Below are 144,179 nucleotides of genomic sequence, written 5' to 3'. Positions count from 1 at the left end.
CCTAATAATAGGCTTTGGTCAAAGGTTAAAAAAGCTATATAGAAGAGCATATTTCTCAACCGAATGGTATGAATGTATCCGGTTCATAACCGGTGACTGATTTTTATCCGAAAATCGATTTTAAAGCATGTCCACGATAAAATTGTTCCAAATGATTTGATATTTTTATGACAAATGTTACTAGCTCCGCATTTTCGTTGTATGTAAACATTGTAACACATGTTTTGACCTTTCTTTTGGTGAAACTCTCATCAAATTCTGTTCATTTTTCACTGAGATACAAAATAATAATGGAAAAGCGAAGGGAACTGATCGTGTACACGTATCTAAAAAATCCTGGAATCAATTACACGGACTTTGGAAAACTCACAAATACCTCACGCCAGACCGTCCGGAGGGTGATTCTTCGATTCCTCGACAGTAAAACCACTGCCCAGAAACCTTGATGGCAGGACTCAAGAAGAAGATTCGAGATTTCGACAATCAAATACTTGAATTAAAAAAACTAATATATCTAATAAATCTACAATGAATTAAAGTTTCCAAAAATATTTTTCTTTTTTTTAATATTATGTTAGACTTCATTTTTAAAGCATTAATTTTGGGAACAATTTTATCGTGAACACGCTTTATTAATTCTATTTTTTAACGATATTTTGAGTAATTTTTAAAAGGTTTTAAATATTATATCTGTTGTGTGTCAATAAACGCTGAATTTTGCGAAGATACTTTTAAAGTGTAGCATCTAAGTCACGAGTTTGAGCATTTCGCAAAGTCTTGGATGCTTTGTTACCCTTTTTAAGTCTCTCTGAAAAAAGAAAACACCCTTTCTTTGCATGTGCATTTTTTCAAAAAAATAAATAAATAAATGCAAAGAGAAACAAATCCAGACGTAACCGCGACATACGGATTTTATATTTATTTTTCTATTTTACATACCATTTATACCAAATTACTTACCAATCTGCTGTAGCTATTCTTAAAACAGTCCCTACAACAAGTTCTATAACTCTTAATTGAGACATTAATACCATATTGAACTTTGTAATATCAATTGATTAACTTAATGAAAATAGAAACAACTCTCAATAACTTCTAACCAATACATTTCCTTATATCATCCCCTGAAGAAATTCTCAAGCTTGTTTCAAAGTTCTCTGAAATATGTAAGTTTTATTCATTTCAAAGAAGAATACTAATCCATTATAAAGTTATATGTGGAAGAAATAATTGATTTCCAATATAAAAAAAAACACCATAAATTTCATAGTTGGAAAAAGGAATTTCCCATTGAATTTTATTGAGTGAAACCGAAACCACCAAAAAAAAAAAAAAAAAAAAACACGGGGTACTAAAGTGTTAAGGCAAGTGTCAACATCGGATTTTTGGCGGTGGTGCTTATTTTGACTAAATTTTTGTATTTCTCTGGACCGAGACCCATTTTCAGTGATCCAAGAGACAAACAGAGACCACGGGCATCTCAACCTAGTGTTGGTTTCTATTTCCGTGGTACCTGGAGGTCTTAAACAGGAAAAATCTGGCAGCCCATCTAATATTGAGCTACGTGGCATTGGAATTTTTCAACCAGTGACTTTCGTGTAAAAAAAAGGTACATTGCTGATAAGTCGCTTAGGGCTTGTTGACGAGTGGACCAGGAGAATCAAGAGGACATCATTGGAGGTTCAAGATATGTGAGTGATCGACTTTGGGGCGCTGTATTTTGGAGGAGACTCGGCCTTTGACATTAGATCATCACGGAAACTCTTAGTTTGCATCTAGAGCCATCTTGGAGTGAATCCTTGAGTGAACATCTTTAAGAGGCTACATAAGAGGTTGGGGCCTGAGACAAGTAAACCTCTTAAGTTAAGAGTACTAATTAAGAAGTTCAATTTTTCGAAAGGGGTTAATATATATGTCGATGAGGAAAGTAGCGAGTCTAGAAGAACTCAGAGAAAATTCGGTAAAGAGAGTTGTAGAAAAAAGGGAAGCGAGGGATTCTATAAGAGGGGGGATTACGCCGACTAAGTACAAACTAAACGAAACAGAAGAGAGTTCAAAGATGCCTAAGAAAGCTTCCTCGCCTGGTAAATCAAAGGAGTTCCCTATGGATACGGTACTAGAGGCTTTAGAAAAACTTACAAATGAACTGAAACAAATTAGAATGGATTACTTATCAATGATAGAAGAATTTAAAGATGTGAAAGAAGAAATTAAAAAGGCTCACGACGAGAGGCAAAGGGATGTAAATTGGTGGAAAGAAGAATCAAGGTTATTAAAAGCTAGAGTGGAAGAACTTGAAAGACGCGAAAGAAAGAAAAATTTCATATTGACTAACGTAAAATTGGTAGGTGATGGGTCAGTAAGGGTGAAGATTAGAAAATTTCTGGAGGAATATCTTGGTGTGAAAACTGAAATAGAGGATGCGTTCAGTGTAGGTAGAGAGAAAACAAGATGGATAGTTAAACTAAGGAGTTTGGAAGATAAGAGAGAAGTTATGAGGAAGAAAAGTGAATTACGAGGAAAGAGGTTAAATGGCTATAGCATATATATAGATGACGATCTCACGGACGCGGAAATGAAAGTGCAAAAACTGTTAAGAGACAGAGGAAGAAAAGAACGGGAAGATGGAAAAGTTGCAAAAATTGGGTACCAAAAAATTTTTATCAATGGCGAAAGATGGGATTGGAGCGAAAAAGAGAATGGAATAGTGAAGAGTTCTTTTTTAAGAAGATTTACTTCGCAGGAGGAAATGGACGCTCAATAATGGTTAGTCAAAAATTTCGGAAAAAAGGAAAATTAAAGTATCACGTAAAGATCGTTTGAGGGCTAGGAGTTAAAGACGGAATTTTTTGAAATTAAGTGCAACTGGTAGAGTCAATATTTTTCTGCAATTAAAGTCAGTAATAAACTAGCAAGAGCTTATAAGACAAATTTTTTAGTGAAGTAAGGAAGGATTTAATAGAAAGCGCAAAATGTTACAATGAATATGATGTACAAAGAGATACTGATATTTACAGAAACTTGGCGACTGGTAGGGTTGTACAATAAGTCAAAAACTTGGAAAATTATTTTTAGGGTGTATGGCCAATTTTAAAATCTTTGAAGGTGACATGAATGTAAGAATCTAGTATTTAAAAAGTACTGCTATACATGAATGAGAATCAACTGGTCAGGCATTGCTAGAAGGAAATAAGAAAGGGAAGGTTAATGGTAACTTCAAGTTAATGAGGTACAGAATTCAAACAAAAATACCGATGTTGACAATGTAAGAACTAATGTATTTTCTAAAAGGTCCATAAAGGACGCTAATAAAGAATTATATATAAAAAAAAACACCATAAATTTCATAGTTGGAAAAAGGAATTTCCCATTGAATTTTATTGAGTGAAACCGAAACCACCATTTCAGAAATGTGTGTTCACCATAAGAAGCACATGTTAAATTTGAATAAAATCAATAGAGTCGTCAAGTTGGGATCATTTCAAAAGTTCTCTTCATATTGTGTTTCATTTTCATGACTCCTTTCACTTTGTATGTTTTCATGATTATGAGCTTTTCTCAACTTTTCACCATAGAAGTTTATTAAAAAGCTCTTGCAGAAATTCCTCTCAAAATTAAGATGAAAATATTTCACGCACTTTTTCATTAAAAAACTCCCATATTCCCTCCTCAGCACAAAGTCATTAAATTTATATATCCCGAAGAAATATGATCTCAATTGCAATTTGATGATTTTATATGCTTCATGGAATGGGATCTGTGAGTAAATGGTGTGTTATTAAATAAGGAAGGAGAAAAAGGGCGATGCGAAAAAAACTAGCAATTCCATGAAGTTTTTTTTTTACTCCAACTAGCATGATGCTTTTCCATAGAGAAAATTTTTATAAAATGAAATTTTCTCACGAAGAGCTTCCAGATTCTCTTCCTTTTGCACGGTAAAAATTTTCTGCACGATAGAATCCAATATAAGTCCACCCAGAGTGATATTTATTTCTTTCAATTCAATTATTTGAGGTAAGCTTTTAGATTTTTCATTCCATATTATCTACAGGGTAGCATTCTTGGAAAATGTAGCGAGAAAAATTCCTATAGAAGATAAAAACATTTCAAAGAGGAAATTTCTGGAATATTTTGCATTGTTATTGAAGGAGGAATCTCTGTAAATATAGACTACACTGTAAGAATTTTGGGAAAATTGCCCGTTGACCAAAAGAAATTGAGAAAAAATATAATGAGTTTTTAGGAATGATTTTTCAAAGAATGCTGGGAAAAATAAGTTAAATATTTGATAATTTCTGTAAATACCGCTTAATTTTGTTCATCGTTCATTCTTTTTTTTATATTATTATAGTGGCAAAACTATTTTAAGAATTTAATGATACATAATGAAATAACGATATAATGCGATTTAGGAGTAAGTGCAGTACCTCTGAATTAGGACATTTTTGAAATAGGGTGTTTTCTTCTATTTTTAAATGGAACTGGACCTTATCTTGATATATTTTATCTTCACTAAACAATTGCAAAGCTAAATTAGAGTACAATAGAATACATACTTATTCCATTACTTTCTTTTAACCCACCCACGTGCGGCCATCGCCATTGTTGCAGTTTATTGATATTTTTGAAATATCTTTGAATTATAGTAACTCAAAAAATAAAAATTGTCATGAAAAAGTAGTATGTAAAGAGCAGTGAAAAAGACAAGTTGGTTTAAGAGAGAATAAATTGTGTTTTGAATGTAAAAGGTGTATGTCAAGTGATAAGGATACAAAGAGGACATTCATCGAAGATAACATCCCACCGGGTAGTCCAATCCGGATAATATTGTTTCTCTATTGATACATTCATTTCTGTACGCATATAAACTATTTTTTAAACAGCCGTGCAGTCATCTTAGCGTCGAGACTAACCTCCAGGACAAAATGATTATGGTAAGATTATAATAAGTTATGATATGACTCACATTAATTTAAAAGAGATAGCAAAGGGTCCCAGCTTTGCAGAGTGCTCGAACTCACGACAAAGAGCTCTCCGTGTATTATCTTTTCACATGCCTTTTAAGTACCGGTTTACTACCGATTAAATTGATTCATATGTTAAAAAAAATCCATTCCGAAATAAAATTTTCTTAAGAAAAGTACATTTTAGAATATTTAACATAAGCAGCAAGCATTAAGGACAAATGGAAAAGAAAAGTCGAGAAGGGTAGGGGAGACTGGGGCAAAAAGTCACAAATCGAATATATTAAAATTCAATATCTTCCAAGATAAATAAAATAGCGGCTTAAAATTTTTTCCGTAGATAGCCTCCATAGGCCTTCTTCAATGTCGTAAGTTTGTTAGAATTCAAACAAGGAATATAGAAAATAAAAAATATCGAAATTTTTAGCCCTATTTTCGAAATATTTTCCATGCAGAAGATATCAATTTAGCTACTTATATTAAATTTGATGCACTGGTGGTTTCCCAAATTATCCTTATATTCGTTGAATACGAATCCGCTATCTATTTTAGAATTTTACAAAGATTATTTTCTCCAAGAAATCCTTTTATTAAAAACGACCACTTGGGGTCAAAAGTAACAAAAGCTATGGAGTAAAAAGTACCAAAAACCTAAACAATTTTTGATGTCCCACGGTGAAAAGAAACCTCAATGGTATGTGTCGCCGCTTGTTGTTTGCATTGGCCAAACGATTTGCAGTCTTTTGTGTATTTTTTTGTAAAATAGCTTAAAATGCGCTTTTCTCGCTCAGATAGAAAAAACGGTGTTTTATAAAGGTGTAGAAGAATAAATTTCGAAAATATGTAATCTATGTATTTTACTTAAATTTACGGAATCTCGTAATAAAGTGAATCAAAATGTGATAGTATCTTATGCCTGATACTATTTTCCCCAGCATTTTTGAGAATGATCACAAAATTACCTTTTAGAAAACGGTTCGATGAATATATTTCCTTACAAAATAGAAAAAAATGTCAAGGAGTTGAACTCCCTCCGGATGCGTCAGGGGGTGCAATCCTTTCAGGACAGGAAAACACAAAATTCTTTGCCAAAGCTTTCGACGCTTCAACGCGTCTTCCTCAGTGGTCAAATCTGTGATTTGTCTCTGAAATTTTGTCCGCACTGTCTGTCTACTACTCCAAATTAAGATTTACAGGGAAAATCGGGAATTCGCCGCGGGTACTCCTTCTTGGACATTGATCTGAAGCCAACTTTGGCCAAAGCTTTGGCAAAGAATTTTGTGTTTTACTGTCCTGAAAGGATTGCAGTTCATCTCCTTGACCTTCTTATACGAATTGCCGTCAGTAATCTATCGAAAATAGAAAAAAATGACTTTCACAGAGTTGTAGAGCGGTAAATTTCCTATAAAACTGTGCTAATTAGAAATTTTGGAGGTGCTCGGGTAGCTTGTAAAAAATAAAATATCCATTTTGTGACTTTTTGCCCCAGTCTCCCCTATATCATTAATTCCGATGCTGTCGTGTTGAGAATTTCAAGACATTTCACAAAAGGAATCCAAATTTAAGCAAAAAAACGATATCAAAATGTTTTTCAGTTATAAGTGTCTAAAGACAAAATATTCGTTTTGACTGTCTCCAAAGCATATTCGAAAATGAAAAAATATCTAGCAATTGTATTCTCGGTCTTTTGTGGATAATTTGGAGTCAAGAAACACGGTATAGACCTTTTTTTTAAAAAAAAATTCTCTATTTCCTCCTTCTACGGCGTTTCTGAGATTGGTTGTCTCCTTCCTCAGGTATGGGTAGGTATGGGGAAGCTCTTATAAGGTTTTTGGAGAATCACTTGGACAATTACATACACTTGGACATCATAAAACATTTTCTGGGACGATATCCTTTTTTACGCGAAATACAGGATCCAGTTGGCAAATTTCACCCGAAATTTGAAGATTGATTCAGTATTAACATAAACAAAAAAAAATCTTTAATGAAAACTAATCAGTTTTCATGAAAAACACCCAAGGAAAACCTTCTGCACTTCACCACAAATCGTAAGACTGCTAGAAACACAATCGATCTGTCACATTTTTTGTAAGACTCTTTCCACACTGAGTTTTTACAACGCAATTTAAATTCAAATTATGCCTAAAATTTAACGGTCTTTGTGTTAATACATCCTAAAACGAATAAATATTTAAAAACAAAATGAATTCATTGACTATTCAAAGATTACATACATAATTCTAATTAATTTATTTGCATGGCCGAAATTACACTCAAAGTGGCCGAAATTTGGCACACATCCCCTATGACATTGTTGTAATAAAAGTATGTCGATACGATTAATAATACTACGAATTTCCCGCGAATAGGGAAGGGGATCCACCAGCCGGGCTTTATTTCGCTATCAGATGGAAAATCTCGACACTATGACACTATTTTGTATACTATTATATTTTACTACTTGGGAATACTATGTGCAAGAGCATCGATTTTAAACTTAATTTCTGCATCTCCTTTATTATTGTTAGTGTGCTTCAAAGCTTATACGATCATTTGTCAGTTTGAAATCTTAATAAAAGGAAAATTGCCTTTGGTTATTAATTTGAACTTTACAAGGTTAGGATTAATTGTCGATGTCAATATAGACAGACTTTGAAAATACATTATTCCATCGTCTCTCTTCTCTTGAGATTCCCATTTGTTGCTATTTATTGCATTTTATTGCGGTTTTAATAGTTCATTTTGAAGAGATGGCAGTATATCTCTTAATTTTACATTTTCAAATATTATTTCGCTAGTCTTAGAGCTTTATGTCTATGTTGCAGATTAGCAAAAAAATGTTATTTTTACCAAAGCAAATTATGCGTACATCTTATTAAAAAAAATACATAAGCGTCCCTCTTTAAATTGTCTTCAAGAAGCTCGTATCGTCACACAAACCTTATTTCGATTAACTTTAACTTTTTCCTAACTTTCTGAATTTTCTAGCAGAAAGAACGAAAGTGAAAGGTGAAAGAAATTTGTGAATCAACCAAGAAATCTTTCTGCGACTGTTTGAAATAAAATCAAAGAAGGAAATGGACGAGTTAGTTCTTTAGCGAAGTTTTAAGTAACTGCTTTGTAAGGTTTCTACAAGGGTTTCCAAGGGAATTTTCTCTAAGTTTTGCATTGGATAAGAAGAAAGAAGCTTATAAAAATTTGTATACTTCATTGTAAATTATTTTGGAATGAATGATGAAATTACACTAGTACTAGATCTACCTACAACTATAAAGTAAATTTTTATATAAATTTATATAAACATTTTCTTTTCCGTTCTTTTAGATTCTTTAAGAGAAAAATTATCTTCTATCCCACTCATCGATAATATAATAGACGTAAATTTTTCGTGTGTAGCCCATTGAGGTAATTATCTAGAATTGTATTAATAAAAGATCCTTGGTGAAACTCAATAAAATACATCAGTTACCCTACTTTTCTCTATATTTAGTGAACATAAGCCGCCACAAGTCTTCTGATCGATTTCAACCCTTCCTCCCTTTTCCTAAGAAAAACATAAGAATGTTGGACACAGCAAAAAGGCGGGAAAATGGTGAGAAAAATCTGGAAGTCCAATTGCCCTCAGGAAAAGCTCTGTATTGTCCTCTTTTAGTTCTTACCATCGAAACGTATTTCCCATAAATCACAGAAGAAAAGCGAAAAAAGCTATACAATTGCCCGTTCTCAAATACACTAGTGATGTGCAGTAAAGAATTCACCATGTGAGACCTCACAAAATATTCAGTATCCTCGCTCTCAAACTCCTTGAGACAAGACTCATGTAGTAAATGAATGAATTTCTTGCCCTATAGGGGAAAATAGGGGGTGGTTTCTGTGAATAAATGGACGCATGGGAATGGAAGAATTAATGGGTGGATTGACAGAGGAAGAAAAATACTAGAACTTCCATCCCTTCTAAATGTTTATGGGCCACCCACTAGAAATTTGGAGGGAAAGTCCAGTTCGGAGCTTCTTATTCTCAATCCACCAAATGATTTCTCTCAATGGTCTCAAAGACTTGACAAAAACACCAATTTCTGAACAGTTGCCAGAGAATATCGCACCCTTTTGACTCTTCCTATTTCTTTCCAGCTTACAGTCTCATTTTCTTAATGGCTTCTGCAACATTTTGAATTTACTGCAAAACAATTGAACGACAATTTCAAAAAATAACTTTCAACAGCGGCTTTTTATGTCGCAACAACACTGGGAAAATCTCCAGTACCGTCTCGATGATGGGGAGAATTGTGTTGTGAATTTTCCCACTTTTTCCCCTTTCTACAAGACCATTAATCAAATTTTAATGAAATCCCCAAGTTTAACTGAACTTTAGCCCTTGCGGGCATTTAAATCCCATTCAAGAGACTCATTCTGGGGTAAGAACCATTCAGTGGAACAGCTCGAAATGTTCTTGTGAATTTCTTTTGTTGTTCTTCCATTTCAGTGCTTAAAACTCTACCCCATAATGCCATCATTACTCTGAACAACTTTTACTTGTTTGCACAAATGACCCTGAAACACCATCTTCAGTGACCTCTAACCCTCCACAAAATGGCTTAATCAAACTTTGCCTCCAGAAAAGAACTTTAATGCTTGTGTTGTCTGGTTGAAAGAGTGCTGGGAAGATGGGCCTGATGACTTCTGATGTCCCAATTCCTGACCACATCTGATAAATATCAAATTTCAACCTACTTGTACTCCCCTTTCAATAGGCTACACTGCGAGAACAAGTTTGTTGGAAAAAGTAAAAATTTTAATAACATTGCGCGGAGTTTGATTTTCCAAAAGTGTCTCGATTACAAAATAATAGTTTTCTATAGTGTCTAAAATGTCGTTGACGTTTGAAAAATTTAAACTAAATTACGAATTTTATAAATATTCATGCAAGGTTATAAAAAAAAGTGAAATTTGGCCATTTGAAAATTGAATTTTTGTCCCCTTCTAGCTCGGATCAGGGTGTTCGGGGTGACTTAAATTTTTTTTAATCGAAATCTTAGGTCCAGCTATAACATACTAAAATTTGAGATCGATCCATGCAGTAGGGGCTGAGTTATTCAGAAAACAAAATTTGGGGGTGTTTCAAAATGGCGGACTTCTAGCGGCCCAACGATATTTAACCATTGCCGAAAATCACTTGTCGATATCTCTCTCCGTTCTCTCTCCAGGAGCGGTTATACGACGCCGACGGTTGGGACGAGATGGCACAGGACGGGCCGTCCATAAAAGTCGATTTTTAGCGCATATGATATTCGTAATCTATGAGTGTCAAAACGTGTAAATTCAAAATTTGGGCCCGATCTGACAAGGTCGCATTTTGCTGTCCTGGGTCCTGAGAAATCTAATAATACACTTCCCAAGTCCCAGAACACGGAGCCCGATGTTTCTCTCCTCGTGGCTTTCCCAAGACTGACTTCTCTCTCTCTGTGAATACCCTGTTACAGTATCGTTCTAGAGAGGGGAAGTGCCTCACGACTTTTAAATTTCGACTGTTGTGATCTTGATAGGCTCCGTCTAGTAATAACCTTTCGAAGAGAAAAAACCACTCCAAAGCCAAGCCAAACCTATTCGAAAATCTACCGGAAGCCTGAAGTTCAAGTTCATATACCCGCCGCTTTAGCGTTGACTGTCCCACCATTTCGAATTTCGATATTTTTGACACTTCAATCGTCAATTCCATTCGTTCAGTGTAATAACCTTCCCGATTTGAGAGCTCTCTCCGGTTAAGGTTTTTCCTTTACCGATTCGAAGGTATATCAGAGAGAACTTACCTAAAAACCCGTTGGAAGTTCGAACGTTTAAACCGACGAGTTACACAAAAGTGAGCAAGTTCATCAAAAGGACATTTCTTTGAATGAAATAACATTTAAGAAATTCTTTCATCCTGAAATTCCACAAAACTACACAAAAATTCACTTTTCGCAGCAAATTTTGCACACTGATGTTGATATTGTTGACGATTGAAGTGTCAAGAATATCGAAATTCGAAATGGCAGAACAATCAGCGCTAAAGCGGCGGGTATATAAACTTGCACTTTAGGCTTTGTCTCTTCGAAAGGTTATTACTGAACGGAGCCAATGTCAACAACTTTGTGCAAACTTTTGCTGCAAAAAGTTAATTTTTGTGTAGTTTTGTAGAATTTCAGGTTGGCAGAACGTTTGAATTGCAATTTTAATAAGATAAATGTCCTTTTCATGAACTTCTTCACTTTTGTGTAACTCGTCGGTTCAACCGTTCGGACTTCCAACAGGTTTTTAGGTAAGTTCTCTCTGATATACCTTCGAATCGGTAAAGGATAAACCTCAACCGGAGAGAGCTCTCATATCGGGAAGGTTATTAGGGGGAGGCTTTGATCGTTCGCACATACGCTACCTTCAGACACTTCATATTTCTCCCATATTCCTTTATGAATCTCACATATGGCTATATATTGTAATAGCTAACCTTAAATCCCATCTTTCCTGAAAAAATTGAGAGTCTAATCCTTTTTTCCTAGTTTCAGGAAACAAAAAATAAAAACAGGTCCAAAACTGTAATTTTGCTGTGCAATATTTCATACGATTGTGCAGAATTAATATCACTTTTCTGAAAAACTACTATCACAAAGGGTAGAAGGGTTATTAGGAATCAGATTTATGTAAAAATCTTTTAGGCTGAACAGGCACTTTTTGTGGGTGGAACAAAATTCACAAACTTGACTCAGATTCATCGATCGCACATAGAAGACTGCTTCTTTCAGATATTTTCCAGGAAACTTCATTTTAGATACGATCCCTCATATTCACATCTATTGTAATCTACCGATTTGATCCACCACTAAAAAGGAAAACTTAAAAATCGTAAAGTTGATAAACAAGAAGTAATTTGACTCAAATAGGCTGCAGTTGAGTAATTATTAAGCAATTTTGCATTTCTTTGATATAAAAATATTTTTCAAGCTTGCACAAACTGAATGTGCAATGAAAGAATCACATCTGCAATAAGCTCATACAGTTTACAACTGGTTTTTTGACAATCTTTAACATAACCTCACTATTGTGTTGTTTTGCATGACAAAGAAAAGAAATTGTCCGTGAGAAGCTGTTTTGTGAAAATTTTAGCTTGTTCACCTGCTGAAGCTCAATATCTGTGCTAAATCCCGATTCCTGCAGCTGCAGGAACAGAGAAATCTTCAATGATGCGCATTCAAACGTTTTTGTGCATATCCGGCTCCGTGGAGGAATGGTGGAATCTTGTGTGGTCTTCTCGCTTGCAGAGTTTTAGTCAATTTTTAGCTTTAAAAACTTATTGATTCGTGTAAATTTGGTGATATTTGGACTTTTTAAGAAAGTATTCATCAGATTTAACCGTTTCGGGTGTGAAATTCTCGTAGAACCAATCAAAAAAATGGTTTTTAATGTCAATAAAACATCTCTCAGAAAAGTTCCAAAAAAGTGATATTAAAATGTTTTATTCTATATAAAAATGGTTTAATCAAGTAGATTAGAGTTCCCTTTAAACAATGATGTGCAACTTTTAGTGTCCGGTGCAAAATTTACGGTGAAAATGGGGTGTTCAATGATGGCGTGAATCGTGTGCGATAATAGAAACTTGATTCATCTATCGGATAAATCGCCATTAAATTTTCATTTTCCTCTGGAGGAAAATCTAAGGATTTCCTGGAATTTTGTTTGGTGGGATTATAAACCTTATAAGTAAGACATTTTTTTGGCATAGTTGGAGAATCCATACAGTTTGCATGGTAGTCAGAAAAAATCACTGAACTTGAACATCATTTTTGTATGCGAAAGTTCAAAGCCTCCCCCTACTGAACGAGACGATAGAGGAATTTACTTCTACAATTTCACCTGTAACCACAAAAGTTGATATTATAAAGAATATCAGCTAAAATGCTTTTTCCCACCATAGCCACTAAAGAAGGCTTGGAGTCCGAAAATAAAGATTTGAGAAAAATCGTGTTTTTCTAAGCTACCCAATCACCTAACGCTCACGTTTTCTCTATTATTGAAATTATTTGTCACTAAAAAGCATTATTTTTTATCTTAAACTATCAAATATGTTAGTGGTACTCCAGTGAGTGTTACATTTAAGGGATTTGAAGCTGATAAAATGATGTATTCTGCAAATTTGTTTATGACAGCCAATTTAAATACCATTGGGTTGCTCATTAAATCAATGTGAAATATTTATCGAATTTGTTTCACATTTAATTTCGAGTCTTGTTGAAAATTCAACAATAGATCAGAAATAGCAAAAACCAATTCAATTTAATTAAATAATTTAAACTAATGTAATTTTCTATATACAATGCTTTATTTGCATGCTTATTGAGTATTTAATTTCACAAAATATGGTAGCCTCATCGTTTCCAGAATAAACTGAAGCTTCAAAGCATTCAAAGTCCTAAACAATCAAATAGGGCAGTGAAATTAAAATATATGACAAAATTAAATACTTTAAGCATTCAGCTAAATAACTAAAACTCGTTTCTCTACCAGGAGAGAAATAAAATATATTAAATTTAAAATTAGGGAACACCTATTGGCGATTTCTTGAAATTATTGAAATTAAAGTATTAAATCTAAAAAAAAAACATTTTTTATTAATCTACCTCTTCCTATAAGAATAGAATAGATGTTTAAATTTCATATCCCAAATGACTAAATAGGGTGCAAATATGTAATGACATGAGTTCTAAAGTGCCAATAGATGTTCTTTTGATCTTATTAAGAATTTTCTAATTCAATATTAGTTTTACCATTACTAAAATTCGAAACTACGATCTACAGTGTGTTTTATTTTACTTAGTAAAGTCAGGGGCCCATCAAGCCTAATAAAAAGTGAAGCTATTTTTAATTTTTCCTTGTAAAAATTTTAACCAACCCTGATTTTAACAAATTTGCTCGGAGTTCTTGTATTATTTCGGCGAACATTATGAAATATGTATTTTTAGATAGCTTTTAATGCATAATTTCGAAATATATCAGACTGATAAGTCAATTGTCTTTAGGAAAAACTTGCCAATAATCTTCAGTACCCCTATGCAAAAACGTATAGAAAAATGAATGTCGAGAGGTCCCTGATAAAGTATTATGGTATTTTACTATTTTTAAGTTCTTCAACATGATCGACGTTTTGTATAGGTTCCTATCACGACTAGTTGGTGGTTTTAGAACACGGCGAAGACTGGAGAAAACAGTCATGACAAGAACCAACATAAAGAAAAGTCGATAATGTAGAAGTAATTGAGAACAGTATAGTGTTGAAAAACATGTCAATTTATTTGCTGAAATAGCGCTATTCAGTATTTTGAAATAATGCTTTCTAAACTCTTGAGTAGGGTAAGGGCTCATAATTTTGGACAGTCTGCTTATAAGCATCTATGTTCCAAGTTTGAAGTACGATATTTTCAATACTAATTCGTTTTTTTTGTTACTTTCTTTTCAGAAGAGTTGTTTAGAAACTTGGCAAGGATTTATCGTCTTTGTTTTTACTAAAATTAGTCTTAATACGTTTAAAAATGAATTGATATGTAGAGATGAATTTGACTCTTTTTTTGGAAAACTTGGTTATTAATTTGGACAACTTGGCTGTATATTTGGACAGCTAATTCGCCTCAACAGGATGCCCATTGTTCTACATTTTACGAACCAATCTTACCTAGTCCTCTTCCTGTTCACGTAAGGAAACCGTAGAATGTCACAAAAAGCCCAGAAAATTTTCATATCATTCATTAAAGTGAGTTGACTTCGATACTCTAATTACGTGCGGATTTGCTCATTCCCTAGCCTTTCCGGGTGCCTTTCAAGGCTTTTCTCATTACATCTCTTTCGTAGAGATGATGCTCCTTTGTTTCTCCAGGCATTTGTCCAACCTAGTCATCACAAAAGCTAAAACTTTACAAAATTTCGTGAGAAAAACACCTGTAGAAAATAAGGACTATCACCTCACTGGTGAAAATTTCCCATTTTTCACACGAAAAATCTAATTCACGAGGCAAATCTCACTTCAGGTCAAATGTACAAATCACCACTAACGTGAATCAACACAATGTTCAATGAATATTCAATATTATCACTCAAAAAAAAACGAAGAAATATTGCTAGTACTTCACCACAGCTAAATAAGACTGAAGTAAATACAAAGTTCTGTCATATTTCTCGTAAGCAATTGCTCACACTGAATTTTTAACAAAGCAATTTCAACTTAAATCATATTCAAAATTTAATGTAGTTAGTGTTAAAATCTTCCAAAAAAAACAAATATTTAGATAGAATTCATTATTCATCAAATATTGGAATAAAAATCCATAATTTTAATCAATTTATTTTTATTGTCCAATTTTAACCTCAAAGTGTCTAAAATAAGAAACTGGTTAATATAATATTATTAGCCCTTACCCTATATAATTTTATTTTTTGACAGTATATTTTTACTATGATAAATTCAACCACATCTATTTTTTGTCTGTGTACCTGCGAAAATATCCATTGATTTTATCTCAAAGGATATTCATTTTGATAGATATTTTAGGGACATGAGAAATTCGTCCGAAAAAGGGGAAATTGCCTTCCGAAACAGAGGAGTTGACATGAATTTAAAATATCTCTTCAATTCTGAATTGGAAAGGAAGTACCCCCAGAGTATGAGAGACAATTTAATTCTCCAGATATTTCCTTTTTCCCCATTCCTGTATATTTTTCTCTTCATTCAAAGTGGTGGAAAATTAGCCAAATCTTCGATAAAAATTACCCAAGAAACACCCACAATGTGAGTTATTTAGGGGGAGCTTTTTTAACGGTATTATAGGAGTATTTTGAAAAAAGGGAACAACATATCGAGGGAGATGGTTTTCTTTTTCTCGTTTTTTTTTCAACTTTTCTCCAGCGATATAAGCAAAATTTTCACATGTGACTTCACAAATGTGAAAGCTCGACATTTTTCAAATCATTCGGATTTCGTCATCCACCCACTTGCGAGATCAAATATTTCACAAAAATAACATTACTCGAAGAGCTTTTGCATTCATTCAATATTCCATGATGGTATGGGGAATGGGGGAGAAACTCAAAGAGATTTACATGAGACTTTATTACATTTTCCATTCACTTTTTTTGTGTGTCGCCAAAGCAGCAAAAAAGGCTTTCTGATGGGAGAAAATCAATTATTATGAGCTATATTAATTCATTGAGTTTGTGAGTTTCCAACAGTTTAGAACTTTTTTTTATTATTAAAAAATTTAATATTATGTACATACTTCCCATTTTATGAGTCAGATGGGCATTTTCCCACAAAAAACGTTTTATAAAATTCAGTGACAGATTTTACATGAAATTTTATAAACAATGAGGCAGTTGAATTAATTAAAATGGTAATTATGGTTATTATTTTTTTAATTAAATACTTTGAAGTTGAATTTACCTCTGTAATTTTCTAATTATTGCTTTCATAGAAATTCTAATTGGCAGTTTAAATCAAATATTTATATATAATTATATTTTTATTATATTAAGGTGATATAAAAATATGTAGCAAAGAGTTTCCGTTTTGCATTATGCTTGAACTTGTGGCTTTCAATGCTTTGCCCTCAAAGTGTTTTTTAACTTGATAAAGTTGTTTAAACGTAAAACATTCATCTGGCTTCTAGTATTTTTCAAAATTTTGACTTAGTCAGTTGTTTGAGTTATCAATAAGAGGTATTAGGGGAAAGTGTCAATGCTTTGTACGATTCATAACTTCCTTTTTCCTATGTTTTTCAATCAATTGAATTCTGCAATATATTTTAAAAACTTGGTACTTTCCCCTAGTTTTTGAAAATATGGCTGAGATAATACACATTTATTGAGAAACATTGGCAAAATTTACTCATTTAAGAAGCTTCGGATCGTACGAAACATGGGCACTTTCCCCTATAATAGCCAAATTCATGTTCTTTTCCCAACAAAAATGTTTATTATTTCATCAAGTTCAAAAATCCAATAAACAAACGACACTGTCCATAATCGATTCTATTTTCTTCAAAGAAATTTACCGTCAAATAAATAAACTGCTTTCTAAAAATATTATTAATATCTTAGGATGTTTACCTTCCCAATTGGACTGTTCAAATTACAACGAATACATTGAACACTGTTAGAAAAATATGTTTCAATGAGATATAATTTGGGAAGTTCAAATATTTACTAATATTATTAAATTCCTCTGTAAATTTGATTTTCATTTAATCAACACATTTCGAGAAAACAGAGGAATCTCTAACAGTAATATAACATGCTGGTGCAAAATGTTTCATTCATCATTTCCTCCCAAGATTGTAAGCTTGAGAAACTTTGAGGTAGCTTTTTTGGGTGGAAGGAGGCAAAAAGACACAACAACTGGAGAATTTATTGAATTTTCAATGAAGAAACTTTTCCAAAATCTCATCAGAATGTCGAGAAATATATTGTAAATGGTTATATTCATAAGACTTGTTTAACATTGTCAAGTTATTAACTTTTTGATAGGAAAATTTAATTTTTATTGCTCTAACCCTCTAAACCTCTAAAGAAACAATTTACCAATCCCTTGATATTTTTTGGTACCTTAAAATTTTTGCCTTTCAATAAGAATGACAGAGGCAAATTAGTGCTATACAATTGAAAAATAAAAGAGGAAATATTTCTCTTGATTTTTTTAGTATGTGACTGTCCCCATCAAGGTCCTCATGTGCTTCTTCGTGATCGACTTTCCTTTGGGCTGGTTTTTGTCTTCACTTTGCTGGTTCAAACACGATGAGATCTTAGGAAAACAGTCATGACAGGAACTTCTATAGAGAAAAGTCGATAACGCAGTAGTACATGAGAGCACTCATGCACTAAAAAAAAAGAGAATTATAGTATGTATTTTGTAGCTCTCGAAATTGATCTTCGAATGTCTTTGAATTCCATTGAAAAAGAAAAAAAGGAAATCTTTCTCCTCGACATTTTTTTTAGTACATGACTGTCTTTCTGTGCTTATTCTGTGCTTACATAAAACGATTTTTCTTCGTGTCGATTTCTGTCATGACTATTTGCTGGTTCGAAAACGATGAGAACTAAAGTAAACCGTCGTGATAGAAACCAAAACAAGAAACGTCGATTACGCAGGAGCATATCTGGACAATTATGTACTAAAAGAAATATTCAGGAGAATTATTTCTACTTCTCTTTGTTCATTGGAATAGCACCCTAACTCGCATGAATGGGATTCCTTTCTTTATTCATAAACTCACAAAAAAGTAGATCATTTTTGTAGTTCTTTACTTTAAATTTATTGCACAAGTAAACTAATAAAAGTAGGTTATAGATTATTTAAAAAGAGCTTAAAAGTTTCTACAGAAAGGGTTTGTTAAACACAAAATTCTCACTATTGGGTTGTCTCTAGGCTACACGCTTTAAGAGTCTGTAAGTGCTATCTAAAATCAGACACAGTCCTAAATTCAGACTTTCTATCGGCATGTTTTCGGTCAGTTTCATCACAGGTAAATTAAAAAGTTTATAATAACCTTGTTTGTTGTAATCTGAAGTGAAATAAGACTACCGTCGTTGCGGGTGACTTTGCACGTTTTTTCGCTGTTTTTCAACTTTGCCCTCTAAAAGTGGATAGTTAAAGTGAATGGAGGGGGGTTTTGAGTAAAATTATTTGTATTCAGTTGTTAATGAATGGATTTTGTGCCACTAGCATTAATTTTATAAAATTTTACTATGTTTAAAAAAATCAAGAAAAAAGGCTTGCACTGGGGATAAGGTGCGGGTGACTTTGCACTTTTTAATAAATACTAAAAAATCAACAATTTCTGATAATAAACGACAATGAAGATCTTCACATCTAAGGGTAAGATGCACGAGATCTACAAGATGACATGATCGCCATCTTGATTTGACGTTTCTGTCCGCCATTTTGAATAACTGTCAAAATCTAAAACAGGTTCAATTAGGTTGAAATTTTAGTATGTTGTAGCTGATATCAAGACCTTTTCAGAACGTATCTATGTTCCGGTCTACGTCAAGTATTTACCTTGATACAGAGGCTCAAAGTTTAAAAATTTGAAATATTCATATTTTGGCGACCTTTATTTTCTAATCGTGAATTTTAAAACCTAAACGAAATGCCTCAGTAACCATTAGAAATGGTCGAGGCTTTTATTTTATATATTTATTTACTCTTACATAATTAAAAAAATAAATGAAAAGTGCATATTTATTTATTTTCTTATTTTTTGATCTTTGCAAAAGTTTTTCATATCTTCAAATAATATGCTGTTATAAAGAAAAACATTACTTTTCTTTTTGTTTGTTATTTAGATCTCATCGCCTAACGATAATACTGTCTTTTTTGTTATGGTTTCGATAAAAGAAGCTCTCCGTAGTTCTGTATTAATGAAAATGTCAAAATTTTGAACTTAGAGCCCCAGTATCCAGACAATCGCTTGACCTAGGTCGGATTTTATATATTTCTGAAAAGGTCTTGACATCAGCCAGAACATACTAATATTTTAGCTCAATCGGATAAGTTTTTTGTTTTGACAGTTATTCAAAATGGCGGACAGAATTGTCAAATCAAGATGGCTACCACACCATCTTGTAGATCACGGTCATTTTATCTTAAGTTATAAAAAAATTGGATAATTTTTGGCCAAATACTTCTATAATAAAGCTTAAGAAAGTCCATTATATGCAATTTTATAATATAAATCATGCGTTCTTAGGAAGACTATAGTGAAATAAAGGAATTTACTAAAAATAATGAACAAAATCGAAGTGGATTATTCTAGCCAGATAAATTTAGAATAGATTTGGGCAATTTACTTCTCTGAAATCGATTTTGGAATTGCATCTTCAGATAACTTTTTCGCGGAGTCGTTTTTTGACAAAACACCTATACTAGGATTTCATTGACTATTACTGAAACTACAAGAATCCTTTTGAGGATCATTGTACCTTACTTGGTACTTAACATATCCCTATATACTTTGACATGGTAGACCGGATCGGCGAAGACTATCAATAAGTGCTAGAATTGTTCAAACTCTCACGAACAGCAGAGTGCAAAGTCACCCCCCGAGTGCAAAGTCACCCGCAACGACGGTACGCTTTTTCGTAAAATTCGGTTTCATTTTTGAACATACGTATGTTCTCCGAAAACTCTCCCTTCGGAAAATCTATACAAAACAGGGCCCAGTTTCAGTTAATTTACTTTTAGCAAAATCGCTAACCGGTAGCTGAGTGAAGTCAGTTCATGTTGGGGTTACCATATGAGTAAGGGATTTAATAATCACATTACACTTAATTCTATCCATTGTATTGCTAATTATTGCTTCTCCTACTAAATGAAGAAATAAAAAATTGTTTTTTAAATGTGTCCTGAGTATTTCAAAGATACCTATCAATACTGTTACACAGTTAATTAAAAAATCGGTCGTTTCACAATAATTTATCTTTTCAGGATTTTTTTGTCAAAAAGTACTATTATATGTTAATTAATTGATTGCAGCCAGAATCTCGAAAGCCAAAATCCAAAATATACAAAATCCTGACAGAGTCCAGAATTCGAAATGCGAAATCCTGGAATTATTATCCCGAAAACCAAATTCCAAATGAGCCTAAATCCTGAATAGTCAAAATCCCGTATGGGTCATAATCCCGAATGGTCGATATATCGAATGTCCCGTAAGTTCAACACCCCACAGTGACAATTTTACTCAGGAATCTTATAGTGTAGGTTCTGTATTCTGATTTCCCAAAATACGAAAACATTTACCATCAAAAATAGAAGTGTTCTCAAGCATTTGCGTATGCTCGCACTAAATAGGAGTTAATGCCTAATTTTTGAATGCTAAAATATTCTTTTATACTGAAATAAATTTTAGTTTGTGTTTATATACTTAGGCTTTAAATTCGATAAACTGTTTTTGATTCTTTGGTATTACGATCCATTCTAGATTTCGACTTTCCGGAACTTTGGTTCATTTGAGATTTTAGCTTTTCGGGAATTTAACTGATTCGAGACTCTGACCATTATGGATTTTCTTCCACTTAAGATTTTGATTTTCAGGATTTTGACCAAAACAGGGTCCCAACCCATTATGAATCATAATAAACAAGATGATGTATTTTAAATTGGACAATATGTTAAGAAAATAGTCCAAAGCTGACCTTTCATTCTCAAATCACTTAACCTAAAACTTTAGTAGTTTTAATCAGATAAATGAATCGGTTTGAATCGATTATGTACCGACAAACATACAAAATGACGGAATTAAAACAAAATGCGAAATGTTCAAACGTAATGCTCAACGCACAATAACTTTTGTATTGTAAACATGTTTTCGAAACTGCCTATGAGAGTGAGCGAGACGACTAGATATAGATTTCACTCTGTCTCACAGGAAGCTCCGAAAACATGTTTACAAACAAGAGTTATTGTGCACTGGACATAATACTTTAAAAGTTCAAGCAGTTTTAGTAAAAATGATCAGTGAATATTAATTTTGCAAATGTAAAAAAAAAACATTTTGAGTGGATGAAAATTGTGAAATATTGTTATCAAAGAGAAAATTAAAAAGTTGTGTATCATCTAGCATCTCAAATATAGTTTAAAGACATTTTTAATTAATTTTACTTTTCTTACGTTTCTTACTGATCAAATGGAATGTTTTTCTGACCATATGTTTTAGCCTCTCTATACAACGAATATACTCTCATGGAGCGGATCTTCTAAATGTTTTCAACATTTGTGTTGAATAAAGAAGAAATCTGTGTGCTATGTACAGAGTTGAATAGATGGAAATTGAATGGAAAAGTATATGACAAGATAATTCTCCATAACTCTTCTTCCCATATCTGTATTTGTCATCAAAAGCAGGAAAATTCTGCATTTTATTCACAAGTTGTTCTCATACAATTCTTTTGAGCACGAAGCCAACACAACAAACAATATCCCAACAATTTTCTCTTCTATTTTGTTGAAAAGCAAAAGGATTTGTGCACATTAAATGAATGCAATAGCTGTAACAATGAAGTACATTGAAGCATAACAATATATTTAATATGTGGAAAGTATATTACTCTAATTCGGGAATTTGTTCTTCTCATTCTCTTCCATTACAACTAAGCTGCCAGACTTAACGAAAGATTCACCCTTTAAACACATAAATTTCCTGTTTAAGTTTCAACAAAATGGACTTTTCTCTCTGGTAAATCATAAGGAGAAAAAATTGCTGGAAATACTGTTCCAACTTTATTGATGATTTGTGAGGAAAAATAATGATGATGAGGCACTTTTCTCCCCAAATGATATATTTTTGACAGACTTTCTTTGGGAAAGAAAATGTAATGGTCATGGTCTTGCCCTATACCGAGTTTGAAGTGAGGTTTTTATATTAAAACAAGAATTAACCCTTAAATGTAGACATTAAAGTGAAATGCATTTTGTATTAAAAGTCCTCGTATTATTTAATTTGCTGACAAATTGTATTATTTATTCATTACTTGTTGCTTAAAGTGGTTGAAAAGTGTTTTAAATTTTACGAAATAACAAAAAATTATTTATTGACATAATCAAAGAATAATCAATAAATCAATAAAAATAACATTTTAACCAAAAAATTTTAATTATTATTCCGTCTTTTGGACATTAACAAACAAATTACACAATCACAATAATAATTTGGGAATGTTCACATCCTGATATAAAATGAGTAGGGCAGTAAGGGAAAGTGCTCTCCCTTCGAACGTTCATACCTTCGAATAATATGAATATTCTTTTAGTTTTCCTAAGAAATTTACACACTTCTATTAAATTAGTTGGCTTATCATCAATTGTTGATAATTACGTGAGAATTTTATGAAAAACAAAAGAAATTTACATTATTCGAAGGCATGAACGTTCGAAGTGAGAGCACTTTCCCCTACCCTTATATTTTTCTACTTATGGAACTTACTAAAATTTAAGATAAATAGTATTACATAAATTGATAAAAATAGTCTTTAACCTTTTTTAAATCAACCAGATTTTTTTTTATTATAAAAACATCTCTTAAATATTTTAATCTTTCCATTACATTAAAAAAGTTGTCTTTTTTATAATGTTTTCGTTTTATAATTCAGTTCCATTTAATTTCTGCCATTAGTTTCCGGGCAAGAGATACGTAAATTTCGATTTTAAAAAACCATTTGTGATCTGCGCTGTTCTTCATTGCAATATCAATACGATAATCACCTTTTGGTAATTCAGGTGGAAAGTTAGTGAAATCGAAACTGTAGTCCCTCACGTAATATTGATGTCCCTGCAGAAAGAATAAAGTTTTAGATTTTAAATTTTCTAAAAATCTTTTACAATAACCTTTCGCATTGGACACCCTTCATCACCAATATTACTGGCCTTCTTTAAAGTACTCCAAATTAAGTTGATTACCGGTGCGGATGCCTTCCGTTTCACCATACCACAAAAATCTTCAATCACATCAATTAAAAACTGCCGATACACAGTATATCGGTAAAACAAGGTAATTCTAATCATAGGATCCACAAGATCATGCTGAGGATACACTTTAATTTGAATGAACGTAGTTGTTCGATTTACCAAATTAACCGTGCAAGTATTATTAATGTAGTTCTCAATCAATTCGTAACACTCAATTCTTTTGACTAACGCATCGTACATCAACTGAAAATTAAAAAAAAAAACAAATAGAATTTCAGAAAAAAACAGAAATAAAAAATATATTTAAATACTTGCAGCACTTTCCACTGCAGTGATGTACAATACAAAAAATCCTAAAATTGCTTCAGCTCTTATTAACATTTTTAAAATGAAGCTTTTTCTCTAGTGTCCGGCCTTTTAAAGCCTCGGAAATATCTGGTAATATGTTTTCTGATATATAGTTTTGATAAATAATTAAAAATTGTTATCATGATGTATCATTATTAAATGCGAATTTGTTTTTTCTGATCTAGAACAGTAATGGCAAGTGTCACTGTTTCTACATCCTGAAAACATTAAATATCGGTTTACAATCACAATTTTGATTTCTATATTAATTTTAATTGAAAATCTGCTAATCTTAAATAAGATTTGCTGAACTGACCTAAAAGTTTAATATTTTGTATTAATATTATTAAAGTTCGAACGATTTTCAGAGATACAAAATTAAAGAATTTAGCACGGTGATTTGGAGATATCAAAGTTGTGAGACTGACAAAAATTTCATGTTTAAAAACATGAGACCGCTCCAAGCAGAAATCAACTGGAGGGAATAAGAGACACCTGACGAAGAAAGAAGGGAGTTACCACGATATATCTGTAAGTGCATATTGCAGCAAATGAGTTGACCAGATGACCCTAAAATCATATTACAATTAGGGTGGAATCACCAGTTCTCGCCAGTGCCCCACTTCTCGCCACTTACATTGAAATCGCTATTTTTCGCAATTTATGAAATAAATGAGTCGCATTTTTTTTGTATTGTTTCTGCTTCTACGCATAGAATCGAAAAATAATAATTATTCGTTTTGGATTTACGATTTTGATCACTTTTTAGAGCAATATTTTAAGCAAGTGCATCGAATCCAACATCTCTTACCAAATGTACTAAGTGTCGTCAAATTTTCATCAGGCCAAAAATACCTATTTATGGGTAAATAATTTGTCTATTGAATATTTAATTGCACTTGTGGAATACATAAAATTTGTATTTAGTCAATTAATATTTCATTTTATATTATTTTTGTATAAAAATGAGGCATGGCGAGAAGTGGTAATATTCTGGAATTGATTTTACCACCTGTCGCCATATCTTTTCAATAGGCGACGCTAACTTCACTTCGTACATTCTCAGTTGTCAAATCTGCATTGTTTACTTTCTGCAAAAGCCCCATAATTTGATTTCTCAAATAAAAGTGAAGAAAAATCATTTAAAGAGAGTAATAATAAAGTGATCACAAGGAAAGAGAAATGGTGAATGTATTCTTTTCATAGCATTGCCTAAAATAACCGAGTGTGGTTCTTTTCAAGTGGGTGGCGAGAAGTGGTTACAAATTTTACAAAACTGGCGAAAAGTGGTAAAAAGTGGCGACGAAATGGGTATTTTTGCATTATTAATAAATATCAGTTTTTTAAGTAGTCCAGCGTTATGTTCTAGGATTATTGTTTTCACGTATCTAGAGCCAATAAATCTAAGTAACTTTGTGTCAAATTTGACTTATCTTGTAACAAGGATTCAAAAGTTATGATTAAATGAATTTAATTTTTTCCTAAACGTGGCGATAGCCGGTTATTCCACCCTAGTGAAACAAATGTACAGTGAGTGTCAATAGTTTGTTGCCTAATGGATGTTTGAGAAATCAAGTGAAAAAAATGATAGAAAAAAATACTTTTCCAAAATTTTCTTTTTGCAGATGAGTTCCTTGTAATCCGTAGATATTATTTATAGTTTTCAAAAAAAATAATTAATTTTATTTCATATCAAAAATAATTGTTTTCCAAAAGTTGGTCATTTTTCAAAAATCAAAAGTTTGTTGCCTCATTAAAAAAACTAATTCAAAATGGTGAAAACGTGCAACCAACTTTATGTAAACCGGTTACATTTTGAGCTTATGTCATTTGATAGGCAAATGGTGGATTTGTACATTTTTAAGGCTGTCAATGGTAAATATATAGGTGTAAAAGTGATGATAAATAACAAGAAATAATCAGTTTTTTGATAATTCATAATTTAGGTTATAATGTCAAATTACAAAAAGTTGAAAGGTGGGATATTATCCAGAGATACTGCTGGAAGGAATCGGCGTCGCTTAATTTCCAAATTTTATGGAAATTCATGAAAAGTTATACATAAAATGATCAAATATTATAGTTATGAGGCACGAGTACATCTGAAAAACGCTACTGGTAGACCCAGGGTTTCGACTCAGAAAGTCGATAACCGCATTCTAGGTATCTCTGATAGTAACCCCATGATGTTTGCTTCAAAAATTCAGAGTCGGCTGGTTACAGAAGGCATACAGGCTTCAAAACCAACCGCAATTTAATGAAAGTGGTAAGAATAATTACTTGGTTTGCAGGTTTCCATTGGTAAACAAAACCAATCTGGTTAAAAGGTTGTAAATTCACTTGGAGCATGCTAAAAACGTAAAAATACAACCTCTTACGCAGTTTGGTTTTGCTTACCAATGGAATCTTGCGAGCCAAGTACCTATTCTTATATTTTCTTTCATTTTGAGTTTGATTTTCGAAGCATTTGAAGCCTGTATGCCTTCTGTAACCAGCCGACTTTGAATTTTTGAAGCAAACATCATAGGGTTACTATCAGAGATACCTAGAATGCGGTTATCGACTTTCTGAGTCGAAACCCTGGGTCTACCAGTAGCGTTTTTCAGATGTACTCGTGCCTCATAACTATAATATTTGATCATTTTATGTATAACTTTTCATGAATTTCCATAAAATTTGGCAATTAAGCGACGCCGATTCCTTCCAACAGTATCTCTGGACAATATCCCACCTTTCAACTTTTTGTAATTTGCCATTATAACCTAAATTATGAATTATCAAAAAACTGATTATTTCTTGTTATTTATCATCACTTTTACACCTATATATTTACCATTGACAGCCTTAAAAATGTACAAATCCACCATTTGCCTATCAAATGACATAAGCTCAAAATGTAACCGGTTTACATAAAGTTGGTTGCACGTTTTCACCATTTTGAATTAGTTTTTTTAATGAGGCAACAAACTTTTGATTGTTCAAAAATGACCAACTTTTGGAAAACAATTATTTTTGATATGAAATAAAATTAATTATTTTTTTTGAAAACTATAAATAATATCTACGGATTACAAGGAACTCATCTGCAAAAAGAAAATTTTGGAAAAGTATTTTTTTCTATCATTTTTTTCACTTGATTTCTCAAACATCCATTAGGCAACAAACTATTGACACTCACTGTATTTCCTCCCACCGGATAGTGGTCCGGTTCGCAGCTTGAGGCAGGGACCTATGATAAACTACTCCGTACACTGAGGCCCCGCAGACTTCTAAGTTATTACAAAACAGCCAATTATTTAAAGCCGCAGTAGCACGTGTGACGAAATTTAACGTTCCACTCCACTAACAAGAGCGATCCATTATTTCGATCTTTAGAAAAAGATCCCAGGTCTTCCAAAAGAGGCATTGACATCTGTAGAGGTGGTTCATCTTGCATAGGTTTTCGTTAAGAGAAGCCCAGGTGTAAACAGGCCTGACACTCTCAGTTCACTTTGGGTGCCAATCAGCGCGATTCTGGAGACAGATCGGCGCGATCTGTCGATCTTCCACTCACAGTTCATTCGCTGGCCATACTTTTCCACCCCCTAGGCAAGCCCCTAGATATTTCACAGTCTTTCATTTCCAAATTAGTTTAATTACAGTGATGCTGTTTCATTTTAGCTCCAGACTCAACCGCAATTTAATATATATTTTTTAAAGATCTTTCCCGAGGAATACGAATCCATTTTACAAGACCGATTTTATGAGAAAAGCTAAAATATTTATTTCTAAAATCAGAGGTAATCCGTGATGTCTAATACAAAATTTTTTTTCATAGAGTTTTGTATACAAAATAACTTTATTTTGTGATATTAAGAAATACATAACAAAGTTAATTTATTCAAACAGCATAGTAAAATGTCGTTTCGGATTGATAATAGCTTTATATTATTTTTATTAATCGCGGGATTTCATCAACGTAACACATATAATGATTGAATATAATTCATTTTCCAACATTTTAACACTCATTTACAATCAGCGAATTATTTCATCGTAAACAAAACCATTATATATGTATGTATACTATAAATTTTAGTTTCAATGTTATGAAATTTGTTTGGTAGTAATTTATTAAAAATAAAAAGTAATATTCGTGAAATTGTAATTGTTTTTTTTAGCCTAAATACAGCGATATGTTTAGTACTCATTTAGACAATGTTATTCAACATAATATTGTATTATATTCATTTCATGCATTCTAATAATATTTGTTTAATAATTTCAAAGCTAATTTGTTCTGTGAAATTACATTGCGGTTGTATCATTAAAATAAATCTCATTTTGAATGTCTTTCACTGAAGGATTCTTTTTGCGAGGTATATAAATAAATTTTTGAAGCTACTAAGAATGATGCATAACGTGAGATTTATTGTTTGAGAATTGTAATCTGACTAATTCTTCGAAAATAAGTATCTCATGAGGCATTTAAACAGCCCCAAAGTAAATTTATCAGTAGGATGGCTATATGTATCGCTCTTAAGTGGTAAGAGAGAGAAGATAGAATATGTGAAAGGTAATTTTAGGTATGGGAAACACGTTTAATTAACTTCATCCTATAAGTGAGAAATGGCACTTTAAAATCTAATTTAGAAGTTGATTGTCAACAGCTAACAAAATGTTGATGTACGGTGGCATGTGTGGGATGTTTGGTGTTTTCGTCCAATGTTTATAAACTTTCTCAATAGAACATAATATCCACTCTATGGCTCTTTGGCTTCCTTTCAATAATGTTACAGGATCGGATTTTCGTACATAGTTCATGCTCGTCTGGCTCTAACATACATATAGTTGTTGCATTTACCTCTAAGATAATTTACATGCAATAAAGTCGTTAAATTTATTTACAAATTGTTAAATAAGCTGGATGTTTTTTCGGTAATGTTATTAAAATTATTAAATTTTTATTAGACACTTATATGCTCGATAAATACTAAATTTGTAATTCTAAATATGAATTATACCTTTAAAGAAAATATTAAATATTTAATGAAATATATTTTTGATGTCTTGAAAATAGTAGAAAATGTTATTAGGGTGTCGTAACGAAAATGTACGAATTTATCCTTAGGATAAAATTACTGTTAATGTTAAAGTCAAAATTGAAGAAATTAGTCACATGAACTCACCCTTTCACACTCTTTTTGCTAAATTGTATACTGCAATTTTAAATTACACATTTAATGGTTTTTCAATTTTTCACTAGTTGAGGTTTTATCTGCTGGATGTTCGAATTAAACCTCAAACCATAAGCCCGGATAAACATTAGTCACGTGTACATAAATATTAATCCCTTAAAATATTTTAATGCTATCATGATAACTGATTTGTTGGAGCTTTAATTGGTTCGAAAATATTTAAAGCTTCAGGGAATAAAAGAACGCAATGCTATTAATACACTAAGAAAAAACCTAAACAGTAAAAAAAACAACTCTGTGACAGAGTTAAATTAAATCTACGAATATCAATGTAATTTTTACTCTTTTTCGTTGTAAATTTTAGTAAATAGAGCTAAAACAACTCTTCGTGTGAGTTAAATTAATTTGTCGGATATCGATGTAATTATTCTTCTTTTTCGATGTAAAATTTCATCTCGACTGTAGTATATGCTTAAGTGTTTTCGCTTTAAGAATATACTTCAGTCAAGAACATTTTCGTGTGACAAAGTTCGTATGGAACATCAACTAGAAATACTCTAGAATAGAAAACTAGAAAAACTAGACTCTCTCTCAATTGGGCATTTAGGGCAAAATGTCATCCGGTTTATCGAGAGATTTGGGCGTCTAAGCCTTTGTAAATTCCACAAAAAGCGCTCTATTATAAAAAATCACGATAAAATAGGAATAACTACAGCGAATTTGAGCGAATTAGCTTTATAATTAAACGTGAAAATTGTCAACAAAATTTTTGCCCGATTGAAAAAGAGCCGATTGAGCGAGAGTTTACTGTATGCCTAACAGTGTTTCATAAAGACATGTGCGTGCATAATACGTGATATTTCGCTTAGAACATACGGAACTTGAAGTCAAGAAAATATTATTAAAGAAATGATAAAGTAAAAAAAAACACACAAATGCAAAACATCCATTTTGAGATATGAAAGAGTTATTTCTACTCTAAAAAACGATTTTTTTTAACTCCTGAAACGAGTTATTTTAACTCTTAAAACGAGTTATTTTCAGTCTTAAAAAGAGTTATTTACACTCTTTTGTCATGTAAAGGGAAAAAAACAACTCTTCCGAATATTACATTTAAATAGACGTAAAATCAACTCTAAATATAGTTAATCGAAAATCACAACGAAAAAAAGTTAATTCAACATGGATTCGAATAAGGTTTACTCGATTATTTTTCTGAGTGTACTAGTTCAAATATTTTAATTCACATAAATAATGCTTGTCGGGAAAATATCAAATTACGTGACACACTTAAGCAATAATTCTCTACTTAAAACAAATGCAAAGAAAACAGTAAAGTACTTTTTAAAAAGAATTTGTTAAATGCTTAAAAGAAATACAACATTTTTTTCCCAACCCATCATATTAGCAAAGCCTCGCAGTTTTGCGAAATGCTCGAACTCGTGACTTAAATACTCTACCCCGAAAATAATTTATTGATGGAGTTTAAAATCATGAAGATAAGCACTGCGTTTACAAGTTTGAGCATTTTGCAAAGTTATACTATTACGCTTTAAAATTCAACTTGGACCGTTTTTTGTATCATTCATTGTAAAGTTCAGGAAATGTTTGTTTGAAGTAACTAACTATATCAATGAGGGTCCGGAAATCGTCGGAAGTGGGAAATTAGTCAAAGAAAATGTATCAAATTTTCACAACTATCCAAAGGTAAAAAGGGAATTAGACCCAAAAATCGTTTGGTTTTTAGGTCTGTTACCAGGTGGATGAACATACAGATCAGGCGGATCAGACAGTCAAACGAATCAAATGTATAGACGGATAGACGAAAATATAGATCAAACATACGCAACTGACGAATAAGCGGTCAGAGGGACAGATCAAACAGACAGACAAATCAAACATACAGACGGGTTAGACGGTCAAACGTTCATACGAATCATATGGACAAACAAATCAGGCAGATGATACTTATCAAACGGATAGACATACAGACGGATGAATCGAACAGACCGATCATACAGTCAAATGGATCAAATTAACTTACGGATCAGACAGATCAGATGATTGAAACATATTAAACGGAACAGACGGATAGACTGACAGACGGATCAAATCCATTAAACCTATTTAAAAAGAACCGGATTTTTCTTTATTATAAAAACATCTCTTAAACATTTTAATCTTTCCATTACATTACAAAAGCTGTCTTTTTATAGTGTTTACGTATTATAATTCAGTTCCATTTAATTTCTGCCATTAGTTTCCGGGCAAGAGATACGTAAATTTCGATTTTAAAAAACCATTTGTGATCTGCGCTGTTCTTCATTGCAATATCAATACGATAATCACCTTTTGGTAATTCAGGTGGAAAGTTAGTGAAATCGAAACTGTAGTCCCTCACGTAATATTGATGTCCCTGCAGAAATAAATAATTCTTAGATCTTAAATTTTTTAAAAATCTTTTACAATAACCTTTCGCATTGGACACCCTTCATCACCAATATTACTGGCCTTCTTCAAAGTACTCCAAATTAAGTTGATTACCGGTGCGGATGCCTTCCGTCTCACCATACCACAAAAATCTTCAATCACATCAATTAAAAACTGCCGATACACAGTATATCGGTAAAACAAGGTAATTCTAATCATAGGATCCACAAGATCATGCTGAGGATACACTTTAATTTGAATGAACGTAGTTGTTCGATTTACCAAATTAACCGTGCAAGTATTATTAATGTAGTTCTCAATCAATTCGTAACACTCAATTCTTTTGACTAACGCATCGTACATCAACTGAAAATTAAAAAAAAATAAAACTGAATTTCAGAAAAAAACAGAAATAAAAAATATATTTAAATACTTGCAGCACTTTCCACTGCAGTGATGTACAACACAAAAAATCCTAAAACTGCTTCAGCTCTTATTAACATTTTCAAAATGAAGCTTTTTCTCTAGTGTCCGGCCTTTTAAAGTCTCGAAAATACCTGGTAATATGTTTTCTGATACATAGTTTTGATAAATAATTAAAAATTGTTATCATGATGTATCATTATTAAATGCGAATTTGTTTTATCTGATCTGAAAGAGTAATAATCAGACATATTATTGTCATATCAGTCGCAGTGTTTACAACAACCTCATTTTTACCACTGCCCAAGTTTCCCCTACTATGCTGTTCTCTTCGGATCATACTTTTAATATAAATTTGTAGATATTTTATTGATTTAGGATTCAAAAGTCAAGTTTAAAAAATATTCTGGGCTTAATCATAAAGGTAATATGGTCTTGTTTAACTTGAATTGTAGTCTTTAAAATTGAATAGTTTTGGACTAAAATTATAGTTCTGTAGGATAGTCTTATGGTCAAGTTCTGTTGGGAAATTTATATATTCTGAATGTAACTTTGAAAGTTTTAGAGATGTCTTATTTTTTGTTCTACTATAATAATGTTATTGTTTACGTTTCAAATTAAGGACTTTTAAAAAAAATATTTCAATTTTATAAACTGTTTCATTGTTAGTTCTATAGACGTAAAGAAGCTAAACATTTTGGTATAATAAGGTTCAAAGTGTTTAAAGATTTTGCGAGTGCCAAAAACGTATTTTTCCAGCTTTCTAACTTATCTTGAATCCCACTAATAGCTCTATGAATGTTCCAAGAAATATATTAGCCTTTTAAGGATTATCAAAATTTCCAAATCTTCTCTGTACTTTTCCTTTATCCTTTTTTCAAATTCAATTCTTTATAGAACATTATGTAAATATATTGCTCTATCTTTGAGTTCGAGCAGTAAAATTGTTAGACTTCAGTAAGGCTGTGTCTTTGAGACTTTGACTCCATCACCTGATGCAAATTATTTCATACCTCTCCCTGCGGAATACTTAAACATCCCCTAATGGCAGTTCACATTTTCTTGCAATTAGTGCCAAGGCAAAAGAGCTATGGGTGTGGCTGAAAAAAGTCCTCCGGAGCTTTTTTTTTTGCTTAATGCGCTCCAATGACGCTTGAAGAGCTATTCCGTCAATGGGGACAATTTGATATTGTTTTACTGTGTCTTTTGAAATTCAAATTGCTGGAAAATCACTACGCAGTCAATTTGGTTTGGCAATTTTCCAGTCGCATCCACCCGCGGAATATAGATGATGAAGCTCGTTTTATGGCTTTTTTTTTCAACTGGAAAAATGTCTAGCAATTTTTTCAGCTACAATTTACTTGCGTGGACTGATTGATTAATCACCCAATGGACATATAAATACAGCAAAACTAGTGGCGTTTGATAACTGCACAAAATGCTTTAAATTTAATGGGAAGTGATGAAAAGCTTTTTTTTGTCTTCTGTGAGTTCAAGCTTCCGCCCAAATAAGTAGTTTTACCAACTTCTACGGAAAAAAAGTAATTCAACTCTTCAACCTGATGTATTTTTACTCTTTCCTTTTTTTTGTAAACACTATACGACTATCTTTGGTATCCGCAAGAAAAAAAAGCATCTCTTTGATGTATCTTCTTACAAAAAAGTCTTTGAAAAATTTTCTCTCCGCACAAGGGGTCAATAACTTGAGAATGATTGCATATTTTATAGTTGTATTCATACATCAAGAAAAAAGGAATTACAAAAGCCCGTTGTTAGGAATTTCACCTTGTAACCGGGTTTTAGATTACAATTTCAGGAATTGTAAAAAATATATATATAAGTATTTATACATAAGGATAGGATATTATTAAATTTTGTAAAACTCAAAGCATTTGAACATTCTTATCACCAAGAATTTTACCTAATGCAAAGTTTAGTTCAAATGTCATAGTTTATTTTGAAAATATAGTAATACTAAACTGTTATCTAGTTTCTTTTTTTTATTTTTCACAACAAAAAAATAATAAAATTTATTAGAACAGTATTTTTCCGATTTTTTCATTTTTAAATTCAAGGCAATACTCGGATATCATGAAAATGTTTCTACATAAACAATGTAAACAAAAAATTTAAGCATTTCTGCTAATTCTAATATTTGGTCAGAAGCATATATAGACACTTCATACACAAAAGCAATTTAAAAGTGCGGGGTAATTTGGGTAAGTTAGTTCGATAGAGAAAGTTGACTTGTGGGGGGTCACCGAAGACCGGAAGTCAATATCTCTTGCCGTTTCGCAGCCAGGATAGTGAAAAGTTGAAAAAAAAGTCGATTGTGGAAACTGCTCTCTCTTGCAGTTCGAGCAATTAAAATTGAAAGTAATAAAATTATTTCATTTTGTGTGTCCCAATTTCATATCTATCTAATTTATAATTACAAACTTCAAAAGAAATTTTCAAATTATTTTATTGAAGATCGTATGTTACACAAATTTAAATTATTTGTAGTCATATTACAAGTGAAAACGTTGTATTTAATAGAAAAACAAAATATTTAGCAATTCAACATTTTAAAGTTTTAAAGGTTGCGTTTTTCATCAGTAAACTACTAAATTGGTCAGTATAAATGGTCAGTATGATCTTTCTTTTATTTATAAAATTGAGATAATTTAAATTTTTACTGCCCAATCTGATGCAACCCAAATTTAAATAAAAATTCTTATTTTGATGATATTGTTTTTTTTTTGTAATTAGGGGTCCAACTGTAAGACGATTGCTCTATTTTGATTTTTGACATTTTGTCTTGCAAAGTTTAATATTTTAAATTGTGTTAAATTTGTTGTAAAATATTTGAGTGTTCAAGGAATTTTAACATTTTTTGAATATCTTTTTGATTGTCTCTCACAGTGCAATTTTCGAATTTTCATACATTTTGTTCCTCTTTCTTCCGTTACTTTATATCACAGTGAAAATGTCTTTTTTTGGAAATTTAATTCAAATGTTCGCACGGGGCGGGATTAAACTCGCAACTGTAACTGTGTTATCACACTTGCACATTAAAATTTTAATATGATTCACATTAATTGTCGCTGGTGGGAGTCCAAGTATGTAATTTGTGTGTTTGAATCATTTTATATTCAAAATTTGATCTATTTGTTGATAAACAGCTAGACTTGGCTCGCAAAATATGATATAAATTGATTTATAGCATTAATGCGAAAAATTAATGCGATTTTCTCTTTAATTTTTTAATGTGAAAAATATTTATGCTTTAGGTAAATTTAAACTTATTTTTGCAGGCCAAGTTCACATCTTTATCAATAAATAGAAAAACCCCAAATATTAAGTGTCTCAAAGACACAAATAACATATTTGGACACTCACAAGCGATAATTAATGTGAATCACATTAAAAATTTAATGTGCAAGTGTGATAACGCCGTAAGTGAAGCCAATTTAAAAATAAATTTTATTAGCGAAAAACTATTTTTTTTTTAAATCAAATATTAATTCTTTCAGAACACTAAGCAGTAAGTCCATCTCCCTCTATCTTGTATAGTCTGTCTTAGTGTTTCGCGCTCAAACCTAAATCAAATTTGTTGTGATTTTTACTATAATGTGAAGAGTGCAAGAAAGAAATATGGACTTACACGATCCGTTTATATAATATTGGCCACTTATTTTTTAAAACATTTTTGATAAGTAAATTAGCCTTACTCTGTCACATTCTTCTTTTTCTCTTGAACGTCACAACAAATTTAATTTACTTCAGTGTACTGTAGACTCTCGCTGACAATTTTCACGTTTAATTATCAGGTAAATTCGCTGTAGTTCCTCTTATATTTTATCGTGATTCTTTATAATTGAATGCTTCTTATGGAATTTACAATGACTTTGATGCCCAAATCTCTCGATAAATCGGATGACATTTTGCCCTAAATGCCCAATTAAGAGAGAGTCTACAGTAATTCTGTGAAATTCGAAAAAGTTTTAGGATGGATACTAAAAGTTTGAGAAAGAAAGGAACGTGAATTTTGGTTTCCTGAAATGTTCCTGATTTAAATGGTGTACTCAAGCCTTTAATTTCAATTTTTATTTAACAGAAAGAGTCAACTCTAATTTCTGTTTCAAATTTAAAAAGTAAAAGCTAAAAATTTCAACTGACTAAATTTCACCACTTAGAAAAAATATGGGAAGACCTTTAACTTCTTGATTTTTCCTTGCATCTTATCAATTATCATTTTTACTAACCATTTTTATCAAAATAATGCTTAATTTATAGTACAACAGCCATTTTGGTAACAAAAATTTATTTTCAAATATCATTTAATTATTGGTTATAGCTGGATTTTATATAACTTAATCTTAATTACAATTTTCGAAATGGACGATTTTGCTCATAAAAATAGATACGTAGATTGTGGTTCATAAAAGGTGTATACTATTGTTTGAAATAAAATTGATAAGGCTTTGACAATTTTCCTGAATTAATTTTATCAAATGTCAATTAACAACACTCGATTATTTTTACTGTTTTATAGTTTAATTTCCACTGAAATCGATTACACAAATATACATGATTATATAACGAAATTTGGATTTATCAATGCAGAAAAATATTTTTATAGGGTGAAGTGGGGACTTTCGGATACTTTAAGTTTTTAAAGGTTGTTAAATTACAGAATTCTCGTCAAATTAAGATAGAATATTGCATGTTTTATGGTGTTGTTGTAATGAAAAATGAAAAAGGGACATTTTTCTACTGAACATTTTTTCGCACTTCACTGTTCTCATTATCATAGCATTATCGACTTTCTTGTATTGGTTCCCGTCTCGACTACTTTCTCCAGTTCTTGCCGTGTGGCAAAACCATCAAACAGTCGAAACAGGAACCAATACAAAGAAATGTCGATAATGCAGACGCACTTGAGAACAGTTAAGTGTTGAAAAATGTTAATTTGTCATTGGAATAGCACCATAAAGTCGTATCAATAGGAGACTTCTTAAGAATTTTAGGGTAAGGCATTGCGAAAACTTAACAAATTGATTGGTCATCGACGCTTATATTATTCAATAATGTTCAATACAAACATTTAAAATAACAAAATAGAATACCTCAGTATAAAGCCCCTTGATAATAAATCTCTTCAGCACAACTCAATTTTCTAGACTTCTCATTTTTTTTACAGAGGAGATAAATGGCATCAGATGCTCTGATTTTTACCACTCTCTCTATCTTTACTCCGCTTTTACAAATATTTTCTCATAATTATATACATTAGATGGTGTGAGGATTTAATTTACAAAAATTCAGCATACAGATTAAAATGTGCCCTAGAGCCAGAATAAAAAAAATGTATATATGTATGTGGGATTTGGCGCGAAAACCAGTGAATTCAATCCGGGATATAAATTTTGAGATTCAAAAAGTGTAACTTCGTATCCCTGGTGAATTTGCATTTTTATCCCAGGCCATTGTTTTTCACTCTCCAAAAATCAGACAAATAAATTCATTTCAGCGAACATTTGCGTATGAATAATATCGCGTAGAAATGGATGATTTACCGATGCACGTAAATTTACTCCTTTTTATTTCTTACGGAAAATGAATTTTTGTTTTTGCAGTTTGCAACTTTTCGTCCAGTCTTCTTGGTCGATATGATGACAATGATGTGAATCTCATTCGCAAATTTACTGTTGGTGGAAAGTTTGTCCTGCAAGTACCATAAATATGAAGATGATAGTCAAAGTTTTGAGAGATGTTTTTTTATCCTTTTTTTTTGTTCTATGAATTCACACAAATCCATGTACAAAAAAAATCTTCTAACTTGGAAAAGTTTGTTCAAAAAATCGAAAAAGTTTGTATAAGTAAAGTGCTAACTCTAATCGAGATTATCTTTTGAGCGGAACATGGCAATTTCTTACCCAAAACTGCACAGGTTAAAAATATGAAAAATTTGAAAAGGATATTTCAAATTATAAGGTGATTTATGGGGAGAAGGGGTAATTTCCAAAATCATTCTACCAAAAAAAATTGTAATCTCTTTGATACAAGTTTCACGGATGCCAAGAAAGTTTAGCTCAATACCACAAAACTTAGCTAGGATTTATTTGAAGCACGTATTCCCATATCGAATCTCACAATTCAATTTGACTCTGTCTCATGATATTTTCAACAAAAACGTCACAAATTTAGAGAGATAAACCGTTGAAAACGTCACTAAAGAGATTTCCCAAATTCAATTTCAAACATTTTATGTTTGATCAAATTAGGAAAATCTCCAAAACGTTTTAAATTTTACAAAGTCAGGTTAAGAATTAAGATTTACAAAGGTATTTCAATAAATAATTATTAGGTATTATATTCGAAATATAAAAATCCTTACCATTTTGGTGTAATCGTATTTCGTTCTCTTTTGTGACTAATAGCTCCGGTACACCTTTTAGATCAGGAAAGTTTCATGAAGTCGAAATTCAAATCCCTTTCTTTCTCACAAACTGTATATCTCTATCTCAGTCTTTTGCACTCTTCTTCTTCTTCTTCTTCTTCTTCTTTAAAACATCACAACAAATTCAATTTAGCTCAATCAAATTTGGAGTGCAAAGGAATGAGATAGAAATGAAAAACGTGTGAGAAAGAAAGGCATGTGAATTTTGATTTAATGAAATTTTCCTGATCTAAAAGATGTGCCAGGGCCATACAGAAAAACTATTTGTTGGCAGTATTTTTCTAAAGACGTTCAGTAAAAAAAACTCATGGGCAGTAAATAAAGGGGATGGAAAAGCACCCTATGCTTTGGAAAATGCTCAAACTCGAGACTTAGATTAGATCAGAACCTAAAGTAGGGGAAAGTACTCTCCCTTCGAACATTCATGCCTTCGAATAATGTGAATTTTCTTTTTGTCTTCCTAAGAAATTTGCACATTTCTATTAAATATTAGTTGGCTTGTCATCAATTGTTGATAATTCCGTAATAATTTAGTGTAAATCTCTTAGGAAAAGTAAAAGAAATTCACATTATTCGCAGGCATGAACGATCGAAGGGAGAGTACTTTCCCCTATATACCTTAAAAGAATTTTCGTAACATTTACCTTTATCGGTTTCTTACCGATTGGGATCAATTCAGGCTTGTGAGAAATTTTTAGACCTATCCAATGAGCTCAAATACGATTCCATTGATTCAAGATATAGGTTTAAACCGGATTTTTTTTCAACTGCACGGACCACGGACAGACGAAAAACTGACAAACAACACATTATTTCCCATAAATCTCTGCATAAATTCTTTGCTGTCTCTGTAGAGTTCTATCGGTAAAAGATTCTGATGAGTCAAGCCAGTTAGAAAAAAAAACAGGATTAGTTGGCAAAAATGTTGGAGTGGTCAGTATAATTAACATTTCGCTCAGTAATAAGTTCAGTTTGGTCAGTATATATTCAAATTTGATCAATAAAAATAGCAATTTTCGACAAAAATTAATTTCGGTCAGTATAAAAACTCAAATTCAAACAGTAAGTAAATCGATCTTAATCAATATGTTTCCGGCACACATTTTAGATCAGTAAAATTTTATCAAATAAAAATTCGCGTTCGTTTCTGTCTCAAAAGTTCTGCATAAGTAAAACATTTTTTTAAACTGATTGATTTTGTTTAAAACTGATTCTGGTCAGGAAATAAATAGAGAGAATTTATAAATATATTATTAAATTTTTACATTTTATTATATATCAGAAAAGGTATTGGAGAAAACAAAATAAATTTCATTTTCGTTTTTTTTTTTTTTGAATTTGAAGGTAGATTTGAAATTCAATTTCAAATCAAATTCGGTTGTATACTAACTAAATTTGCCTAATTTACTGGCTAAAAAACTGAATTTTTACTGCTCGCTGTGAATTTATAATTTACATTTTTATTGACCAAAGGACAATGGACAGAAAGGTATGGGAGCTAGTCCAACCCTTCGCCAGAGATGGGACTTGGCCCATTTTGTAGGTATTGTAGTATGACTTAAAAATTACCGAGACCCAAGTTAAAAAGGACTGTCAATTCTTGGGAAATTAACGATATCCTTCTGAAAATTCGCAACTTTGACAATTTATTACTCGAAAACAGTTTAACCGATCTTAATGAAATTCGGGTCAAAGTCGATGTATGACTTAAGCTTTAAATAAACATTTTTAGATTTTCATTTTTCATTTTTAGATTTTCCATTTGGTAGCTTCCATACAAACTAGCCATGTTTTAAAGCCATTGCAGATTACAGGCAAAAGACATTACAGGTTAAATGGCAAATCACAGGTATTTTCGGAGTCCTTGGTGTATCTTCAACATATCACCTGAAGAAACTTATAGTCCATTTTTCAGATATCTTAAAGTAAGGATTCGTAAGAAATGGATAGAACAATTTTTGTAAGACTTGCTTTTTTAAATTACGGAATATAGTAAGTTGTTGGTCCCAAAGAACGTTTTCTAAAACAGAACTAAACTCAAGAATTATATTCCTAAAAGAAACAGTATCCCTAACCCTCCATTTTTCTTATATCCAGATTCTCCTCAAATATTCTTTAATTCCGTTAAAAGTATTGCCTCGATTGTATCCTTTTGTCATCTTTAGAGAAATGTTCTCTTTAGAAAAGAAGCTGGAATTGCTGAAGTTCATAGGGTTGTAAAGATATCGTTACTAAAGAATTTTTGCAAAAGATTCTGAGTATAATTAATTAAAACATTTTTTTTCTGTGAATTTATTACTCAAAGTATTTAGATAACGGTATCTTTTATGACACTGCGATCTTTAGAGATTTTAACTCTTTTCAAGAAGAATATTACAGCATAACAGACATTTCACTAGATACAATCCTTTTTTATGAATTTGAAGTATGGTACTGGTAAAAGATTTATAAGGAAGATTTGGAAAATTGCAGGGAAAATAAAGAGACAAAGACATGGTTTGTTTCAGGAAAATTTTCTTTGAATCCTTCTTTACAAATTAATCTTAGAAACGACCAATATACGATTAACCATTATTGTATAAAAGGCATTTTACAAAAAAAATCATTACAATTATATATATACCAATTACAGTAGTGCTTCTAGTGCTTTTCCTACATACTTTTGGGGTCAGTCCTGGAACAAAAGATGTTACCTTTGCCAATACCTATTCGATGGTATTTGTGGCGAAAGGTTGGACCGTTTTGCCCATTGCCCTTTGCGTTTTTACTGACCAAATTTGTAATTTGTATTTAGGCATGGTTAGGCGTTTTCAATTTAGTGAAGTTCTATCGATTTAACTTTTATGTCATACCCCATCAAATTAAAATCATATTTAAATCTGTCTCTGTCTATCAATTTTAGATTTGTGCTTACCAAACTTGGTTTTTTTTACTAAACAAATTTGAAATTGTACTCTATAGAAGTTTTTCAAAATATTACCCAATCTGCTGCTTCCCGAATATGCTGAACTGATCTAACTTTTTTTTAACTTGTCAGTGTCCTAGAGCTTAAATGGTAAAAGTTATCAGCTTCGGGTTAGTAGCCTCGGGATATAATAGGATCCTATTTTTAACCTCTTTCTCTCCATTTTCCTTCACTCCTTTGATGTTTTTTGGTTTTTCTCAAAGTTGACCCAAGTTTTTCTGTGATTTTCAGATTTGCTTTAAAGTTAGTTCAGATAAGCATCTCGTTCAAACAAATTTATGACCGGAAAATTCGTCATCTTGAAATAATGAAGGTCAATGGTAAATCACTTTGTAAGGCTCATTTTTTCAACCGATTTGCTTAACTTTGGATTTTTGGAAAGATCTTGAAATCTTCAGCCTCCTACATTGTTCTTAATCGTTAACAAATCGGTTAAGACTCATGGGTTATTAATTTACTATTTTTCAAACATTATTTTTTTACTCGACCTTATGTTTGTTCCCTTGCTGGAGGTCAAATAATAACAGATATTGTCTTCCGGTTTTCGATGACGCCCCCCCTAGATCAGCGGTCATTATCTCGACCAGAAAATTCGCCATTTTGAATTATTCAAGATACTTTCAATCACTTGAACGGGGTCATTTTTCGACTAATTTGCATAAATTTGAATTTTTTGGAAAGGTCTTAAATTTTTTTATCCGCTTATTATCATTAAATTGGTAATAAAAATCTTAACAATTCGAGATTTTCAAAATATAAAAAGTTATTTATTTATGAGCCACTTCGACTCTCTCTTCTATTCCTAATTAATAGCGATTACACAAAAATCAATTATCTGTATTTTTCCTCGAATGCTTAGTGTTAGATTGAGTGAGGGATTACACTCGAATTAAGCGATTTTCTTCTGCATCGAACAATTGTAAAGCTCCCACTTTGTCTGCTTAAATCCTCCTCATGATTGGTGAAAGCACAGGACAATAAAAATCCCCAGGGTAATTGAATAGAGACCATTTGATGAAAATGCATTGAATGGGAATGGATAACAATTTCGATGTATATTGACGTGCTATTTCCTCTAATTAATTTAACAAAATGAAAAAGCAATTAAAACGAAAAATAAGTAAGCACATTTGCTCATAAATTGATGTTGAAATATTGTGAGAAGTATTTCCAGAGGAATTGCACGTCCAACGTACACCTCATACAATTGCCAGTCTATAGATAACAATATTTTCTGTTCATTAGCTACCTTCCTATATTCAGTCAGTCGTGAAAGTTTGCCCATTTTCCATGGAGTTTATTGAAAATTCGAAAGTACTCCGTGCAAGAGGAAGTCAGACTTACCATTGAAAGTTGGTTTTCAATTAAAAACTCCCCCTATGGTGGCTAAGATAATTTTCCGCTGGAACTTTTCCTCCCTCTTTTTTTCCCACATTCCAAATATCATGCGATACGCCTCAATTAATTTCCGATGTCCTTCATTGTAGGCTCTTTTGTTGGCTATTTCAATTAAGTTTCCTGCTGATGTTGTCCCCCCAAGCTATCAATGCGATATGCGTGAATACCGGGAAGTTTGTGGATAATATCAAGGATGTGAATATACTTTTTGGTAGAATACAAAATTAAGGGGAATTTTTATCCAGCAACAGGGTGCTTCTAATAATTCCGTTCATGCGCAGATAATGCTATCAATCACAAAAATCTCTGTAAACCCGGAAAAAGTTTTCTATTTAAAAGTTTAAAATTGTTTTGTAAATTTACTGAATGAAGTTATCAATTGAACATGAAAAGAAATTTATTTAACGCAATAGTGTTTTAAGTTAACAAAAAAGTTTAGAAATTTATGCAATTTTGAATGCATCACGTTAGAAAATTGGCGGGAAATATTGTTGAATTCTGCGCATTACTCTGAAGTCAGATGCATACTTATGTTGAATTCAAAATCATACACAGAAAAAAAATATTTCGTAAAATTGTTTGAAAATGTTTGTGAAGCACTGAAAAATTCATAAAAATTTGTACTTTTTCCACTAGGGGAAGGTGGGGCTACTTTCAGCTGTGGGGCTAGATTGTTATACGACTTTTTCGCCAATTTCTAAATAAAGCTGGTTCTTATAATTATTTTATTTAGATCCACAATTATTTTGTCTATCAAAATTACATAATGTTTAAGCCCAGATTCCATTGCAAATATGCGAAAAAAATCGCATAACAATGTAGCCCTGCAGCTCAATGTAGCCCCACCTCCCTCTAATGCCCTAGACAAACTTACGACTTAAGCCAAGAGACGACCTAATGGAAAATTATAGTTTAACCATTATTTCTAATATAATTACGCTAAGCCGTCTCTAGGTTAATCTCCAGGTCTGTCAAGGGCCTAACATTGTTCGTAGCATAATCACTCGACGAATATTTTTGGTTTTTACAAACATTTGTTGACACATTTTTGTATGTCTGGCAAAAATTTACGAAAAAATGACAAGATTTTACGAACATTTTTTTTTGTGTTTAAGTTTACGAACAAATATTTGTAAAGGAACAAAAAATAATTGTGAAAAAAAGTACAAACTTTTACAAACTACCCATTAAGAATTAACTAACATTTACGAACTATTTTAATTTTTTTTTATTTTCACAATATTCATCACAGAAAGTCAAAGCGTAAATCATTACTATTGTTATGGAACTTTTGCAAAATAAAATTCGTTAAATAAACTAAGTCTTTCATCATTCATTTCAAATTTTTGGAAAATTTTAAGTTTTTTATTTAAAATCGGTGATTTTTTTCATCTCAGTAAATTTCATTCCAGAATTAATTACTATAACTCTAACTGAATTAATTTAATTAGTTCAATAACTCTATATATAATTATCTTACATTGATTTCAGAATTCGTCTTCTCTGTGTTGTAACCCACTTTCCCCATGAGACTATCGTCATCTTATTGTTAATATTTTATCGAATTAAATTATCATGTATGTATAAGCAATATTGTATTAATCATGCAAATCGATTTATTAATAGTTGAAATATTTGAAATTGAGTATAATTAAAGGGCTTCTAAATGGCATTCAGACAAAATTACAATGTTTTACAATGTTATATAGAGTTTCTCAACACTTTACATTTGCGTTGTAGATGATACAATTTAGTCAATTTCTGAACTGTGGTCTTTTGTAAATTGAAACGGAGAGAATATTATCGTAATTCACATCTGCCAATCTGTATCCTAACTCAGATATGGTTAACAATGTTACTTCAAAGACATAAAAATTGTTGAATATAGGGGAAGGTTTTGAAGCTTCGTATTAAAAAAGGAGTCCAAAATTTAAGATTTTTTACTGAATGCCACACACACCAAATCAATTATATCACTATATCAAAAAAATCTCTTACTTCTTGGGTTCATAATTCTGTCTCACAAAATTCCTAGAAGTCCTTGGATTTTCCTCTACAAGAAAATGAAAATGTAGGTGCATTTTTTTACGAAGGCGCCCTGGTTAACTTAGCTTCGTACCACTTTTTCCCACCTCTGCAAACCTCATTTTCTCCAAAAATATTACACCGGACACAAAAATTTGGGCATCACTACTTAGACACTTATTAGTACTACTTAAACAGTGAGGAATTCTCAAATTCGGTGGTCAGTAATTTTGACAGATGTTTTTACGAAGTTGCCAAATTCAATTTTCCTGAGCTACAACGGTGGTAATTTTTATGAATTTTTCTCTACCCACAAAAACGACCCCCTTCAAGCAAAAGATTTTCACGGTAAATATTAACCCTAATAAACCCTCTATGACTTGGAATAGTTGCTTTTTCGAAAAGACACTTGCAGTGTGCAATAATGCATAAAATATTACACATCAGAATTACGATTTTAGACCCATTTTTTACTTTTGCCTTTTGGACCCAGGAAGAAAGGCCTAGGCTTCCAAGTTTGTCAGGAAATGTGAGATGTAGGACTAGCTTTTAGATTGTCCATGGATGAAATTCATTTAGTAACTTAGAAAAAAAAAATTTTACGAAGCTGCAACATTACGAAGGTGCAAAACCTTCCTCTACATAAGTTCACAAGTCGACCGCAAGGGGCGCTCCAGGTCATCAATGTTTTCAAATAGTAGGAAAAGTGTTGCCCCTGATCCTATTCCAAGTTTCTGATTTCTACTTCTTTTCACAGAGGAGTTATAGTGGAAAAAATCATTATTTTGTATGAAGGCTAGAAGAAGGAGTGGAGAAGACAGGAGCCTATATAAATGGTTGAGGAACCCTTCATTAATCTTGATCCCATACTAAGTTTCAGCTTTCTACTTCTTCTCAGAGGAAAGTTAAAATGAAAAAAGTCCACATTTTGTATGGGGGCTACTGGAAGGAGGGATGGTGGAGGGGGTAGTAGATAAATAGCTTAAGTCATACATTGACTCCATACCGAATTTCATGAAGATCCCTTTAGCTGATGTTGAGTAATTCGGTCAAAATAGTATTTTTTCGAAAGGATTAAGACGTTTTGCACATCGTCCATAAATGTAAAAGTGATAGTGAATTCCCTGACACCCTTTTCCCACCAATTTTCATGTAGGAATTTTATGAATTTGTAAATGAGTTATTTTTAAATCTATGTTTATATGTATATTGTAGACTTGAGGAAGGAGCCATTCAGCTCCGAAACGTTGGCTAGAAAATAAGGAAGGAGAAGAATCAGGTCGAAATTCCGTGTTTTCTCTATTGCATCAAGTTATCGGCCGGATTCCATATAATAAAAGAAATCGTAGAACCAAAAAACCAAAAAATATAGTTTTCTAGGGGTTGCAGGGGGTGGAAAGAAATAGAAAACACCGCCTAGAGATATCTTTTTTTATTGGGGATCATCGAAAATCGGAACTTGATATCTTATACCGTTTCAGTTCTAGGTAGAGCCCTGCGCACGGAAAGGTCTTGCTGCGTGCGCGTAGAGGGGGAGGGCAATTTGCGCGCGTAAGCGCGCAAAAAAATTTTTCAACTTTTGCGCGCAAAATTCAGTTTTTGCGCGCAAGATTTTTTTTTGCGCGCAAGATTTTTTTTACGCGCAAGCTGTTTTTTAATGAAAATATTGTTTTTCTAGAGATTGAAAAAGATAATACCAGGCAATGAAAATCTAGTTCCCGGTTCACTGAAAAACGTATGTAATTTCTTTGCCTGTTAGACATTCTTCACACAATAGATGTGACATATTAACAATATAATAAATAATATAAAAAACTTTTGAATTTTGATTTTTGTTTCATACTTAAGTCAAAAATATTAGCCCAGGTCTTTACATTTCATTCAATAAGAAAAAAGTTTGATCAAAATTTTAAACACCATGAAAAAATATATAAAATTCCAGGTTTAATATAAAACTTTTAAAGTACTTTTGTTTGGTAAGAATTAGAGACAATTTATTACTAGTGAAATAGTAATAACAACAATTAATAACTTAAGCAGGTATATAAAACACAAATATGTTGACTCTATTGAAGTCGTACTAAACTTGAATGTTTTAAAAAGGAGTCTCATTTTAATCAATTACAATATAAGGTAATTGTTGAAACAATAAAATTCAGTTATATTCTTTATACTAAAATTCTCATAATGATTTAATTTCTTCTAAAGATTAAAATTGGCGTTATTTTTTATTTGTTTTTTGCGGTTAAAATTTTATACTTCCTTACCAAAAATTAATAAAATATTCATGGTTCTGTCTTATGTGCTGGACATTCCTACGGCTTAAGCCGAGAGACAACTTAACGTAATTATAATCAAAATATTGATTAGACTACATTCTCACCAGTTTCCCACTAAGTCGTCTCTCGGCATAACCTGGATTTCTATCTGACATTACCCTGTAGTTATTACTATTCATTTCATGGTATCCCTTTCTTTTATAATAATACAGCGCTGTTAATTTCATACTCCCCCTGTTCCAAAAAAAAAAATCGTAAGTTTGAGAAATATTCCTGTCCCAAAAATGTCGTACGTTTGGAAAAGAATCACTATGAAGAAACAGTGTAAACTAAATTTTTTTTTATTTTTTATTTTTTCGAAAACTACTGCTACTTATTCAAGTCTTAAATCTTGTAGCAATGTGGTACAATGCAAAATAGACCTATTAAAATTATTACTACGTTATTTCGTGTATATAACATGCCAATATCTTGACACATTCCTTGATTGTATTTTTCAAGGTCTAAAGTACTTCTCAAAAATGTCATTCTCTCAATAAATTTTATTAAAGTGTGATTTTTTAATAAGTTGTTTAATAAATATAAACGAATCTAAGAAAATTTTCTTTATATTGTGGTAATAACTATATTAATCAACTTTTTTCAAAATATATTACAATGATTATATTAGGTGAGATTCTTAACAATCTCACCTATTATTTTGTTTTTTTTTTTTGTTTCCCCCCTTACCAAGGTCTTAGGCCTTTAGGCCTATTTTGACCAGTATCCTGTGTTGAAAATTCTTTAAAAACCAAAAACATCCACAAAAATATATACCAAAATCATCAATCTATAAAATTAAAATATCTCACAAATACTGAGGAAAAACAATAAATATTTAAGACGGGAACCTTACACATTAATGGTCGTACTGCTATTATTTTGAAATACAAGAGGAATTGTTAAGAAACAGGCTATAATAATTATCACAACGATAATGTTTTGATTTTCAATTATATTCTAAACCTAAACTATGTATAAAATTCATTTAAAAAATTGTTGCTATTTTCATACATAAAATTCGTCTATTTTAAGGATTTTATTTTTATTAATTTTGTAGATATGAAGTAAAATTTAGGAAATACGTGGTTTTGTTGAACGAAAAACTTTCTGAATTCTCTGAGAAAATAAAATGGTCAGTGAAAAGTTCAATAAAAAACAAGAAGTGGTTAACAAAAAATTGAAAATAGTAAAAATATTGTTCAGCAAAAATTAAAAATGAGCAGTAAAAAATAAAATGTGGTCAGAAAAAATAAAAAAATGGACAATAAAATATAAAAAGTTGACAGTAAAAAATTAAAAATGAGCAGTAATTTTCTTAATTTTCAAGTGAAATTTCGCATATCTTGAGCCTAAAGAAGACTTCAATAGGGTGTAAAGCATGACGCCTCTATCTCTGATAGTTTCCAAGAGTTTGCGGAATCTTTGTTTTTTTAATCCATTTTGTTTTTTTTTTTAGAATTTGTCTTTGGAATCTGTTTTCGGTAATCTTTGTTTTTTGGAAACTTTGTCTTTGGAAATATTGTCTTTCATACATTTTACACTAGTATATTTTATTGAATAAAATAATTAAATTACAACGGTTTTTGAAGTTTTTTTTTCGTCCTTTGGGGCAAAGTGAAATTTTCTGTTTTGGGAAGTTTTTAGTTTTGTCCTTTGCGGCAAAGGAAAATGCGTTTTGGGAAGTTATCAGTATCGTCCGTTGGGGCAAAGGTAAGTATTCTGAGAAAAAAAGAAATTTTTGGGAAGTTATAAAATATACTTGTGCAAATTGTATGACAGACAAAATTTCCGATACTTGTACAAAATAAAATGTATGAAAGACAAGATTTCCAAAGACAAAGTTTCCAAAAAACACAAAATATACCAAATGCAAAGATTTCAAAGACAAACTCTGATGTGTAAAAAACAAAATAGAAAAAACAAAGATTCCTGATCTCGTTTCCGATATAATCAACTTCAAAGCTTTTCAGACATTTTTGATCGTTTCTCATTCAATTACCCCATTTTCAATTGAAATTTGGAATATCTCAAGCCTAAACAAGGTTCTAAACGAATGCAAAGTTTGAGGCCTCTATCTCTCATAGTTTCCGAGATAATCGACTTTAAAAATTTTTAGTCGCTTTAATGCATTTTTGAATGTGAAATTTCGCACACCTTGAGCCTAAAAGAGGCTCTAATAGGGTGTAAAGTATGAGGCCTCTATCTCTCATAGTTTCCGAGAAAATCGACTTTAAAGATTTTCAGACACTTTTATGCATTTCTCATCCAATTTTCCTCATTAATAACGATAATAACTGACGTACAGTTTAAGAATTATTAAACGAGATTTTGCGTTATTCATGTATAAAATATCGTCCGTGTTTTCCACAATATAATTTGCAAAGAAGGAGTCGGTTTGCGGAATCTTTGTTTTTTCTATTTTGTTTTTTACATTTTTGTTTTTTACAGTTTGTCTTTGGAATCTTTGTCTTTGCTAATCTTTGTTTTTTTTTGGAAACTTTGTCTTTGGAAATCTTGTTTTTCATATATTTTCCAGAATTATCGGAAATTTTGTCTGTCATACATTTTGCTCAAGTATATTTTATAACTTTCCAAAAATTTCCATTTTCTCAGAAAATTTCCCTTTGCCCCAAAGGACGAAATTAAAAACTTCGCAAAACACAAAGAATTTCCCTTTACCCCAAAGGACGAAACTAAAAAAATCCTAGAACACAGAAAATTTCCCTTTGCCCCAAAGGACGTAACTAAAAACTTCCCAAAACACAGAAAATTTCCTTTTACCCCGACAGATGATACTGATAATTTCCCAAAACAGTAAATTTCCCGTTGCCCTGAAGTACAAAACTAAAATCTTAAAAAAAACAATGTGATTTCATTATTTAATTTAATAAAATATGCTTGTTTAAAATATATGAAAGACAAGATTTCCAAAAAACAAAAATTACCCAAGACAAAGATTTAAAAGAGAAACTGGGAAATACAAAAGCGTAAAAAACAAAAAGGAAAAAAAAACGAAGATTCCGCAAACCAGTTTTTTCTTGAGTACCGTTTCAATTCACTTAAATTGTGGTATGAATAAAGTTGGGACCTCACCCAACCATTATTTTATAAAAATCGTCACGGAATTTTTATTATTCTCCTGAGGAAAATCTAAGGTTTTCCAAGAATTGCTTGTGGTAGGTTAATGAACCTAATAAGCAAGACATTTTTTGCTGTAGTAGAAAATAGCTTTGTGTGTAAATCATGAAAGGATTACAAATCTTAGACTACATTCCATAATATGGTCACTTTCCACTATTTGCGTCCAATTTTAGTCACAGCATTACTCAAATTTGAATTATAGTAATATATTTGTAATTTCACGTATTAAAACTCTGAATATAACATGAAAATAACAAAAGTGATTCCAAATGACAGACTTTTTCCTCAAGAAAAAAGAATGTAAAAAATATAAATAATGATAAAAGTTAAATGCTGCGCGCATGAAAACTTTTACTGCTGCGCGCATTCTGCGCGCACAAAAAAAATTGTGCTGCTGCGGCGTGAAAAATCAGCTTGCGCGCTGCGCGCATTACATGCGCGCAGCCGTACGCAGGGCTCTAGTTCTAGGACGGTGACAATTTGAAAAAAAAGCCGATTATATAACTGCTCTCTCTTAGAGTTCGAGCAATAAAAAAGAAACGTAAAGTTTTTGTATTTCGAGAATTGGGCTTTACCCGAATAAGTTACCAGTTACCTTTGATTTTTTTAGTTAAAAATTAATAAAAGGCACTTTTGACCCGTGTATCTCGAAACTTTGTCATGAAACTCACCTTAACCCTTTAAGGACGATTGGAACACCGGTGTCCCATGAAGAAAATTATTTTTCCTGACTACCTAAAGTTATTTTTTTCTTATGTTTATACGTAATTACAAAGTAGAAGGTTGAAGGAATCTAGAACATTCTTTGCAAGTCTCCACCTATTTGCTATGATAAATATTTAAGATAAAAAATGACGAATTTTTAAATTCTCATATTTAAAATTAATTTTAATTATTTTTTATACTTCCAGTTTTTTTTAAGCAAAACCGTTTTGTAAAAAGAAACTACAGTACTCAAACATTATTTTTCGTTAGAGTGAAAATTATGAGTTATTGGTATCGTCAGAAAAATAACTTAAATTTTTAGGCTATTTTTATCCCTATCGTTCATAGAGACAAAAAATACACTAAATCAGACTCTGTTTGCTTTTCGAAGTTTAGATGTAAGACGTTTTACAAGTTTTGTTTATTGGTTTTATTTTTATTGCTGATTTTCGGTCAGCGAAAACTGTCTCGTCGTTAAAGGGTTAATCATTTTTCAGGAGTTTTATGAATAAGTTCAATTTTTGGATTTATTGTATGCCGTGACAAAAACTTTTTGACCCAAAAAAAAACCGCAAAGGTTTTCTGCTTAAAAAATAATAGATACTAGATACTTTTTAGAAGAATAAGTTATACAAGATCATATCGCCAAATTGAGTAAGTAAAACACTTGGAAACAAATACATAAAATATTTAATAGTTAATTTTTCTACACTTTGATACAAATTCTACTATACTTTAAGTCAATAAAAAATAGTTTAGTTTCATTATCTCAGTACAGTCAAATTGAAAAAGTTTTGTGTTTGTCTCTGTGATGAAAGTATCTGGTTGAAATTCAATATTGTTTGACTTGCAGATTGAAAAAATAAAACTTTTACATTGATTGTTAGGTAAAGTTTTATATAATATGAAACGTTTACAATTATCTGTTGGAATTTATATTTTTTTTCTGTTTCAAAAGTAATCACAAGTTCAATTGATTTTCATAAACTTTAAAAAGTCATTGGATTAGTGTTAGTATCAGAGATAGGAGAACAATATTAAGAACCTTAATTATTGTGCAAATCTCTGTGGAGACCAAAATTCTTTGTGCTGCAAATTTTGATGTAAAATTTTGAGCATTAACTTGTAAATGTTGTTTAATTTTAGGTGAATTCAAAACTATTGGGAAAGTATGTGTCCTAGTTACATTTTAATGAGTTTAGTATCTATGAAAGGAAAAAAATTGTATGGATTCCCTAGAGAAAATTCTAAGTCACTGGAGACTCACATTAAAGCTTCATTAAAGCTTTCTGGGTTGAATGGAATAAAAGTATAGTAGAGGATTTATGGGTATTTCTTTCAAGGGGACATTTCATTGTCAATCTAACAATTTATAGGGAATTTTATTACTTGTTTTTTTTTACTTTCTTTCACAAATTCTACACAATATTGGCTGTTTTTTTTATGGCGCCTTGCTTACAAAATGCTTTGTTATGTACAAAATAAAATATACAATTATTACAATATCGCATAAATCTCACAATTTTGGAAACCATTAATACTAAAGAACATTAAAATAAATTGACAACATTTTTTTCTCTTATCAAACATCACGCTTAGTAAAGGATTCTGTTGCGATCTCTCAGAAGAATGTTTCTTTTGTTTTTTTAGGCTAAAAGCTCCCAAAGAAAAACGGAAAAGCTCCACGAAGAGATTTATGGTTGTGATGCTTTACCATTCTAAAAACTCTGAAGCAGTGTTGCTAAATAACGTTGCAAGATTTATTTACATGTAATTTATTTAAGGTAAAATAATACTGTAAATAACTTTTCAAGGAAATTTCTTTGACAAAACAAGGATTAGGTTTTCAAATGAGGAAGTCTGCTTAATAAATGTAAGGTGGAATAGTTTTTCAATTTAGGGCAGAATCACATTGACAGTAAAATGCTCACCGTCACCGTTATAGCCCTCACCGTATTTCGTTTATTTACGCATTTTCATTGTACGCGTTTTCATTGAAATAAAGCGAAAATGCGATAAACGGTGAGCAAAAAAAAACTGTATGAAAAACTGTAGCAAAAATATCCTACTGTTTTTTTGCTTACCGTTTATCGCATTTTCGCTTTATTTATTCAATTTTCTTATACTATTTTCACCTAGTGCCACCGAGTATGAGACAAGGTAATATCGTAATGGAAAATTTGAGTCATAATTGCAATGAAAATGCTTAAATCAATGAAATACGGTGAGGGCTTTGACGGTGACGGTGAGCATTTTACTGTCAATGTGATTCTGCCCTTAACCTCATAATCTTCTTCGTTTCGAATGTTTTATGAATGATTAACAAATGGTGAATTTGCTCTGTAAAGTTAAATTATAAATCCTCTTTCTATATCGTATTAAAAAATGGTTAAGATAAATGCTTTACAGTGTGAGGTAAGCTCATTACATACCCCACACTTCGAATCGTTAAACTGAGAAAATTTTAAATAAAACAAGTTTGGATGTATACATGTTTGTCTACTTGAATCTAAGTTTATCAACATAACCTTTAAAAAATTATTAAATATTGATAATTATTAAATTATTGTTTGGATTTTAAAAAAATCGAGGCAACTTTTTGATCTAACTTTTAACAATCAGCAATTTGTATTAGCTACGTTTTTATAGGTTATGTTAACCTTGAGGTTATTCCCAACATAACCTTAATTTAAAACTGTTAGAGTGCTGACGCTTAATGAATCCTCTTGGTACGGAAACAAAGAGAAATATAACTCCTTTTGAATATATCAGATTTACCTTCTACGATTATTTAGGGAAACCTGGGGCAAAAAGAGACAAGCCGAAAATTTCTAAATTCACTTCAACGAGAGCAAATCCCGAGCTTTCTCACTTCTTTCAATTTTTATTTGCTACACGTTTCGGAAGTACGATGTCCGATGAGGTGTACAAAACGTTTTGGACAATTGTGGAGATCATCATCATAGGGAGAGTAGTCACATAATGCTCCCTTAATTATTCTATGTAATTTTCCTTCTACAGTGTCAAAATCGATTTTCATAGAAAGTGTAACCAAAATTGTTCAAAACGTTTTGTAGACCTAATGAAAGGGAATCGTATTTCCTAAACGTAGTAGTGTAAATGTTTTAATTCCAAACCATTTCCAGACGCTTTAACTCTCACAGAAGATTCAGCACATATTTTTCTGAAGGGAGTTCATATTTTTTCTGAAGATAATCACATAAATTTGCTCCTCGACTCTTCTAGAATGTTATTGTTTAGTGAAAATTCTTTAGATATAATTTAAAAACTTCTTAAATACAAGAAAAATGCGCTAGTGTAAAATGCTTCTTTTGGAAACAAATTAATCTAAATGGAGACAAGGGAAAGTTTCTAATTGGAGACAAACAGTGTAAGTGAAACCGCGACGACAGGCTTCCAAAACCTTGTTGAGTTGCGCTTGAGTGTAGGATTTGTTCTTATTCCTGGTTTTTTCTCCTTTCCCATATGAGACAATAAGAAAATCTCTCCCAAAAAAAAATCATATTTCCGGGGTTTCCTATTGAAGCATTTGCAGAAACTTCAGAAAAACCCTTTTTTCACGAAATAGGTAATTATTTCACTTGAAAACTTCACGTACCATTAACAATAAAGATTAGCACTTAACTTACTAAAATTAGCCAGGAATATGACATTAATATCTGGTGAAAACGGAGTAAGACCTTTTTTCGCGTCTTTCAATTTTTATTCGCTTTATGTAGCGAATAAAAATTGAAAAAAGCGAAAAAAGGTCTTACTCCGTTTTCACCAGATATTGCACTCCACCAGACCGTACATAGTCGAATATGACATAAATGATGATGGTGAAAAGGTACACTTTTAATTTTTCTTAGAAACTAACAAATCAAAATTTTTGAATATGAATGGATTTTCGCTTTATTTGGAGCAAAATTAACCAAATAATGAAACAGTGGTATAGAAAATATATAAATATAGTAATTTAGTACTGTATTTATCATGAAAACAATGACGTTTCCATTTGGAGTAACGAAAAATTTCCATTTGAAGCAGGTTTTGAATTAGCTTAATTTACCCTAGTGAATAAAAATTGAAAGTAGCGAAAAAGGTTTTGGCTCGTTCTCACCAGCCACTTCACTCCAACAGACTGTACCTAGTTTAAATTTGCTTTCTTTCACGATCAAATCGATCGGATCTTTAATTTTTTTTTCCATGATAGTCTTCATAAATTCTTTTCGAACGTCCCAAGTTTTAAGAGATCCGAGTATGTAATATGGATAGAAATTGATTTTTTAATTCAAGGACACTCAGACTCAGTTCAATTTGTATCCAGTTCGCCTTTTCTGCCGGTCTTTTTAACTTTACGAAGAGACTTTTATTGATAAAAATATGTAATATACGAATGATATACAAATGACAGCTGTCAAACGCTCGAGAAATTTTTAAAATTATTTTCCCATTTAGGTATTTTTCTTTACTTTGTACCCCCAATTATCCTGATAACGGAAAGTTGAGTGTACTTTTGGGGCCATCAATTCCCATGAGAATCTAATTAAATTAATGACACATTTATTTTAATTACATAAATTACTTAAATAAACCCCATGTAATTTAACATCACTGCTCCGGAGTACTTTTCTTGACTTAAAAAAAGAAAACGCGGGAAATGATTTTCCTTTTGGTTCCAGGAACAATCCTCAAATACAAAAGAAAATTATTTGACACGTTTTTTTGAAGTGTTTTAGTTGTCTGACTCATTTCTGAAGCTGCAATTTCCAACTGACTTCTGGGAATTGAGTCAGTTCTTTCAGTGTGTTCAGGACTTTCCCTGTGGAAAGGTTTTCTTCCCTTTGAGTAGATACACTTCCATATTGTCCTTCCCCTTCACATAGACACTTCCCCGGGGTTCAAAGTCGTAGACACTCTCGAGGTATGGGAGGCATTCTTTGCCCACTTGAATTCTCCCAGCGACTCCTGTGGAGTCCATTCGACTGGCTACATTTACAGCATCTCCCCAGATGTCGTAGTACAGCTTACTGGTGCCAATAACACCAGCTGTAACATCTCCAATATTGTAGCCAATTCGCAAGATCAGATTGAACTCCAGGAGATCCTTGTTGAAGGCATCCACGACGTTTTGCATGGCACAGGAGAATTCAATGAGGGCCTGGAGATGCTGATAGCCCTCTCCGCGAGTTGACGGATCTAATCCGCTGGCTGCCATAAAAGTGCTTCCGATGGACTTAATCTTCTCAACACACTGGAATTCTGGTCGAGAAAGCAATTCGTCAAAGTCCCCTATTAGCTCGTTGAGTACTCTCAAGTATTCCTTCCCGCCCAGGTATGATTCATCGTACATCTCGTTGAAGTTGATGATGCTGGCAAAGATTATTCCGACATCGTGATAGTTTTCTGAGTACTTGGCTGTATTCTTCAGTTGTTCAGCCACATGCTTAGGGATAATGTTGTGCAGGAGCATATCAGCCTGATTTTTCATATGCTGCACCCGGATTTTGTCCTGATTGGCAACAGCACTGCCATAGAACGTCAATCGATAGCCAATTTCGTACTCGCGATTGAGGAAGCAAACCAGAAAGAGGAGAAGGATGAGATCGATGTAAATCTCAATCTGGTAGAATTTCAAGAAGCGAATTTCATCATTGAGGAATTCAGCGAGATTGCTGCCTTTTGGATTGGTGAAGTTGAGCGAATGAGGCGGGATGATGAAGGCTTCTCTAGCTTCCAAACCCTTTCCTTGAAGCGTCACGAAGGAATTCCATTGGTAGCAAGTAATCCCGATGAAAGCCACTGCCGCCAGGAGAGCCAGCAAGTTCCGAAGCCAGCAATTGAGTTGTGTGAAGTTGCAGTAGTGGATGACACAGATGAAGAGCAACAGCCCATAGTGGAATTCATAAGGGGTCAATGTGTCCATGTCCAGCGTGGTGAGGTTTAGGAAGATCGAGATCACGGGCAGAGACATCAAAATTGAACCACAGAGATGCCATGGATACCAATTGGACACGGCATTAAAAATCCGATCAGTGCAAGTGTCAGATTTAGTTTGTCCATGCGATAGCCGGATCATTTGCTTAGAGCATACAAAAACTGCCAGAAACTGAATGGCACTGAATATGGCAAACAAAGCCACCCAAATCTGATACCCAACACTCATTGTGATGGGCACTAGGAGGAAGAGCGACAGTGAGACAGTCAGGAAGATGAACACACTCACCAATAAATCGATGTAGGTATTGTAGCGAGGAGTAGCCAGAGTTGGTGGACCTTCTCCCATATTTTCCTGCCCAAATCGATGGGCTTTGCTCCGGAATTCTCGTTCCATCTGCCAGGACTTGAAAAAGAGCGTAATATTCGATACTGGTGGCTTTACCAGGTAACTCCGCTGAGACTTTGCATTCTCCTTGACACAACGGATCAATTGCAGATCCGATTGCTTCCGGAGTTGATGCAAACAAGCCGCCAGGGGATCTACGTAGGGAGCCTCGTTGACGTGATTTGGTGTACCAGCTAAACTCGATTGGGAACTGGTAAAATAGCCAGAAACTCTCTGAGCCGAAGCACCCAGAGATGGAACTCCGTTAGCGTTGTGGACGCTAGATCGTCGGGAATTGCTCCTAATCCCAGAATCCTTCCGACTATGAGCCGAAGGGCACATACTCAGTACTTCAATCCAGGGACTTGAGCAGTTCCTCTGCTGCAAACTCACAGCAATAGGGGCCATTGTTGAGCTTCGTGATCTTCCACAGGCACCAGGAGTGAGTTCTCCTCCAGCCCCCTGAGGAGATCTCCCACACTGGGATCTGTAGCTACCGGAGCGGCCAAAGGGGGAGATGTCGCTGCGGGAATGGGAGATGTAGGACCTCACGTCAATTATATCATCGAACATGGAGCCCTGACTGGGTGAGCAATTGGAACCAGCAGCTCGGGGAATCTCGAGGGTGTGTGTTGGAGGAGCTGGAGTCTCTACAACCACTGGAACCTGCTGGTATCCATTCTGATCCGTACAGAGCAACGGTTCGGCCTTTCTGGCACTATCACAGTCATCTTTCGTGCGTCCCTCGGGCTGGATATCATCAGTCTTCCGGAGGAAGCGAGGTACTCGCCAGCCTCGCAGCTTAGCTGAGTACTTCCGCATGGCTTGTTTTTCCTCGTCAGTCTTGCGGTGGGATCCTCCCCGGCAGCAGGTGTCCTCTGTGTCAGAATCCAAGCTTCCAGGCAGAGATTTGGTCGTCACGATGATTGTTGGAGCTGCAGGCTGACTTCCTAGTCTATTTGACACCTCAATGGCAGCATGATTGCTCCCAGTTAGATACTTGGTGACCCGGCTTAGAGATGCCAGCCTAGGTCTCGTTGACAGGATGGGACTTGGAGTGAGGGAAGTTGATGTGACACCGATTGGAGAAGCTGGTGGAACTGTAGGCTGAATTGAGGATAAATTGGTGACACTACGCGATAGTTGAACACCATTCGTGAAACCATCAAACTGAGGGATCAGCAAACATGCACCCGCTTTGGAGACATCCACCTCACTCCTGCTGGCATCCATTGAATTGCACTTCTTGCCCACCACGAAGTACGTTCGATGACCTGGAAAAGGCACAAAGCATTGAGTCACGCATTCTATCTGGGAGGATATATACCTCAAACTCACCAAATACCTCATCACCCTCCTTGAATATGTACCCATCGCCCAGGAATTTGCGCGTCTCCTCGGATATATGCACTTGCTCCGGCGTTCCAGTCGACTCCATCCTGGGGTGGAAGTGAATAGTTATGCAAATTCCAGGGACAAATTACTTATAAGTTAGAGTCTGCCTCAACTTAATAAATTATAATGCAAATGGAAGTCACACTACAATTTCAAAAAGTGCCAGCTTAGGCAAATCTCTTATCACGTTCATGAGATCAATGATCTGGCTTTTAGTTTTATTTATTTTTGTGATTAATAAGGAGGTCAAGTTCTTCTTGCCTTATCAGAATTGGTAAGATTTGAAATAGAATAAGCTTCCTGTTAGAGCCATAATGAAGTTCACTTTAAATATCATAGATGTCGCAATTTACTTTCTCCCGAATATCACATCTTTGTAATGTTAATACTTTAGGTTAGTCTTGATTGAGCAATGAAAGCGGATGTCGAAGGAGAACAAAGTAGTACTTTATTTCACGAAGGAAGATATTGCAAGATCCTGAGGGACTCAACAATTGGCGAACGAGAATAAGGCAAGCGTGCAAAACTCTCAGGGAGAGTTGTAGCAGTTTTCTTTTCCAACCAATTTCGAGACGTTCGATGCTGCAAAAGGAACGTGGTCAAGATGGCTGATGCGGTTGGAAGAAAGTCTCGAATGCTTCGAGATTGCAAATGAGACAAAGAAGAGAAGTGTAATTATGCACTATATGGGACAATCAGCATACAATAAATTGTGTCACAGGATTCTTCTACGAACTCCAAGAGATTTGACATACGAAGGAATTGTGTCAGAATTAAAAGAATGTTTTGATCCAACTCCAAACGAGATTGTGGAGATTTTTGGATTTCAAAAAAAAGGGAACAACAGGAGGGAGAAAGCTGCGACGAATTTTTGGCAGCTTTGAGGAAGCCCTCCACACACTGCAATTTTAGCTGCTCATCTTGTGATCACCTAAAAAAGTCTATTTGGAATCAATTTGTTATGGGAATACGCAACAAGTCCATTCAAAAGAGACTACTAGAAAAAGGGATCTTACTCTAGAGATGGCTGTGAATATAGCCAAGGCTATGGAAACGTCAGAGAAAGGAGAAGCATCTCTAAAGATGACACTGAAAGGAGGTGAAGCTTTGAAGCTGGATACCAAGGAACAAGAGCGCCCTCAACGCAGTACGTTGGATGACGGCAAGACAGCCCCCCCCAAAGATGTGTTTCCGGTGGGGCGTGAGTACACATTCCTCCCATGAATGCATTCATAAGGATAAAACTTGCTACCTTGTATACTAAGAAAGGCCATTTGACACGGATTTGCATGGCAAAAGGGGGGAGGGATAAAAAGAAAGATGTTCAAGAGAAAGAGAAAATGAATAAAGTATAGAATTGCGAAAAATTTTTGCGACTCATGGACTTCCGGACCAGTTAGTCACAGATCAGGGACGGCTATTCGTTAGTTGGGAGTTCAAAGAACAAAGTAGTACTTTATTTCACGAAGGAAGATATTGCAAGCTCCTGAGGGACTCAACACTTCCTATGGGAATTTTTTTTTGGGAACTTCAGATAAAGGATTGTTCAGCTTACCGATTGGCTAAGGTAACATCGTTGCTCCAGACGTCGAACTTGACTCTCCTTGTCCCTACGATACCACAGAGAACTGATCCCGTGTGAACTCCTACTCTCATCTTGACTCCTTCATTTTTCTGTGCATCGAAGATCCTCACTGCCTGAATCATGCCCAAGCCCATCTCTACGCAGCACATTGCATGATCTGCCCTGGGTTCCGGACATCCGGATACGCAATAGTAGCAATCTCCAAGGGTTGAGATCTTCTCGCAGCCGTTTAGCGTACACAATTCGTCGAAACGCTCAAAGAGATCATTGAGTATCTCCACCAGCTGCTCAGCAGTCTTGGTGGTAGACATTTTGGTGAAGCCCACGATGTCAGCAAACAGGATGCTGACATTGTCCATGGAGTGCATGTGAAAGGGTCTAAACAGAGACTTGACATCATTGGAGAGCCTAGGATGGATTGAGCAGGAGCGTTTGTGGTCAGAACCAGTTTCCATTGTAGATCCCTCCTTCATTAGCATATCAGCGACTTTTGGAGGCATCACTGAATGGATCATCTTTTCCTTCAGTTGCTTCTCCATCTCCAATTGCCTTCGGATCAGGAGATTCTGTCCAACCTTCATGAATGTGCACCTCATTCTCACAACATTCATCACTAACACATGAAGTCCTACCATATGGACACAGAGATGCAGGAGACATCTCACCACTAACACTCTATAAGGAGTCGATGAATCCTCCTGGGACCCACTGTAATAGAAACTCTGGAAGATGAAGTGAAGCGTCTCGAAGAGAATCGAGTAGAGAACAGAGATGGAAACGCATTGCCACAGTGGAAGAGGCATCAGGGTATAAATCAACAGGATGACTTCGATGCATGTGGCAAAGTGTCCAAGTGCAGAGAAACTCCTCCCAGATAAACTGACAAAGAGCAAGGATAGCAAGCAAATGCTGGAAGCTACACAAAAAGTCACCAGGTGCGTTCTGTTCTCATAAAATTTAGAATATGTGAGCCAAACGGTTATCAAACAGAAGACTATGCACAATCCAAAAGCTGAAAGAAAGAAGAATCTTTTGATATTGGCTATCACGAAAAAAAAGTGATCATCAATTAATACTCACCAATCGAAACCAATGAGTTTAGCTTCGCCACAGTGAGAAAGTAAATCATCCAGACCACTGAACACAGGAGGATGTAGAGGAGGGCAAATCTGAAAGGATTCCAAAGAATTGACGATGGATTAATATTGGAATTTCCTGAGATGAAAATTTTGCAAATAAAGTGAATGGAAGAGAACAAAAATTTGTTGGTAGGGGGTGTGACGCATATTAAATCACTTTAATAAACTATACAAACAACCTCCTTATGGTTGTTCACCATTGAGATCCAAAGAACTCCAACCAGGGTTGATTGACTCTGTCGCTGAAATATTGCAAAGTTTCGGCGTTGTCTCGAGATTCTGTACAAGATTTATAATCGAGTCTCGGGGGATTCTACTTGAGTGATTTTCAAGAAAACAACGTAGTTTCATACAGTTGATGCGTGGATGCTATTCATCCTCCAGAGATTGTATGGGGTGCCGTAAAAGGGATCTGATTGACATTTCTTTAGGGACATTTCATATTGGTTTCTGAATTTCAGAACGCACAGCTGTGATAGAAGGTCAAAAAGAACACCAAAAAGTTCTCCGACATGGAAAAGCTTCACTAAAAAAAGTTGGATCTACAGCAAGACAATGGGAGCTCCAGACTGGATTTTTTATCTTAATGTTAAGAGTGTACATGTACCCTTTTAATCTAAGCCGCTCTTCTAGAGACAATTACGTTAATTACTACATTTATTTATATATTTAACGCCGCAGGATTGACCAATTTTTGCGATATACTATAATTTTAAACTCATTGTAAAAATAAACCTACCTAGAGGAGACTGTGGCAAAATTTGTCAAAACAGTCAAAACGAAAATTTCAATATTCACTATTTTCTAAAATAAAAGAGACTGAGGCTTAAAATTTTTATTATAGATAGCCTTCATGAACCTTCTTAAACTTACAAAGTTCCAAGCGATTCTAGGAAGGATTATATAAAATAATGAAATTTTGAGCCCTATTTTTGGAATATTAGGCTTACAGAAAATAATAATACAGATTAGCTCAATTTAAGCACATTTCTCGTTAAGATAGAGAAAAATTATCTTCGACAAAGTTGTAGAGGAATAAATTTCCTATAAAAATATGTCTATTTGATATTTTTAACGTTCGCGAGAGTAAAACGTCACAAATTATTCGAAGACTGACCAAATTTGCCCCAGAAATTTTGAGAACCTCCACAAAATCGACTTTTAGAAAATGATTCGAAAATCACATTTCTTTCGAGATAGAGGAAAATAGTCTTCTGCAATGTTGTAGAGCAGTAAATTTCCTTTGCTATAGGCCATATTTGGTTCCAGATTTGACACTTTGGTCGCACTATAGTCCAAGTCATTTTTTAAAATTATCAACGACTTTTAGTATCGAGATTGCTCGACGATTTCTACTTTCTTTGCGATTGTGGTACTTGTCCTCGCTCTCTTCATTACGGATCACATTTATCACAACTACTCAATAAATTTTGCCAAAAATATTAAAATAATTATGATAACATTTCATGTTGCGTACTAAAAAACATAACCTAACTTAAAATCAGTGTTTTGAAATCAACGGTCGATAAATTGCGGACTATAGAGCGATGGCCTATAGCGGGGTTCTACTGTATACTCATTATAAAACGTTTAAGTTTTCTCAGAAACTCAGAAAGTGAAAGAATTAAATATGCGTTTTGCCCCAGTCTCCCCTATCAATATGTAACACTAAATTCGAAGGGATAATTCGATAGTTTTCAGATGGAAGAAGAATTAGCCAAGATTAAATGTCCTTTTCTTTCCAGAAAAGTGCGTCGTGCACTAAAAACTCTGGGAAGGAAAGAATTCTTATTCTAAGTTGAACCTTTTCCCATTTGATACTTGCAGGATTTTTCCTTTGAGCTACTGTTAGATTATAATATTAGGTTCTCGGTTTAACATTAAAGAGAAACACTAAAGGATTTCAGGCTTCGCATACACAATGGCTTCGAGTATTTCATATTTTTCCCATATCCCTTTAATAAATTTGACTTACATATTTTTTCAAGAAAGACTAGCTATTAAAATATATTAGAAAATATATTAAAATATAAATTTGGTACAGTTACCCTCGGTTAATCAAAAGCGTAAAAAGGACTGTTGACCGATGACTTAAGGGGTTATATGGGTCAAAATAGATTTAAAAAAAACATATTTTTCTATATATTTTTTTAACATAATAAAAAAAATATTTAATTCAACTTCTTAGACATTTAAACCATATTGTCTGAAATTTTCATTCAAAAATTTTTAAACTCAGCTTCTGGGATTTGATTTTCGGAGACATTTTTAAAAATAAAAACATACTTTTCGATGAACAAGATTTCTCGGAATTGGTTCACCTAAAATCCGAAAACCAAGTAATTTCTTGTTAGCCGATAAGTTAAACTATTTAGTCCTTGAACGGAGGATGTTCGAAAAATGAAATTTGAATTTTTAGGAGAATTTTATGCAAAAAAAAAACTGATTTTCCACGTATTTTACGCATTTTCATCTTGTAGAATAAGTAGTGGTCAAGTAAACATAAAATCCTTCGTGCAAGAACTAATTTAACTTTAACTCATCATTTCACATGAAATATTTTGTTTTTGGATTTCAAATGAGTCAATTCCGAAAAATCTTGTACACCGAAAGGTATATTTTTTCAGAAAAAAAACATCTTCAAAATCAGGTCTCAACGATTGAATTTTCAAAATTTTTAAATGAAAATTTTAGAAAATTTAGTTTAAATGTTATTCTTTTATATTCCTAAAAGCTTTAATTAAACAAACTTTTTATTATGATGAAAAAAAATTAGAGTATAAGTATCGACTTGTCAAAATATAAGTCGATTTTTTGGAAAATTCATTGTTTCGCTTTTGGGGTACTCCTTGACGCCCTCTACCTTCCCTGTGAATTTTATACCCACTGAGAGAAATACAAAAAAGATAAAATAACATTCCAATAATGTTAATTTAACCCTGCATTATTGATCCGAAATCGGTGTAAATATTGCCCTTTTTAGGTGTATTAGTGATTAAATTAACTCTTTTTCACGTTAATTTTACACTTACAAAGATGCAAAATTAATATTAAAAAATGATGATATATTTTTACACCTAAAAAGTGTTAAAGTTACGAGGAAAAAAAGTTAATCGCATCCCCTTTTTTTCTCAGAGCCGGAAAGTTAATCATTCCCAAAGTTACAGGGGTTTCAAATCTTAAATAACCTAGGGTGGAATAACCGGCTATCGCCATGTTTAGGAAAAAATTAAATTAATTTAATCATAACTTTTGAATCCTTGTTACAAGATAAGTCAAATTTGACACAAAGTTTCTTAGATGTATTGGCTCTAGATACGTGAAAACAATAATCCTAGAACATAACGCTGAACTACTTAAAAAACTGATTTTTATTAATAATGCAAAAATAACCATTTCGTCGCCACTTTTTACCACTTTTCGCCAGTTTTGTAAAATTTGTAACCACTTCTCGCCACCCACTTGAAAAGAACCACACTCGGTTATTTTAGGCAATGCTATGAAAAGAATACATTCACCATTTCTCTTTCCTTGTGATCACTTTATTATTACTTTCTTTAAATGATTTTTCTTCACTTTTATTTGAGAAATCAAATTATGGGGCTTTTGCAGAAAGTAAACAATGCAGATTTGACAACTGAGAATGTACGAAGTGAAGTTAGCGTCGCCTATTGAAAAGATATGGCGACAGGTGGTAAAATCAATTCCAGAATATTACCACTTCTCGCCATGCCTCATTTTTATACAAAAATAATATAAAATGAAATATTAATTGACTAAATACAAATTTTATGTATTCCACAAATGCAATTAAATATTCAATAGACAAATTATTTACCCAAATAGGTATTTTTGGCCTGATGAAAATTTGACGACACTTAGTACATTTTATAAGAGATGTTGGATTCGATGCACTTGCTTAAAATATTGCTCTAAAAAGTGATCAAAATCGTGAATCCAAAACGAATGATTATTATTTTTCGATTCTATGCGTAGAAGCAGAAACAATACAAAAAAATTGCGACTCATTTATTTCATAAATTGCGAAAAATAGCGATTTCAATGTAAGTGGTGAGAAGTGGGGCACTGGCGAGAACAGGTGATTCCACCCTAATACTTAGCATGTAAAATCTCAGCTTGAAATTGTTCTTCTGTAAAGTTGGCCATTCGCAACTTTTTCGTTTTATATTCTGAGCCGTCGATATTATGTTTTTTTTTAGTGTTGTTGACCCATGTTACTCCTTAATAAAATGGAATGAATGAACAGGGTTTCAATCTAAAACTATTTGTATTAACACAATATGAAACGCAGTAAATAGGTGTGAAATACAATTTAGGATTATCTCCAAGTCTTTTAAGGGCATTGCACTTTCGATAGAACTATATATGTATTTACTAAAAATTCTGGTTTTAAAGCGTACTCCAAATTTAACACCAAGTTTTCATGTTAAAGCCTGTATGCAAATTCCCTAGACTTCATTATTCTCAAACCATCCATTTAATCCAGTTACAGATTTCAAGTGTATTGTCTATAAAAGAAATCCTGGAAGTCATCCAAGGATACATTCAACCCTGAGCCTTGCCTTGGCCTCGTCAATTTGGTAAGTTTGCCTTCTAAAGTACTTAAATCTTCAGAAAACCATCGTCCTCTAGAAATCTCAAATAAATCCATCTTAAATTAAATTAATCCATCTCTCTCGATATCAGATATTCCGCAAAAAGCGTTATAGTTTGTGACTCCCATAATTTACCAATAACCTTAATGAATTAAAATATTTTGCTGACTGGAGTAAAATGTGCGGAAAAGTCGTAAAAATGTTTAGAACATTCTCTCATGATTTATTTTGTGGCAATTGAATTTTTCGGTGCAAATGTTCTTTTGTGTTACAATGTAAAGTTCCAAAGGAACCAAAGGAAGTGAAATTGTACTGCGAAGGGTAGATATTTGACTTTCAAATGAGAGCTGAGATATAATTTGCATCCCTTAGATTTCTTTATCATTTTTCTGCGAATTGTCTGAGAATTGTGCGGAAATTTGGGTGATTTTCCCAAGAAAGAAGTTGGCAGAAGAAATTTCCCTTTCCTTTTACTCTTTTGAGGATTTCAAGGGTGAAAAATATCTAATAAATTGACTATTTATGTATTCAAACTGATTTTAATGATCTCCTAGCGTCTGCTCGAAAATAATTAAATTGAAATTCTAATTGTATTTTTCGGGTGTTCTTCTCTCTAGAAATAAACCTTTCAGCTTTTTTTCTTGCTCTGTTCTCTTTTGGCTCAAGAGTTTTTCCTCTCTCATGATTCAGTTATAGATTGATTCGAGAAGATGTAAATAACTCGCAAAAGGTGATAATGAGCATATAATTGTGCAATTATTGTTGGATTAAATTGCCTGGTGAGAGGAGAAATTGGGCAGGACAAGATTGAGGTTGGTTAAAATGTTGCCTAAGCAAAAATCTTGGTGCGTGTTGATAGAGTATCATGGAGAAAAGCACACAAAATGTAAGATTTTGGGGGAGTTATCTTTAGAAATATTTGCCCAGAATGATTATATGAGAAATCGAAGCGTGAAAACACGCGAAATTCTCCACACGAATCGCCCATTTTCGATGGAAAGCAGCAAAAAAATGAAGAAATCACGATTTGGTCTGATCTAGCTATTAGAGAACCAATTCATAATATTAGTGTAAGCAATAACATCAACAATAATCGGCTAAGAAATCGCCAAATCGTCTTGGAGGTTTTGTCTGAATTTTCCTACCAAATGTTTATTGAGATTTTCTTACCCAAACACATTCACACTAATCACGTTTATTTTGCACAATTTGGATTCTGAAAACAAACAAATTTTCCAAACAAGAGGTTCCTTCCAAACCAGGAAGTTCAATTTTGCAATCTCACGTGAAAAATGGCCAAAAGACAAGCTTCTACGGAAGAATTTGCGACTCAGGAAATTATTTTCATCAATTTTATCTCAATTGAGGTGGCATCAAAAAAAGTATCATGTGGAAAAAGAGGAGATTGGAAAACGTGAAAATTAACGAAGCAGATGAATATCATCCATCTTCAGCATTTTCAATACAATCAATATATTCGTGGAATTTAATGCTATAAATAATGAGAAGAATAGAGAGGAAATTATTATTAGACTCTAAATATTTATTAATAGAACACAAGATTGTAGTATTTATAATGTGGCCAAGATTTTTCCAGTTAAGAAAAAAGGTCTGCAAAAAAGACGAAATGATCCAGACAGAACACCCGACCGACTTCACTGTTGTTTTTATCGCAAAAACTCTCGCGTTGCTCTTATTTTTTCTAAGGGGGATTTACAGTAGGAAGCAAAAAGTTTAGGACAACTTGAAGAAAAGAATTAATTTAAAATATATACATTTCTAACACATTTTTAATGTGTTTTTTTAACACAAAAATTTCAATTTAGTCGCTTTAATACATAGTAAATTGTCCAAGAAATATTTCACAAAAAATATATTTTACTTGTGTAATCTAGCCCTACTGTAGAGAGAGGAAGCTTATTTTGCACAATATTAAAAAAAAGCTCGATATAATTTCAAGGTAGGGGAGAGTTCTCCACGCCCCTGGCAAGTTGCCTGAAATTTGAAGCCACTTTCTCATACTTCGATTTAAATTTATATGGGAATTTTTTGCACTCGCTACCGTTATGCTAAATATTTAAAAAGTGAGAAGTTTTTCCGTATTATAAGATACCTTTTCGTATGGAGGGATAAATATACTAAATTTTTGTTTAATTAAATTTTTTCCTCTGAGCACTGTGAGCTGAGTCCGAGATCAATTTAGGAATTGGCTTCAAATAGCTCCACATAAAAAAATTAACTTGCCACATACTTGGAGTGCTCATGCTTTGTACGATCCCAAGCTTGGTAATGACTAAATTTTTGCTATGTTTTTCAATAAATGTGACTTATCGGACCCATATTTTAAAAAGTAAGGGAAAGTGCACAGTTTTTATAATATATTGCGGAATCCCATTGAGAAGCATAGAAACAATTTAGTCATAGTACTTAGGATTGCGGTATTACTTATGGCCTGTATGCTTATGGCCCTTACCAGAAATCTTGAATTTTTGTCAAAAAAGTGATTGCCTAGAATTACAAAATTAAAAATATTTGATATTTTATCATATCATATAAAATATTTATTAATTTTATAGATTGACAAAAAATTCAAGGTTTCTGCGAGATTGGACAGGCTATAGGCAATGCTGCAACCATACAAACGGAACTAGAATAAAAATGGTATTTCTTACAATGGCCCTCTCAATTGGAAAATTCGTCTCAAAAATTTAGCAGTTTTCAAAAAACACACTTTTCGTTTACTGATTTTAAAAACTTTAGGATTGCATATTTATTATATTTCTTTTTATTAAATTTATTGAGTTTAACTTAAAAAAAATGCCACTAATGGCGACTACACACTACAGAAATTTATATCCATTGAAGCAAATTCCCATACGCTTATTTAGGAAAAACTCTCCAATATGGACATAAATTTCTCTAGTGTGTAGAGGCCATAAAAGAGCACGAGATCATATTTGATTTTTTTTGCTAACAAAATATAATTTCACTACTAAAATTTAATTTTGTTTTGCTTTTTGCTGTGAAAAATTTGTGCATTGAGATTGAAGTCCCACAAATGCAAAATATAAATAAAGATTTAGAAGTTGATTTAAAGATTTTGAAGCCAATAGGGTAAATGTAACAAGTACCGGCCAGCTTGCAATTTCGGCCACCTTTTTTGTTCCTCGTTTTTCCATTAATTCTAAGCTTTTACATACTCTAGAGATTATACAATGCAAAAGAATAACCAAAAAATGTAACTTCGATAAACGAGATGACGTGAAAAAGACATTGGAAGAATTCCTGAAGGGCAAGGAACTATGAGAATTAAGGTGGTCGAAATGGGGCACCAAAGCTATATCGACATTTTTATTCATTTTAAAATGTATTAAGAATGATTTTAGAGTAAATAAAAACGATAAACTGTCTACAAGGTTCTAAGCAACACTCCTTAAAAAAAGTTCGAATACGAGTTTAAGACTGAACCTACCAAAGACCCCATCAAATTGACCGATTTAACCCTTTAAGGACGATTTGAACACCGGTGTCCCATAAAGAAAATAAATTTTCCTGATTACCTAAAGTAATTTTTTTTCTAATGATTGTACATAATTGTAAAGTAGAAGGTTGAAGGAATCTAGAATATTTTTTGCAAAGTCTCTAGCTATTTGCTATGTAGTAAATATTTAAGGTAAAAAATGGCGAAATCTTAAATTCTCAAATTCATAAATGATTCCAATTATTTTAAGCAAAACCCTTTTGGCAATGAAAACTACAATACTCATACGTAATATTTTTTTATTAATGCGAAAAATATTATTCATTGGTATTGTCAGAAAAATTACTTGAATTTTTGGACTATTTTTGTCCCTATTGTTCATAGAAGCACAAAATACACCGAATCAGACTCTGTTGGACTTTCCAAAGTTAGATGTAAAACTTTTTATTGGTTATGTTTCTCAGTTTAATTTTTATTGTTGATTTTCAGTCCGTAAAAAGTGTCTCGTCGTTAAAGGGTTAAAACTTTTTCAAAATTAACACATATTTAAACGGTAAAATGTCACTATCAAACTATATGAATTTCCAAAAATATGCAAGTAATATATTTTTCAGTGGTTAAATTTTTATTTTTTCCTCTTTTCCAAGAAAAATTTGATGAGTATCCTACCGCTCTATTGTGGTCTGTTATCTGACCGAGCGCGCTATTAAAAACGACCAAAAACAGTCGGTAGGTTTAGTGTTTGAAGAAGTTATCAGTTTCTTTTTTTTTTTTTTGATTTCAAAAATCTTGTCCAGTGCACAGTAATTTTTTTTTCAAAACCCCATCTCAAAATTTCCCTTTTCCTCTTGCAAAAGCGTGTGCAATCGCGAAAGAGTTCTGATACTCTTACTAATTCAGGATTTTGCCTTTCGGGACTTCGATGGAGTCCCCATGTTCATATTGCTGCAAGTTACGACTTTTTAAACTCATTTACTATTCTTAAATTAAAATACAAAATTTATCTTAAATTTAAATAAATTTTCATATTTTATTTAGTAAAGATAATTTTAAATTTTGTAAAGAGAATTGTTTTTTATGGATTTCTAAGAAGTTTTTATATTTTAAGTTCACTAAAGAAAAAATGAATTAGTAAGATAAAATGCCATAACGATAATTTCTAATATGTAAAAACAACAAAAGACAGCCAAAAAGAAATTACAGTTCCGATAATAAAACGCCTCAAAATGAGCAAAACTTTTTAGAGATCCTTTAATATTGTATCTAATGTTCAAAAATGTATTTAAGTTATTGGGTCATTTTTGAAAATACTAAAACGTTCAGATGTTTGTCCTTTATTTAAAATTATTTTCAATGCCAGACGAGCCAAACGGTTAGAGCAGGGGCTTCTCGACATTTCATTTTTCCATACGTTTTTGCATAGAGGCACTGAAGACTATTGGCAAGTTTTTTCCTAAAGAGAATTGACTTATCAGTCTGATATATTTCGAAATCGTGCATTAAAAACTATCTAAAAAATACATATTTCATAATGTTCGCCGATATAATACAAGAACTACGAGCAAATTTGTTTAAGTCGCGGTGCAATATCTGCAAAATTTTTACAAGGAAAACTGAAAAATAGCTTCACTTTTTATTAGACTTGATGGGCCCCTGGTTAGAGGTATTACCTTTGGGTTTTCAATAACAATTATTTTTTTAGAAGCATAGGGGAAAGTGCTCTCCCTTCGAACGTTCATGCCTTCGAATAATGTGGATTTCTTTTGTTTTTCGTAAGAGATTTCACTAAATTATCACAGAATTATCAACAATTGATGATAAGCCAACTAATATATTTAACTCTTTCCGGACCGCAGCATATGCTGCAAGCCAATTTCACAATTTTTAATCAAAAATATCTAAGCTCAAGAATTAATTGAGGTCCTACAAAAAATATCTTACATTTGGACATCCTTATAGTTTGTAATCATCCACAAGAATAGGATTTTTATCAGTTCTGAATAATTAAAAAACATTGCTTTTCATAGAAAATGCATATGCTTCTTTGGGTACTACAGTCCCAAAAGAGACGAAAGAGTTAATAGAAATATGTAAGTCTTTTAGAAAAAATAAAAGAAAATTCACATTATTCGAAGGCATGAACGTTCGAAGGGAGAGCACTTTCCCCTATATTCTTTTGTGTATTTATTTAAAATCTTTCACCACCTTTTTTTAAATCTGGTTAGTCCCAGATTAATCTTGTCTTGGTATGCCATATCAGTTTTTTACTGAACCAAAAATTTACCCACATAGTGTATCAACACACAAAACAACCTAGACACAATGTTCAATGCTCAGCAAGTGGTATCGATGACAAAATTGTCAAATTTGCTGGCAACATTTGCCAAGTCATTTGATAAGCGAACTCCCTTGGCACTCCCCAACCATGAACTTACATAGACAATGGCCAAGACAGGAGGAGTTTCAGACGAATGAAATATGGTGTAAGTGGGCAAGAGTTCAAACATACCGAAATCTGAGACGCAGCTGAGGAAAGACACTGGACTGGTATTGACCCTCGAGGATGGCTGAATCGAACTTGGGATCCCACCAGGCCTTGGGAGCTGCCCTTTCGAATGCCACGGGCAACATGACACTGCAACAGGAGTGTCTCCGGCCGGTCTGTGACAGATAGTGTTGGATGTAGGGCGCCAGGCCGATCTGGATCTCCTCTGCCGAATTGTGCTGGCTGTCGCCCAAGACGCCCGGCGATGGCATTGTGAATGGGCGCGAGATTGAGGATCACTGAGCGATTGTGCCAACTGCAAAATACAAGGTGAGATGATAGCATTAAAATATGTGGGAGACGCCAGATAAGATTACGCTTATCGCTGGTCTCTTTCTTATTCTTCCTCTATGGCTTGAGGCCTTTCATTGATAATATTTGGGGAAGGCGCTAGTCTAAAAATATCAATGGGAAATTTACTCCTTCTCGCCAAACCTTCTATTCCCTCAGCCCATGACGTCAACCTAATACACAATTTCTTACTACGTAAATATTGAATTTTCACCAATTGTATTAAATTCGGCAACTAAGTATATAATAGTTCAATTTTGAGCATTTTGGAACAACAAAATTGCTTAAATATAGTTCGCAGAGTATATGTATGTAGAATATTTAAATTTTATCAAAGCTAATGGTGCTTCTATAAAGACTCTTTCGGACTCAAGATTAAGCCACACGGCTTAACTTCATTAGTTTCATAAAAGGAAAGATTTTTAGAACAAACAAACGAGGTTATGCCTTTACTCTAAAACCCGTAGAGTAATAACATTCTTCACCTGTTTAACATTTGTAGAAAATAAATCAATATAAAGTACTCTTTAATTAACTTATTATCCCCCAAGGGTCAATTTTAATGCTCCTTCAATTAACTATAATGTTCGTATCCATTACATGTGAATAGGCTTTGATTGTTAATTATTAATTGCACTTATATTCTTCAATGACGAAATACCTATCGGTATCCTATGCAGCAGATTCAATATCTAGTTTATTGATGATGAGAAGAAACATAAAACTTCTATCACATTATTCTAAAGTTTAATTGGCAAAGTCTTGTTTTCAACAAAAGAATTTAAAATTCAGAATAATAATAATAATAAAAATTAAACCCGATAATGTTTTTTCATCTGAAATGTTGCCAGAAATGCTAGGCAAAGAGAAAATGAGACAGTCGAAAGTATTGGGAAGAGGAAATTCGATAAATGTAACACTTCTATGTGTTTTTGGCCATCCAAAATTCCATTTTATTGCTCAAACATCACAGAGAACACAATAGATGTACTATAATATCCCATGGTTCTTTGGAAGGACAGAATGAGGTAGTTCGCCTATAAGAGTATAGTTTTATTACTGCATATTCTTCTTGACTCTTTGGTAGGAATGGTAAAAAATAAAGTTATTTACTAAAGTTGAAGGGGGAGGATTTCAGTCTTCGCACTGACTTTGAACACTTCATATTTTTTTTCCATATTCTTTTAATAAATTTAAACTTTCAATAATAATATATTTTAATAAATCGAGCTAGTCTTAAGTCACATATTTCCTCAAAAAATTAGGTCAGGTTTATTAAACAAATATGGGAGAAAGAGGTTTTCGAAGCCAGAGTGTCTACAAAGCCTTTAAACCTTCCCCTATGTAGCATTGATTATCTCCTAACTCCTAATTCTGGGTAATTTCAGGAGTCTTATGGGAAAAGTCCCTGTATGCAATAATTAATTATCTTATTAAAAAAAATAACTTAGAGTATTTATTGAAATAAAAAATTAAAGCACATTTAAAAAAATCTCTTAGTATTTTTGGAGTGGTGAGGCTTATTGCTAAATATTCTGCACTTTCTTTGGTATTATGAGTATTGAAGATTTGAAAATACTAATTAAAAAAATTATTATACTTAAGGAAGACAAATTTAAAATGCGATGTCATGACATTTATAATTTTCAAAAGTAGTTTAGTACTATACCCCCCCGCCAATCACATGGTCGAATAGTCGCAAAATTGAGAAAATAATAAAAATTGTTTAAATATATTTTACATATTATGTTTCATAAATTAATATAAAATTAAGTCTATGCTGTAAAATATTTGCTCGACTATACTTTTTGTATTTTAAAGTCATACAAAGTCTCAAAATGTATTTTAAACCATTTCGGTATTCCAAGCTTTACTTACACTAAGAAAAAACTTAAAAAGTTAATACAATTCTATGGCAGAGTTGAATTAACTCTACGAATATCGATGTAATTGTTACTCTTTCATTCATTCATTTTCATTCATTTTCAACCGCTTATCCCTATTGGGGTCGCGGGCCCATGACATCCAATCTAGCAGCCCACGCCTGTCGGTCCTCCGCCACTTCAGGAAGATGTTCGAGTTCGATCCCGAGGCGTTCCAAGGCAAGATTCTGAATTTGATTCAGCCACCTTGTCCTAGGTCTGCCTCGAGGCCGAGGTCTCCTCACAATGGCTTGCATAGCTTTTCTGGGGAATCTTTCTTCATTCATGCGTTGAACATGTCCATACCATCGAAGTTGTGATCTCTCAACCCGAAGAAGCAGCTCCTCGACTCTTAGTTCCTCACGAACGGCCACATTCCTCACTCGATCTCTACGAGTGATTCCCTTAACCGCTCGAAGGTACCTCATCTCGGCAGCTTGTACTCGCGATCTTACCCTTTCGGTCATTACCCAAATCTCATGACCATAGGTGAGAATAGGAATGAACACAGCTTTAAAGACCGATAATTTAGCCGATCGACTAAGCTCGACCTTCCTCAGCACGCTTCTGCCAAGCTCCCTCATTACTGCAGAAGCCTGACCGATTCGCGACGAGAGTTCTGCCTCCATCCTACCATCACTCGTGAATAACACCCCGAGATACTTGAACTTCTCCACCTGTGTCAATGAGTCTCCACTAACATGTAGAGTGCATTCCACAGATTGTCGGGAAATCACCATTACTTCCGACTTATCCACGTTCACCTTCATACCTGTTTCGGCACAAACATTTACAAATCGGTCAAGTGTGCGCTGAAGCTCTTCTTCGGAAGATCCAAAAAGAACCAAATCATCTGCATAGAGGAGATGGCTCACCCTGAAATCCCCAATACGAATCGCATTCCGCCCCCGACTGCGTTCCATAATCTTGTCCATGTATATTATGAACAACAATGGTGATAGAACACACCCTTGACGCAGTCCAACACCCACTTGAAAACCTTCCGATTTGGATCCGTTTACACGAACACAGCTACTACAGTCTCTGTACAATGACTGAATGGCTCCTACCAATTCTTCATCCAGTCCGTACTCGTGCAGTACATCCCAAAGATTCCAATTAGATATAATTGTTACTCTTTTTCGTTGTAAATTTTAGTAAATAGAGTTGAAACAACTCTTCGTGCACTTTGAATTAATTTGTCGGATATCGATATAATTATTACTCTTTTTCGATGTAAAATTGTATCTCGACTGAAGTATATGCTTAAGTGTTTTCGTTTTAAGAATATACTTCAGTCAAGAAGATTTTCGTGTGACAAAGTTCATATGGAACATCAACTTGAAATATACCTAACAGTGTTTCATGAAGATATGTGCGGAAATCATACTTGATATTTCGCTCGGTCAAGAAAATATTATTAAAAAAATGATAAAATAAAAAAATTAAAAAACAAAATTAGAAAACATATCCATTTTGGGATTCGAAAGAGTTATATTAACTTTAAAAAGATTCTGTTACCTCTTGAAACGAGTTATTTTAACTCTTAAAACGAGTTATTTGCAGTCTTAATAAGAGTTATTTTAACTCTTTTGTCATGTAAATTTTAGGAAGAAAGGTTAAAACAACTCTTCCGAATATTACACCTAAATATAAGTAAAATCAACTCTAAAATATAGTTAATCTCAAAATCACAACGAAAAAGAGTTAATTCAACATCAATTCGAGTAAGTTTTACTCGATTATTTTTCTGAGTGTAGAAAAGTCGAAAATTGGTTTCAAATTAATCAGAAAAAAGACATTTTATTTTTCATTTCATCCATGTGATGACTGAAATACTTACTGTTCGAATTTTGAAGTATCTCAAGCAAAAAAAATATTAGCAATAATTCTCTTAATATTCCTGGGATCATTATGGATTCCCTTATAATAATTTACCGGACCTTATGTGAAAATTTAAATTGAATTTGAAGTGTAATATTTTTAATCCAAAATTACTTTTTTTTGCAACTTCTTTTTAAGGAGTTTTATATGGAAGCTTGTAGATAGTTTATCGTTTTTAATTTCTCTCAAATTGTTCTTAATACATTTTAAAATAAATAAAAATGCAGACATAACTTTGGGTAATATTTCGGCGACCTTGATTTTCATAGTTCCTTGCCCTTTCGGAATTCTTACAAAGTCTTTTTCGCATTCGTTCGACCAAGCGACATTTTTGATTTTTTTTTCGATTAAAGATTAAACAGGTCTGGAAGGCGTGTTTCCTAACCGATTAGAATAAGTTTATATGTATTGAACAGGTCTTGGAAATCTTGACAAGTTTGATCTAATTCCAAATGGTTATGAACCGATAATCGATTTGTTTTTTTTTTAATTCATATTGTAGAAACCACGCTTTAATCATCCTTAGGAGTTACCTAGAAGTAATAGTAGTAATTAAACGTCTCGTTCGCTACTTAGGCTAATGCACCATGGAATCCAATGCAGTGAAACTCATTGGAAGCAATTCGAATATTTTCAATGTCCGAAAAATTTCATGTAGCTTAATGAGGCTTCGAACTCGAAACACTTGCATCATAGAATAAGCACACTACTATTTGATCTATTGAGTGTCCTTAAAAAAAATTGTAAGGGAAAGTGGGGTAAATTTGAATTTGAGCAGCGTTTAAATTGGGCTTTTTCTTCTAATTTTAAATAGAATTGAGCTTTATCATATTGTAATTTATCTTCGCAATTGGTTTGTGAAACTAAATTATATCATGATAAGGTACAGTTTCATATAAAAATAGGAGAAGAAGTTAATTTCAAAGCTATCCCAATTAAAAGGTGCCCCATTTCCTCCTATCGTAATGACGAAATCGGTTACCGTCGTTGCGGGTGACTTTGCACTCGGGGGGTGACTTTGCACTCTGCTGTTCGTGAGACTTTGAACAATTCTAGCACTTATTGATAGTCTTCGCCGATCCGGTCTACCATGTCAAAGTATATAGGGATATGTTAAGTACCAAGTAAGGTACAATGATCCTCAAAAGGATTCTTGTAGTGTCAGTAATAGTCAATGAAATCCTAGTATAGGTATTTTGTCAAAAAACGACTCCGCAAAAAAGTTATCTGAAGATGCAATTCCAAAATCGATTTCAGAGAAGTAAATTGCCCAAATCTATTCTAAATTTATCTGGCTAGAATAATCCACTTCGATTTTGTTCATTATTTTTAGTAAATTCCTTATTTTCACTACAGTCTTCCTAAGAACGCATGATTTCTATTATAAAATTGCATATAATGGACTTTCTTAAGCTTTATTATAGAACTATTTGGCCAAAAATTATCCAATTTTTTTTTTTAACTTAGGATAAAATGACCGAGATCTACAAGATGGTGTGGTCGCCATCTTGATTTGACGATTCTGTCCGCCATTTTGAATAACTGTCAAAACAAAAAAATTATCCGATTGAGCTGAAATTTTAGTATGTTCTGGCTGATGTCAAGACCTTTTCAGAACATATATAAAATCCGACCTAGGTCAAGCGATTGTCTGGATACTGCAGCTCTAAGTTCAAAATTTTGACATTTTCATTAATACAGAACTACGGAGAGCTTCTTTTATCGAAACCATAACAAAAAAGGCAGTATTATCGTTAGGCGATGAGATCTAAATAACAAACAAAAAGAAAAGTAATGTTTTTCTTTATAACAGCATATTATTTGAAGATCTGAAAAACTTTTGCAAAGATGAAAAAATAAAAAAATAAATAAATGCACTTTTCATTTATTTTTTTTAATTTTGCAAGAGTAAAAAAATATATAAAATAAAAGCTTCAACCATTTCTAATGGTTACTGAGGCATTTCGTTTAGGTTTTAAAATTCAGGATTAGAAAATAAAGATCGCCAAAATATGAATATTTCAAATTTTTGAACTTTGAGCCTCTGTATCAAGGTAAATACTTGACGTAGACCGGAACATAGAAACGTTCTGAAAAGGTCTTGATATCAGCTACAACATACTAAAATTTCAACCCAATCGAACCTATTTTAGATTTTCACAGTTATTCAAAATGGCGGACAGAAACGTCAAATCAAGATGGCGACCACCTCAACTTGTAGATCTCATGCATCTTACCCTTAGATGTGAAGATCTTCATTGTCGTTTATTATCAGAAATTGTTAATTTTTTAGTATTTAGTAAAAAGTGCAAAGTCACCCGCACCTTATCCCCAGTGCAAGCATTTTTTCTTGATTTTTTTAAACATAGTAAAATTTTATAAAATTAATGCTAGTGGCACAAAATCCATTCATTAACAACTGAACACAAATAATTTTACTCAAAAACCCCCCTCCCCTCACTTTAACTATCCACTTTTAGAGGCCAAAGTTGAAAAACAGCGAAAAAACGTGCAAAGTCACCCGCAACGACGGTACTTGGCTAAAGTCTCTGCCGTTATTGTGCATATCTTAAGACTGGTTGGGTACATAAAGTATCATGTCCCTAAGGTTACCCCTCTGAGTGAGAGGTGTAAGGTGTTGTGCATCTTTGAAGGAGAGTGCGGTCATGCTTTCTTATGTTATTTTGCTCTGAGCCAACAATTAGTTGTTGTAAGGCTCCTGATGCCCATTTTCAAAGTCCTAAGTTTGTTTTTAACATCACACTTACGTGTATAGAAATGTATAAATACCGTTGTAAAGTATTTTAACAGCACCAATTCCTTTATCTCTCCATTGATTTCGGAGAATCTGAAATTTAACTCCGCATTGGATATGAGTGGGATTTTTCGAGGGTTAGTAAACTCCTCAATTCAGCTAAAATAAATCATCTTACATGGGACCGAAAAGTCGTAAAAATCGATAGAGTTATTCGCTTGTATTTTATGGGACTCTCTCACAAGAAAAAAAAAGATGGGGTAAACAATAAAACTAACAACAATATAATTCTGACATAAGCCACTTTCGCACAAACAGCACAAATACCAGAAACAGTTGAATCTTAAACCACCTGTTGCCGATTGATGTATCAAACAGAACTCATCTGCAAATTGACAACAGTACCGTCCAATAAGTCTGACACTAATTTGTAAGCTAAACTCTGGGATGATTTACCATGAAATGAATTTATGGATGAGCGTATCTCACATAAGATCGTGCAAATGTTCCGCCTCATCTGGAGACTCATGCTGAAGAAGTGTACACATTGAAAAAGTCAAGAAAACATGTAGATTTGTGAGTCACCACGATGGAGCAATTAAAATTGAAAAGTTGAACTAACCAAAAACAGTCAGATCTCATAACCATTTTCAGAGATGCTAAAGACACCGAGGAAAAAAAAAGAAATATAAGAGATTTGTGTTGCTGGAAGAGACAACAAAACAACCAGCCAACAATTCACTGCTCCATGTAACTTTAGTCAAACACACAATGTTCACAACTAAATACACAGGGGCCATGATGAGCTTTTGTACACCAACTTCCTCACTTTTTTTCCCATCCATGATACCCCGTAACCCTGTCACCATTTCAGCAAAGCTTAAAAAGGATAAATTAAATCTAAATCCCTGCTATATCCCCTAGAAAAAATGCATTTAACTCCGTAATATCATATAGAGAATCAGCTTAAAATAAACCTCTCACAATTGAAGAATTTTATTTATTAAAAAAAAATATTAATTAAAACCTGTCTGCTATGCAAATGGGATATTAGTGAAAAAATTGCAGGTTGTTGCAAAAATGCTCCAATGACGAATGCTTAAGAATTTGTGCTTGTTCAGTCTGAGTGATGATCATGAATTGTCGCTTAACTCTTTCACAGCAATTGCGGATGAGTCAATTAATTTTTGGGTTTATTCCTCTTAATTCAATTCTCATTGTTTAACCCTCTCTTCAATTGAGCCGAGGAGGCAAAAATTAAGATTATTCTGCCAGCAATTGCAGGGAATTTCTGCATGGACTTTGATCAAATTTTATTAATAAACTGCAACGTTAGGATGAATCTTTCTTTAAAAAAATAATATTTTGATCGTTCATTCAATAAATCTCTTTATAATTTTTTCTTCTTAAAATTTGAGTTAAATACAAACGATAAAAGACGTAAAGGACTTTTTTGAGATTGTGCGTTTTTCATGTCAAATATTAGAGCTTAAATAAAAGCTCTTTTTAGCGTAATTGCATCGTAAAGAAAATTTGAATAATAAAATAGTTCTGAGTAGATTTTGCCTATTCTTTTTTAAAATATATTGCGGAGTTGAATTTACTCAATAACATAGGAAAAAATTAAGGTAAATTAAGCTAATTCAAAACCTTCTCCAAATGGAAATTTTTCGCTATTCCAAATGGAAACGTCATTGTTTTCATGATAAATACAGTATTAAATTACTATGTTTATATATTTTCTATACCTCAATTTCATTATATAGTTAATTTTGCTCCAAATAAAGCGAAAATCCATTCATATTCACAAATTTTGATTTGTTAATTTCTCAGAAAAATCAAAAATGTACCTTTTCACAATCGAATTTTTCATATATCTGACTATGTTCTCCAATGAAAAACACAATGAGGTGATTTTGTTTATTCGTTTTATTTATTATTTATGTCATATTTCTGGCTAATTTTGGTTAAATTAAGTGCTAATCTTTGTTGTTAACAGTACGTCAAGTTTTCAAATAAAATAATTACCAATTTCGTGAACAAAAACGGCTTTTCTAAAATTTCTGCAAATGCTTCAATAGGAAACCCCGGAAATATGATTTTTTTTTTGGAGAGATTTTCTTATTGTTTTAGATGGGTAAGGAGAAATGTACAAATCCTGCTCTCAAGAGCAATTCAAGAAGGTTTTGGAAGCCTTTCGTCGCGGTTTCACTTACACTGTTTGTCTCCAATTAGAAACTTTCCCTTGTCTCCATTTGGATTAATTTGTTTCCAAAAGAAGCATTTTACACTAGCGTATTTTTCTTGTATTTAAGAAGTTTTTAAATTATATCTAAAGAATTTTCACTAAACAATAACATTCTAGAAGAGTCGAGAAGCAAATTTATGTAATTTTCTTCAGAAAAAATTGAAGTTAATGTGTTGAATCTTCTGTCAAAGTTAAAGCGTCTGGAAATGGTTTTGAATTAGGACATTACCCTAGTTATTATGAAGCTTGGGACTGTGAAAATCATGGGCACTTTCCCCTACATATTAGCTTACTTGATACACTGAAATTTACGTAATTTTAATCTAAAGTAGAAGGCTTAAACACAGAATTCTTTGTCTTTAAATAATTCCTTTGAATGTCTTTTTTTATTACTTTCCCCTAGTTTTTAAATTGTGGGTGCGATAAGTCACATTTATTGAAAAATATTGGGAAAATTTAATCATTATAAAGCTTGAGACCGTGGAAAGCGTTGGCACTTTCCCCTATATTATAGGGTACAATAGGCTACTTGTGAACCGAGTATAATTCAATTCAAATTTATTTCAATCAACTGTTTGCGGCTGCCGACCGACTTCACAACCTATAATCCTAACCTATAATCCTGATCTGCATTGTCAAAGATAAAAAGAAATCGACAAAGTTGTACAAGACCTATACATTTTAGCTAGAGTATATATGCCTTATCTTTCTCTTTGGCCCATATAAAACAGGAAGGGAATCTCAAAGCTCAAGATTAAGATTCAGTTCACAATTAGCCTATTGTCCCCTACGTCTATTTTAAAATTTTGATTTAGAAAGTAATGTTTGAATGTACCCCGAATTAGATCTATTTACCCCGGCCCGGGGCAAATTTAGTCAATGCCAATGCAAACGATAAGTAATTTTCATCCAAAAAATGAATTCTATGATTCTTAAAATTATTTTGGGGGCTCTTTTTGAGTAATTTATCAATCGGTTTTAATCTGTTGAGAACCGGTAAACGGTTAATGAAGCGAAAGTAGTTTTGAGGTATGGAATATAAGTTACGTCCGAGCATTTCACAAAGCCTGGAACACTTTGCTACCCCTCTTCATAATTTCTTCAGAAAAAATTAATTAAGATTTTATTGCTTTGAATCACACGGTTCTATACGTAGCCATACTTGATGCTACATTGGGTACCTAGGCTACAAATTATACGCAAAAAGAAACATTTTTTGCTGGCAAATTGAACCCTGCGCTCCCCCTATCTAATTACAGCTTTTATTCAAAACATCGTAAGCACATTCGTAAATTCAATAACCGAATTAATTAATTAAATCAATTAGGACACATTGGTAAATGTTTTGTATACTCCAATCCCCTGCAATGTCAGGATAGAATTCGGAATTGATTTCTTGACGTTCCTGGGCAGTATTCTAAATTTACTTTAACCGTGTTTTTCAGTATATGTACACTACTGGCAATAAATATGGCAATTTTTGGTAGATTATTGACGACAATTAGCATAAAGTCAAGGAGATGAACTCCCTCCGGATGCGTCAGGGGGTGTAATCCTTTCAGGACAGGAAAACACAAAATTTTTTGCCAAAGCTTTCGACGCTTCAACCTCTCTGAAACCTTGTACACACTGACAAGAACTGATCAAGGAGTACCCACGACAAATTCCCAAGTTTCCCTGTAAATCCTCATTTGGACTAGTGTATAAACAATGTAGACAAGGTTTCAGAGACAAATCACAGATTTGATCACTGAGGAAGACTCGTTGAAACGTCGAAAGCTTTGGCATAGAATTTTGTGTGTTCCTGGTGTTCCTGTCCTGAAAGGATTACACCCCCTGACGCATCCGGAGAGAGTTCATCTTCTTGATCTAATCATGGCAATAATCATCAATAAATTTTTTTCAGAGTTTTCCCGTGTTAAGAAGTTTATCTATGATTATTTCCAGCAGTGTATGTTCCCCTTTATAATCGCTTGCAAAGATTTTTTGACAATCCTATAGGGACCTCATGGTCAGGGTTTATCCAAATGGTTTAAATATTATAATTTCTTATCAAACAATTCTTCTGTCAAAAATTTTCGCTCCGTGTGATATACTAAAAGATATAAGATCAAAATCATCTCGAAGAATTATAACAATTGCTTTTGCTTAGAAATTTAAAACCTTTGGTAAATGTTTTGAGTCGGTCTGAGTTATTGGATCTGGAAACTACTTCAGATAGGGTAAGTGTACCAAATTCCGGCCAGCTCGCAATTTCGGCCACAATTTTTGTTACACAAATTTCCATGAACTGTTAATTTTTGGATACTCGAGAAGAGATTATACAATGCAAAAAATAACAAAAAATGTCTCTTCGACGAACAAGATGATCTGAGAAAGACATTGAGAGAATTCTGAAAGGACAATGAACTATGAGAATGAAGATGGCCGGAATAAGCCACCAATGCTATGTGTACATTTTTATTAATTTTAAAATATATTAAGAATGATTTTAAAGAAAGTAAAGAGGATAAACCGGGCACTCAATGGGTCAAGTGGTAGAGCACTCGCTCTATGATGAAAGTGTCCTGGGTTCGAATCCCTTTAGGTCACCAGGAATTTTTCTGGCGTTAAAGGTGTTCGGATTGCATCCAGTGAGCTTCACTGAACTTGATTCCACGGGAATGCAACTACCAACCTCATCCCGTACAAGAAATAATAATAATGCATGTCTAGAAATCCCCTTGTGGGAAGGCCTTGTTCCTTCATGGAATGTTGTGCCAGCATTATTATTATTATTATAAAGAGGATAAACTGTCTACACTCAGTCCCGGCATTATGTTCTTCGAAATTATGCACCTGACGAGATTATGCACATACAATTATGCAAGTTTACCTACTTTTGGGAGTCAAATTATGAAATCATTTTTTAAATACGCCTGAATGTATACTATTTTGTGTCGCAGGAAATTTGAAGGCACTATGCTCATTTTCCGGAATAAAACCTATAATTTCTTTTATAATTTTTTTTTGAATATTCTATAAATTTATTGAAGAATTCTGGGCAAAACGTACTGTTTGTTAATGCATTTCTATTAAACAGTTGAATCTTTTTGTTTGAACTACTTTTACTCCGTTCGTAAATTCGTTCTACGGCCGATTTATTCAAAAGAAAGCCCCTGCGAGTATGCAATTTTTCTCAATGCATAATGACATTTCGCGCGTTTTTTACGGTCCCGAAAATGTGCATAATCCCGGGACCGAGTGTACAAGGTTCCGAGCAACACACCTTAAAAAAAGTAACAAATATATTCAATTTGTATTGAAGATATTACATTTCAAACTTGAGACTTTGGCGCTTGCATGCAACCATGCCGAAATTTGGCACACTTACCCTTCCTAGATATCTAATGAGTTAAGCTTTAACATCACCCTTACTCCAAATCTTCTAAAGAAACTACACTAAAGCTGTGACTAAGTAAAAGATACTTAAATTCTGCAGAACAGTCATAATGAGACACGTCTACCGTTTGTTATTCTATTAAATATCTTGAATGTTTCTCTTCACCCAGCTATGGTTATTCTCTAAAACTATTATACACTATCTCCTTTCACTGAAATACTTATTGTAGATTCATGCAAACATTAGCATTAAGAGATTAATTAAGTGAAATGTGCAAGTGCAATAAGAAATGTTAAATGCTGATGGTGTCCTTTTTAGTAAATGGAACAAGACGTGCTGAGCTATTTTCAGGGATAAATCCCTGAATTTTGTCCTGTTTTCTCAGGGACATGGCAAACATTCCCCTTTTATTACCACCAACGTTGATTTTTCCTCTGGAAATTCTCAAGAGCAATTTTTTCTCTCATTCTCCTAAAATTGACTTCTTTATTTCATTTAACTCTTTCTGAGGGTATTTTTGTAGCAATTTTCCTCGCATTTTTTTTCCTTAAATTCAGCAATGTGCTTCTATTTAGTTGGTTGAGTAAACATTTTTCGGAGGTGGAATATTGAGTTCTTGAGATTGACTCCTCCAATATTTGGATCACCATTGAAAATTTATTCTCATTTTGCTGGAAACTCACATCGCAGTCTTTCGCACAAGAAGCCAATGATAAATGGTTTCACAAATATTTGCTACAATTTGATTTACATATTGCTGTCTCTTGAACGCACCCTCACTGGTCTTCTTTTAGCGCCTTCCTCCTGTGAATATGTTGCAAAGTGAGAAAAGACACGGAGAAATTTTCATGCTGCTTCCATAGCATATTTTCTCACTCAATTTCCCGGAAATTTTCATTTGCCCCACGAGACAAAATTAAATATGCAGAATATATCTCACACTGTTAATATTGCGAATGTGATTTGATGATAGAGTCTATTTGCTAGAATGATCAAATAAATTGTGCTGAATGATGAGGATTCTTGTCTCGCGGGTGTGGATTAAACTAGAAAATTCATTTGGATAATTCATTTCCTCAGAACTTCATTTCACACTTGCATTTTTATCCCACAGTTCGTGCTTTTCTTTGTTATTTGCTCTTCATGCTGAAATTGCTGTGGTCTTATATATTTTCAATGATACTACACTCAATCCCAGTATTATGCACATTTTCGGGACCGTGAAAACGCGTAAATTGGCTTTATGCATCGAGAAATTTTGCATACCCGCAGGGCCTTTCTTTTGATTAACTATTTAATAGAAATGCATTAACAAACAGTACTTTTTGGCCAGAGTTCTCCCATAAATGGTTAAAATATTTAAAAATTTGACCTTGATAAAAGAAATTAAAGTATTATTCTGAAGAAGAAGCACAGCGTTTTCAAATTTACCGCGTCGCAAAATAATAGGGGAGACTGGGGCAAAACGTCACAAATGGAAAAATTCAAAATTCAGTATCTTCCAAGGTACAAAAGATAGCGGCTCAAATTTTTTTCTATAAATAGCCTCTATAGACCTTCTTCAATGTCGTAAGTTTGAATTCGAACAAGGAATTTAGAAAATAAAACAGATCGAAATTTTTAGCCCTATTTTTGAAATATTTTCCTTGCAGAAGATAACAATTATTACCTACTTATTTTCCGAAATTGACGCACTGGTGAATATTTTCTAAATAATTTGTATTTTTTTAATACGAATCCGCTATGTATTTTGGAATTTCACAAAAGTTCTTTTCTCCAGAAATCCTTTTATTAAAAATGGCCACTTGGGGTAAAAAGTAACAAAAGGTAGGGGGAAGTGGGGCACCTTTGAAACTGGGGCACCTTTGAAACTGGGGCACCTTTGAAATTGGGATTTTTCACCTATTTTTAAATAAAATTGAGCCTTATCGCAATATAATTTAGCTGCACAAACATATTGAGAAGCTAAATTATATTATGATATGGCTCAATTTTATTTAAAACTAGGTGAAAAATCCTAATTTCAAAGGTACCCCAGTTTCAAAGGTGCCCCACTTCCCCCTATAGAGCAAAAAGCAACAAGAAAGCGAAGCAATTTCTGATGTCTCCCGGCGAAAGAAACGTCATTATCATGTCTCGCCGCTTGTTGCTTGCATTGGTCAAACGATTTGCAGTCTTTTGTGTGTTTTTTCAAAAATAGCTTGAAAAGGGCTTTAGAATAATTTTTTTATGAAAATATGTCCTCTATGTCTTAAAAAAATAATATGTCTAAAATATGTCTTAAATAAGTTATGATTAATATTTAAAAATTAACTTTTTTTAATCAATTTTTACATTTTTATAGAATTCTGAATTATTTTTGGGATGTTTCATTATTCGGTTTTAATAGAGTATTAACGAGTAGATATAAAAGAGATTGCAAAGAAGCTCAGAGAAAAACATGGTATGAAAAAGCACTTTGTGATTTTATGAACCTGACAACCGGAGCGCTATAGTACTAAATACACATTCATATTGAAAGCCGGAAATGGTGGAGCTGTTGCAGACGTATGACCTTTCAAAATTTTAAATTTTGAGATAATATAACAAAATAATACTAGGAAAACGTACTAAATAATGTTGTTTTTTTTTAATCCAGGAGAAACTAGCTGGACTTTTTGTTTTTTGTTTCCCCCCATCACCTACCCCCTATCCAAGATCTTGTAAAAATATTAAATACATCCATATAAAGAAAAAGCAAAACCATCAATTGATAAAATTAAATTAAATAAAATACAATAAATAACAAAAAAGGAACCTCACGCAATAATAGCCATACTGCTGGACTTGTTTTAGTATAATTCACACAGTTCATAAAGTGTGTAAATGAGTCTTAGCCTATTAGAACACGTATATTAGAAGTAATAGGTAGACTTTTCAAAAAAAATTCTTCCCTACTAATTAATAAAAAATTAATGTGAAAAGAAAACAAAAGGGACAGATAATCCTAACCGGCTTATGTAGGTGAGATTCTTAACGTGAGCTAATTCGGAGTGCATGCAAATTCGATTTAGAGCTGAAGTTGGGAGACGCCATTCAGTTATCTTGAATCAAATTCGTGAAATTATACAAATTTTGTATTTAAACCAAAATATCAAGGATTTGGATGAACTGATAGAAAAGTGATACATGGGTGAAATGTAGACCAGAATGTTCTCTATAATTTTCCCATAGAACATGATCTCATCGATTACTGAGAAGTCAAGATAATCGAGGTTTTTTGTTTCTTAACTCGTTTTTTCATCCAGAGTTCCCCAAGTAGTCATTTGTTGAACTTCAACTATATCAAGGAATTGTTGTATTTTGTGGGACTTTCCATTTAAAACCCTATTTTAAGTGTCTTGGTGGAGTAGAGGCAGTCAAATTGGCATCTGAGTGATTTCAAAGCGTTATTATGGGAAAAATCAATTTTTTCACACTTAAACGGCAAAATCGAAGTGATAGCGTAGTCTGAGTGGAAAATGATGTATGGACGAAATGTAGAGACAAATGTGCTCTACAATTATGTCGAAGTAATCATCAAAATCGGTTCAGCGACAGTAGAGATAATTGAGGTTATGTGATATTGAAATTGGTTTTTCGACTGTGGCGCCCCTGGTGTTGGTTCCACAAAGTTCAAATGTTCTAGAAAGTTGTAGCATTTGGTGAGATCTTTCGTTTAAGCCCTCACTCATCAAAATCGGTCACATAGAACCGGAGATATGATTTTTTTGAATTTTGTGAACTTTGACCCCTCATATCTCCGGTTCTATTGAAACCACAGCGCGCATACGCACCATTTTGGAAACGTCCTAGACTGGACTACAACATACTAAAATTTCATTAACTTGCACAATGCCGTTTTTGAGAAAAGTGAGTTTGAATTTCGATGAATTTTGACGCTATCACAGCGCCACCTGTAGTGACTTTTTGAACTTCCTTCTGAAAGTGCTCATCGAGACGAAACCAAAAAGGTAAAATTTATGTCGATATGTTAATTAGAACCGGAGATAGAGGCCGGTCAATGTTCGAACTTTGACCCCTTATAGCTCGGGTCAGGGGTTATGGATCGACTTAAGGTTTTTTTTGTTTGATAGGTATAATCAACAGCTACAACATACTAAAATTTCAGGCCGATTGCATAAGGAATTTTTGAGTTATTTAACTTTTGAGATTTACAAATTTTCTTTTTAATAATAGCGCCCCTAGCGGTGGTTTTATGAACTTGCGATGTTAGAAGAGGAAGTGGCATTTCACGAGAGCTTTCCAAAAAGCCCTCATTTTTTAAATTCTGACAATTATAACCGGAGTTATGGCCACTTTAAGACAATTTTTTTGGACCCTTATAGCTCGGGTCAGGGGGGCGGGGGACCTTAAGTTTGGTATTGATGGAAAGCTCTAAGGCCCAGCTATAACACACTAAAATTTGAGCCCGCTCGATGCCATAGGGCCGGAGCTATTGAGAAAACAAAAAAAGGGGGGTCTTCAAAATGGCGGAAGGAGGGGTGGGGGGTGGGGGGTCAATGCACCATGTTGCAATTTTCATACGATATTTAACCTTTGCCGAAAACCGCAAGTCGATATCTTTTTTAGTTTAGGAGCTATTAAGCTCCAAAGAGCGGCCGGACGGCCGGCCGGCCGGCCGGGAACGTAACTTAGCCCCCCATATATTCGTGATCAGGAAGTGGCGAAACACATTTTGGCCAAGTTTGAGCGCGATCGGAGGACATGAAATTTTGTTAGGATTATAGTAGGTGAGATTGTTAAGAATCTCACCTAATAATAGGGGAAAGTGTCCATGTTTGATACCATTGGAAGCTTCGCAATGACTAATTTTTTTCTATGTTTCTGAATAAACGTGACTCCGTAATATAATATATTTTAAAAACTAACCACTTTCCCATAGTTTTTAAAATATGGTTGCGTTGAGTCATATTTATATAGTGAAACATAGAAAATTTAGTCATTACGAAGCTTCCCATGGTATCAAGCATGGGCACTTTCCCCTACTATATCATTAAGCATTTTAATCCATTCCTTTTCTCTAAATGGTTGGAGTGTAAAAGGATTTAGTGCACTCATCTATCTATATTAAAAAAAAATTTAAAGTAAAAATATAAGCTATTGTTACATTAAGAAAATGACCTTTAACACAGATAGAGTTTCACTCAGTTTTAAATAAGTTATGATTTATATTAAAAAATTAACTTTTTTTAATCAATTTTTACATTTTTATAGAATTCTGAATTATTTTTGGGATGTTTCATTATTCGGTTTTAATAGATTATTAACGAGTAGATATAAAAGAGATTGTAAAGAAACTCAGATAAAAACACGGTATGAAGAAGCACTTTGTGATTTTATGAACCTGACAACCGGAGTGCTATAGTACTAAGAACACATCCATATTGAAAACCGGAAATGGTGGAGCTGTTGCAGACGTATGACCTTTTAAAATTTTAGATTTTGAGATAATATAACAAAATAATACTATGAAAATGTACTAAATAATATTGTTTCCTTTTTTAAAATTTAAGAGAAACTAGCTGGACTTGTTGTTTATTGTTTCCGCCCGTCACCTACCCCCTATCCAAGATCTTGGAAAAATATAAATATATCCATATAAACAAAAGGCAACACCGTCAATCGACAAAATTAAATAAAATACAATAAATAACAAAAAAGGGACCTCACACAATAATAGCCATACCGCTGGACTAGTTTTAGTATAATTCAGACAGTTCATAAAGCATGTAAATGAGTCTTCACCCATTAGGACACGTATATTAGAAGTAATAGGTAGACTTTTCAAAAAAATTCTTCCCTAATAATAAAAAAATAATGTGAAAAGAAAACAAAATATCAATCAGAGAGCGCAAGGAAACGCTATGAAATCTTAACGATCATTACACTTAAATATGCTTTAACAAACCATCACAAATACCATTTATTAATATAGTGTAGCTATATTTAAGAAAGGAGCTTATCACAGAAAAATCAAATCAAGAAATTGAATAAAAGAAAATTTCATGCGATAACAAACTTCACAACTTTATTCACAAATTCTGAATAACTTTGTGAGAAACGAAAAAAGTCTAACTGCAAATAGAATAGAAATAAAATAAAAAGAAAAGAAATCATTTTTTATGTGATTAAGCATTTGTCGATTAACGAACATTTTATTATTTGTTTATCTAAAAAATGATTGCACATTGTAAATATTTTTGAGAGCGAATAAATAATAATAATAATAAATGTTATGACCAGCGCACAATAACTTTTGTTTGTAAACATGTTTTCAAAATTTCCTATGAGAATGAGCGAGATGACTAGATCTAGATCTCATTCACTCTCATTGAAATTTCAAAAACATGCTTAATAAACAAAACTTATTGTGCGTTGGGCATTATGCTCAACGCACAATAACTTTTGTTTTGTAAACATGTTTTTGACATTTCAATAAGAGTGAACGAAACTAAGATCTGTGATCTAAAATGCACCAGGCGATGCATTTTATTACGTTTTATGCCGTTATTACGTTTTACTCAGTACGTATTACGTATTACGCCAGTTTTACGTATTACGTTTTATTCAGTTGCTTGCACCGGGCGGTACTCGGACTCACAGCTATGAGAGTCGAGTCAGAGATCTCCCATCTATTGCGCCACTGAGATCCCCCCCCCCCCTCACATAATTTATCCCTTACACCGATAAAAAAAAATGAGAAAAAATATTCCGATTTTTAGTCTGCAAGACTAATGTAACTCCTTATAAGAGATTAAGAAAAAATCAATAACAAATTGAAATATCTTAGCAACTTAATTTATAATTCAATTTAGTAAATGATTTATGATCAATTTTGCGGTTTTTACCAAAACAAAATAAAATATTTTGTTGATCATTCTTTTTTTTTACCAAACAAATAATTATTATGCTTAATTAACTCCTTTCAATTTTTTTCCTATTTATATTGCATGTACCAATTGAACAGGGATATTAAATGTTCAGGATTTTTTATTTATTAGATTTATTATACATATGTAAATACATCAATCGTTAACAGGAAATTATCGTGAAATGTAATATTTATATTCAGCGATATATTGTAAAAATCAAATTCAATTGATTTTTAATGAAACGATTGATTTTATTGCTCATTTCATTTAATTTTTATTTATTGCTCATTTTATGATTGTTTATTAATAAAATTCTTTAAAGTTTTTAAGTCAACTTTAAAAAGATTATATTGAGACTATTTGGGCAGGGATAGTGTACAAATAGCCAGTGAATATTAAATTTTGTCAGTAATGCCTTTAGCACACCTTTTATAGGGTGAGGTGGGGCTATTTTGAGCTGTGGGGCTAGATTGTTATACGGCTTTTTCGCCTATTTCTAAATGAATCTATTTCTTACAATTATTTTAATTATACCCACAATTATTTTGTCTAAATGCGAAAATAAAAATATGCGAAAAAATAGTATAACAATGTAGCCCCACAGCTCAAAGTAGCCCCACCTCCCCCTATTAGGAAAATTTAATAAACTCAAAATTCACATCCATTTCTTTCCTAAACGTTTTCGATTATCTATTTCATTTGTAGTACTCTAAATTCGATTGAACTGAGTTTAATTTGTTGTGTTCAAAAGGAAAACAAGAACGCTGATTTCGTGGGATACACATATTCAAAACATTTGAGAAAGAAAGAGTTGTGAAAATTTTGATTTTACAAAATGTATCGGTAATCCGTTCTGAAATAGGCTACCTTCACGCCCCTGGCAAGTTGCCTGAAATTTGAAGCCACTTTCGCATACTTCGATTTAAATTTATCTGGGATTTTTTTTGCACTCGCGACCGTTACACTAAATAACAAAAAAGTGAGAAGTTTTTCCGTATTATAAGATACCTTTCTGTATGGAGGGATAAATATACTAAGTTTTCGTTTAAATGATTTTTTTCCTCTGAACACTGTGAGCTGAGTCCGAGATCAATTTAGGAATTGGCTTCAAATAGCTCTATATATAAAAAAATTAACTTGCCACATGCTTGGCTATCCTAAATTATATTTGTTTTCATTTCTGTGAACGTCAAAGACTAACCTAGATTGTTCACATTAAAATTAAAAACAGGAATAAATCTAAAAAATAAATCTTTAAAATTTTATTCTGATACGCAATTTGTTTTTCATGAAGTTTCTGCAAAACTTTAGCAAAAACAAACACTTAAAATAAACTTGCGTTTACTCCAAACGCAGGACTTTATTAAATTTTTTTTTGTGATTGATCAAAATACTCCATTTTCCAGCTTAATTTTAAGCATTTGATAATCCTCTTGGAAAGTTCAGAAAAATGTGCTCTGGGCTATTTCAATATTGAGAATCGCTCAAGAGCTTTAAGTGAAATAAACTGGACAAAATGGCTTTATTTTCTGTTTGGCGAAAAAGTAAAACGTTCCTCTTAACGTCTTTCAAGAGTCAATGGACGTAGAAAATACTCTCAGCTTTTTTTTATGGCTAAGAAGGTCTCTCTCACCCACTTAAAAGTTAAAGTCTATCCGACCAATATACATCCAGCTATTTTGTCTGCACAAATTTCGTTAGATACATGTACTTTTGTGGTCTCTACCAACCAAATTAGTTTGATTTCATTGAACGTGACTCTATTTTGAGGCAAAATATTCTCTGCGGCAGCCCAAGCTTTGGGGTGTACGATGTTGAAGAATAGCGAAGGATTTTCTCCTCGTGAAAGCCCCCCCACATTGAAAAGCTTTAACTTGAAATACAATGATATACTGCATGGAATTTTTACCCATTTTCCACCATATCTCTTTTCAAATCATCCAGTTGTAAAATGTCGTTTCCAAAGAGACTAATATAAATGTTTTGCAGGAGGGAATATAAATCATATAAAAAATTTTTCCAATGGCAATTTTCTGTGAAAGCTTCACAATTTGCACGATCGTCTTTGCATCTGAGTTATTGCAATCCGATAAGTCACACAAAAACTTTTATTTTGTCTCGATACAAAATTGACCCCTTTGCCCTCTCTTGACATTGCCAAAGGGGCAAAAAAGTTTGCGCCGTAAATGACCCCTGACCTCATGATAGTAATTGAGGAGTCGCCCACAATTCAGTGTGTAGAAATGTGATCTTGTTGAGGTGAAGTGATGAATGAGTGACTTTTATTGCTTTGAGAGCAAATTAGTCGAAAAAGTCTTTTAATTTCATTTCCACAGAACAAATTGACGTGGTGTCAATAATGAAAGAGGTGCTAATTGAACAAGTACATATTAATTAAAAATTGCTATTTCCCCAATAAATAATAGAATATCCATGCTGCCATATTCCCCAGGAAATTGGTTTTTCCTGTTTGCACACAGCAATTTTTAAACGAGACTTTATGTTTTCATATGCCCCCAAAGCGAGCTTTTTTTCCTGCGTGATGAAAGCTCTAGGGCGCTGTGAAAGTGGACGATGGTTGCGATGAAATATACATTACAATTCAATTTTTGCAGATTCAGGAACACGTAATTTATTTGCATTAGTAGCGTAGTAAAATTTACAAGAAATTAGATACTGAGCCTTGATGTGAAAAAGAACTCAATTAGGTACATGCTTTAAGTAGTGTTTATCAAGTTCTTTTGAGAAAGATAATGTCCAATCTTTACAATAAACCACCCACTGACCAACTCTCCGCGACTTCTACATAAGGGGGTTCCCCTAATTAGGAGCCCAATAACGAAATATTTCGCAATTGTTTATGGAAGACAAAGAACTTACAAAATATCATGAAACGTTTCGTACATATTTATGTACTTTTTAGGTAGTTAAATACTAATTGTTTCGAAAAATTACTATTATATAAAAGGGACAGATAATCCTAACCGGCTTATGTAGGTGAGATTCTTAACGTGAGCTAACTCGGAGTGCATGCAAATTCGATTTGATGCTGAAGTAGGGAGACGCCATTCAGTTATCTTGAATAAAATTCGTGAAATTATACAAGTTTTGTATTTGAACCAAAATGTCAAGGATTTGGATGAACTGACAGAAAAGTGTTATATGGGTGAAATGTAGACCAGAATGTTCTCTATAATTTTCCCATAGAACACGATCTCATCGATTACTCAGGAGCCAAGATAAGCGAGGTTTTTTGTTTCTTAACTCGGTTTTTCATCCAGAGTTCCCCAAGTAGTCATTTGTTGAACTTCAACTAAATCAAAGAATTGTTGTATTTTCCGGGACTTTCCATTTAAACCCCTATTTTAAGTGTCTTGGTGGAGTAGAGGCAGTCAAATTGGCATCTGAGTGATTTCAAAGCGTTATTATGGGAAAAATCAATTTTTTCACACTTAAACGGCAAAATCGGAGTGATAGCGTAGTCTGAGCGGAAAATGATGTATGGACGAAATGTAGAGACAAATGTGCTCTACAATTATGTTGAAGTAATCATCAAAATCGGTTCAGCGACAGTCGAGATAATTGAGGTTATGTGATATTGAAATTGGTTTCTCGACTGTGGCGCCCCTGGTGTTGGTCCCACGAAGTTCAAATATTCTAGAAAGTTGTAGCATTTGGTAAGATCTTTCGTTTAAGCCCTCACTCATCAAAATCGGTCACATAGAACCGGAGATATGATTTTTTGAATTTCGTGAACTTTGACCCCTCATATCTCCGGTTCTATTAAAACCACAGCGCGCATACGCACCATTTTGGAAACGTCCTAGACTGGACTACAACATACTAAAATTTCATTAACTTGCACAATGCCGTTTTTGAGAAAAGTGACTTTGAATTTCGATGAATTTTGACGCTATCACAGCGCCACCTGTGGTGACTTTTTGAACTTCCATCTGAAAGTGCTCATCGAGACGAAACCAAAAAGGTAAAATTTAGGTCGCTATGTTAATTAGAACCGGAGATAGAGGCCGGTCAATGTTCGAACTTTGACCCCTTATAGCTCGGGTCAGGGGTTATGGATCGACTTAAGGTTTTTTTTGTTTGATAGGTATAATCAACGGCTACAACATACTAAATTTTCAGCCCGATGCACAATGGAATTTTTGAGTTATTTAACTTTTAAGATTTAAAAATTTTCTTTTTAAAAAAAGCGCCCCTAGCGGTGGTTTTATGAACTTGCGATGTTAGAAAGGGAAGTGGCATTTCACGAGAGCTTTCCAAAAAGCCCTCACTTTTTAAATTCTGACAATTAGAACCGGAGTTATGGCCATTTTAAGAATTTTTTTTTGGACCCTTATAGCTCGGGTCAGGGGGGTCGGGGGACCTTAAGTTTGGTATTGATGGAAAGCTCTAAGGCCCAGCTATAACATACTAAAATTTGAGCCCGCTGAATGCCATAGGGGCGGAGCTATTGAGAAAACAAAAAAAGGGGGGTCTTCAAAATGGCGGAAGGAGGGGTGGTGGGTGGGGGGTCTATGCACCAAGTTGCAATTTTCACCCGATATATAACCTTTGCCGAAAACCGCAAGTCGATATCTTTTTTAGTTTAGGAGCTATTAAGCTCCAAAGAGCGGCCGGCCGGCCGGCCGGCCGGGAACGTAAATTAGCCACATATATATTCGTGATCAGGAAGTGCTGAAACGCATTTTGGCCAAATTTGAGGTCGATCGGACGACATGAAATTTTGTTAGGATTATAGTAGGTGAGATTGTTAAGAATCTCACCTAATAGCAGATTAATGAGTAATTTACCAAAGAGCCTAGTCGCAGCCTAGCCCCCGGCAAAGTGTTTTTTTATTATGGAGCTGTTTGAAGCCAACTGCCAAATTGATCAGAAACTCAGCTTATACTTCACAGAACTAGACCGTATTTAGTAAGATATAGTATATTTATCCCTCTTTACAAGGCTCAAAGTCTTGTACACAAGGCTCACCTCAATTTTGACATATATCGTGTAACGGTCACGATTGCAGAAAAATTCCCATACGCATTTATATGTGAAGGTAAGAAATTGGCTTCAACTTTGAAGGCCACTCGCCGGGGACTAGGTCGCAGCATTTCCTAATTGGCGGGAAATGTGTTAGCTCCTAATTTTTGTCTTATAAAAAACGAACTAAAAAAAATCAATTTTAGTTAGTGTATTTCATAGAGCCTTAAGTGGATCAGTGGATAGAGTAGTGAGTAGTGTCTCTATGACTGTGAGGTCTCGGGTTCAAGGCTGAGCAGTAGCAAAAAAAAAGATTTATCATACCATATCGGCTTTGAATTCGTCCAGTGAATGAATGAATAGTAATGCCAATGATGCATATTGGCAAAAAAGTGAACTTCCTAAACAATAGAGGCTGGTACGAGAACGAGTTTCGACATGAAAGTGGTACTTCAGTCGATACAAATATTCACTGTCACTGACCCATCCCCTGCTAGGACATAGTAGCGGCACTGGGTGAGTATACAGAGCTGTGATATAGAGCGGCTACCCGTATCGGATGATAACATAGAATAGCAGTGGGGAAGCATAAGGGGCCCAATTGTGGCCTGGATGCATTGGTAATCCGAAATGAATAACTGATCCCTCGCAAAATTTTATCTTATCTATAGTATATTTCAGTTGTTACGGCGTTATCACACTTGCACATTAAAATTTTAATGTGATTCACATTAATTGTCGCTTGTGAGCGTCCAAATATATTATTTATGTCTTTGAGTTACTTAATATTTGGGTTTTTTCTATTTATTGATAAAGAAGTGAACTTGGCCTGCAAAAATAAGTTTAAATTTATCTAAAGCATAAATATTTTTCACATTAAAAAATTAAAGAGAAAATCGCATATTAATTTTTCGCATTAATGCTATAAATCAATTTATATCAAATTTTGCGGGCCAAGTCTACCTTTTTATAAACAAATAGACCAAATTTTGAATATAAAATGATTCAAACACACAAATTACACATTTGGACTCTCACCAGCGACAATTAATGTGAATCATATTAAAATTTTAACGTGCAAGTGTGATACACAGTTAAACTTAGAAAACCCGATGAAAGTCGTGAAATTTGAACTTTTTGCAGTGTTTTTGATTAAAAAAAATGCATTTTTTGAACAAAATTTTGACTTTAACCTTCTGTAAAAAATATAAAAATAGGTATTTAACACTTGTTTTAGTTTCACTAAATGATAATTTACGTTTAATTTTAATTTTGATTTTTAATTTAAATGTAATTTAGGTTTAATTTAAATTTTAGAGGGTGCAGAGAAGGGTGGTATGCATAAATTAAAAGTTTAAGTTACACACTGACCCTATATCGAATTTCATCAAGATCGCTTTAGCAGTTCTTACGCTTCATTCGTAGTCAAAACGGCGATTATTCGGAAGGATAAAGGCTTTTTTACAAGGACTCTCAGCGGTTGTCGTCCTCGATCCGACAATTTTTTTAATCTTACAAACTGTTCCTATCTTCGTTTGTGGCGATTCCAGGACCCTTATACTTTTGATCATTCTCCGTTAGTAAAAGCAAAGATCGGTTAAAAATTGGATTCGGTCAGTATAGGATAATATTTTGAGTAAGTAAAAAACATTAATCAAGTAATAAAACTTGCGTGATAGCTTCACTGCTTTTAAAGTTTTAAATTAAATTCTGATCGAATTTTATTTCGTGTTGACCTAATTTAAAATTTTACTGCTCATCCGTAGAATGTCCTAATTTTTAAATTCAAAATTTTTGGATAGAAGTCTTTTTAAAGTTGATATCATCAATATAAAAAGTGTAATAAATAAAAAAAAAATTAATGTAGAGAAATAAAAATAATTGTTTTACTGAAAAATAAATTAAATTTAACTTCTAAAATAATCGCTTAAAAATATTTTACGCTAATTTCCCGTTAACCATTGATATATCTATATAAAAATGTAATAATATTTTTTTTTTATCCCGGTCATTTAACATCACTGTCGAATGGGCACATGCAGTATAAAAAGGAAAAAAAAAAAAGATATGAAAAAAGGAAAATGAGAGATATGAGTTGGGAAAACAAATGAAGCAAATTGAATTCCACTCTAAATTATCTATCCCTTTTTCCTTTTCCACCCTCAAGCTTTTCTTGTGGCAAGCACTCTCAGGGGTATAGAGTTCTTTTCATCTAAATTGTACGGCGACAGACTATCGATTGAAAGAGATCCTCTCCTCCTTCAATTTCCCACACTTTTCACTTTTAGTGCTTGGAAACCCTCCTCCTGCTCCCCATTCCACTTACAAAGTTTTCCACTTTTTGCTAGAAAATCTCTTGACAACTATGACATGTTTTTTTGCCTCCACAAATTGTCCCATTCAACATTCTCCACAAGTATCTAGCAAATATTTTTTCCCACACATCCCTTTCAAGATGAGATAGTTTGGAGAATCATAAATTTAAATGTTCCTCTTGAAGTGACAACGATAAAAAGAGCATACCCTTCTTGTCCCAATTTTATATCAAGCGTAAAGGAGAATCAATGAATGGGCCAGAGGTATTCAATAGACTAACTCTTTCATTTGCTAATGAATTGCGTTACTACAGTTCGTCAAAGTGACAAATCTCCTGGGGATCTCATGAGTTGTCCTTAATTTTCTCCCCTTTACGTAAATTCAGCAATAATATGTGATTAATTTTCACAGTGAAATTCAGGAAAATGCCACATTATTCGGACAATCAACTTGAGGATGGGAAAAGGGCAGATATCCCAGCCATTCTCACCACGTTGTTAGGACAACGACTCACGGTATTTTCTCGTAACAATCAATAAATTCTTGAAAATAACATCATTCTTCTATTTAGATGATTTTCCTTTGTCTTTGATAAAATTAAAAAAAAACTAATGGCTCTAGCACACTACTGTTTAAATTTAGTGAAATACAAAGGATTGAAATTTTTCAAACTGAAATCAGACATAATTTGTATCCTTGTGTCAAATGAAAATTCTAATTTAAGTCTTCGGCGTAACTTTTAGATCAGGAAAATTTCATGAAATCAAAATTCACATCCTTAAAATTCAATTGATAAAAATTTAATTTGTTGTGATGTACAAAAGAAGAAGAAGAGTCTAAAAGAGTGAGATAGACATATGTATATTGTTTGAGAAAGAAATTGTGTTTCGATTACATGAAATTTTCTTGATCTAAAAAGTACGCCAGAGCCATTAATTTTCAATTTCAAATTTTATTTGACCGAAAGAGACAAATAGATCTGATTGCAGTTTGTAAAAATAAAAGTTAAAATTGCGATCGATTAAATTTCACTAAATTGAAAAGGTGTGCCAGCACTATAAAGAAAGTCAATCCTTTCAAATAGTAGAGAATAACAAAAACAGGGACGTATTTTTTTATTTAATATATTGTCAGTTTCATAAAAAGTTGCCGTATAATGATTATTATAAAGATTATAAAGTAATTTCAAATGTATGAAAATTTGCTTAAGTTTGCTTCATTGAAAATATTTAATAAAATCGCAAAGTATTGATTTATAATATTAAATAGAAATCAAAATTGGTATTTGAAAAGAATTTCTAATGCTTGTTTCAATTTTATTTAATAAAATTTAAATTTTAGCTAAATTAATCATAAAAAAGAGATTATTTAAAAAAAAATTGTTTAAAAAAATCAATGAAGACAATATACAGATATTATAAGGAATTGAAAAATGTCAAAAGAAAATTGAGACATTGCATTGTTTTTTTGGAGCGACAATTTATGCAATGCAGCAAAACTTCTATACTAAGGAACAATTTGTGGCAGTTTTATGAAAGGATTTAATAGTACTTTACAAGTTACTTTTATATAAATCTTCTTTCGAAATTAAATGTGCAATTTATCAGGAAAACTTTTTAATAGACATTTTCTGGCTTGAAGTTTCCACATTTTATTGCAATGTTTTATAGCATTTCTTAGAGATTTTTCCTAGTACTTTGGGTGGCGTAAGTGCTTTTGGACAATTTAAGGTTTTATAAATCTTGTAAATTTTGCAGTTGAAGCTTTGAAGTTCCTTTCTTTTAGATATTTAACAGTAGAGCAGACAAAATAGCACACGCAAAGAAAAACCATAAGGCCTAAGGCCGAAATCAGGGAACTAAAACCCCGCATGGGTCAAAATCTACTAAAGTTTCAAATTCCCGAATCGGTCGAAATCCCGAATGAGTTAAAATCTAGAATAGGTTGAAATCCCAAAATGCCATCTTCCGATGGGATTTTGAGCCATTATAGATTTTAGTCTATTTAAACATATTGAACTAAAAATTGTCAAAATAAAGTTAGGACATTTCATTGGTTAATTGAAGCGAATATTTATTTAATGCAGAAAGACTTTTCTCATTACGTACAAATTATGTGCAAGATGTACATAATTAGTAGTCCATTCTGGATTTTGGGGGTCTCAGGAGCAAAGTAGGAAACACCGGTGGGTCTTGGGCTGACGAGATCTCTGACTCGACTCGCAAGTTGTTGAAGGCGCTCCTGGGTGGTCTACACAAGACTTAGCGGCTTCTTCCATTACGGAATACAACAGCAATGTAACATGATTACGATGAATACATTGTAATAAAGTATTCCGATACGTTTAATAATAACAATTCTTGATTTTGACCCTTTCAGAATTTTTAAAAAATAAAGATTTTGATGATTCGAACTTCGATAACTCCGAAGTTTTAACTCCGTGATTTTAGCCATTAGAGATTTTTGTGTACGGGATTTGGTCTTTCTTTTGGCTCCAGGTCCCGAATGGATCTAAATCCCGATAAGCCAAAATCCGAATACGATTTCATCACAATCAGGTTATTTAATCTTTGGGAGGAGATCTCAGTGGCGCAATAGACAAGAGTGTTGGCTCTTAGGCGGATGAAATCTCTAACTCGATTCTCACAGTTGTGAGTTCGAGTCCCGCCTGGTGAAAAGATCTATATGTCTGATTGAGACGATTTTCAAATGCAATAATAACGTAATATAAATGCACTGCCTTCGCCCAACAAATCCGCGAGCATAGAAGAAGCAACCACGTTACAGGAACGCGCTCCTGGGGCTCCTGGGCGATCTATAACGGACTTACTTGCGAACTTAGCAGAATCTTTCCATACGGGATATACACATTGTAAAATGATTACCTTGTAATACAATAGTAGTCATACGACAGTAGTAATACAATAGTTAGTAATAATCTTTGGTATTTTTGTCCGTTTAGGATTTTCGTGTGATTTTGACTTTCGGGAAAACTGTTTTCTTTCTATTTGTGTTTCAACAATTTCTGCCATACGTTTTAAAATAATTTTTTATTGAAAGCGAAATAATAATTTTTATTTTTAAGAATTGTTTTGTTATTGGCTATCGAAACCGATATTCGATTGTCTTTTTTCTTGGTTAAACTCCAGCTGTAGATCAAAAGTTTGACATTTTTCCTGGTATTAGACTTTTTTTCAAGCGTTTTATTCATGACATTATTAGAATCATACTGTAACCCTTAACGAAAAAAAGTGACAAATTTAAATCATATTATCTCTGTTAATTTTTGCAGAATAAAAAAATTTCTCTTTAATTTCATTCGAAAGCAAAAGAATCTTCTAAAAGTTCTGACAATATCCCCAATGGAAGAAATTTGCCAAAAATACTAGGATGATGTCATAATTATTCTCTGAACTGTAGGTTAATTTGCGTCGAAGAAAATTCCCCATGAAAAGTTCTAAAGAAAAACAAAGAAATATTCTGAATGAAAATATTCAGCCAAATAGATGATAGTGAAACACTTAATCATCATTTTTTCCTCTTATACAAGCACTACAGAATCACATTAAGAAATCTGCAAAGTTGTTGCTTTTCTTTGGCAAAATTGTTTATTGAAGTGAAGATTTGGAATGTGTTCTTCATCAATGGATCACTTCATCTGCAGAAACTCATCGATTTATTGGAATGGTATTGGAACGTGGTTGAAGAGATGTGAATTATTTGTGAGGGAGGTATTGTGGTGGTATTAGTGGGGGGACACAATTAATTCTTATCACTCTTCTGACGCGCTTGAAGAAGAAAGTATTCTATTAATGTAGTAAATTGTACCTTATTGAGAACCAGTTTCATTAGAAGAAATTGCTGGGGAGGGATAGAGAGCAAGAGGAAAAAAAACTTTAATGAATTTAGCAATATTAATGTGAAATAACTTTAATGGAATGAGAGACATTTTTTTTGTTCTTCAAAGAAACTGTCGCTTTTTATTTGATATTAAATGCCTCGTTGACGCATTGCTTGTTCAAATACTGATTTTTCACTCTCATTGTTCTGTTAATTTGTTAATTTACTCACACAACATCTGGTGGGATCTGACAGACTTTTTTTTTGCTGGGACCCAAAACTCGAGGCCCCAACAGAGCCTCCCAAAAGTAGAATTGTTTTTGGGTGGGTGATAAAATTGGTTGAATAATTAATATTTGATGATGTGACAGGGAGTGTATGACAAATTTTCTCCATCCAATTTTCATGTCCCTTTTCATATGAATTATTGATGACTTTTTTCCACGTGAAGTAGATGTGTTATATTGATGGGGGAATTTATGGAAATTTCTGCCGACCAAGTTATTGCAAGCTTATTAGCACTTTAAATGGCAAATGTGTGTCTCCAGAGGCATTTATTACTTTATAGAAAAAATATAAAAATTAATTCATCCACTCTCTCAATTTTATAATTATTATTAATGATTTCAGCTACTTCGGAAAAAACACTCTATATTAGGCTTAATTGAGTTATAAATGGAATGATTTGCTTCAATACTCTTGGCGAATGACTGTTAAAACTTTACTAGTAATTTGAAATTTCATATTTGATTTTATTCTTACAAAATGTGCTACAATATTAAAATCGATTATTCAAAATTTTCAGAAAAAACTATAAGGGGAAGGCTTTTAGGCTTCTCACACTTTATATTTTTTCCATATTCCTTCAATGAATCTGACTTAATATTTTTCAGGAAATACGTGACTTTAAAAGATCTATTAAAATACATAATTCAATCGGATTCAATAAAAGAATATGGAAAAAACATGACGTTTTCGAAGCCAGAGTGTGTGCAAAGCCTGAAAGCCTTCCCAGTTTTTTTTTCTAAAAATTTTGAGTATTCAATTTTAAGATTATAGCACATTTAGTAAGAATAAAATGAAATATAAAATTAGTTATAGTTATTTAACTGAACAAATCATTAATGTATTTGCTCACAAAAGTATTTATATGATACTGTTTTAGTAACACCATCTATATATAGCGCACGTAATTCGTTTTTGAAAATAATATTAAATTATTATCTGATTATCAACTAATTTGCACCCGTAATAGTTAAATCTTGAAAGTATAGTCAAGTTCCACAAATTTTAACGTTTTGAGATTTTTAATTGACAGCATTCAATCCTTAAATTTGAACAACGTTTTTATTTATTCAATATATTGATGAAGAAATGGAATATGTTGCGAAAATTCACATAATATAATACGATAATATTAAAGAAACACGAGAGAAAAATGGTTCTAATTTGTTGTAAATTCCACAAACTACTCTCAATAATGAGAAATCACAACATATTTAAGAAAAACTCATAGGGTAAGTGTGCCAAATTCCGGCCAGCTTGCAATTTCAGCCACCTTTTTTGTTCCTCAAATTTCCATGAACTTTTAAATTTTACGTACTCTAGAGATTATACAATGCAAAAGAATAACAAAAAATGTAGCTTCGACAAACGAGATGACGTGAAAGAGATATTGGAAAAATTCTGGAAAGGCAAGGAACTATGAGAATGAAGGTGGCCGAAATAGGGCACCAAAGCTATGGCTGTATTTTTATTCATTTTAAAATGTTTTAAGAATGATTTTAGAGTAAATAAAGACGGTAAACTCTTTACAACGTTCCAAGCAACACTTTTTAAGAAGAAAGAATAAATAAAATCAATTTTAATTTAAAATATACATTTCAAACTTGAGACTTTGACGCTTGTATGCAACTATGTCGAAATTTGGCACACTTACCTTACATGGCTTATTTGGTTCATTCGACAATCATAATCAAAAACCGAATTAGTGAGATACTGTAAACTTTCCGTTCTTTGCTTCTTGCAATATCCACGGTGTACCCTTCACAAAACCATTTTACTGCTTGAATTCCAAAAAGAGAGCAGGCCAAAGGCCAAAGGTTTAAAAGCCTCTAGAGAGCGTCTTTCTCAACCAAATGGTATCATGTTTAGGCTCATTGGAAAGGTCTTGGAATTTCTGACAATCTTGGGTCAATTTCAATTTTTATCTGAAATTCAATCATATTGCTCCTAAGGTTTTTTAGACAATGTTTTGAGTGATTCGTAAATCAGTTCAAATCGGTTGTGAACTGATAATGAACCAGTTATAAACCGATAAGTAATTTTTGCCCGAAAATCAATTTTATTGCTCTAAAAACTATTTTGGGGATCTATTGAGTGATTTATGAATCCGTTGAAATCGGTTGAGAACCGGTAAACGAATGATGCGAAAGTATGCACCACAAATTCGAGCGATTTGCAAAGCGCCTGGGACACTGCCACCTCTTTTGATCTATCTTTGTAAATCAGAAAATTGTTTCTAAAACATGACGTCGTGCTGTGTATCGTCCTCTTATTTGCTTGCCTATTTGATCGCAACTTTGAAACTGTATTAGGCTAAACGGTTAGAGATAGCAACTCAGCATCTTCGAAAGACCCCCCATAAATTAATATTCATATAGTTAAGAATTTAATAGTTTTATGAATTTCTCTAAAATCTCCCAGTAAATTATCCAGTCAAATTCAATATCAGTGAACCTTAGCTAAGGCCCATAAGCTAAAAAGAAGTTCTGTGTGAGAAAACGCGCAACTAAGCCATATTTTGTCAAACTTCAATTGCCAATTAGTAAGAGTCCAACTGTGTTTGCCGAGGGGGAGACCTCGAAGAGCAAAAAGGGGGTCTGTAATTAATTGCGGGAGCGCAATAAGATGAAAGAGAATCAAAATATCGCACTGCATTGAAAATTATGTATATCAGTTTAATTTGAGAAAATGAGCTTAGAAGTCATTTTCACCTTGTGCACAATTTTCATCATTCCGATCAAAGAGATTTTAACCATCCCAAATTTATCTCATCCAAAGATTCTCTGTTTATTAAAATTTTTAAACTCAAACTCCATCTGTTGATGTCATAAATCTATTTTCCAACTAAACTTTAAAACTTACGAAGGCTCTTTTATCTGACTATGTAATTATTTTCTCTATGTAGTTAATGCTTCTTAATAAAATTCATCATTCATAAAGTCATCCATAATTGTTTTTTTTCGTAATAGTCTATGTAATATCGTGACGATTGTAATATTGTAATGACGTCAGAGTATGATTAATATAGTGATGGGTTTTTGGAGGAATGTGCTTAGGGGCAAAAAAGCATTACGTCTCGATAAGGTTTTTTCATAGTCAAACTTAACTTCCTACGTGGCTCTATTTGAGAACGCGCAAAAAGTCCAGCATGTGGCTCAAATGGTGATGGAAGATACTTTCGTGCCATGTAAAAATGCAATAAATGTCTTGGACATTTATCTCAAGTACCTCTGACACACTCAATGAGAATGTTCTTCATCTTCTTCATCTCTCATTGAGCTGCATCATATGTCATTACTGTTCGCTTAATTATTTCCTCAATGATGCCTCAAACAAAAGTGATCTTGAACGTGAACCCCCTCAGAGCCTCTATCTTCCATTTCAATCTATCTTTGGACAAGATAAAAGCTCTTCCGTGGGGATTTTTCTGAAGATCAATGAATCTATCACATTTTGTAATGTTTCTTTTTTTTTTGCAATAAAACTTCGATTATTTGAGAGTTGTTAATCGCACAAAAAAACTGTTATCAGTCTAGAAGATTCAGAAACGTTTTTAGATTGAGGTCGAAGTCGCATTTAAGTGATGAATTGAGATAAGAACTCTTTTTTGGTAAAAATGAAGTCATATAGAATGAATACTTTAATGATTTTAAATAATTCATTTATTAAACACTTTTTTTTATTTTATTTCACTGCAGTGTAAATCATTATAAATATTTAGTAAATAATTAATTTCCATAAAATATTTTAGAACTATTTTGTTCTCTGATTGGCTGGAGATTTAAATGTATTTGCATACTTTCAAGCGCTAGCCAATGGAAGAATATGATGAGCGCAAAATATTTTAAGCGATCAAATATTTAAATACATATAAATAATACTAAAAATAGCTGATTGGCTACAGCTTTACACCATTCAAAACATTTAAAGCTCTAGGCAATTAGAATACGTGGTGTGACTAAAATATTTTACGAGACTAATTATTTAATTTAGATGTGGATAGTGCTTATTGTGTATTTTGCTTTCTATTTAGTAATGGCATTGTATAAATGAGCAGTAAAAAAATAAAAATTGAGCAGTAACAAAAAAAATGATACAGTGATATTATCGTAAAAATTTTGGCAAAGGGAATATAAAGGGCTTTTCATTCTATCTGCAATAATCTTAAATGTTAAATATATAAATTAGATCCACTTTTGTGAAAATTTTAGTTTTTTACTGTCCATAATTAAATATTTTACTGCTCATTTTTAATTTTTTACTGCCCATTTTGATTTTTTTACTGCTCGTTTGTTTTTTGCTTTTAGTAATTTATGGCATGAATTTGCAAACACATTCTTATAGACTAAGCAAAAGAATCATTAACAGTTGTAGGCTCTCATCTCGTAACATTTTGATACACACATAGTCAACAGAATTATATAAAGGTTTTACAGAAATGACAGTTTTATAGGAAAATTTATGGCAAGATTTAAAATTTTAATATTTCAGAGAACTAAGTATACCCTTTTGTAAACCGACAAACACAATTTTCATAAACCAAATTTTTCTTTGAGCTCATAAATCTTTATAGTATAAAAAATTTATATGTTTATAGCAAAACTATATTTACTCTTTTCTATGTCTGAGAGAATTAACCATAACTTTTTATAAATACTGCTGAGGGAAATACTTTTAAAGATTCATGTAAAGGCTCATAACTCTACATTACTTTGATATTTTATAGCAAAATGTTTGTGGAACAAAATATACTGGTGCTATAAATTTTTAAGGAAAATTTATAGTTTAACATGAAATTAACCTTTCGGAGAAAAATAAAATTTTCCAGATTTCTTCAGGACGTAAGAAGTTAAATTGCAAAAATATATTTTATAGCATTGATATGTTTATAGCAAAAGTTTTTAGCAATTTTGAGACATTTTCTCGTGGATTCTGACTCAAGCAAAGAAAGTAACATGGAACAAGAACTTACCAAAATTTTGATAATTTACAGAAAAATGTATACTGTAAAACCTGTAAAGCGGTATTCCAGTACAAACAATTTTATAGCAAAATTTAGAGCAAGTTAGACAAATTTTCTTATAAAAATAAAATACTTAGTTTTTAAAATTATTTACAGCTGAGAAAGAAAGTTAGAATTTTGCTCTTTGCTGATTTTATAGCAACATTCTATAAATCGTCGCTAGGATCAGCAATTATCGTAACTTACTGGTCATCAAATCAGCAATTCTTGTATAGTTCTTCTACAAGAATATAACAAGAATTTTTGATATAGAGGATGATGATCCGAGCAACAATATACGTTATAAATTATCTAACTAAATGTTCTTATAATTTTATAAAGATAGATAAGTTTTTTATGAATCTTGCATAAAATTTACTCATTGTTTTCTGATGTTACTTGCATTTTCTCTACTAGGTTTCTGTTTCAATTTTTTGCCAAAGTTATGAAGTCAAGTCCCTCAATTTTAATTTTAAAATGTTCCACAATTTATGATAATAGGTACTTCTCCGTCTAATAAACCTTATCTTAGACTAAATATTTTATCTTGCAATAACGTGGCTACTGAACTAATAAATATGTTAAACATCCCAAAAACTCATACAATTCATAAAAGGCGTTCATATCTGAATGTTTGGCATAACAAAATTTTAATTATATCCCATTTTCAGCATATAACAGTACAAAGTTTATAGACCAAAGAGATGGAGAATGAAAATCGTAAAATGTTAGATTACTCAGAATTATTCCATATCATTGTTTGTGTTTACAGTGAATTTTTCCTGCACATAACATTGCCAATATTGGACTTTTCGCGGTCTTGTGATTTTTTTTCCAACGTAGAACGAGTGTTTGTGATAGAATTTTCCACAAGCGATTTTTCTTTCAGTTAGATTAAGCTCTTAGTGTTCTTGGAGAGCACTTTGCAAAATTGCCTTGGCCCTAAACACAGTAGCGATTAGAGAAATTCCCTTTCACGCATAATTTTTCGTTTAAATTTCTTGAAGAAATAGAAGAATAAAAAGTGTGATAAACGTGTTTTAGAAAATTACTCCAACATTGAAATTGATTCTTCATATTCTGGATTAGAGGTTCAATTAATCAAAATTATTGTAAGACATAACGCAAGATAATTGGAAATTACTCTAGTTTCACTTGATCTTGTCGACATGAGCGAGATTAATTAGCTTGTATTTTTCACAGTCCATAAAAGATGTTTTGATGCATTTGGGAGGAGCTGTTCCATTTATCCATAATGTCATTCAATAATTGGTTATTTTAATAAATCGCATAAATTGAATGAATGCATTGGAATATTGGCGTGAATGTTTAAAATCACCTCAAGAAATAATTGTACTTGGGATAATCCATAAAAATTCGTGAAAGGTTAATGGTATTTTAGCTTCTGGTGGTACAAGAATAGCCAGTAAAAAAAAATATAGGAATGACGTGTATAAAGACGTAGTGAATAAATGTAGAGCACTTTACTGCAATTTTCTTTCAAGCAATAAAACATTATGTGAGCCACGAGTTTGCTCATTGATAATAACAATGACCCTAAAGTTCTAAAAAGTTCTTCGGAAAAAATCATAATATGGAAGTCAGTGGTGTTAGAGTACGCTGCATATGTAGACTTTATACAGATTTATTACCTCGCAATTTATGTGAAGTACAAAAGTATTTTTTATTATATTACATAAAAAAAATATTGCAAAGGAATAGATAGGTATACAAAGAAAATAATAACTAAAGAAATATGGTTACTGAAACATGGAAAAGGATACAGTGAGGTTATGTTTGGTTTAACCTCAAAATCTCAGGTTTTAGTACCACAGAAGGATTCAGATTATTACTTTAGCAAAGCAACCTAATGAAGCTTTATCACTACTTTGAACTCTTAGAAGATAAATAAAGCAAACTATTCTATTTCTTACAAAAATGTGTAAGAAAGTTTAAAAAAATAACCTCATATAATTTAAAAATTCTCCCTGAAGTTCAGGAAACTTTATCATCAAGATTTTTGTTCCAAACAGAAATTACACATATAAAAAGCATTCAAATGCGAAATAGAAGCGAATTATCAACAAAACAATCTTATGCTTTAGCTCTGATTCTTTATAATGTTTTTGAGGTTATGTTAACGCGACAGGAAAGAATTAAAATATTCCTTTGATCAATTAGGATCTTTGAAATATTTAACGATTTTATGAATAGTGAAGTAAACTTTATAAAATTAAATACAAAATTAATTTAAAAGTACACCAAGATAAAGAGTGTTAAAGATTTTCATATTTAAGGTTATGTTTGATATGTTTTGGAAATCATAATGCGTCTAGCAAAATTCTGATAGAGGTGAAATGCAATATTTTAGAAGAGTGTATCCTTAATTTAGAAACTAACATCTGATAGAACAGAAGTTAAATAAGAATTCGATTGATGAGATTATGTTAAAAAAAAAGTAACTACCTATAGTACACCTAACGCAATTTTGATACAAAAACAATTTAAATAAAAATTAAAATGTAAAAATGTAAATTCAAATGTAAAAATTGCAGGATTGCATTGCAATCTAATTTAATTGCCCTTAAAATAAGTAACATTTAATAATAAGAACAAGAAACTTTCAATATTTGTAACCTTTGTAACCCTTGAGGTTATGTACGAAGCATTGCTTAGTAATCCAGCGCTTCTAAAATTTTAGTTTTAAGATCATTCTCGTCTGTAGACCTATTCCATATTAATTGAATAGAAAATATTATTTCAATGTAATCGATTTGAAAGCAAAAACCAATTCAAAATAATTGTTTATTCTATGTGTTTGTACGAAAAATTATACAGAATAAAATTTAAGATAACTGTCTGAAGTGTCATCGAAACAGCCTTAGCCTCAATTGCTCGAACTTCATAGCAAGAGCAATATATTGTTACAAAAGTGCTTCTTGAATGCCTCGAGATATTGAATTACCTACGCCTCCCGTTTACCAATACCTATACAACGCGTTTTTCGGTATCTTACGTGGCTTGACTTCAATAATTTACACTTAAGCTTATACTTCGGGAAGGCAACACATAGACATTTGTTTACAAATCACCCAGTGCGTGTACTATTCAAGAGAGAAGAAAATTAATTGAATTTGCCCTTCTACAGTTCAGGTGTTCCGGATCAATTCAGAGAATTGAGAATTTAGTGAACTAAACCATCTTTAAATTTTCTGAGACTATAGAAAAAAGCCAAATTCCTTATACGGGCTATACACCCAAGGCTTAGCCGTATGGCTTAACTGCTTTAATTTCTTGTTAGTCAGGTTTTTTTTTGAAAAATTTAACTTAGAATTAGATTATTAAAGGAAAGCTTTCGGGAATTGGGCTAAACCTCAAGTCTGAAGACCGCTTTATGTTCAGTAATAACCTTCTCGATTTTAGAGCTCTTTTTTTTTGAGGTTTATACTATACCGATTTGAAGGTGTATCAGAGAGAACTGACCTAAAACCCGTTGGAAGTACGAAAATGGAAAGCGACTCTTTGCACAAAAGTCAAAAAGTTCATGAAAAGTACATTTAAGGTGGCAGAATTACTTGTGGCCTGTCTTTACTTACGGCCTTGTCGCAGTTTTTGTCAGAAAATAATACCGAAAACCAAAAAAAAAAAAAACAAATATAAATGTCCTATATTAAAACACATCAAATATTTGTCATTTTGAGGTTTTTCGAAATCATTTTGTGACATTGTGATGTGTTTCGCGACTAAAGTGTAGAAATAGTCCGCACAAGTAATGCCGCCACCCTATTTTCATTAAATTTAAATTCAAAGTTTTGCCATCCCAATATTCCACAAAACTGCGAAAAAAGCACTTTTAAAAGTAAATATTTACGCAGTTGTTGTTGTTGTTGCTTGATGTGTCAAGAATATCGAAAATTCGAAATGAAAGAACAGCCAGCGCTAAAGTGGCGAATATGTAAACTTGCGCTTTAGACTTCCGATCGATTTTTGAATAGATTTGGCTTACCTTTTGAGTGGCTTTGCCTATTCAAAAGGTTATTACTGAACAGAATCAATCAGTCTGAAGATGTGATTTAAGAGTACCACCCATTGATCCCCTTCAAAGCACATTCATTAACATATTCCCATTTTCTGTTGTAACTCAGAAGGTTTTTATAAAATATTATCAAGCAGTCTCTCTATTCGTCTTGTCGTTATTAATGTCGCAAGTCAATTGTTTCGAAGTCGAGGTTTGACGTTTTCGGAGAACCTTCATATACGTCGACATTCGTATCATTCAAGCATCTTCATATTTCGTTCAACCCTTTACCAAAATTCCTTTCATAGATTTCTCAGGTTTAAAGGCAAAAACGATTCTAATGAGATTGTTTCTCAACCGATGGGGGTAAGTTTGGATTCATTTGAAAGGTCTTGGAATACGGGTAATCCCCAATCGGTTTCGAACTGTTAAGAACCACTAATTAATTTTTATGCAAAGTTTAATATTATAAATCGGTGATTAATCTGCATGAGACAATTCTTAATGAAAAACCTAGTTATTAATTATTAAACACTCACTGTACTTCTATAAGATTTTGGACTAATTTTGAGGTGTTCGAAATCAACTTATCAACTTAAATCTATTTTGAATCATTGAATAAGTCGAAGTATATAGCAAAATAATTTTGCTAAAAGCTAGAATTCTTCGAAACTTGTCGGTGCAATTGATTCACGACCAATTTTTGGGGAATAGAATTAAAATCACATATTCGAGAATTTCGCAAAGCTGAGGCGCTTTGACATCACTTTTTGTTGTATCATATAAATAATTGTGCAAATACGAGAAATCTCAAGTATAGCACTCGAGTAATTGAAGAGACTCTCAACAAGAGCATCACTCAGTAGCGACAAGAGAGCACTGCATTAGCCTGCGAATTTCAGTAGTTATTTACCCCTGAATCACAAACATGACATAAAAAAAACCGAGTAAAACAGCAATATCTGACGACAAGTTCTTATCACAGTGTACAATTTTCAAGACTTTTGCAATCGCACGATAAGACAATAGTTGCCATTTATTTGCACCCATTATTCCTCTGAGATAAATTTAGATTTCGCACGATATTCTGAGAGAGCTTTTTGCTCTTTTGGCCGCCTTGTAATCGGACAACACATTTCAATGATTTTTCCACTCACCTTCTACTCCATATTTTCTGCTCCCCTTCTCCCCCAAAAAAAAACAAATTCCGTGCTTGTCTTGTTCACAACTTTTTTTTTCTTATTCACTTCTGGACTTCCTCGTGAGAATTCTGGCTATTTTCTTTTTTTATTTGCACGACTCTATCACCTGAAAGCACACACAACAATAAACTTGATAAACCTGATGTAATGAAATCTACACAACAATTGAACTGAGGGGGAAGTTTTGGTCTGTGGTTGATAAGTTTTCAAGAGTTCACTGTTAGATACTGTGTACATATATGTTGCTTTCTTAAGAGAGAATCCCACTCAAAAGGCGATCATTTGATGGTTTTGTGCAAAATTTCCAACACGAATTTTGTGTTGAAACGAGAATTGGGCTAATTTGCAGGCTTTTGTATGAAAGCTCTTCCTCATTGAATTTGGTACACTTAGAGAAATATATCTCAACAGAAAGATGGATAATGAGCGCTTAGATGTTACACTACAATTGCAAGATCCGACTGGCAAAAAGGACAAGAATATGAAAGTACTATATCAATGAAAAATAAACATGCTTTTTTAGAACTTTATTGTTCTTAAGCGCTTCTATGTATTCGGCTTTCCTCTGTATTATTTGTCACGGTTTTAAAACTCGGCGAGAATTCGGGAAAACAATCAAGACAGGTACCAACACAAAACAAAGTCGATAATGCAGAAGCACTGAGAACAGTAAAGTGTAAAAAATATATTTATTTTTCATTGCATTAGTTGTTGAAATAGCACCATTATACTCAATTTATGACATTCGAAGATGCAAATATATTTTAACATTAAAAGAAATTGTCAATTATTTTCCAAAAATAGTAGGGCAAGTGTGCCAAATTCCGGCCAGCTTGCAATTCCGGCCACCTTTCTTGTTCCTCGAATTTCCATGAATTTTTAGTTTTTACATACTCTAGAGATTACAATACAAAAGAATAACAAAGAATGTAGCTTCGACAAACGTGATGACGCGAAAAAGGCATTGGAAGAATTCCTAAAGGGCAAGGAAATATGAGAATGAAGGTGGCCGAAATAGGGTACTAAAGCTATGTCTACATTTTTATTCATTTTAAAATCTACTAAGAATAATTTTAAAGTAAATAAAGACCATAAACTGTTTACAAAGTTCTAAGCAACACTCTTTAAGTAGAAGGAATAAAAAAAATCAATTTGTATTTAAAATATTACATTTCAAACTTGAGACTTTGGCGCTTGCATGCAACTATGCCGAAATTTGGCACACTTACCCTATTATCAATTATATCGAGACACTTTATTTGTATTACAATGTTAATCTTTACAACGTGCTCGTGTTGGAAGAATGTGCTGATCGTATATCGCCAAGGAATGCCTTCCTCTCATTCCGTATAAAAGGTTAAATTCTCGTTTCACTATCATTTACTATCTATCAACATTTTGCTGAACATTTAAAAACCTTTTATATGAAACGAATAGGGGAGTTCGGGAACATGTTTGAATCAGATTGATAAATATTTCACTGAATTGAGAGGGAGATAAATACTCTGAATAGATAGTAGTTTGCTCAATACTCTTTCCAAAGAAAACTATAATACTCCACAACAGTCTAAGTCTCCCCTGGTCTCCCCTATACAACACCAATATTGGTTGAGAAAACCGCTTCACACTGAAATTTATCCAGCAATCTTAACAAATTCCGAAAAAAAAACAGAGAACTCAAAGAAGAGAACGGAATACAAAAGCTAATATTGTAAAAAATCCGAGATAACTTAAAATGGTTAATAACTTCTGATTTTCTTTTTCTCTGTCAAACTTTTTAGATCAGGAAAATTTTATTAAAATAAAATTTTTGTCTTTTTATCAAATGTTACTACAAATTTCCGTCCTTTGATGATCACCTGATAGATCACGTGATGGGTCACATGACATATCACGTGACAGATCACGTGAGGATCATCAAGGGAAATTCAATTTAGTTTTGAATGCGAAAAAAATGAGAAAGAAATATGCAATACAAAACGACTGGAATTTTGATTTCCTGTAAATTTTTAGATCTAAAAGTTTGAAATTTCAAAATCATAATTCATATTCAAATGTTTTGCATTACATCTCACTTTTTCACAATCAAAATAGTATTGAACTAAATTGAATTTGTTATAACGCCAAAAAGAAGACAAAGATTGCGAAAAAATGAAGTATATATGAAAAACGGTTGAAAAAGATTGGGATGTGAATTTCGATTTCATGAATCTATCCTGATTTAAAATGCGTGTCAAAAGGGAGGCATAAATTTTCCATTTTAAATTTAGCTTTCTGGAATTCTTTGTTTAAAAAATAATTAAACTTCAAATATATGTTGAAAGTGATTGAACAGAATTCTGTTCGCTTGGTACGTAATCCCAAGAATTGTGTTTATGCACAGAGAGCGACAATCAGAACAAGTGATTCCCAACCAAGGGTGGAGACAGGATTTTTTTCCGGTCTCTACTTGGGTTAAAAAAAATTGGGGTTGGGAATCACTTGTTCTGATTGTCGCTCTCTGTTCAAATATATGATTATTATAGAGATTATAGAGTTCCATAAGAATAACTTATAAATGCCTTAATATTCATCCTATTCTATAATCTTTAATTTAATCATTTATAACTCCAAAAAATCTCTTTATTAATACGAAAAGTCATTAGTAGTATTAACAGGTGTAAAAGGCACTTAAGAACACCTTAGTTGAATAACTATGCATATTTTTATCCAATCGTAATGGCGAAAACTTTCTATATCTTATTTGCTTAAAATTAGTTCTAATTACTTAGAATTACAAGAACTTAGATTTCCTAAAAAAAATATAAAATTTTTAAAAGTTATTGAAAATTTGACCGTTATTAAATCTATGAAGATATAATTATTACTAGAATTTTTCGTAGTCTAAATATCTCCAATAACATATACGGTTCAACCAAGTTAAAAGCTTCTTGTCAAGTTCAGAACTTGAAAAAGTTCTGAATACTTCTTAACTAGTAGACACGGATCTCTCGAGAAATAAAGTTGTAAACAGTCAGTTCTCTAACAAAAGTAGTGTGATAAAAGAACTTTGACCACCTCTCAGGAAATGATAAAGTTACGACACTTATCATATAGCGTACCGTACACAAACTAAAATAACATGAGATTTATTCAAAAACATTAGTTAGTGTGCGCTATACCGATGAGTGTCGTAACTCTATCATCTCTTGAAAAGTAGTCAAAGTTTTTCATGATGGGCCCAGAGAGTCCAGATGTAACATTTTGTCTTGTGGCACCCATCTTTCAACATTCCCTGATACGGCAAAGGTACCTAATGACCACATAAAGATAAAAATAATTTCCTCAATAGCAAGTTCACAAGAATCCTTGACTGGACAAAATGAGAAAATGCTGTATAATAATGAGTTATGAGTATTATTTTTATGATTTCTTATTAAGAAATTGAATTTTAACTTATACGCTGTTTATTTAAACGAATTAAAGTACGGGTTTGCCCCCTTAATACCCTAGACATATTTACGATTTAAGCAGAAAGACGGTTTAACGTAATTATAATCAAAATAATGATCAGATTACATTTCAATCAGTTTTTGACTAATCCGTCTATCAGCTTAAGTAGAGAAAGGACTTAAGTTAGTGGGAAACTGATGGAAATTTAGCCTAATCAATATTTTGATTATAATTACATTAAGCTGTCTCTCGGATTAAGTCGTAAGTGTGTTTAGGGCATCACATGCAAGAAAAGCCGTGGAAACATAAGAGCGCAAAGCTAAAACCTTGTATCCTCATATATCCTAGAATTATCCACCGTTATTCAACTGATCTTTGTTAATTATCGGTATGGATTTCTTTAGGCTAGAAGAATTGGATCTCTTAAGGCAACAAACCGGCACACCTTTCAACACCCAGGCGGATTACCCCGAGAGACCAAAGTCCATACGTCCTTCCCTTTTAACATCATAAGTCGGTTCTGGTCTCTAAGCTTCAATTAAAATATACAATGACAGACACCCAGGAGGCAATGATACTGCAGCGGCATAGAAACCCCCAGAAACGAATTTGAGTACTAACGTTTATAACAACTAGGATTTTTGCATACATAATACGTATAAATTTTTCAATTCATTAGCAATGGGTTTACATCTTTATCAATGTAGATCTAAACGAAAGGTTTGTAGTTGATCTGTTACTCATCGGAATAAAAAGTTCCGATAACAGCCGCAAGAATCAACTCAGTCAACCTAAACTTATACGGATTTCAGACCTAAGGTTTAGCTATATGGCTTAACTGCTCTATTTTTTTGTCAATTACGATTTTTTGGAAAAATATTAAACTTATGGCTCCGGCACACGTTTTAGATCAGGAAAATTTCAAGAAGTCGAAATTCACATCATTTTCTTTCCAGCACGGTTTGCGTATATCTATCCCAGTCTTTTGCGCTCAAAATTATATTGAACTAAATTGAGCTGATGTTTAAATGAAAAAGAAGAGTCCGAAAGAGTGGGATAGACTTATGCAAAATGTTTGAGAAAGAAAGATGTGTGAATTTCGATTACATGAAATTTTTCTGATCCAAAAGGTGTGCCTGAGCCATTAGGATTGAATTATTAAGGACAAATGACCTATTAGGCTCTCAAAAAACAATAAAATTGCTCGTAATTTAAGATTTTGAGTCATTCGGGAACTGGGCTGAATCTATAGTCTAAAGCCGGCCCAGACTCAAACAAAAAAGATCTTTATTGTGAGATCTCTGATTCGACTCTCACATTTGTGAGTTCGAGTCCCGCCCGGTGAAATACAACTGAATATTCAGAAAAAGAATTTTCACACGGTATATAACGTAATAACAATGCACTGCCTCTGCCCAACAACTCCGGGAGCATGGAAAAAAGATCCACACTGCAGGGAAGGCGGTCCTGTGCGGTCTACAAACGGACTTAGCAGATTCTTCCAACACGGGATCAACAACAATATAATGATTACATTGTAACAATATATCCCGATACGAGTAATAATAACCGTAAATGCAGGTGACTGCCCTCAATGGTTGTGACCTTACCACCCCTTTCATGAGTTCTTCATGAGTTCATGTTCATGCGCTTTTTTTTAATTCTAACACTCAAGATTGATCTTCATCGATGAAGAACATTCTTAAGTGCTAGAATTAGAGAAAAACTCATAACCAGCAGGGGAGTAAAGTCACCCCCAGAAGGCAAATTCACTTGCATCTACGATGTATGTGGGTTAATTAATATGTATGTCTAATAATCTTCTTTAAGACTTCTTTAAGCTTCTTATCAGCTTTTTACTTTTTGAGGGGTTTTTGGTAGGAATCATGAACGTGGATGAAAAGGTTAAGTCGGACGCTGTACTCATATAAAATTTCACGAGGATCACTAAAATGATTCTAACGTAATTCGATATCAAAATAGTGATAATTCGAGAAGATTAAAATTCCATAATCTTGTGTAAATACCTCCCAAATGTGCCTATTCCCGTTTATGACGATAATTAGACTAGTAGGGGAATTCTTTAACGGTATGACAATGTCATATGACATATTTTCGTGGTAAATTCGAGAGCAGAACACTGAGAAAAAAAGAGGGTGCGATTAACTTTTTTCCTCATAATCTTTAACACTTTTTAGGAGTAAAAATATATCAACATTTTTTAATGTTAATTTTACACCTTTTTATTGGTAAAATTAACATGAAAAAGGGTAAATTTAACCCCCAATACACCTAAAAAGGGTAATACTTACATCGATTTTGGATAAATACTGCAGGGTAAAATTAACATTTCCGGAATGTTATTTTAACTTCAACATCAAACCCCATTGAATAGTTATTGTTAGGATGAAATTCTTAATAATTAATACGAATATGATTTTCAATTACTTTTTTCCGAATTTATCACTTTAAATTTTTTAAATTTGTCGTATAATATTGTCATACTATTAGAATTTTCCTACAACTTCCTCATAGTCTTCCCCATTTATGGTATATAAATATTTTTATATGCGTTTAGTAAAAGGAGCTGTTCTGATGACTCATTAAAATAACAAAAGATAATTTAATATTGCAATTTTAGCGTCAATTCTATGCGACGAAGATTTGATTGACGTAAGGCAGTAGACAACATGAGGAAGTTGTAAAGACTGATTTTTGTATCTACACTACTTGCACTTACGTCGACCATTTCCTCAATGGACAAGGAATCGAAGAATTCATAAAGATCACGCCCTCTGAAGTCAAATATCAACTTTACAAAATCGCAGTAGGGGAAGGCTTTCAGGCTCTGCACATACTCTGGCTTCGGTCATTTCATATTTTCCTATATTCCTTTAATGAATCTAACCTAATTTTTATAGGAAATGTGTAATAAATCAGATCCCTTGAAGGAACATGGGAAAATATAAAGTTTTCGATGCCAGAGTGTGTGCAAACCCTGAAAACCTTACCCTATATAATTTAATTGTAGAAGAGCTAAAGAACATTTTCCAATAAATGTTACAAGTGGTATATATACAACATTTTTCTCATATCATCTACCTATCGGTTTTATTTCAATCGCCAAAAGAAGTTGATAGAAAAGAAGTACTATCCTTACCCTTATGTAGGCAACTTACATCAGAAGATGGATAAGGGAAGAGCACCAGCGATCGACAATGTTCCTCGGATCGTCAGATTATTACCATATTGTTGCACCAATTCAAATGACTTTTTAAAAATTATTCGCTACTTTTTACCGTTTAGCTGTCACAAAAATTCAATGCATTAATTCAGACTTAATTTATAAAACCAATTTTCCGTGAGACACCTGATTAAATTCGTGACGATCCGAGGTAGGGGAAAGCATTCTCCTTTCGAACGTTCATGCCTTCGAATAATCTGAGTTTTCTTTTATTTTCCCTAAGAGTCTTACACATTTCTATTAAATATTAGTTAGCTTATCGTCAATTATTGATAATTACGTGATAATTATTTATAAATGTCTTAGGGAAGATAAAAGAAATTCACATTATTCGAAGGCAGGAACATTCGAAAGGAGAGCACTTTCCCCTACAGAGTACATAGTTGCAATTACTTCTCAACTCAAATGCACGGATATAGTTAAATGGATCACTAATATACCGATTAGCATACACAAAAATAACAAATAATATTTTGAGGCTTATATTTTCAACTAAATATCGAGCATATCTCTTAACATTCCGATCCGGGGTGCTCTTCCCTTATTTTCACGAAGGAAAGTTTGGAAAAAGCCAAGGAAGTTATTTAGTTTCCTATCTGACTGTCAACAAATACTTTTACTACCTATTTAATTTTAATAAATATTTGTTTTATATCATCTTTCATGGTAGATATAGAAGAATTATTGCTCGTATTTCAAAGGAACTACGTAACGTCCTTAAGAAACATTGTGGCCCTTGACCCTTGCCTCTTAGCTGACCCAATTTCTTTGCCGAAATATTAGAATATAAAATCCTTTCATATTTTCTCTCAGTGTTCCACAAAAGAATTACTTAATCCAGCCTGGGTCTTGCGAAAGCCTGAATATCAATCGAATAATTGCGAATCATGCCCCAAAGAAGAGTATGCAATTAATCAGAATTTTGACACGAAATAAGGTTAAATGATATTTCTCTGGGGAGAAATTGGCGCCACAATTCCCTTCTAGATGTACTTCCACTAATTGAAAATAAAAAAGGGGAAAAAAATATCCCACAGAAAAATGAGAAGAAATCCAGGTTAAATTTCAGTGTGTGGATCAATTTTCTCATGCGGTTTTTCTCTTTTCTTCATGTAATAACCCTTAAGTTTGAGGGTACAATTATTGTGGGAGTATCATCAAAAAGGCATGTGCTCTAATTTCTTTGTTCCCTTTCAGTATTTTTAATTACAACATGTAAATAATGTTGAAAATGAGATGGATAAAAATAAAAGTTGCGTGTAGGGTTTCTTTTTTGTATCTCTTTTTCTCGCAATTACTTCAGGGCAAAAATTCAACCATTTACAACAAAAGCATGAGCTTCAGACAGAAAGTTCTGAGGTTTTTGTGGTTTGGTTCGGAGGATTAAACAACAAATAAAAAAAAAAGATTTTTCACCGACATGTGCAGAAAATTTCCGTTTAAAGAGACTTCTTTGGGGTGAAAGTTTGATAATTAAATATTTTAAACTTTAAGCAATTTGCATAAAATTCCCTCTCAATATTTTATTTTATTTTGTAAGTCAAGATATCTTTTTTTTGTTTTATTGCACGTTTTATTTTCATGAATTTTATCTGCAGAATTGTCAGAAAAAAAGAACAAAAAGAAAATTAATTCTTTTCACGGTCAAGTCTAAAATTCAATCTGCACAAGTTATGAGGTGTTTTGTTGCCTTCTTTCTTGCCTTTTACATTTTTTTTCTATAACAAAAACATTCCGAAAGACAAGCTAAATATTGATGAGATAGAGAACAAGTGAGACTTTTCCAACCACCAGTTCAAAAATCGTTATTTTCCGCGAAAAATATCCACAGTGCCTATCACAGTTCCAACTATCAATGTATTGGTATTATCAAAATTTATGAATTTCAAAAAAGATCAACCACATAACACTTCTACTGGAATATTTTAATTAATTGCAAAAAATAGTTTTCTCGAACTTAGTGCCGCACTAAATAGTTTTCGTGATAGAAAATATATAGTGTTGGGAAATGTTTTGAAATTTAAGCGAACGATGGAATAAATTACTTTTTTATTGATACCCACTTTATCTTAATTACTTATAATTCCATGTTTTAAAATAGTGTCCACAAGACTACCACAATGTTTTCTCTTATCACAGCAAAACTATACTAAAGCATTCTGCAGGAGAATGCTTAGCGAACTGTCACATGCCACACATATGACAGTTAACTTCTCCATTCACCACGTTTTTGTGCTAAAATGCAGACGTGAAGTGGTGAATATGACATCACTGTTGTGTGCTTTTGGAGGGAAATATTCAAAAGTTGTTCAACGGTCGTTCAAATGCTACCAACAATCAGACCGTTGAGTTCAAAAAATTGTCTGTACAAAAGGAAAAAAATAACTAATCCTAACCTAACCTGTTGTTAAAGCTAACCTTTAATATCCTTTAAAGAGGTTATGTCCTAGCCACATATACGACTTAAACCGAAAGACGCCTTAGTGGAATATGATGGAAATGTAGTTGAACCATTATTTCTAATATAATTACGCTAAGCCGTCACTAGGCTAATCCTCAGGTCTATGAAGGCCCTTAGATAAACGTCCTTGGTAATATGGAGGTTGATTTAGAAATTAATCAAATGACTTCATTTTTTTGACACATTTTCAACTATTAGAAACTTATTTTTGTAACTCTAAAACTGAACTAAAGCATTTGATCGATTTGATCTGTTGAGACAAGGGGTAATTTATTTAGGGAAACACAAGGTTATATGGCCAGGGACCCCACTGATTATACGGAGAACTTACGGGGAACTCGAATAACCCATAAATTCTGTCAAGGACAACCTGGGGAACACATACATTTTTCTAAGAACTCTCGGAGAACCCGGAGAACCCATACATTCTTCAGGCAACCCTGGGACCTCATACATTTTTCCAAGGATTTCGGGGATCTGATATATTGTTTGAAGGAACTCGAGGAACCCAAACATTTTTCAGAGAACCCAGGGGTCCCATACATTTTTCCAGGAAACCCGATGATCCCATATATTTTTCAGGGAACTCACGGGAAACCCATACATTTTTCTAAGGAACCTGGGAATCCCATATATTTTACTTCTCGAACTCAAAGAGAGAGCAGTTATATCACCGTCTCTTTTCAACCTTTTCAACTCTTTTCAATAAATTCATTTTTTTTTTAATTATTTAAAGTCAAAAGTCAACCACTTTGCAGGGCTCATTTCTCAACCGATTTGGTTAAAATTGGATTTTTCGGACAGGTATTGAAATTCTGAATCCGGCTGTAACGGTCTTCATCGGTAATGAACCGGTTAAGTACCGATTTTTGAATATTATTTTCAGATTTTTTTTCTTGACCTTAAGTTTGTTCCCGAGCTAAAGGTCAAACGGTAAGAGATATCTACTTCCGGTCTTCGATGATCCCCCCCCCCACTTAAGTAGACATAATCTCGGATAGTCTTCTTCCATTATCCCCTATCCCCCCTCCAACCCCTAAAAAACATGTTTTTCGGTTTTTTTTTTCAAAATTAGTTCAAGCTTTTTAATGATTTTGAGATATGTTTTAGAGGTAGTACATGCGAACATTTCGTTTAAACTTACTAATGACAAGAAAATTCGCCATTTTGAATTATTAAAGATTAAGGGTCAATCACTTCGAGGGGCTAATTTTTTAAACCGATTTGACTGAATTTTAAATTTTAGACAGGTATTGAAATTTCGATCCTGGCTGCATCAGTCTCCATCGGTAACACTGAGAAAAAAAGAGGGTGTGATTAACTTTTTTTCCTCATAACTTTAACACTTTTTAGGTGTAAAAATATATCAACATTTTTTAATGTTAATTTTACACCTTTTTAAGCATCAAATTAACATGAAAAAGGGTAAATTTAACCTCTAATACACCTGAAAAGCATAATATTTACACCGATTTCGGATCAATAATGCAGGGTAAAATTAACATTTCCGGAATGTTATTTTAACTTTTTCGGATTTTTCTCAGTGAAAGAATCGATTAAGTACCGATTTTTTTTGATCTTCAAATGCTTTAGTGATATATGAATCAATTTGATCTCTAGTGTACCAGTAAGCTCCAAAAGATCATGCAAAAAACTAATTCACTGAGAGCTCTATCTCGTGAGTTCGAGCATTCCGCAAAGCTGGGACGCTTTGGCATCTCTTTTCAAGGAACTCAAAGAATTTATACATTTTTCAGGGAATCCTGGAAACTCATTTGATGTTTTTTTTAAAGATTTTTTTTCCACTGGAAAAAAGCATTTAGACAAAAGTATATATGGAAAAATTAAAGAACCTTTGTTGAAAATTTATAAACTTTGGTTGAAATACACAAAGTTTTACACTATCTAAATGTGAAAACAGTAAAAAATAATTCCAACGATAAATTCATTGATTTGCTTTTTACTGTAGAGGAAAGCGCGCTACCTTCGCATGTATTGTAAACGAATTTGGTCCATTACAATATTATATTGCGATAGCTAGTCCGATGCCTCAAATTTTCAGAAAAGACCTATGGGTGAAATCCATAAGGAACATAGAGAAAAAATTGAATTATCCGAAGCTTGAGTCGTCCGAATATAGCGCGCTTTCCCCTAATTACTGCACAAATATGTATGTAACTTAAAGAAAATGTGTAATAAAAATTGTTGTGTATTATTATTGAACTGTGCAATCAAACAGCAAAATTCGCAACCGATTATACAGAGAAATGAGGTAAAATGTAATTCGACGAACATCACAAAATTAAAAGTCTTCAAAGATTAAAAAAAAGGTGATAAAGCGGTCCAGGCTTTGCAAAGTGCTATATCTATGACTTTGTTTCACTTATGACAAGGAAGTGTGCTAATTTTTATAGCTTTTGATCAACCGATCATGAAGGCTAATTGACGCTTTCAGTCGATCATAGAGACTGATCAGCGTTATTATCCGATACACCACTCAGGGTTATTTCACTAACCATAATTTATTGAACCCTTATGATGAATGACTTATGATCAGTTACACTTTTCTTGCATTAGTGCATTAGTAAGACTCAATAAAATTTTTAAGGTCCTTAGTAGATAGAAGTTACAAAATTAAATTTTGAAAAGTATATTAGGGACGAAGAAACACCTGTTCGGTTGGGAACACTAATTGACAATTTCGTCAAAATATTGAAATTTATTAATGTATCTAATAAAATGTAAGTAATATAACTTTTTCATTAATTTGCCTTTTCTTAAGCATTATGTTCAAATTTTCTACCCCAAATGGTACGAAATAAGGTGCAAATAGTTCATGATATGATTTGTTAAAGTGCCAAGTGCCAATAGGTATTTCTTCGACCCTATCAAAAAGGAATTACTGCTGAGTATTCCATTGACGAAGGAAAATTATTTTTATACTTAACTAGAAGTGTTTTCTATCATTCAATACAATCTACTTCACTGAGAAAAAAAAGAGGGCGCGATTAAATTTTTTTCATCAGAAATTTAAGACTTTTTAGGTGCAAAAATATATCAACATTTTTTAATATTAATTTTACACCTTATTAAGGGTAAAATTAACATGAAGAAGGGTACCTTTAACCCCTAATACACCTAAAAAGGATAATAGTTACACCGAATTTGGATCAATAATGCAGAGTAAAATTAACATTTCCGGAATGTTATTTTAACTTTTTTGGATTTCTCTCAGTGTCCAATTCATGATCAATAAATTCTTTCGAACCGTACCGTACATAAAAAATAATCATAATCTTCACGATACCTGTCCCCTAGTTAAAGACGTAATTTCCTATCAACTTATTCGTCGCGCTTAATGGTTAGCAGTTTCGTTTTCCATTCACTCTATATTAATCAGTTGTTTTGAATTTAAAACTCTTCAAGACTACCAACTGTTAGGTGTTGAATCAAAGAACGTTTTTAGAACATCTATAATTGAGGGGGTGAGATTTCCTCATTTCGTGTTTATGGGAATTAAATAATGCGTGCATTGGCTTTTACTATGCAAATATTCTTAAATAAATATCCTTGTTTGACATGGTAATTTTGCAGGTGTTCTACAATCTCATTCTTCCTTGTTGTATGACAGTGATGAATGAGAAAATCATTGATTTAAATTATAATTGGTTCTCAATATTTTACTTCTTACTTTACATTGTAAAAATCCTTCTTGCTATATATACTCTTAAAAATAAAGAAATGTCGTCATGGTTATTTATAAACCAAAGGTAAATACCTTCAAAAGCAAGCATTCTCAATGGAAAGTTGAAAAAAAATCAGGATAACTAATGAACTAATTCTGGTATAATAGCACTTAAATCCACCCCCGTAAATTACACATTAACTCACCCTCGCTTTTGAGAAAAACTCACGTAGAACTTAATATCAAGATACAAATCAACACTTTCTTCTGCTTTTGACGGAGCTTAGAAATAGTGTGAAAATTTACTTTCACTCCAGTGAACTGAAAAAGTACCTCAACGACCAAGGATTGGGTGTGAAAGAACTCTTGGTGCAATATTTGGTGGTTACCCAGGTAACGAATAAGGCAACAAACATCTATTGTGAGTTTAGAAAATGACTTTCAATGATGTTAGGGGTAAGTTTTTGATTAAATAAAAATTACTGAATTTTATATAAAATGGTTGCTGATTTGTAGACCTCACTGAGCATCTCAAACTTCTGGGCTATCCGGACTTCTTTCCCATGTCTGCCCTCTACACTCCCTATGGAAGTGCCGCGAGCTTCAAGATTGTGGCCAATGCGCTCAATTGGTTGGCTGCCAGGCTCGAACCAGGAACAACCTTGTCTGGAGGAACTGATTCTGAGGCTGAAAGAGTTATCCTGATCAGAGCAGCTTCAGAATTTTTTGTAATACTTTCAGTAATGTTCTCCCCTTCGTTAGTCATTGATTACCGGATTTTGTTCTAGATTACAAAAGCTGGGATTAAGGTTAATCCTAGGAAGCTCTACGCCAGTTCAGTAGCTTCAGCTAAGGAATTACTGAAGATCACTTCAGTCCTGATTCATGCACCTAATGATGTCAAGACTCAAGAAGACGAAGTCAAGAGTATCAATGAAATAGACTTGTCCGACAGGGTAGGGATTATTTCATTAAAAAACATTGTTGATTTAACTAAACCTTTGTCATTTCAGATTGAGGACCTTCGAAGGGTCAGGGAACTCTCAACAGAACTAACAAATAGGGGAGCTTCTCTCTACGATCTTCTCGGAAAAGAGCCCCTAAATAAAGTAAGTGTAATCCTTTACTTAAAGAACAATGTTAATCCCAAATATTTCAGGAAACCAGGGAACATCAAGCTAACCGTCCCATGGAGCTCTCAAGCGTTGAACATGCTTTAGTATCTTCTTTCTCAGCCATGCAAAATAAAGTCCAATCTGCAAAGACCTATCTTGAACAATCGCGCGAGGAAGTAACCAATCTCAATTCTCGGCTTCAGAGAAAGCAGCAGGAGTTGGACAGGAGCAAGCAGAGACTCCTGGCTCTGCAGAAAGTCCGTCCGTCGTATTTGGAGGAGTTTGAGAAGCTAGAAGAGGAGCTTAATGGCTTGTTTGATACCTACTTGACTCGCCACCGCACAGTAGATGCTCTCAAGGTTTCTCTGGCCAACAGAGATACCAACATTGAGGCTTCTTTGGAGTCCCAAATCCAAAGGAATGCTACAGAAAACTCTATGACCGTTCTGCCTGAAGGACTCTTGGACAGTGATGATGAAGAGGAGGACAACATGATGCGTTTGAAAGATGATGTAGCTAAAGGAAGAGAGGAAACATCCAGAAAAGAGCCGGAGGCTTCAGTGACCAGGAAGCAGTCAGCTAATCGTCTGAGGATCCGGACAGGAGCAATTAATCGAGGAGAAAGAAGGGTTATTGGAGCTATGGGAGGTACAACAGCCAGGGAGAATCGTTTCGACAGCTCCTTGGGATCTGATGAAACAGATAGTGAACTGGACATGCAAGACTTTGACGGTAAAAATTTTGATTTATTTTATAAACTTATTTTGAGACATTTTTTTTTGAGCAGGAGACGATATTCCAACGGATGACGATGACAGTGAGAGTCTGACTAATCTAGCCAGGGATGGAGCTAAGAGCGTCCGACAGGATCAAAGTGATGAAGACTTTTAAACTCTATTCAATTTATTAAACTACAATAAAAAATTAGATAATTTTCACTACTTTTCACTTTTTTCAGTTTGACAAGAAATCAGTGTTCAAATATTTGCATTTTAACGAACAGTAAAAAATAATTTCACTATTAAAAACCTGTGCGGCGTTGAGAAAGTCTGCCTCAATATTGAGGTAAAAGTACAACAAATATTAATTATCAAGATTAAAAATATCCGGTTCTTAAATTAATTAAAAGAGGTAAGTGGCAATAAGTTGATTTCTGTGACACATCGGCGCCGATCAGCCGATCTGTCACTCTTGGTTCACTTCAGGGGCCTTTCGACATTTCATTTTTCCATACGTTTTTGAATAGAAGCACTGAAGACTGTTAGCAAGTTTTTCCTGAAAACAATTGACTTATCAGTCTGATATATTTCGAAATTGTGCATTAAAAGCTATCTAAAAATACATATATCATAATGTTATCGGAAATAATACAGGAACTAGGGGGAGGTGGGGCTACTTTGAGCTGTGGGGCTACATTGTTATACGATTTTTTCGAATATTTCTAATGGAAACTGGGTTTTAACATGATGTAATTTGGATAGACAAAATAATTGTGGATATAAATAAAATAATTCTATGTTCCAGCTTCATTTAGAAATAGGCGAAAAAGTCGTATAACAATGTAGCCCCACATCTCAAACTAGCCCAACTCCCCCTACGAGCAAATTTGTTTAAGTCGCGGTGCAATATCTGCAAAATTTTTACAAGGAAAAGTGAAAAATAGCTTCACTTTTTATTAGGCTTGATGGGCCCCTGGTTCACTTACTGAGCGTGTTTTTTAAGTGGTTTCAATGATTTTACCTCGAAAAAAATATAATATTATAAAACTGCATATTACTTAAAGGATCCCTTTATGGCTTCTACACGGTAGAGATATTTCTGCCTAGATTTGGCAGTTTTTCCTTCATGTGCGTAGGCAATTTGCTTCAATATGGACATAAATTTCTCTAGTATATAGAGGCCTTTAAGTAAGGGTATTTTCATTAAAGAATTCCAAAAAAAAATCCATGAAGCAATGAGATTTTTTAAGAAACTTGAGGTTATTAAAACACCTTTCCTAAAATTACCATGAAATTTTTAAGTTAAATGAAAATTATTCTTTAATTCTTATTTTAGCTGAGGCATACTTGGACGATGAATTAGAACAATTACCAGGGGGTTTTATCTTTTAGGACAAACACCGGGACAAATGTTCCAAAATTCAGCTATGCATAGCACAGCGAGTTTCACTTCAAAATACGAATTGGGGGATGTGGGGATACTTTGAGCTGTGGGGCTAGATAGTTATACAACTTTTCCGCCTATTTCTAAATGAAGCTAATCCTTACAATTATTTTATTTAGATCCACAATTATAGATAGATAGATATTTTTATTTCCAATCTGTAACTTGGTTGCGTCTGCCACCGACTTATTAATACCGGCCTAATACGGTAAACTGCAGAAACCCTGTGTCATAGTCCGTTTATGTCACTCATGAGTAGTTTGCTGACAAATATTTAATGCTAATTAATTTTTAACAAAAAAAGAACTTAATAGGCACATGAGTTAAATAAAAGAAAAAAGCAAATTTGGCTCAGGAAAGGAAAAAGGAAGACAGAAACAAAAGAAACAGAGTTGGAGAAGAAGGCAACGGGCTCTCGAAAAGCACGTATTGTTGCCACTAATTATTTTGCGTATCCAAATTACATCACGTTAAAATCCATTTTCCATTAGAAATATGTAATAAAATCGTAAAACAATGTAGCTCCACCCTCCCCTATCTTATTTAATACTAATTTAATCAAGGGTATTTCAATTCAAAATGAATGACAAGAAAAAGAAAAAGAAGAGTGTGAAAGAGTGGGATCGACGAATGCAAAATATTTAAGAAGAAAGGGATGTGTATTATGATTCCATGAGGTTTTCCTGATCTAAAACGTGTGCCTATGCTATTAGTACTGACATTTATCCCAAATATTTGGTATACCTAATATGTATGATTTGAAATAAATTAGAACATGTACCAGGAGGAGAATTCTGTAACACTCTGGCAATGCCATATGACAAATTGGGCTCGAATCTAAGAGAGCTTTTTCGAAAATGCGATTCTGTAGCCGTGATATTGCCATTTCAGCTCACGTGGCATTGTCAGAAGTCACATATTTGAGATTTCTGGCAATTCAAATCACAATAAATTTAGTTAAACAAATCAACCAAGACGTACTATATTTTCATAAAATCATTAAGTATTATTATTATTAATCGTATCGAGATATTGAATTACAAGGTAATTTTTACAATGTCCATATTCCGGGTTGGAAGAATCTGCTAAGTCCATTGTAGCCCCCCAAGAGCGCCTTCCCCGCTGTGTGGATGCTTCTTTCATGCTCCCGGAGTTGTTGGGCGTAGGCGGTGCATTATATAACGTTATTAACATATGAAAATTGTCTAAATTAGACATTGACTAAATTAGACAGAGTCGAGCCGGGGAATCGATCCGTCCAAGACCCAACGGTCTTGCCTATTGCGCCAGTGATTCCTCTAATCATCAAGTAAAGGGACTTCATTAAAAATTCAATGAATTGCATTTTCGAACTCATATAATATGACAAAAAACTCGAATGTCATTGTCAGGTTTCGAAATCAAGCGTGACAATGCCACGATAATTACAGAATTCCCCTACAGGCCTTACTAGATATTAGCCAGGACACACATAGGGAGACTATTGACGTAAGAGAAATTTTATCTCAAAAATGAACCATCAAGAGATATTTACTAAAACTTACTGGTGCAATAACTTCGAAAAATACCCCGTTTAAATGGGTTTTCAATCATACTCAAATTTTATAAATTCCCTAAGCAATCAATACAAAGTCTAGATTTTCCATTCACCTTAAACATTATTATTTTTCATTTTTAAGTAAAATCAGGCAAATTACGGTTTTGAAAATAATTTTTTCTATTCAAAAATTTAAATTCTAACGGTCATAAATATCAATCATCATTTATAATTGTGAAGTATAAAAGAAAACAATCATAGCATTGAATAATCTATTTATGTGATATAAATGTCTATTTGCAATGAATAATTCATCATCAATCAATAAAATCAATCTATCTAATTGACAAACAATAAATTGTATGTAGATATAGAGGCAAAATATTCCCCATATAACGACTTCTTCAGCATTTAAATTCAAACTAGCGCACGATAAACGAAGAATTTCCACATTTTCCACCAATCTTTCTCCGCTTTCACATTTATAAATAGATTTTCCTATACCGAAATGTTGGCACTTCTGCGCTGCCCACAAATATTTTGATAGCAAAGAGAGGTACAACAAAATGCGACGCAGTACTTTGTCAGTATAAAGTTAAACAAGAAAAGTTCAGATTAACCCAACAATTGTGGTGGCATTTTCAGTGAGAATAAAGGTGGAAGATATCAATCAAATAATAGGTAATTGTTCATATTAAACAATAAAGTTCAGTGGGGAACATTTTTCAAACAATCAATAAGGATTTAGAGAGAAAATTGACGTGAAAATTTTCAGGGTTTTATTCCTCATCAATTTTTATTATTCTTTGCATTTTCATTTGGTGCATTCGGTAGAAATTTGCCGAACAAAGAAAAGAAAATTGTAAACGATTGATTGAAAATTCTCTGAGATTTACTTAAAAGCTCTCTGAGGCTTTTTCAGTGTTAACTTTAAAGTTTAAAATATTGATAGAGCCTAGAATAAGCCTTAAAAGAAGTGTGAGTGAATTATTTAGTGGGAGGAAGTGGTGAAGAGGTGAACAAATGAAGAAAATTAAATTGATTTTTTCACCTATGTTAGAGAACTTTATCGGGCAGTGGAAAATTTACCGCAAAAGCCACGCAATTTCCATACAAGTCTCGCTTTCTCTTCATCCCTTCTGAATCGATTAATTACAGATTTACTATTGTTTGCTCTCTTATCGCACCTGCTGTGAATTTGCTAATCACGCACTTAAATCTCATCAATGGGTCCGATAAGAAAGTTCAACCTCTTCTAGAGCCGAGATTTAGACTATTTTTTACACAATGGATTTGTCTTTGTCTTAAAAATAATTTTCAGTTATCTTGTATTTGGTCAGGAAACATCTGAGTAGATATGGAACGTCAGACAGGAAGTAACTTAGAGAGCCAGAGGCCAAATGTCCTCTCATCTCTCTACAGTGTTCTGTTCATCCTAAGTTCTCTTCTTGTGGGATTTGCAGCTTTTAGAAACACTCTCACTTGGTAAGTGAATTTTATGTTGAATGATATGGTGTTAGTTAAGCCATTTATCACTGAATTACGCTTCAGTTCCGTGGAAATTTCCTCAAAGAGGCTATTAAGTAGATTTTAGAATACACTGCGGTAAAATTTCCTAATTTAGAGATTAGAAAAACAAAATGAATCAAATTAGAATATTATTAAATTTTAGTGTTAAGTACTGTTCCGATAGAATAATCTTTAAGAGTGCTTCTTATAAAGTAAGTCACGCGAATCCTGAATGAAATCGTTTATTGTTTTTAAAGTATTTAAAACCTAAAACCTTTATCGAAAAAATCCTATGCTGATTATTTATTATTTACAAAATATAGTTCAAAAACACATTCAGCTCATGCTGTTAAAATTTTTAATGCCAGATGAACATTATAATGTTGAAGATCGACAGTTAGGATATGCTATGTCAAAATTTGGAATATGTGTTTTGATTTCTTATTCTGAAATAATTGGCCACCGCTTCGATCCTTGGTTGGGACCTTCCTCAGGACTTATATACTAATACTAATGCCCAAGACACACTTACGACTTAAGCCGAGAGACAACTTAGGACCGAAACGTTGGCCAATAAAAGCTTATTGCAAATCGATATTCCAAATTTTGACATAATGAATATAAAATTGTCGTAAAATTTTCATACTTTAAATTTCATTAAAATAAAATTTTACCCAGGATTTTTACAAAATATAGCCTTTACAATATATTCAATATGTGTCCTTTATTTGTTACGATAAATTTTATTCAAAATAGAAAGGACATTTGGCAAGGGCGGCTCTGGCCAAAATTCCGAAGAAATAAAATCCCAAAGAGACAAAACCCCGAACAAGTCGAGATATCGAATGAGTCAAAACCCCGAAAACTAAAATTTCGAAAATCCATAATTCCGAAAAGCTAAAATGCCAAGGAAATATCTTGAAAGCCCAAATCCCGAGTAGCCAAAATTGTGAAGCGTTCGAAATTATACTGAGGATAATATGTAGGGGAAACTGGGGCAAAAAGTCACAAATCAAAAATTTTAAAATTCAATATCTTTCAAGTCTTCTTCAATGTCGTAAGTTTGTTAGAATTTTAACAAGGAATTTAGAAAATAAAAAAATATCGAAATTTTTAGCTCTATTTTTCAAATATTTTCCGTGCAGAAGATATCAATTATTAGCTACTTATTTTAAATTTGATGCACTAGTGAATATTTCCCAAATTATCTGAATATTCTTTGAATACGAATCCGCTATCTATTTTATAATTTTACAAAGATTCTGTTCTCCATGAATCCTTTTATTAAAAACGACCACTTGGGGTAAAAAGTAACAAAAGCTATGGAGCAAAAATTAACTAACACCGAAACAATTTCTGATGTCCCACGGTGAAAAGAAACGTCAATGCTATGTGTCGCCGCTTGCATTGGTCAAACTATTTGCAGTCTTTTGTGTGTTTTTTGTAAAATAGCTTAAAATGCGCTTTTCTCGCTCAGATAGAGAAAACGGTGTTTTACAAAGGTATAGAAGAATAAATTTCCTATGCAAATATGTAATCTCAGTATTTTACTTAAATTTACGAAATCCCGTAATAAAGAGAATCAAAATGTGATAGTATCTTATGCTTGATACTATTTGCCCCAGCATTTTTGAGAATGATCACAAAATTCGTTTTGAGAAAACAGCTCGATAAATATATTTTCTTACAAAATAGAAGAAAATGACTTTCACAAAGTTGTAGAGCGGTAAATTTCATATAAAACTGTGCTAATTAGAAATTTTGGAGGTGCTCGCGTAGCTTGTAAAAAAATAAAATATCCGTTTTGCGACTTTTTGCCCCAGTCTCCCCTATAGAATTTCCCAAAAAACAGAAAGTTTCCCTTTGTCTTCAACAAACCCGAATTCAATCCTGGATGTAGTTGTGACACTTTTAAGAATTCGGAATTATGGCTTTCGATGTTGTGGCCTTTGCGGGATTTTGGCTTTACGGGATTTTGGCATTCAGGACTTTGTGTGGGGACCGTGTAAAATATTTATTTCAAAACAATTCATTTTGACGAAAAGAATTCAATTCAAATTTTTATTGTCTTTAATACCTAAATCTTTGTCTCTAATCTCTTAAAATTTTAAATGTTTGTTTTGGAAATTCATGAAGGTGATATTTCATTAAATTTTGATGCATAGGTCTCTTTTATGATGTCTATTATAGGAAATTTTTGTCAAAATGGGGAATTTTGAAGTAATTAGTTTACATTATGTGCACTTAAAACACATTTAAATGTTCCAATTTTTATGAAATTCTTCTCAAAATGCGTAGAAAAATTTAGAAGTTATCGAAGCACGAAAATTTCAAATTGTCACATTTTGCCCCAGAACCTTCTAATGTATCTTTGTTCCGTTTGCTTCGTAGGGGAAGAGTAGGGCAGTTCAACGAAGCAGAGGTTTTTATAAGTTTTTCTATTAAAAGATATCCCTACCCACTTTACCCCTATGACAGATGTAGAAAATAACGATTATACTACATATACCTCTCCTTAGGGCCGAAATAATATACTCAGGCTGACACTAGGTGCACTATGGACTTAGAATCATCATTTTACTTTACTGTCAAATTTTACGGGTTACATATTCTCAAAAAACAGCCTAAAGCCATATGATCGTTTACAAAAGATAAAAAATACAAAACCTTGTCGGTTTTAGAAAACTCCATACATTTTCCTACACTTGGTAGCCCCCTGAATATTTGTCTCATTTCCCATTTCCTTAGTGAAGAATAAAATTGCAATAAGCCCATTTTTATTTAGAATCATAAAAGCATAAGTCACATAAAATTCAGTACACTAGTCCCCAGCTTCAATGCCTTTAATCTCATTCAACCAATTCTCACGCGTAAAGAAAAGGGGGGATCAATTTAGTGCAACAAAAGAGATAATTGATGAAAGAAGTCGCGGTTGAAGTATGAATCACAAACACATTTGATATAGAGTGTCAAATCGCCGCATTGCTTTCAATTGCTGCTTAATTAACATCTCCACAGATGATTTGTATAAATTGTATGTTTGTATGCGAAGACATGGTTAAGAGACATAACAATCTTCTCAAATGCACAAACACCATAAGGGATTACAAACAAAGTATTTTATAGAGACAAATACCCAGCCACGGAACAAAGCCATTCATACTTGTTTAGTTGAGTGAAGAACGGCGATCGAGGAGGATTCCCATTCGCGATCGTGATCGATTCATTTAGTATAAAAAGTGTGACGATTTAACATTAGTGCTTGTTTACGAATTCTCAACAAAATCTGCTTAAACTAAAATTAATAATATGCAAAAACAACAATCATTGTGATTAGACATCAAGGTTGAAAACGCAAATTGTTGAGACATTCAAGATTATCTTCAATTTCTTTATTTTGGCTCAGAAGCCACGTAGTTCGCACTAACTGTTAGACAAATTCAAGAATACCAAATCAAGAATGTCCAATTCAATATTCTCTGAACCTTTCGATTTGCCCACAAGGCATCTTCAGCGCTTCTGGGGAGCTTCTGGAGATTTTTGGCAGTCGCAATGGGATAAATTTCTCGATATTACAGGTAAATATTGCCACTTGTTTGCTTTTTGCTTTTTCCCACTCCCAAAAGCACTTTCGTAATACACACTCAATTGCTTGAAGAATGTTGCTTCTTTTGATGTGGTTGTGAACACGTGAATTGGTTTAGAATGAAGGTGTGATTGTGCGTAGAAATATTCATAAAATTGAACAGATCATTAAAGATCACACATCATGCCAAGATTTAGTATCAAAATAACCCGATAGAAAACTTCGCAAAAATAGTTTTTTAAAATTCTAAATACCTTCGTAAGCATACTTTTTATTCGGGTTTATCTTAAGAGATAATCTACCATAAGTAAGCATGCTATAAGCTTGAAATGAGTGAGTGTAATTATTGGAAAAGGGACAGATAATCCTAACCGGCTTATGTAGGTGAGATTCTTAACGTGCTCGGAGCGCATGCAAATTCGATTTAGAGCTGAAGTTGGGAGACGCCATTCAGTTATCTTGAATCAAATTCGTGAAATTATACAAATTTTGTATTTAAACCAAAATATTAAGGATTTGGATGAACTGACAGAAAAGTGTTATATGGGTGAAATGTAGACCAGAATGTTCTCTATAATTTTGCCGTAGAACTTGAACTCATCGATTACTCAGAAGCCAAGATAAGCGAGGTTTTTTGTTTCTTAACTCGTTTTTTCATCCAGAGTGCCCCAAGTAGTCATTTGTTGAACTTCAACTATATCAAAGAATTGTTGTATTTTGCGGGACTTTCCATTTAAACCCCTATTTTAAGTGTCTTGGTGGAGTAGAGGCAGTCAAATTGGCATCTGAGTGATTTCAAAGCGTTATTATTGGAAAAATCAATTTTTTCACACTTAAACGGCAAAATCGGAGTGATAGCGTAGTCTGAGCGGAAAATGATGTATGGACGAAATGTAGAGACAAATCTCCTCTATAATTTTGTCGAAGTAATCATCAAAATCGGTTCAGCGACAGTCGAGATAATTGAGGTTATGTGATATTGAAATTGGTTTTTCGACTGTGGCGCCCCTGGTGTTGGTCCCACGAAGTTCAAACATTCTAGAAAGTTGTAGCATTTGGTGAGATCTTTCGTTTAAGCCCTCATTCATCAAAATCGGTCACATAGAACCGGAGATATGATTTTTTGAATTTCGTGAACTTTGACCCCTCATATCTCCGGTTCTATTGAAACCACAGCGCGCATACGCACCATTTTGGAAACGTCCTAGACTGGACTACAACATACTAAAATTTCATTAACTTGCACAATGCCGTTTTTGAGAAAAGTGACTTTGAATTTCGATGAATTTTGACGCTATCACAGCGCCACCTGTGGTGACTTTTTGAACTTCCATCTGAAAGTGCTCATCGAGACGAAACCAAAAAGGTAAAATTTAGGTCGCTATGTTAGATAGAACCGGAGATAGAGGCCGGTCAATGTTCGAACTTTGACCCCTTATAGCTCGGGTCAGGGGTTTTAGATCGACTTAAGGTTTTTTGTTTGATAGGTATAATCAACGGCTACAACATACTAAAATTTCAGCCCGATGCACAATGGAATTTTTGAGTTATTTAACTTTTAAGATTTAAAAATTTTCTTTTTAATAATAGCGCCCCTAGCGGTGGTTTTATGAACTTGCGATGTTAGAAGGGGAAGTGGCATTTCACGAGAGCTTTCCAAAAAGCCCTCACTTTTTAAATTCTGACAATTAGAACCGGAGTTATGGCCATTTTAAGAAATTTTTTTTGGACCCTTATAGCTCGGGTCAGGGGGGTCGGGGGACCTTAAGTTTGGTATTGATGGAAAGCTCTAAGGCCCAGCTATAACATACTAAAATTTGAGTCCGCTGAATGCCATAGGGGCGGAGCTATTGAGAAAACAAAAAAAGGGGGGTCTTCAAAATGGCGGAAGGAGGGGTGGGGGGTCTATGCACCAAGTTGCAATTTTCACCCGATATATAACCTTTGCCGAAAACCGCAAGTCGATATCTTTTTTAGTTTAGGAGCTATTAAGCTCCAAAGAGCGGCCGGCCGGCCGGCCGGCCGGCCGGGAACGTAAATTAGCCACATATATATTCGTGATCAGGAAGTGCTGAAACACATTTTCCAAATTTGAGGTCGATCGGACGACATGAAATTTTGTTAGGATTATAGTAGGTGAGATTGTTAAGAATCTCACCTAATATTGGCATCTTTCCTGGAACAGCCATCGATGTATTATGCTCACAGTCGGTCACAACTATTGTAATTGATCTTGAAACAGGATTTTTCTACTTTTTTTTAACTTTTTTATGGTAAATAAAGTTGCAGATGCATTTAAAAAAATCTTTTTAAAAGTTGTGACTCCCCCACTTAACTCTTTCGCCTCTTTTGGGACTCTGAGTACTCAAAGCAGCATATGAATACTCTTTGGAAAACAATGTTTTTTTTTTTTAATTATTCAGAACTGATAAAAATCCTATTCTTGTGAATGATTACAAACTATAAGTATGTCTAAATGTAAAATATTTTTTGTAGGACCTCAATTAATTTCTGAGCTAAGATATTTTTAATATAAAAAAAAAAGTGAAATTGGCTTGCAGCATATGCTGCGGTCCGGAAAGAGTTAATGACTTCAATTATGTCTTTAAAAATACTACAAAAAAATTTCTATGCATACTACAAAATAAAATATAATTGTTTTATCACAATTTAAGTTGAAAAATTTACGTAAAAGCGTTTTTGTGTGCTGCGGCGAATGCGGAAAATATATATTTTTTTAATTTATGTGTAATATATTTTTTTTATAAATGAATTCACAATATTTTTTGATAAAATTAGACAAAAAAAATTAAATTCATTGGTCGGAAAAGGTTTAAGAATACATATTATTCAAAATATATTATAAATATTATTTTTTAAAAATGTTGTGAATTTTAAATTTTTTGTTTTATTTTTCAATGTCAAATGTGGTTATTGTAAGAATCATAAAATTGTAATAATGGAAAAGGTAACCTTAGCTTCTACTCAATTTCGGAAAACTCAGCAAAGACAAAAACCAAGTGCATTAAAGTCTCTCACTCGATTGGGGAAAAAGAATAACTGCGACTAATCACCGCTGCGATCGCTAGTGTAACTTCGAGGTCAGCAGAGCTCAGCTGAAAAAATATATGTTTTCAGCTGATTTGAAAAAGCTTAGCATTTGGTGCTCGCTGGGAATAAGTTTGTTCAGGTAGCATTTTGATATTAATTCGGTTTCAAACGGTTCCTGCACACCTCTGGAGTAATAAAATTGAATTTCGGATAAAAGTTAGTTATTGATTATGAACTGTTTCATAACAGATTGAAATTGATTCAGGCTTATCAAGAATTTCAAGACCTTTTCAACTAGCCCAAGCATGATACTGTTTGGTTGAGAAATACGCTCCCTAGAGCTTTTCATATCGTCGACATATGGGAGGATCCCCCGAAAATCCGAAATCTCTATATTGTTTTGGCGGATTGGGCTCTACGCGTGGCAGAGGCCGGACGAACAGACAGACGCACTGACGGACAGACGTAGAGATGGACAGACGGACAAACAGCGTGGCATCATTTTTAGAAATCGTCTGTAACGTTGAGATACATATGTTGAGAAAAGTAGTATTCATGGCGGTGAAAATATTGAGGGATTGTACACTACTCTCTCTGTGGAATTCGAACAGTAAAATTACATCACGCCGCTTGTACGTTCATATATTCGTCTGCATGATACTATATCTGAAGCTTTTCTTCTAAAAATTTCTCCGAAAAAAGGCCTAAACACTGTTTTACCAAAGCTTCGCATCCACATGTTGTCGTAAGAGTTATCTCGACTGAAGTTTTGTCTTTTGAGCCATTCTTTATATAGTAAGGTTGGGTAACTGGATCGTTTTCCAAAAAGTGCTACTTAAACGCTTGTTTTTGGACTGATGATATTTTTTTTACTTCTTCTAAATCCATAGAATTATTCACTGTTTCATTAGAAACATAATATAAAAAAAAATTATCAAAAATATTAAAGAAAATTTATAAAATAATGATAATACTGAAATAAGTCAGCATGCACTAACTGGGTCGCCTCTTCGCTAATTCACTTTTAATTAAACCTTTGGATTTATAATACTTTTTTCACAAGGAAAAAACAATAAATGTTTACAATCAACCAGCTGTCATTAGCGAAAATATCACTGCTAAAAAAATTTTAGTGAAGAACACAGCTGGCACAAGATTGAAATAAGTAGATTACACTCACTTATTTAATGGATAAAAATATTATTTTTGCTTTTTCTCAAACTTGAATAGTTATAGTTAGTGACTATATTTCGGAAATAAAAATAAAAATATTATTTTAAGTGGATTAGTCATAAACAATCCAGATAGCGAAGCGCCCGGAATAGCACACTTGACAATATTGTTTTTTTTTTCAAATTTGAAAAATAAAATCAAGTACAGAAAGCTTAATTTTCAACCGATTGTTATATACTTGGATTTTTTAGAAAGGTCTTGAACTCCCGAACAAGTCTGAATCAATTTCAGTCAATTACAAAGAGATACTTTTTTACAAAATTAGAAAAATACGGTCTCTGGATAATTTTTTAAGTGACCTTTAAATTATTTCAATTTTTAATAAAATGGTATAGTGGTAACAAACCTAGATAAATCGAATTAGAATTCATAAAAATTATATTTCTTTTTTGGAATTCATGCCACAAAGTTCGAAAATTCCGAAAAGATGGTGTGCCTTACCACTCCTTTTTTTTCTAAGCATTTAGTAAAATTCTTTCCTCTAAAAGTAAATAAATATTTTATAGGTAAAGCTTTAAAATAAAATGACCAAGTGTCATAACTATACGTTTATTATTCCGTTTACAACGTGTTTGCGGTTATTATATAGCTTTTGTATGTAAAATTAATCAGAATTCTGTCTGTCTCATAAATTTAATTACTGAAGTTTCCTTCACTAGAGATGCCTGCACGAGAAAAGCTTTCAGTCAAAGAGAATATTTATTCAAGAAGCAACTCTAGCAGAATGAGTTTCGAAAACTTATCAAAGAAAAAGTAATTATAGTCCACTATCAAGTATACAGATGGACTGTTGTGACCTTTCTTTGCCTTATTTTTCTGCACACACGCTCTCCCCAAAAGCTCAGCGTCATTCGCACTGTGTTTGCGATCAAAGTTCAAATTGATGGGAGTTTCTTCTTTCAGCTTTGGTCTATATTTTATTTTCAACGCGAAGAAATGGTCTGAGCTTTCGCGTGACAACAAATTAATTTGAATGATTTACAGGATTTTGTGCTTCCGTGAGCTTTGGGAAAAAATAGGTGCAGATTTTTATTCAAATATTAATTGGTTATCGATTTTTTGTACTTGTGGCAATTTTAATTGGCTTTGAGGGTGATACTAGCACTTCATCGAGTTGATAAACTGCATCCGTGTATTAGATGCTTTTTTAGAGCCTTAATTGGCGATGTTGGTATAGCTGAACTGAAATTGCGAATAATAAATTAGAATCTGTCCACAGGCGAAGATGACTTTACTCTCTGGGTCATTGGGACCACAGCCCTGACGATCTTTGTCTACTGGTTCTTTGGTGGACTATACACCATCATGGACATCACGAACAAACCCGCAGTCTTGCGGAAGTACAAGATCCAGCCGGGAACTAATGAACCTGTGGATAACAAGAGGCTCATGGAGGTCATTGTCACGGTTCTGTTCAATCAGTTCGTCGTGGGTATTCCCATGAGCCTCTTGGCATACAAGATAATGACTTTTAGAGGCATTGTGCCCAATCGAGAGCTCCCCACATTCCACTGGGTTCTCCTGGAGTTGGCTGTGTGCATCCTGGTGGAGGAGGTTGGCTTCTACTACTCCCATCGCTTCCTCCACAGCAAGCACATCTACAAATTCATCCACAAGCAGCATCACGAATGGACAGCTCCGATATCCGTCACTGCAATCTATTGCCATCCCATTGAGCACATCTTCAGCAATGTTCTCCCACCCTTCCTTGGGGTCTTGATTATGGGCAGTCATGTGGCTACTGCCTGGCTATGGTTCTCCCTGGCCATTCTGTCCACTCTAAATGCTCATTCCGGCTACCATTTGCCCTTCTTTCCCAGTCCAGAAGCCCACGATTTCCACCATCTCAAGTGAGTATCCCCATTTCTTCTCGTACCAGTGAACGGGTAACTTTGTCCTCTGCTGATTGTAAGCTTTTACGGGCGTCAGACCTAAGACTTAGCTATCTGGCTTAACTCCTCTAATTCCTGATCAGGCACAATTTTTTAGAAAATTGTTGTTTAGGATTGGATTATAAGGGCAAATGATTCATTAGATTTTCAAAAATTAATAAAATTGCTCGTTATTTAGATTTTTGAGATCTCCGGGAACTGGGCTAAACCTCCAATCTGAAGCCGACATTTCCGTTTTACACTTAAGGATGGTCTTCCCCGATCGGGTAGATGGGGTCGGTGAAGACCATCCTTAAGAGCTAAAATTAAAGGAAAGCTTACAAACAGCAGGGGTAAAAGTAACTCGAATTTACGGTACGACAAACATCGCAATTAAATCTTCTCCTTTCCAGATTCAACAACTGCTTCGGTGTCCTCGGAGTTCTTGATCGCCTACATGGAACAGATTCCATGTTCCGTCACACTAAAGCCTACACCAGGCACATCATGATGCTCAGTTTCACGCCACCTCGTGAAGCTTTCCCTGATTCTCCCAAGAAATCCATGTAAATACCCTCCGGAAGTTCAACACTCTCTTAAGACGAGTTTCCGGAGGTTCTAAACAAGTCTAAAAAAAAAAATATAGAACGTGACACCAGTGTGACAACTTTTCCACACACTGCATTTTTAGGAGATTGTTTGTGATTAAATGGAAATCAAATTGTGATAGATAGAAGTTATACAGGAGATGAGAACAATTCTATAGGGAAAGAACACACATTTACTATAAAAGAAAAACTGATGATGATTTTTTTTTCTTTGCGGACACACGCAAAATATTTAGAAAATAATTATGGGCATTTCTTTCGCTTTGTGGGGCTTATTTTAACTGCACAAAAATGAATAAATATGGTGCGTAATTGTGAGAGCTTAAAAGAGACTTTTAATGCTGGAAAGACTCAGTTGGAATTTGAATTGGAGGCAGTCCCCTATTGACTATTTCCAGGCGAAGCTATAAAGAAGAGATCAAAAACGCCGGTATGTTAGAAAGATGGGCTAAGAAATAACTTACCCAGTTGACCACGAAGCACCAGAGAGGTAAGAAAAATCTCCTACTTATTCTCTTATTAAGAGAAACAAGAAAATTTCTTATTTATCAATATAACAATTATTTCTTTAGAAGAAAATTTGAGAAATAATCTTTTTTTTATATACAGTAGGACCTCGATAGAGTCAACCCCCGTTAGAGTCAATCTCCAATAGAGTCAACAGCTATTTTTTTTTACTCTACGGACTCCGATAGAGTCAACTTGAACCCATAATTGACTCCGATAGTCAACTTTTCCATTAATTTTGAACTAATGATATTGTACGAATTTTTCGAAATTAAAATCAGTGTTTTGGTGTATCAATGTAACGTTTTTAACACAAGAAAAACAATATTATGATAAAATTCGTTTATTAACCGTGTAACCAAATTTCGACAACATAATCTTTTTCGTGATTTTATTTTTATTTTATTTTATTTTATTTCTCTTATCTTTTCTCTCTTGTCGTAAGATTTTTTGATTAAGGCCTATGGTCCCGTATGACCTGTTTTCCTGTAATCACAAAAAAAAAAAGATTTTGGCGCTGAAACGGGAGGGGTAGGGAGGAAATGAGGGTCATAATAATAATCCCTAGGTTGACTTATTAAGGGGTCATCTGAAGACTCCAAGTTGATATCTCCAACCATTTAGCGCCCATTTTTCAGAACAAGAAGAAAATGAGAAAAATTGGTTTTATTGCTCTTTTTGTGAAGTTTAGAGCCATTTATGTCATAACGAAAAGAACAACTATCAATCTCTTCTTTTATACAATAAAAGTTTAAAATAAATTTTAATTAATAACGTTAATTGAATCGAAATTTTCAACAATTAAATATCTACTGGAGCTCTTCTAAAAAAAAAGTGAGAAGAGAAATCAATCTTTAAGACACCATTTCCTTATCGCAACATCGTGGATGGACTTCAATATTATCACATGGATAGTATTTTTCATTTAAGATACTTACTAATAATAAAAACATCTGTAAAATCATTCCTTAATCTTCAACTTTTGCCCAAATATATGACTTTTTCGTACCAGAGGGTGTAGAATTTATGGGTTAATTAAATAAAATATTCTACTATCGTGTTAAATTTATCAAATCTAGTACAAACATAAAATAATACCCCTTTATATCAAAATTTCACATTTTAATTGATTTTAATCGGACTAGGATAGAATCACCGAATCCAATGGAGCAAACAGGCATGGAAATAATTAGTTGACTCTATCGAGGTCCCACTGTATT

The 144,179-nt window shown here is 33.1% G+C and overlaps 3 protein-coding genes across 6 annotated transcripts; 2 read left to right on the top strand and 1 right to left on the bottom strand.

The window, feature by feature from the left end:
• Window positions 1–51,495: 51,495 nt before the first annotated feature.
• On the bottom strand, window positions 51,496–121,824 carry LOC129808218 (adenylate cyclase type 9). Of its 3 annotated transcripts, none has more exons than XR_008752354.1 (8): window positions 121,697–121,818; window positions 112,913–113,063; window positions 71,877–72,168; window positions 61,212–61,300; window positions 60,102–61,143; window positions 58,490–58,590; window positions 55,575–58,425; window positions 51,496–52,564 (listed from the first exon to the last, which is right to left on the bottom strand). XR_008752354.1 is itself a non-coding variant. In XM_055858023.1 (7 exons), the coding sequence occupies exons 3-7, from the start codon at window positions 72,122–72,124 to the stop codon at window positions 55,637–55,639; spliced, it is 4,269 nt and encodes a 1,422-aa protein (XP_055713998.1). In that variant the 5' UTR covers window positions 72,125–72,168; window positions 112,913–113,063; window positions 121,697–121,824; the 3' UTR covers window positions 55,173–55,636. The 3 variants fall into 3 exon arrangements, 1 of the variants encoding a protein (XP_055713998.1); XR_008752355.1 differs by having other exon boundaries at window positions 51,496–52,503; XM_055858023.1 differs by lacking the exon at window positions 51,496–52,564 and having other exon boundaries at window positions 55,173–58,425; window positions 121,697–121,824.
• A 4,372-nt stretch (window positions 121,825–126,196) lies between these two features.
• Window positions 126,197–127,828, top strand: LOC129808226 (clusterin-associated protein 1). Its single transcript, XM_055858034.1, has 6 exons — window positions 126,197–126,235; window positions 126,296–126,507; window positions 126,568–126,735; window positions 126,793–126,888; window positions 126,939–127,626; window positions 127,682–127,828. Exons 1-6 carry the CDS (start codon window positions 126,214–126,216, stop codon window positions 127,783–127,785), a joined length of 1,290 nt encoding a protein of 429 aa, XP_055714009.1. The 5' UTR covers window positions 126,197–126,213; the 3' UTR covers window positions 127,786–127,828.
• A 3,271-nt stretch (window positions 127,829–131,099) lies between these two features.
• LOC129808227 (fatty acid hydroxylase domain-containing protein 2) lies at window positions 131,100–142,780 on the top strand. Of its 2 annotated transcripts, none has more exons than XM_055858036.1 (5): window positions 131,100–131,275; window positions 131,935–132,079; window positions 135,608–135,681; window positions 141,193–141,823; window positions 142,258–142,780. In XM_055858036.1, exons 2-5 carry the CDS (start codon window positions 131,952–131,954, stop codon window positions 142,412–142,414), a joined length of 990 nt encoding a protein of 329 aa, XP_055714011.1. In that variant the 5' UTR covers window positions 131,100–131,275; window positions 131,935–131,951; the 3' UTR covers window positions 142,415–142,780. The 2 variants fall into 2 exon arrangements, with proteins under 2 accessions (XP_055714011.1, XP_055714010.1); XM_055858035.1 differs by having other exon boundaries at window positions 131,113–131,275; window positions 131,916–132,079.
• Window positions 142,781–144,179: the final 1,399 nt, after the last annotated feature.

This window comes from Phlebotomus papatasi, chromosome 3 (genome assembly GCF_024763615.1).
Source record: "Phlebotomus papatasi isolate M1 chromosome 3, Ppap_2.1, whole genome shotgun sequence".
Lineage (NCBI taxonomy): Eukaryota > Metazoa > Arthropoda > Insecta > Diptera > Psychodidae > Phlebotomus > Phlebotomus papatasi.
The sequence above is the reverse complement of the archived record's forward strand: the minus strand, read 5'-3'. Positions and strand labels throughout refer to the sequence as shown.

Excerpts from the sequence above, each read along its gene's own strand:
- LOC129808218 (XM_055858023.1), bottom strand. The coding sequence starts at position 72,124 with ATGCCATCGCCGGGCGTCTTGGGCGACAGCCAGCACAATTCGGCAGAG. Across the intron at positions 58,591-60,101 it reads GATGTTACCTTAGCCAATCG|GATGGAGTCGACTGGAACGC; the intron begins GTAAGCTGAACA and ends CTTCCACCCCAG. Across the intron at positions 58,426-58,489 it reads GGAGGGTGATGAGGTATTTG|GTCATCGAACGTACTTCGTG; the intron begins GTGAGTTTGAGG and ends TGCCTTTTCCAG.
- LOC129808226 (XM_055858034.1), top strand. The coding sequence starts at position 126,214 with ATGACTTTCAATGATGTTAGGG. Across the intron at positions 126,236-126,295 it reads GACTTTCAATGATGTTAGGG|ACCTCACTGAGCATCTCAAA; the intron begins GTAAGTTTTTGA and ends GCTGATTTGTAG. Across the intron at positions 127,627-127,681 it reads GGACATGCAAGACTTTGACG|GAGACGATATTCCAACGGAT; the intron begins GTAAAAATTTTG and ends TTTTTTGAGCAG.
- LOC129808227 (XM_055858036.1), top strand. The coding sequence starts at position 131,952 with ATGGAACGTCAGACAGGAAGTAACTTAGAGAGCCAGAGGCCAAATGTC. Across the intron at positions 132,080-135,607 it reads TTTAGAAACACTCTCACTTG|GCATCTTCAGCGCTTCTGGG; the intron begins GTAAGTGAATTT and ends TTTGCCCACAAG. Across the intron at positions 141,824-142,257 it reads CACGATTTCCACCATCTCAA|ATTCAACAACTGCTTCGGTG; the intron begins GTGAGTATCCCC and ends TCTCCTTTCCAG.